This window comes from Alosa sapidissima, chromosome 1 (assembly GCF_018492685.1).
Source record: "Alosa sapidissima isolate fAloSap1 chromosome 1, fAloSap1.pri, whole genome shotgun sequence".
Classification (NCBI taxonomy): domain Eukaryota; kingdom Metazoa; phylum Chordata; class Actinopteri; order Clupeiformes; family Clupeidae; genus Alosa; species Alosa sapidissima.
This window is the reverse complement of record NC_055957.1, coordinates 45809747-45932060: the sequence shown is the minus strand read 5'-3', so window position 1 is coordinate 45932060 and position 122314 is coordinate 45809747. Positions and strand designations below refer to the sequence as shown.

Sequence of the window (122314 nt, the reverse complement as noted above, 5' to 3'; positions counted from 1 at the left end):
GTTCGCCGCCATCTTGAATTTAGTCACGATAAATCGAGCGACGAGTACAAATGAACAGGTATGCAGGAAGCAACTGAATCCATGCATTTCCACGGAATTCTTTTTAGAATCTGATCCCTTATCATACCTGTTCATTTGTACTCTTTGCTATTGTGCAAGACAAACATCGTCTCTTACCTACCGCATACTCCCATGTTGTTGCCGTCTTGCCCACACCTTCCCCTTTTTCATAGACTCCTGGGAAGCCTATTCTGGTTTCTGCTGCAGTTCCTGTAAATGGTGTTCCAAGATGGAACTAGATGTACCGCAAAGCGGTTCAAAATAAGACCACCGCTCAGTCCTGCACATTCTCTCTGCAAAAATAAATCACGCTTGTCAATTTGTCTCCATCTCCTACTCCATCCCCTGCTCTTGCATCTTTTGTGTATGTAAATGAGTGTGTGCATGTGTGCATTTGCTTTTGTGTATATGTGTGCTTCTCTGTGTGTGAGTTTTCGCTTGTGAGTGTGTGTGGGGGGGTAATGGTGTGTGTGTGTGTGTGTGTGTGTGTGTGTGTACGTGTGTCTCTGCCTGCCTGCATGTGTATGTGTGTGTATGTTCACTTTAGGGTTGCCACCTGTGTCTGACAAAAATCCTGAATATTTTGACCATCCAATCGACCTTTTTGTTTGTAAGCAACGGCGCCTTTAGCACATCTACCCAACCCAAGATAAAAACCGTCATTCTAAGCGACAATTGTATAGCTAAAATTAGTAAGAATGACAATTTCTAGTTATTTGTTTAGTTCATTGCTTTATTTAATAGCAGACCTTTATTATTTTGTTATATTTTCAACAGTTTTTAGTTGTGGACACCTGGGGGCAGTATTGAGAAAAAAGGGGGAATACATAATTAGAGTGCATGAAAATGCAATCTACTGTTATCTGATTTCTTCTTCTTCTTCTTCTTCTTCTTCTAACGCTTTTTCCGCGTTTAATGCGGCTTCAACCATTTAATGTAGAAACTTCATTCAAACTGCGTTACGTAGGTCTTACTTAGGACAGGTGTGAAATGTATTTTTCATATTTGTAACTTTTATACTTTTTGAACTATTAATTAAAAACTATTAAACATTTCCCCATAGACTTAACATTGCCGATTATGGCATCACAATAGGGCACTTGGAATCCTATGCCAAGTGTTCCGGCCAGAGCCATATGGTTCCAGCCACCTCCAGCAACTGTCTGTCTCAGGCTTTAAGCATACAATCTGGCTCTCTTAAGACTACAGATCCTGTTCAACTGTTTCCACTGCCCACAACTGTTTCCACTGCCCACAACTGTTTCAAAATAAAAGTCTCCACTACAATAATTCCCTATTAAATAATTTAACCATTTAAACTATCCAACTATTTAACTGTTCAACTGTTTCCATAGCAACCAAGATAATTATACTAGCAAACCACTGTAGTAACTCCTTTTTTTCTGATAGTAGCCACCATGGACACCCTAGCAACAACCTAGCAACGACTTCAAGTACCCTAGCAACAGCCTAGCAACCACATTCACAGTTAAAACCTAGCAACCAACATAATTAACCTAGCAACCAGCATAGCAACCACCATAACTACTCTAGCAACAGTCAGTTGTTATCAACTTTGACTCCCGTTAACTGTTTCCCCTGACCACAACTGTTTCAAAATAAAACTCCTCACTACAATAATTCCATTTTAAATAATTTAACCATTTTAACTATCCAACTATTTAACTGTTCAGCCTTTCAAACTGTCAGTTGCCATCAACTATGACTCCTGCCAACTGTTTCCTCTGCCTACAACTGTTTAAAAAAAAGTACTTACTACAATAATATCCTATTAAATAACCTAACCATTTTCACTGTCCGACTATTTAACTGTTCGGCCATTCCAACTGTCAGTTGTCATCAATTGATGACTCCCTGCCAGCTTTTTTCTCTATCTGACCTCCATCTTTTTACTTAGATTATATTTTAGACAATATATTTAACAATATTTCATTCCGCAGCCATTTTTCCATTTTCATGCACTCGTAATTCCCTGGAATTACATTCTCTAGTTCTTCTTCTAACGCGTTTTCCGCGTTTAATGCGGCTTCAACCGTTTAACGTAGAAACTTCATTCAAACTGCGTTACGTAGGTCTTACTTAGGACAGGTGTGGAATGTATTTTTCATATTTGTAACTTTCATACTTTTTGAACTTTTAATTAAAAACTATTAAAATTTTCCCCATAGACTTAACATTGGCGATTATGGCATCACAATAGGGAACTTGGAATCCTATGCCAAGTGTTCCAGCCAGAGCCATATGGTTCCGGCCACCTCCAGCAACTGTCTGTCTCAGGCTTTAAGCATACAATCTGGCTCTCTTAAAGGAGAATTCCGGTGTGATATTGACCTAAAGTGTATTGAAACATGATACCGAGTGTGAACGTATGTCTCATAGCCCATCTCGACTTGTCCCCTGCACTCCAAAATCTGGCGCTAGTTAGCCGATGCTACCAACAACTTTTTCAGTAGTGGTGCTTCGGCATCGGGCTAGCCATGCAAATAAATCACTGTTTTACACCCATTTACGAGGCTCAATGTATCTCCACACTTCATTGGTAGACTTCCTAGGGCCCTGACATTTAAAACGAGACATTGAGAACTTTGAAAAAGCACTGGTAGTTTACTTACAAGACGATTTATACAGACAGTATCTTCACGAAGTTTAACGTTTGCAGCCATCTTGAATTTAGTCACGATAAGTCGAGCAACGAGTAAGAATGAACAGGTATGATAAGGGATCAGATTCCAAAAATAATTCAGTGGAAATGCATGGATTCCAGTTTCTTCCAGTAGCAGCAACTGGAATCCATGCATTTCCACTGAATTATTTTTGGGCTATGAGACATACGTTCACACTCGGTATCATGTTTTGATACACTTTAGGTCAATATCACACCGGAATTCTCCTTTAAGTCTACAGATCCTGTTCAACTGTTTCCTCTGCCCACAACTGTTTCAAAATAAAAGTCTCCACTACAATAATTCCATATTAAATAATTTAACCATTTAAACTATCCAACTATTTAACTGTTCAACTATTCCAGCTGTCAGTTATCATCATCTATGCCTCTAGCCTACTATATTAAACCACCACCTACCTAGCAACCAATTTAGCAACCATTGAAATTAAGCATCTATGTCAGTTTCCATAGCAACCAAGATGATTATACTAGCAAACCACTGTAGTAACTCCTTTATTTCTGATAGTAGCCACCATGGACACCCTAGCAACTACAGTACCTAGCAACCACATTCACAGTTAAAACCTAGCAACCAACATCATTAACCTAGCAACCAGCATAGCACCACCATAACTACTCTAGCAACAGTCAGTTGTCATTAACTTTGACTCCCGTCAACTGTTTCCTCTACCCACAACTGTTTCGAAATAAAACTCCTCACTACAATAATTCCTTTTTAAATAATTTAACCATTTTAACTATCCAACTATTTAACTGTTCAGCCTTTCAAACTGTCAGTTGTCATCAACTATGACTCCCGCCAACTGTTTCGTCTGCTCACAACTGTTTCAAAATAAAAGTACTCACTACAATAATTCACTATAAAATAATTTAACTATTTAAACTACTCAACTATTTAACTGTTGGGCCATTCCAACTGTCAGTTGTCATCAACTATGACTCCCCGCCAGCTTTTTTCTCTATCTGACCTCCATCTTTTTACCTAGATTATATTTTAGACAATATTCAACAATATTTCATTTAGCAGCCATTTTTACATTTTTATGCACTCGTAATTCCCTGGAATTACATTCTCTAGTTAGTTGCTTATGTGGAATAAACTTTCCTTTCTCTGTCTCTCCTTGTCCCACACACTCTCCGTCTCCACCTTACCATTTCTAATGAACCTCCACGGTGCGTGCCCCCACCACCACCACCCATGTTATGCTACGTCATTTTAGTAGAGCTAATAAGGCTGTGCATACGTTTATGGACGTAGGCACGCTTCAATTAAACTGAAATACACATTTTGCGCATCATGTACAAAAATCCGGGACATTCAGTGTCCAGGATTTTTATTTTTATTTTCCTGGACAGACCATGAAAATCCTGGACAATCAGGAAAATCCTGGACAGGTGGCAACCCTAGTTCACTTGTGAGTGTGTGTGTGGGGGTAATGGTGTGTGTGTGTGCCTGCTTACATGCATGTGTGTTTTTATGTGTGTGTGCATGCGTGCGTGTGAGTCTGTGCGTCCATGCGTGCCTGTGTGTGTACATGTACGTGTGTGTGTGCGTATGCCTGCATGTCTACTGTGTTTGTCTTTATGTGTGTGTGTCTGTGCTTGTGTGTGTGTTTATGTGTGTGTGTGTGTGTGCATTTACGAATGCTTAAAGGGAGTTCAGGATTTTGGACATAGGACCTCATTTCCAAGTAAGCAAGTGTGATATTTATCAGTGGAGACCGTTTTCAACACGTTTCATCCAGTCCTTCTAATTGCAGAGTTCGCAGGTGCTAGGCTAGCGCAAGTCAACAGTATGTGCTAGCCTGCCACTAAAAACAGTCTTACCCACCCCAAAGTACACCCAAGGCAAATAAATTATAACGCCAGACTATCGATGTAAATGTCTGTATTGATAGTTTTATTTCTAACATTATTCTATCCTTGCATTTCAACGATCGCATTACATTTTGAGGGACTAGTGTCTTAGCAGCGGCGGAATTATACTTGCTCCAGTTAGTAGTACTGCGCCAAAAAGTAAACAGTAAAGCGCACTCCAATGGGGATACCTAGTAGTAGCCTTGGTAATATCAGTCCGCCGCTGAGATGCAAAATGACTACTACCAACTTCAGGGAACAAAGTATAACTATTGCAACGCGATGCGAGGGTAGTTGTATTTCTTACACTATTCTATCAACAGACATTTACATCGATTGTCTGGAATTTGCCTCGAGTGTCCTTTGGAGTAGGTAAGACTGTTTTTAGTGGCAGGCTAGCACATACCGTTGACTTGCGCTAGCCTAGCACCTGCGAACTCTGCAATTAGAAGGACTGGATGAAACGTGTTGAAAACGGTCTCCACTGATAAATATCACACTTGCTTACTTGGAAATGAGGTCCTATGTCCAAAATCCTGAACCACCCCTTTAACGCCGCTTCATCTTCGAAGAGCATTGGTTTGGACTTGGCTAGTCTGTCTCCAAACAGTAGCCTTTTCCTTAGCTAGTCTGTCGCCAAACAGTAGCATGCTAGCCTGTGTCCAAACAGTAGTCCCGCTAGCCTGTCTCAAAACAGTAGCCTCCAAACTTTAAAGCTAGTCTGTCTCCATACAGTAGCTCCACAGCTAGCCTGTTACCAAACAGTAGCACCCAAGCTAGTCTGTCACTAAACAGTAGCGACCGCTAGCCTGTCCTCAAACAGTAGCGAAGAAACTGTCGACGCCAGTGCCCCCCCTCCCCGCGAGTAAGGGCGAAGCTAGGATGGGCTAGGATGTGTTTGTGCAGGAACAAGATTTTGGCTGCTGACACCCACCAGGTGTGTGCCACGTGTTTGTGGCTGCAAATCTTTCTTTTTCACTTTCCACCCTGAACATGGGCAAAATGCACCATTGACATCAATATGTTTTGTATAGAGCTACCACAGGTTACTCTATACAACCACAGGTGGCAGTGTGGTGACTCTATATAAAACATATTGATGTCAATGGGGCATTTTGCCCATGTTCAGGGTGGAAAATAAAAAAGAAAGATTTGCATAAGACAAGTCAAATTGGTGTTTTCAAAAAGAAGGGATCATGGAGAATAAGGAAAAACATATTTAAAAAATCTTTGTATATTCCCACAAGTTGTTTGGGTGCTCTGAAAATGATAACCAAAATTATTTTTCAGACTTGTGAGGTCTGCTGTTCAGGGATTTATTTTCTGTTCATTGCTTTTTGTGAGAGTGTTTCTACTTATCTCAGTAAGGAAAATAAATCAAGAGCCTATGTTGAGTACAAATATGTCTTCTGAAGGCTTAAACAGAGCCCAGCCAAAAACTCCAATAAAATTTGTAGCAACTTTGAGGGACAGCTATGACCATGCAGGATTATCCAGACCAAACGTGACGATTTTGCTACATACTATTCCTATTTATGTACCAGCATGCAAAATTTGAGCCTCCTACATGGTTTAGTTCTTGCGCTGTGGGCTTGTGAACTTTGACAAAAAAAAGAGCCCGAACAAAATCGACACCCCCTCCCCCTGTAAAACTGGCTGTATCTTGGAAAGTATTGATCTTACATAAGAGTAATTTTACCGTGTGTCTCCTGGGTAACATAGGTACACCTGGTAATTTTTTCAGAATTTTTTGAGACCTAAGTGCGTGGGCCCTGGTTGAACTGACGTGGAATGACCCTCAGAACTTTCGTACTGAAACACGCACAACTTTTCCTCCTTTTTTCATTCATCTCAGCTCAAGCTCTTGATTCCATTTTTTTTTATGAGATCTCAAACTTAAAGTCATTTACATTTTCTTTTGGGGGTTGTTGGATCCAACATAGTTTGATTTGTATTGTCTAATATTTCATGCGTGATTTCATGTGGTTCACTACATGTTCTACAAGCTAAGGCTGAACCTTATGATCTGCTCTGATATTTCATATTACTCTGACGAAGCCACGAGCATGGGCCTTCACAACGTCTGCAAGAGAGCAGCTGCAAAGCTCGGCGTTCCTTGGCCGGAGGCTCAGAAGGAGACCGTGTCCTCCCGCTACGAGGGAAAGAGGCTAAAAGCTCTACCAGACAACTGCTGCCCGTCTTCCCCGAGTGCCTCGAGGAAGCCACACTTTCATGGAGCAGCCCATTCTCAGCGGAAAACCCAGCTCAAGGGCTCGTGGCTCTGGAATGGCTCGACATGGAAAGCCTCCACCCCACCCAGAAGTCTGCGATGACCCCTCGGGAACCGCATTCCCCTCCAAAACCGACAATTTCCAGTCCGCCATGACTGAGAAAAGCTACAAAGCAGTGGCATCGGCGGTGAGAGCTCTCAACGCCTCATCCCTGCTCATAGCCTACCAAGCCGAGCTGGAGGAAGACTTCTCGTCCACCACCATTTGTGTTACCACAAATAGGCTACTTTGTCCCCCAACCAGCCAGCTGTGTGGGACAAAGTATTTGTGGTAACAGACCTCTGCCTACAGCTACTGTGGGGCGAGCTACGGCCCTCATGGTCCCCCAAGAGAGAGCGAGCTGGCTCAACCTCTCCAGCCTCTCCCACAAGGAGAAGACCCAGCTGCTAGATGTGCCTGTGGACCCCAAAGGCCTCTTTGGACCAGCCGTGGCCACTATGCAAAAGCAGAGTGAGGAAAAGAAACGGGACGGCGAAGCGCTGCAGCTGTGCTTTCCCAGAAAGGCACAAGCCCCCACTCCCAAAGCACCCAGGCAGACGTTCACCGAGGCAGCAGCGCGCCCGCCGCACTACCACATACCGAGACGTCAGCTCCCGGCCCAGACTGCCACTCAGAGCCTTGGTAAGACCCCGAGCTCAAAGGTGCCTGGGCTAAGAAGCCCTTTATCCCCAACGCGACACAGGGAGGTCAGCAAAAGAAGTGTGCCTAGCACGCTCTTTGCAGGCGAGGGGGGGGCGAGTTCAGGCAAAATTATCAAATTAACAAAAAAGCTCTTAGAAAAAGTTACGAGCTATGTTCAGTGGCAAAGGTGTGCAGTCACTCCCTAATAATGCCATCCAAACTATTTGCTTTCAACCCACTGTCCTTCGCCTCTTTGGAGCAGGAGCGGCTGAATGAATCCAGTCAGAGCATTGTACGCGAATGTCGACAAAACAGCGGAGTTAAGGAAAACGGAACAGCTGTTTGTGTCTTGTGCAAAGTCACATCTGGGTAGACCACTCACTAAGCAGCGGTCACAATCACAGTGCCGGCGCTCCGCACACACACATCACGCACTGCGCGTAGGGCACCAAGTGCCTGGGGGGGGCACCAAAAAATCTGGGTCGTGAAAAATCCCCACAATAGGCTACTAGTATTAATAACAAATAAAATATGTCTAAAGCATGTTAATATGCAAAAGCAATACACAAGTAATATAGGCCTAGACCAAATTAGTCGAGAAAAAGGTGAATCTCCCTCTCTCCAGTCTCCCTCTGGTGCCCCCCTCCCCCAGTGGTCTGTTCGATTATTCCTCAATCCAAATTTGGCAGACAGTAGACATCGCCTTGAAAAGGCACTAAGAGTCGGGGGAGGAAAAAAGGAAAAAGAAGAGACAGCGGGATGATGCTCGCGCTTCACTTGCAGTTAAGACAATGTTTTAAATAAATAAATAAAAAAGTTTTGTAGCCCTTGCGTGCCAGGTAATACTACTACCGTCAATACACTTTGTAACGTAAGCTCCTACTACCATGTTCATGTTCAAGTGTTACATTGCAAATGATTTGATGCTGGCTAGCTAGTTATTTTACGTTGTGGATATGGAAATGGATTATGGGTTATTGAATGCAATTCAACACTTTCCTTTAATGTTAGCAATCGGTGCATAAGACTAGCAATACTTCCTCAGGTTGCTAGCTAGCAATGCTATTTCTGATTATGCTTAATCTGGGTTTACTATTTCTTTGAGCCATCAGAGTTATAGTCAGGTAACGTTAGCCTATTAGCCTAGTTTGCTTTGCATTTCAGGACGCTTTTTTGGCGTTTATCAATTATGATCAAACGATCTAATTGTGTAGTGAAAAAGTAACGCTACAAGTGACACTTTCACAACGTAATGAAATGATGATTGGGAACAACTCTTGGTAAGGTGAACTTTGGAAAAACCCTGCAACTGAACATGATATGATTTTGCCCATAGACTTTATATATAGAACTGGACAGTGTGGCTGCATTCTACAGTGTTCTATGGAATTGAAGCATAGACAGTAAAAGAAATGGACCAACAGACTCCGTCGTTTTCAATGGGAGGGCACTGAGTCAAATAGAACGATTTTTCAGTTGGTCCCCCCAGTACTGCGCAGACTCACACTTAACTTCGTGACGTTAGCCATCGAACTGAATCTTGTAACTCATATGATAGATACACAGAAATTCTTCTCACACTTCCTTCGCCTTCAAAGTCATCAAAGTTAAACATTTATTTATGTATTATTATTAATATCATCCTCACCAAGTCGTGTTAATGTTGAAGCTACCATACATGATCATCTTCAAAAACAGTCAACAAAACAAAAAAGTTATAGCCTTGAAGCTAATCTTCTTTCCACTTTTCCGACCTACGGTCAATCCGTCAAAAACCTCTGTAATGATTAGTGCCGTTTTTAAAAAAAATTAGGTTTACTTTTTTATTATTATTAGGTTGCCTCTGTGTAATGCTTTACCAGAGAGGGTTAAAGCGGAGCTAGTAATCAAGGATCTTTGGCTTTACCTTAACATACGGTCGTGTATGCTAGGTTTTGCTTATGAGTTACCGTCATAGACAGTAAGGTGGACTGAGCTTCTTATCCAAACAATACGGTTATCTCCCTACGGCGCGAAAGAGAGATTACGTCAAAGCTAGCTTCCCTCCAACCGAACAAGCTAACCATTCTTCTTACGGGTAACCAACGTTACGGACGAGGTAGTGGAGTCTGTTTTGCCTTTGTAGTGTTTATGTGGATTACACAGAAGCTACAATATCGGCACAGGATATATGTTATATGAAGTTATGGTATTTCAAAAAAATCCTAGAATGAATGGACTTCTATGGGAGTTAGCAGAGAGGTGGTCCCTCCAGCCTACGTCGATTCTTCTACTTCCGGGAATTCGCCTGCCCCCTTGAATTGAAGCCGCCGAGGCGACGCCATCTTGGAAAATTTGGAGCCAATTTGAAGTGCGGCTGCGCAGCAAAAGTTGAAGCATGCGCAGTGAAGAGGAGTCGCAGTCAGGCACGCCCACTCAGTTGCCACTCAGCGAGTTAAACACGCCCCTTGTCAAGTGAAACCCGCCCCCTTCTCCTTTCCACAACGCAGGTCGACTCGGCGCAGAAGGCTAGCTGGCTGGATGAATTTTGCGGCTGTGAGTTAGCTAAACAGTACAAACAACAATCAGTTTGTTCTTGTCTGGTAAGTGTTGCGTATCAACTGAAAAGTTTTTTTTTGTCTATTGGTGTTCTTAAATACGTCTAAGAGAGCTTATTATGTTGATTATAGACTGTGACAATTTAGTATGGTGAATACTAATGAGCTAACAACAGAAATACGGACAGCGAATTAGATGCTAACGTTAGCAGCTACATTAACGTTACCGTTAACGGGAGGCTAAGTTAGTCGTTGAAGTGAAGATGAGCACACAGCTCCCGTAACAGTCGATGCATGATATACTTGGTTTAATTAGTTGTTTCTGTTTTCAAATATCTCTATCTTAATGTATGCCATCTCAACATGGAGTAACCATTGACTGTACATGGGGATTAATAACATTAGACAGTCAGTACAGTATATGATGTGATAAAGCAACGGTATAATCTGATAAAGCAACGCACGTTAACGTTAACGTAATGTGAAGCATGGACCTCATCAACCCGTCATGTTAATGTAACTACTAGCCAGTTTGCCAGCGTTGCATTTTTTCTAACGTTAACGACAGACACCTCTGTTAGAGCTACTTCTGTGATGGTAGGTCGGTAGCATAGACTGTAAAAAAATAGATCGGTAGGTCGGTAGTTGTAGACCGCATAAGTGAATGATCAATAAATGAAACGCCTGCATTAAACACTACGCCAAGAACCAGTCACTTCCCAGGGATATCGGTGAACATTTGAGAAAGACCTTAGTTGGTCATCTAACGTCCATGATCAGTCATACTGATAACGTTATTTTTCAAGCTGACGCAAGTTAATAACATTCACACCGCATATTTAAATGTGTAGTTAACATTAGGTAGGCTGTGAAGTTTATTGCACACACATATTTAATTAATTGGTATTACTAGTGGTGTTGAGTGCCTGATTAGATGCTTTGTAATGTTGTAAAATTGTCTGACTAACTTTATTGTAACTTTCCTTTTTGCAGGTAAGATATGGGTGATGGCTGAATGTACTGGAGGTGGCGGCAAGGTGGTCTCCATGATCTACATTAGTCTGCAAGCAAGGGAATGTCTACGTGAAGTGGTTTGGCTGGAGTGGTCTGAGGTGGCATGTCCTCCCCCTTTCTCCAAGTCCCCTGACATCCATCTCCCTGACATCTTCACCCACCGTCACTGGATCAACATGAAGCCCCTTATAAGCGGGACATGGCACAGCACCACTACGTTCTGAAAACACATGACTTTCAATAACTTGCGTGGCACCAAGAAAAGTCTGCCGCTGCTCTGAACCTTCTGTTAATGTGACATCATTCATACTTGAGTCTGTACACATCCCTTTGTTTCTATTTTCTTTATTGATGTCACCCAAACTTCAACTTACTGTATGCCCCTGAACTCACACAAATTGTAAATTGCAATGTGCCTTTTAACCAGTGGTGTAGTCTAGTTGTAGTGGTGGGTATACTGTGAGCAACCCCAAATGTTATTAAATACGTATCCTTGCCTATTTTAAATGGGTATACTGAGATGATGATGCTTTTTAAATGGGTTTACTGTGTAGTCCTGTGTATCACGTAGACTATACCATACCATGGTCATTTAACTGCCTTGGTATTTAAGTCAGAGGCCATTGCTTAGTATTTAACTGTAGCCTACACAAAGATGTAGACGTTACTAAAATAATAATTATTTGTTGATACTAAATCAATATTGAATGTTTTTTTTTTTTTTTAATTTCTTTTGTGTGATATATCATTCAGAATGCTGTAACATGACTGGTCTTCAATCAGCCAAAGAGGACACATCGTAACTCCTCTCCTAGTTACTCTCCATTGGTTCCCTACAGTAGCCAGAATTAAATTTAAATCTCTCACTTTGGCCTATAGGACACTGACTGGATCTGCTCCTTGTTATTTTAATTCAATGATCAAGATATACATCCCCAACCGCCCACTGCGGTCTTCTGATGAGCTTAAACTTAAACGCTAGGTCAAATTCAAGACTCTTCCTCAGTGGTTCCATGTTGGTGGAATGAGTTGCCCAGTGCTCTTCGTTCTTGTGATAGTTTTTGGTCTTTTAAGCACTTCTTATACATTATGGTTTGTATGCAGTAGTACTGTTTTATTTTCATTATAGGCTGTTGATTAATTTGACATTTTTTATTATTGATATTCTCTTTAATGTAGTCTTACCATGTTTTTGATATTATTGATTGAATGGGCAGTATTATATTGTTTTGTATTTGTTAAGGGTAACCATAACCATCATCATCATAATGTGGTATTTTCTTATGCACTTGAAACAAAGAATAAAAATGTTTCTTTAAACGTAGTACCACTTTAAACACATCACACACTGAACAGCAAAGTAGCTTCCTGATTATGTGTAAAATGTTTACAGAGTATTCTGATGTAGTAGGTCCATGTTCTCATATTTTTACAGCTGACATGAAGGCTGCAGTATTACATTTTTTATTTAGAATGGAGCACCCTCTCTGGTGAAAGACTAGCAAGCCTGTGGTAGAGGCATACGATTACAGACATATTGAGAGAGCCTATCAATGAGTTGTCACAGTTTTCAATTTAGACGTATTATTTTGAAATGGGGTACGTCTATGGGAGGATTTACACATCACTGGGAATACCTGATCAAATCATACCAATGCAAAATGCTTCTCCAGCAGTGCAATCGCAGGTAACGATACCTTAACTCAGCATTTTCAGATACCGCTGTTATGAGCATACTAAGCAAATTGTCCATTTGTAACTTTGAATCCTACCTCACGTTAAGCTATGGTCCAATAATGTGTTCACTAAAACACAAGTAAAGTTATTTGTCGGGCTGATTCATAAAGGGGCATACCGAGGTTGTCGACCTAGCAGGCTAGGTGGCGTTTATTGCCATTCACAAAACTTAAGCAAGAGTTAACGTTAATGAAACTTAACATCGCCTTCTCCAGTGACAAAGTGTATTCAAATGAAGTTGCAACGATGATGGCGGTAATCACTGGTTACGTTAAACCATTTGAAACAAGTAGGACTGTAAATTATGGGGACTATGGCTAACGTCACTTCGGATCAATATAGCAGAGCCCTTTTACTTTACCTATCAACTGGCTAATGCTAGCATGATGTAGCATGCTATGAGCTAATATACTTAGCATCTACGAAAGAACAGCACATATCTTTTTTCACAAAGAATCTGTAACAACTAACAACGATGTCTCTTACAAACAACTACACAATGTATGACTATCAATATGTATTTAGTCAGACTGTGATAAGATATAGCCTAATGATAATAACAGCAACACTTATTTAGGTTAGATTATGTGTCGAAATCAGGTGTCGTTAAAATAAGTGAGCGATGGCGTGGTAGTGTCTGCAGCCTAGACGGTAAAACATAATGGACAAAGCGTCGTGTCTGCAGCCAGCCAGCTGTCAATCATAGGTGTAAACACGCCCTTTTTAGATTTGTTAATATAACATAAAAAAAAATAATTTCAGCGAGAAAAGAAAAATTGTGTGTATTGAAGCATCTTGAAAACTATTTTTTCGAATAAAAAGTTGTTGATACAAAAATAGTTTTAGGTGAGAAAAGTGACATGGAAAGTTGGCTACTTGGCCATTGAAATACATGGGGATGGGCGGAGTTACACATTGTACTGCAGCCAGCCACCAGGGGGCTCTGGACTAACGCTCGCATCACTCTTAACAGACGGCACACTGTCCAGTTCTATATATACAGTCTATGATTTTGCCAAATTAGACAGCTTTAGATAAATTTACTAGTTGTTGTTCTATGCGGTCATTTCCAAGAGGTTCATACTAGGCCAAGGGCGACATCTGTTGGTGAAACTGCAATTAGAAAAAAAAACTAAGAAATTCTGAATGGTTTTTATTCCTTTGGTGGTGGTGGTTGGTTGGGGTGTGTGTGTGGGGGGGGGGGGGGGGGGGCTCGACATGATTGGCTCAATGTATTCACATGTTGACGTTTTGCCGTTTGACTGCTGTGTCTCCACATTAGAAAGTCTCTGGCTTAGGGCACCCAAATGGCTAGCGCCAGCCCTGACAATGGATCGTGGCGGCTACTGCCCTGGCCTATACCACTAAGGCAGGGGTGTCTAAACTTTTTGATTCGGGGGCCACATTGGGTTTTGAAAATTGGCCGGCGGGCCATACAACAAAAAACCCTAGAAAATGTAATTTCGAGGAAATTACCAGTGCATGAAAATGCAAAACATACTGTACTGTATATTAACTCATTGAATGCCAAGCTGTTTTCGGGAGCTTTGTCCTAGAGTGCCAGCAATCTAGACCATTGTTGATGATTTTTGTACAGCCACAACATATTCTGTGTTATAGCTATGAACACATACAATAGCTTGATTAAAAGGTGAGACTTTAAGCTCTCGGTGGGTGCAAACCGTGTATTTCTACACGCCTCTGTTCCTGAGAAATCCCAAGCTAAACAGTGGCTAGTTTTCATTAAAATTGCTGTTTTTTTTTTTTTTTTAAATGTAGATGTAACGTCTTTCATGAAATATGAAGTGTTGCCTGTTACTTACTTGTGTAAACCTTCCGGGAAGTAATCAACGAGACCTGGCGAGACTGCCACCTAGTGATAGACCCACGAAAATGGCCTGGTTTTGACCTGACGTGCATGCGTCACTGATTCGACCCAAAGCGGCAACGCGAGTTATGATAAAATGTCCAGATTGTGCGTTTTCATGAGTTTCACGATCGTCATATATTTCATTTCCATTCATCACAGAGTTCCCAAAATCACATATAAGGTGTGCTAGAGTGTCTAGTTTCGTAATTTAAAAAAAAAGCTAAAAACGTAATATTAAAAAAAAAACGTAACACTCAACGCATGGGAAGGAAAAACGTAATATTACGTTTTTGGCACTCAATGAGTTAACATAAAATACAAAACAAACTTTTATTTGGTAACAGTTGTGGGCAGAGGAAACAGTTGGCTGGAGTCATAGTTGATAACAACTGACAGTTGAAATGGCTGAACAGTGAAATAGTTGAGTAGTTTAAATAGTTAAATTATTTAATAGTGAATTATTGTAGTGAGGACATTTATTTTAAAACAGTTGTGGGCAGAGGAAATAGTTGAACAGGATCTGTAGTCTTAAGAGAGCCAGATTGTATGCTTAAATCCTAAGACAGCGTATATAGTTTATAGTTTAAAAGTTGAATGTAGATAGTGTAATGGATAGATAGATAGATAGATAGATAGATAGATAGATAGATACTTTATTGATCCCCAAGGGGAAATTCAAGGTCTCAGTAGCATACAGACATTACACACAACATGCAGAAATGGTAAATATAAGTATAAACATAAAACAAAACTCCACTGTACAATAGAGACAGTAGGAGATAAGAAAAACTAACAAAACTAAATACTAAAAATATACTGTATAAATTAAATAAAAAAATCCACAGTGTGCTTGAGGGTGATCAAGCATGAGACGCTTGCAGTGACAGGGCCGGGACTGGCCTGTAGTTCTGTGTGCATGGTAAGGTGCTCAAGAGAGTGAGTGTCATGGTGAAGGTGCAAAAAGTAGTCCAGCAGTGCAAGAATAAGGTCTAGAGACCAGCATAAATAATATGGACAAATAAGAGAGTAAAGTATAATGTAGACAGGGTAATATAAAAAAACTATGTCAGTGCAAGAATAGGTTGAGGTAATAGGGTTACAGCCATTCAGTATTGTAGCAGAAGCCATTGGACATGTGTGCTAATATAGCATGACAGTAGTAAAACAGTAGTGGGCAGTCAGTCCTCAAACATTGAGAGGGTGGAGAGGCTATGCGGAGAAGTCTATCTCTCCTCTTCCCTTAAGTGAAGCATTGAACAGTTCAATGGCCCTAGGGACAAATTACTTCCTCAGTCTGTCTGTTGTGCAAGGCAGTGAGCGAAGTCTCCAGCTGATCAGGCTCTTCTGCTTCACAATAGTGCTGTGGAGTGGATGACACTCATTGTCCAAAATGTTGATCAGTTTGTTCAGGGTCCTTTTGTCAGATATTGAAGTGATCTTTGTGCTTAGAAGAGGACGCTGGCAACAACAGACTGGTAGAACATCCTGAGGAGCTTGCTGCACACATTGAAGGACCGCAGCCTCCTCAGGAAGTACGATGTTGATAGACAGAAAGTTGAATGGATGTTGATGGTTGAATGGGTGGATGAGTGAATGGTTTGAAGAGGATGACTGGATAGAAAGTTAAAAGTGCCTTATATCCTTGTAGAATGGAGAGACAGAGAGAGAGTTGGCCTAGTTGAGCAGAAAGCAGTTGATACAGGTGCAATCAGTTTAACTGGCTCTTTGATGGGGCCTAGTTGAGCAGCTGGCAGTTGATACAGGTGCAAATCAATTTAATTAGCCCATTGTGATGTCATAGTGCCAATGCAAAGTCTATGGGGAAAAATAAGCTTGTTTTTTGTTAATATCTCAAAAAGTATAAAGTTTACAAAAGGGAAATGCATTGCTCAAGTGTCCTTTTCAAGACCTATGTTACAAAGCTTGAACAAAGTTTCTACGTTAAACGATTGAAGCTGAATTAGACGCAGAAAATTTGGTGGGAAGAATAAGAAGACGACTTCAAATAACAGAACAGTGCACTTCCATGCACTCTTATGATCACCATATGGTTTTAAGCAGTAAACAATCTGTTGTGTTTTGCGAGTAAATACATGTAGCAAATAGTATATAAATGGAATAAAGCTCTTAAAAAATTCACATGGATGTCTGATTTGAATGACAGCTGGCTGAACCAATAAGACAACATAATTCACACTAGAATTAACGAAGACTGGCTGTTAGCCTGGTCGGGATCAGGCTAGGTGCGGAGAATAAATCCCCATGGTAACATATGTGCCATCTCTTTTGTGAAACGAAGTCAAGGCTAAATTCATCCAGGATAACCCAAAAAATCCCAGTTTAATCCCTTATCCAGGTTTTGTGAAATACCCCTCTGTTTGTTTGCATTAATGTTGGTAACCAAAATCTCTCATTCCCTCCACACAGGGTTTCAAGTGTTAAAGTGTTTCAAGTGTTAAGCGAATTAGTAGGCTAGACTATAAACACCAATATCTGATATGGGTAGGCCTGTCGCGATATTCAATAAATCAATTAATCGCATGATAATTAAAATTAGCTCGATAATTTTTCTGGCCGCGATAAATGCCATTTGCATGCTTGTTTGTTTTCCTCGTCTCTCTCTCTCTCCCTCTCTCTCTCGGGTCTTTAGAGTAACGATGAGTGAACCCTCATGTCAGTCACTTGTCAGTCGCATGGTGTGTGGGGAGGCGGGACTACTGGAGTAGCCTACCACAGAGTGCAGCTAAAGGGCCGCGTGATAGGTATACCGGTAGGCACTAGGCAGAGAGAAAGCTAGTTGCGAGTTCGAGTAGGCTACGTCTAATAAAGACAAAAAAGATGGAATTGGTTTCTAAGCCAAACGCGACAGCTGCAGTGTGGGAGCATTTCGGATGTAAACTGAATGCCCGTGGTGAACCACTGAACGTGTGCGAGTCGGTGTGTCGCATTTGTTGGAAAACAGTCGCAATTAAAAGCAACACAACAAACATGCATATGCATCTAAAACACAATCATCCGCTGCAGTTTTCCCAGTTGGGAAAAAAAAAAAAACAAGTGGGCCATCTTCCTCTTCCCGACAGAGCACAGTCACTGGGGCGTTTAGTCGACAAACGAAGTACAAACAGGACAGTGCGAAATGGAATACACTCACAGACAGTATAGTTCGCGCTTCATTGCTAAAGAGATGCTTAAAGAAAATTATCTCAGAACGACAATATTATCGCTTATCGCAATAATTTCTGAGACAATTTATCGTCCAGCAAAATTTGTTATCGTGACCGGCCTAGATATGGGTCACTTCTGAAAGTAGATTAATTGGCAGTGGGACAAGAATCAGATTAAGGCCAAAAATCATAACATTAAGCCTCGCCAGTGTAAATGCAACCTAATTGGCTTGTTTGTGAAAATGTGGTCGGAAGTGAGCACAACAGACGCTGGGCCCTAATTTAAATGCGGGGCAACGCCTAAAAGTCTAAACCACTAAAGCTTGCTTAAAACAACTATGCAAAATTTTTAAAAAGTTTAATACCATGAGGAAGATCCTAGGCACAAACATCGGTCTCACACCACATTATGGCGTTAGTTCATGCACAAGAACATTGCTCATAGACTGACTTTGCACTTTGCCCAGCATTCAAATTAGAACTTCCTCACTCTCACCAGTTCAATATACAGTTGTGCTCATAAGTTTACATACCCTGTACATACACATGCTAAAGTTTAAATAGCCCCACATCACATACCCATCACCATACCTAGAGATTGCCATGGTTTAATTTCAGTTAGCCTAATAGCTGGTTTGATTTGCATTGATGGTGTTATGGAAAGTACGCCATGCCAATCATGAGATATGGTGAAGGGTATGTGATGTGGGGCTATTTTAATTCCAAAGGCCAAGAATAGGATGTATAGTATCCTAGATCCACTGGCCTCCCTGACCCCTCAAGAGTGCTTTTGCCATGCGAGCTAGTAGCCTGGGCTTTTAGCTCAATTGTCAGCACGCTCCACTCCCGAGGTGCTGCTGTTTTGTGGGTTCAAGTCCTGGCATGAGCAGGGCTGAATCGCGCAGGTTACATGTATACTTATGGCCCGAAGAAATTAGGAAGAAATTGTATTTATTTACAATACATTATTCATTCACAAAGAAAATGGTGTCCTTAAAGGTTGGAGTTTTCCTAATTTTGTTAATTATGGCATTAGCATCAATTTCCAAAAGATGATTTTTTTTTTTTATTCCTCTTTTTAGTCAACTTTAGCATGTACACACCCCTGGTTCTGTTTTCATGAATAATAATATTATTATTATTATTATTATTATTATTATTATTAATAATAATATGCACACACAAACATTAACAGTTCACACATTAAGCATATTTATTGTAAAAAATACATATAAAACACTCTTTCAGACATACAAAATATTTGGGCATAAAAAACAGTAAAATGAACAAACAAGAGACAAAAGGTATTTTGAATTGCCATACATATTTACAATTTAATAAATAAATACTCAATTGTTCTTTAACTGAGAGAAGGCAGATTGTCAATTCTTAAATATCGCCAATGTGATTTTTACAACACCCATTCGTTAGTATCATGGTCATCAGACACCTTACAGATCACAGAGGACAAAGTCCTCAGGAACGTTAATCAACAATGCATTTCACTCTTACTTAAAAAATCCACAAAAATAAATCATTCTTGGAGTTAGCGATCCCCAGGTTAGTAAATTTAAAATAGTGAGGTATTGCACCACATCAGTTAAATGAAAACATCAAGGGAAACATTTTGAATCATAAGATTTTCCACATTTTTTTCTACAACATCCTCAAGCAATAAAAGCCTTTGACAGCAAAATATGAATTTCATACGATCACTCTCTCCGTCCTTCCTCTCTCGCTCACACACACACACACACTTTTGGCTTTCCTCGAGTTCTCCAGTAGAAGAGGAACATGCACAGGGGACCCTCTGTGGGCTAGCACCTCTGAGCGCAGCCTGAACAGAGCACGCTTCACTGCAGCACGCATGGCCAGAGGCAAGCAATGGAAGGATGAAAACAACCACCACCACTAAGCTCAACCCGAATGGGAATAATAAGAATATCAACAACAATGATAATAATGATAATAATAATAATAATAATACTTAGAAAACATTTGTTTTCAATGCTGCGACTCCTCCATTCTGTGTCTCTTATGGAGTTCATGGGTGGGGGGTGGTGCATTTTGAAGTAGATACCAGGGCCACTTGGGAACTGCAAGGGTGAGGGAATAAAGCCACTACAGTCACCCCCTCCCGCCCCCAACTGTTCCTGATGTCCCCCCTCAGAGCAGAGCAGCTATGACTTACAAAACGTGTGAAAACATTGTGACAACTCGCCACTGCTGAACCGAACTGGTTAAGGGATGACCGCTAAGGGAACACGGTTTTCCACAGACATGAAACAGAGGCTCAGGGGCAAGGGAGGGGAGGGCCAGCAAATGCCTCCCCTACTACTCTCCAAAAGCAGAACACGGACCAGACAAGAGCAGGCAGGAGTCCCTGGTGCTAGATTAGTCAGGGGTCATGAACTCCACGAGGGCATTTTTCATCTCCAGACTACCCAACAAGGAGGCAGGCCACAGCTCATTAGGACACTGGTGTGCCCCACTCGTCCCTGTGGCCCGCACCCATGCCCACCTCAACCTCTTAGCCTCTGTGGGGTTAGATGGACATCCTGAGAATTTTTTCCCCAGGGCACATCCATGACGGTAGCAACCAAAAGTGTTGATGCTGCTTGACTTAAGGAGTACTGGGATCCATGTCGTGAAACACAACCAAAGAACATTCTCAATCTCTATGTTCAAAAAAATGCTGTGTGCAAGCCATTTTCCCCAAGTCAAACCATGTGAAATGACACACCACTTATGAAATGTGTTGTGTCGCTAAAAGAAATTACACACACACACAAAACCCCACAACCATCCCCCACTAAAACATTTGTCCCCTCCCTCCCCATCTGTCCAGCAACCATTTTGAAAAAAAAAAAAAAAAAAAAAAAAAAAAATTCCCAGTAGCGGCAGTCTCAGCATCATGCCTTAAGAACAACACTGTGCAAAACAATTACGCATACAATTCTCAACTCTGGGGTCCATGTTGGTTTGACACCCAAATAAGGAAATAGTCCTCTGGATAACGTTACATCAGCCGAGTTCGTTCGTGTGATGCATCTCATGAGGCATTCCATGTAGAATAAAACTTTAGCCAGGCCCCAAACCACCCTCTCCCATCTCTCGCGCTCTTGCCAGGTGAGATACCTTAGCAGTCAGATTGCCAGAGGTGATCTACTTGTAAGCACACACCCACTGTTTCCTTATCAGTTACCTTTCTTTTTTGTTTTTACGGTCACATTGCAAGCTTTAGAGAGGACAGGTCCAAGTAAAGGCAAGCAGAGAAGATGTCCCACTACCCTCCCCTACTCCACAGCCCTCATTCCCAGCAAGCACCTCAGGAGGGGAGAAAAAAAGTCCAGGATTTTACAGCCAAGCCAGAAGGGAGTTGATTCAGGTTTCACGGGAGCAGAAATGTTCAGTGTCAGCTAATACAATGAAGTCCATTTTTTTTCTTGCTGCCCGATCATTTTTTACCTTTTTCTGGCCAGAAGTGGGGTCCTTTAGAAGAAGAAGAAAAAAAAAAGTTAACAATTTTCATCCATCATGAAGTGAATTAAAAGCAACAATGACAAACACAACACTAACACGGTCATCCTTTTTCAAGAATAATTCAAATTCACACACACAGGCTCACCTGAGACAGCAATTGCAGGGAATAAACATGTCAGTCAAAGGGGTGTTCTGGGCAACAGGGTTTCACCTTGCACCAGGAGTCAATGCAGCTGCAGAGAGCAAGAAGAGAAAGAGATCCAATACGGTGAGACATCCTGAGGCCATTCATCAACCGAATGAGAGCAACTACAACTACCAAGAAGTGTGTGTTTGTGTGTATTAGGGCTGTAACGATACAAACCGAATTGTGAGGTTGGTGCATCACGATTTTTGACCCACGGTTCGGTACAAACCATGGGGGGGGTGCAATAGCCTACCTTGGAGCACCAGAGGTTTATAATTTAATATATCTGTATATATATCCAGATATCTGCAAATATATCCTGAAATAAAAAGAGAATCCTGAATTTCTGATATTTATGACAGCACACTTGCAGATAGCCTAGGCTTACTATTTCTATTAGAACTCTTACTCTTTAATTCAGCTGTCTGGTTGAAGCCTGGAAATATAAACAAAGTAGCACAATTGGCTAGCTTATCATAGTCTACTGATTGGACTGTTCAGTTTCCCCATGTGTGTTTAAGTTTCAAGGTAATTAAACAGGACAGGCACTTTTGGGAAACATTGGTATTGGGACGATCAGTCAACTTGAATGCAAGAGTTATGTGCAGCATGCTAATGATGCTAAGTGGATTTTATATTAATTTAGCTAGTCGTCTTTTATGCGTCCTTGCTTTCACGTGAATGTTTTATTTGTATTGTGCAAGCAGAGTCGCGCGTGTCCATTGAATGAGAGAGAGAGAGCAGGGCAAGGAGAGGGGGTTTACTTCTAGTCAAGTCAAGTCATATTTATTTATATAGCACACTTAAACGCAATGTTATTGACCCAAGGTGCTCAGAAATAAAATAAACATTAATAAAAACAAAAAATAAAGACATAAATGACAAAATAAAAATAAATAAATGAAAATACAAAATAATAAATATAGCCGCAAGCGGCAATGGCGAGCCCGAGAACATGCGGGGCGCAACCCGTGACATGTCGGAATCCAACAAAGCACCGACGTGGTGCATTTGTGAAATGTACATATTTGATGCGCGTGCTATTTGTTTTTATATTTGATTTTCTGCCACATGTACTTGCTTGGCCAGGTGGGGGCGCAATGCAAGGCAGGCCCATTGGGTGTCATCATAATCATAATATATATTAACCTGAGAATTTTCAATTTGATTTAAAACTACTGATGGTGGGAGAGGACTTAATTTCTATAGGGAGATTGTTCCAGAGTCTAGGGGCAGCAACAGAAAAAGCTCTGTCACCTTTAGTTTTAAGGGTTGCCTTTGGGACTGATAGAAGTTGTGAGGAAGACCTCAGTGGCCTAGAATGACAGTAGGGACTTAAAAGGTCAAAGATAGACTGTGGTGCCATTCCATTTAGGGCTTTGAAAACAAAAAGTAAAACTTTAAAATGAATTCTGTAATTGACAGGTAACCAATGGAGTTGGGCCAGCACAGGACTTATGTGCATATGTTTCTTTGTTCCAGTAAGAAGCCTAGCTGTTGCATTTTGGACTAATTGAAGTCTAGCAAGGGTAGATTGGTTCAGACCTAAATACAGAGAGTTACAATAGTCCAGCCTAGATGTAACAAAAGCATGGATTACAGTTTCTACGTCAGTATATGAGAGCCAGGGCTTTAATTTAGCTATTCGTCTTAGTTGAAAAAAGCTTCCCTTAACCACACTACTGACTTGCTTATTGAAATTCAAAGAGGAATCTAGGAAAACACCTAGATTTCTGACCTCACTGTGGCAATTTACAGCCAGTGGCCCAAGTGCATTTCTTATCTTAGGAACAGAGCTGAGTGGACCAAAAATAATTATCTCTTTTCTTTTCATTTAATTGTAAGAAGTTTGCAGCCATCCAACTCTTTATGTCATTAAAGCAGTTAAACAGGCTTTCCAAGGTGCAGGAACTTTCGGCTGTTAATGGCAGATAGAATTGAGAGTCATCAGCATAGCAGTGATATTGAATGTTATGTTTGTTAAAAATGGAGCCAAGAGGCAGCATATATAGGGAGAATAGCAGAGGGCCTAAAATGGAACCCTGAGGGACACCACATTTGATAGGTGCAATGGACGAAGAGCAATTACCTAATCTTACAGAGAATGTTCTATCATTCAGATATGATGTGAACCATTTCAACACCACCCCTTGCAGACCAACTTCAACCTCCAGACGTTTTAACAGGATGCTATGGTCAATGGTATCAAAAGCAGCACTAAGGTCAAGAAGTGTTCTAAAACCTGACTGAAATGTATCTAGGATGTTAAAAGCATTCAAATAAGAAGTGACCTGAGAGAGAACAACTTTTTCCAGGATCTTTGAAACAAAAGGTAATTTGGAAATAGGCCTATAGTTTTTCAGGTCACTGTAATCAAGACTGGGCTTCTTTAGTAGAGGTTGGACAATTGCATGCTTAAAACTAGAGGGGACCACTGCAGTAGATAGAGAGCTGTTGATAATGGCCAAAACAACAGGGCAAATGATGTTAAAAACTTCCTTAAACAGGTGTGAAGGTAAAACATCTGAGTGGCAAGAGGAGGATTTCATATGAAAGACCACTTCAAATAGCTGGGAGGGAGACACTGGTTGCCACTGCTGAAGGCAGCTGGGTGAGAGTTTTATAACTGAGGGATCAGAAATTAAGGAAGGAATTTGAGATTTAATGTTATTAATCTTATCAATGAAGAAATTGAGAAACTTCTCACAGTTTTCAGTGGTGGGAGTGATAAAGAGAACAGCAGCAGGAGGATTTAAAAGAGAGTTGATGGTACTAAACAATATTTTTGGTCTGTGAGCATTACTGGCAATCAACTTAGAGTAATACTCTGTTCTAGCTGACTTAAGAGTTTTGGTACATCTTTAGAGAATCTCTAAAAATGTTATAAGAGACTTGGAGTTTGTCTTTTTTCCTTCATTTCTCCTACACACTTGTCTAAGAGAATGGGTAGAATCATTAAACCAGGGAGTGGAGTTGGTTTTTGACCGTTTTAGTTTTAAAGGAGCAACACAGTCTAGAGTAGCGGAACAGGAAGTGTTGAAGAGATTAACTAATTCTTCCGTATCAGAGCAGGTGGACAGGACATCATTGATAGCAGGTGACTGAGTAAGCATAAAGGTGTTAGAGAAATGTAAAGCTGTGGTTGAATTTATGGCTCGGACAAAGGAGTGGGACTTGGGCGGAGAGACAGGGGAACAAAACATAGAGCATTCAAACAAAATCATAGAGTGGTCAGAGATACCAATATCAACAATTTCTAAATTAGACACAGAAAAGCCAGAGGAAAGTACAAGGTCTAGAGTGTGGCCTTTCTGATGTGTTGGTGCCATCACTGATTGAGTGAGGTCAAAAGAGTCCACTATGCATAAAAACTCATGAACCAAAGGTTTTGATGGGCAACAAATGTGAATGTTGAAATCCCCAAGAACAAGTACTTCTATACTGTTTGGTAAAGTTGCACGCATAGTCTACAATGAAAGTAACGAGAGGTACGAAATTATGTTTCATTTATGTATTTTTGGACAACGTAGGCTACCAGTAAGTAAAGCAGGAGATATGTGTTGCTTATGCGCCCGCGACACACCCATTCTAGTGCCTTTTCACACCACGACACAGGTTAGTGAATATGCGTGTTGCGATTTCGGTTTCAAATCGCATATTGTTACAGCCCTAGTATGCATGTGTGTGCATGTGAATGTGGCTGTTCACCTTTTGTGATAGACACACAGGCAGGCCAGACGTGCGATGGTCTCTCCCTGAAGCAGATCCTCCAGGCATATGGAACACTCACCACTGTCCTTCGCCAGGACGTCAGCTACAAAACCCCACAAATCACTCAGATCACAAACTTCAATGCCATGTTCAAAGCACAACAGTCATCCCCAAACATAAGGACTACAAGGCATCACTCCATCCAAAATTCAGTTATATGGAGAAGGGTGGGGGTCTGTTTGCCCTTGGGCACATGAAGACAAAAGAGATTTAACAAGGGGACAGATGGACTCACTATTGTATGGAAGAGGGGGAGAGGTGAGACAGCTCAACAGGTGTTCCTCAATCCTGCCTCCAGGGAACGGCTTGGAGCAAAATGGGCAGCGGATTGCTGAGGAGAGGAATTAAAGACATGAGATTAAGAAAGGCATTTGGGTCATTCTGTGTCAAATCAGAGAAGTTTGTTGCTGCACCGTCTCAGATTTTGTTCAAACCTTGTCTATATCAATAGGTCCTAAAACCAAGGCCTGTAAAATATTTCTGTGCAAATCTTAAGTCTTCATATCTTTTTCAGACCTTGTCTTCATATCTTCTTCAGACCATATAAATATCTTTCATGAGTGGGAGAGAGAGTCAGGGTGGGATCCGGAAAGGACCATGGGTGGGAATCGAACCCGGGTCGTCTGTGTACGGTGCAGGTGCCCCAGCCAGTCGCGCCACAGCTGGGGCCCATTTTCCTGGATTTTGTCTGATGATACAGAATGACCCATTTGCCATAATCTGTCAAAGCTTCCTCAAAACATGTTTTTTTTAATCAAGTTACATAACTAGCACCAGTTATGTACTAGGAATGTTATGCCATATAAGTATAAGTAAGTATAAGTATATATACTCTTTTGATCCCGTGAGGGAAATTTGGCCTCTGCATTTATCCCAATCCGTGAATTAGTGAAACACACACAGCACACAGTATACACACAGTGAGGTGAAGCACACACTAATCCCAGCGCAGTGAGCTGCCTGCATCAACAGCAGCGCTCGGGGAGCAGTGAGGGGTTAGGTGCCTTGCTCAAGGGCACTTCAGCCGTGCCTACTGGTCGGGGTTCGAACCGGCAACCCTCTGGTTACAGGTCCAAAGGGCAGCGTACCTATGTTCCCCGCTTTGTATGAGACCGGGGAACATAGGACCCTTTTTTAAAACCCTAACCATAACCCTAACCCCGAGCAGGTAACATAGGACCTGGGGAACATAGGGATGACCCCGTCCGAAGTGCTAACCAGTAGGCCACGGCTGCCACAATATATACACTGTTGGAAATCACTAAATCGCAATGATTCTTTTGAGGTGAACATATCAACTCTTGAATTAACCCTCCTCCCCACTATTAGTTTTTCAGACTGTCACCACAACGTAATTGCAAATCCAAAGGGTAATGTTAGCAGACCATTGGGTTGGAACGACCATTTGGCCTAGATCTCCCAGATCACTGGACTGTGGCCAGATCTACACGTGAGTCCTCTGACCCATTTCCTACCCCTACTCTCAAGCATCATCATGTCACCTGGTGAGAAAAATTAACTCTCCCAGGAATAGCATTGACCTTGCCATTGGCCCAATGTTCATATCATTATTTGAACATAGTCAATTTGACTCAATAAGTCGATTATGGTCCACTCATCACTTTCAGTGAGATTGTTAACTGCGGGCCATAATGAAAAACGGCGTCTTGGTAGGAATGTCGGTGTGATTTCCCAAGTGTGAAGGACTGTTTGGCCAGACTGCCCCTTCCCCCAATGCAAAACTGAAGGATTTCGTCTGTTAGCATGAATCCACGTGATGCGTAATTCAGATCATCTGGCCAAGATCCCCCACTGCACAAAGTTTAAATCCGTACAATGGAAGCGCATTGCCTTCAGCGTCAACACAATAGTCAATTTAGTATCACGTTTCCACGCAGGAGAATGCCCTCAGTGTCACTTGGCGAGCAATACTACTCAAAGGCAAGCTTTGTTGTCAGGCTTCCCCCTAGAATTGACATGGTTGCCACTGAAATGGAAGAGGGACACAAAATTAACTTGCTGGGCAGCTAAAGTAGTCAACGCATTATTGGATTTATTTACCGTTGCCTTGTTTAACGGTTCATTATACAAGATGAAAAACGAATTGCTGGGGGAACATATAACGTTAATCAACTGCAAAACGTTTTTGAACTCTTAAATTGTAAGCTGTGGAGGGCAAGTTCACACATTGATCAATTTAGGTGCTGGTTAGGTCATTCGCGTTGACCGACATCCCGTATTTTGTTAACATTATAGGAATGAACACCTGTGGCAAGTTACGTAGACGGTTATACATTTGTGTGAGTGACACATGGTAGTGGTATTGAACGTGCTAACTAGCTAGCAAGGCCAAAACAAATATACGCCAGACAGCTAAGTTAATGTTAGCTAACGTTTTACTGAACGTGGTATTAGCTTGTTATGTGGATATAGAGTCACATAGCTGCCGTAAACAATTCAGACAATTTCAGTAGTTTGACACGTTTTGAAAGTTGTCCATTTGCTATTGATACAAACATTATGGTTCAACTCACTGCCATGTCGATTGTTCACTCTGTAAAGCCCAATCCATGCCTCCGACACTGGACGTGAATGGGCACCTCTCACTCGTGCGGATCTAGCAGTGACGTTGCGCCCAGAATTGTGTCGACCACCCGGCAAACGTTCGGAGAAAGTGCGGTGAGGAACGCGGCCTGTTTCCTCTTCAGCCACAGCTTCGTTGTTAATTGCGTCTCCGGGGCTGGTGTCGCCTTCGTGGTTAACCACGGCATCATCTGATGGTGTGTCCTGACTGCCAAGTGACGGGGAGATGTGATGGTCAGCAGGGCTTCCTTCAGCACTTGCCTGCTGCCCTGTGTCCGAGTCGCTTCCTTCCTCCGAGCGGCTACGATTAGCTTCCGAATCATGCTCAAAACTACCAGAAAAATCAACCATAAGGCTTGTGGGCCTGTTGCTTCGAAGACGTCGACATGACTCTCGCTTAAGTCCGTCCTTATCAAAAGTCGTCGATACAGCCTCTTCTGGTAAACGACTTGATCTTGTACCCATCTCGCGCTGTAACGTTGTTAGATTTACCAGCTAGTAGCTTCCTACCCAGCTAGCGCGGTAGCTCAGCTGAGTACGATGTAACGTTTACGTTAAATATTCAAAATATATCTCAATAAATGTATGGGAGGTTGAAAGATACAACCCTAATACTGAGATACACTATAACTATACTAAAACAAATCACAACGTGTAGGCGATTCTCATTGATTAACGGTCCTTCTTTATCCCTTATTCCACATTCCCTTTCTTTTACCGTCCTCCTGTCTCACCCGCAGTGGCGGAAGTGCAACACTTCTTCTCTGCTCAAAAGAGATGGCTACGTCAAATGCCGGGTGAACTTTTGATCCAATCATAGAAGAGCCCATTGACTAGTTTGAAAAAGTGACAGCAGATTGCTTACGTTTCAGAGTTCCCAGGAAATATTCCTAAGCACTGTGAATTCCCCGATTTCGAGGACTCTATGCTTCCTGTAAAATATATTAGAGGTAGGCTAAATAGTGAGTTCAGTTGAACGTTAACTCCACCTCAGGCATGTGCAGCCTAGCAGCTAGTTAGTAGCCTAGGCTAAACTATTATGCCTAAGGACTAGGCTACTTTCTGCTCCAAAACATTTGCAGTTCAAAGTAGGCTAAGAAAGCATGAAAATAGCCTACACAAATCACATGTAATGGGTCAATGTCATATTTTCTTGCCTACATTTTTCAAAGTTGTAGGGCTATTTCATGTGGTGTTTTGTCCACTCTTATGAGTGTTGAAATGGTAAGATAGACCTGGCATACAGTAGCCTACCCTTAGGAATTGCACCCCTGGTAAAGTTGACTAAAAACAATTATACAAAACAATGTTTTGGTGATTTATTGTAGTCTCACAATGGAAACAATCATGAAAAACCCAACATTGAAGGGAAGCAAATTTATTCTGAGAAAAAATCTCATTAAGAAATAAATATTTTTCACAAAAAACATGTCGCTCACAATTATTGGCACCCCTTGAAAATCTTATATACAAAGTGTAACAAAAGCATTTTTCTATTTATAAGATAGTTAATGGCTATAAAAACTAGGTATTTGGTTTATATCCATATTTACAGTTAAAACAATAGTTAAAACGTACTCGGCCAAGACACTAAAAGTAGTTAGATCATGATTGGATCATTCATCAGGTCAATGAACCAAAACAGATCAAAACAAAAATGGTTTACTGAACATAATATCAAGCTTCTGCCATTGCCATCTCAGTCCCCTGAGACTGCACAGAAAAGCAGTGGGGTGAGTCAAAGAGGAGAATGCACAAGTTGTGGACCTAGGATTCCGGACGATCTGAGGAGATTTTGTAAAGACAAATGATCTTAGATCGCTTGCTTTGTATTCTCGAACTGTATGGGATGTAGTAGAATACTACAAGCTATTTTGTTGGCAAAGGGAGGCTTAAGAAGGTATTACAAGCAGGGGTGCCAATCATTATGGGCAACGTGTCTGTTAAAAATATTTATTTCTTTAATTGTTTTATTTCTTAAATTTTCCGATTTCTCAGAATAAATTTGCTTACCTATGATTTTATGGTATTGGTGTGTGGCCTACCTTCCTCTGTCTGATAGTCAGATCACAAAGATGGCCTATTAAAAAAACAGTCTAGTTTTAGTAGGCTATCTCCATTCAATTAGTAAAAGAAAATATTGAATTTATGTGGCCTATAAATTTGCCTCAACAATTTAAGCTAAGTGTAGGCTACAAGCGACAATGGTTTATGAGATAATTGTCCACTAGATGGCAAAGGATAAACAAATCACAGTTTCCTGTGGCTATTTAATAGGCCTAGTATTTGATTAAGGCCAAAGCTCATGTGGTAAGCCAATCTGCCACAAAAAAGACTGCTTGCTAACCTAGAAATCTAGACGCACCACGGCAGCAAATGTAATTTCCAGCCAGGGTAGTCTAGCAACTCTCCGTTGGCTTGCAAGCTGGAAAAAACAAACTTTGATCAGGCCAATCACATTGTGTATAGACAGTCGGTGGATGGACTTCCCTGCCACTTGAAAACAAAAAAGTGGGATGCTGCTGCTGGTGAACAGCGCGACTCGAGTTAAGCTTTTTCTTTTTTCTCGTTTGAGAAACTATCCAACTAACCAACTATCTCCGCTGGTGGGAAAACGCATGGGACTCATTTGTAACGCAATTTGAAAGACAACCGTTTATCCCGCCCCTCGGATTGAGCACTGGTGAGTTCCCAGACCCTAGGCCTACATCTTGATGTGGGGCTCATCAGGCTAACTGCTTGCTGCATTCTGTGTGTGATCAGGCATTTTATTCAGACAACTGAAGACATCCCAATTTGCTAGATATTTCAAATAATAGAAAAAATAAAATTAATTAAGTTGATAGTAGGAAGCATGCAGTGGAATCTGGAAGTACTAATATTAGTGTAAACAAATCATACATCTATAATGATCACACAATAAACAGGTAGGCTATTCCCAAACTAGATAACTGATGTCAGTACTCCAGTGCAGTCTTCTTCCAGTACAGTCTTCAGAGCTGTCTTGGCATTGTCCACAGCAGGTATCCAGCAAAAGTGGTGCGACCCTTATTGTCATCATAGACCATGCGGCCTTGGTCCAGGTGAATGTACACAGTGTCTTTTGCCTCCAGCTGTAGCAATGCTGAATTGGATCCGTACTCGTGATCGTCCGCACCCTTCTGTAATTCATGCACACACACCACAAGCTCTCCGTTCTTGTACAGGGCTGTGCCAGCGAGAATTGAAGGAAAAGAAGCATGTGCGAATGCAGTGCTGAAATACTGAAATAGTAAACTCTGTTCACTGGGGCAGTGAAGATTCCTGTGATAAATGAGGCCAGTACAATAATCAATGCTCTGATGCCAATGGATTCTTAAATAATTGAAACATTGAGCATGCTGTCACTACGAGATACATTATGTCATGCCCCCTGGTGGCTTAATTGACTCATTACCATGGGTCTTCATGCTATTTTTAATACCATCCAAACTTTGAACTTTGAATGTGACCTGTACCTGTAATTGGGTTGTAGGCATCACCAATATTTATGAGAATCCTTTTAAACGATAAAATCTTATCAACATTGAAGGGTCCTAACTTTGAAATTCCAGAGTCAGCCAGAGAGACTGAGAATGCCACTTTTGTGTGACCTGTTGAAGTAGGGAAATGTAGCACTCAAAGCATTTAAATCAAAGATTTCTAAGAACAATAAAATAACACTGTTGCAGTTGGGGGAATCAGTTGATGGAATGGCTCAGTTGATTTTGGCTATATACGACACACTTTATGAGGTTGTTGGTTTATACTTTCCTTACCTTCACTATTGTTCTGCTGTAGTTTTTTCACCTGGTCTTCAGTGCAATTTAATCTGGCCTCCATGCTTCTCACAACCTGTAGTTCATCCAGTAAATCTAAAGGTTGATGTTATAAAGTTGTTAAAGTGGTCTGTCTCTGTTCTCTTCTAGAGCATCTGAAAGGTAACTGTAGCCTAGAAATCTAGACGCGCCCCTAGCGGCAGCGAATTACATTTGCTGCCAGGGCTAGTCTAGCAACTCTCCGTTGGCTTGTGAGCTCCAGAAATCGAAACTTAATCAGGCCAATGAAATTGTGTATAGAGTCGTTAGGTGGGCTTAACATAATGATTGATGGCAGAGTTGCAACGGTTTGGCTTGAATTCCCTGCTACTTGAAAACAAATAAGATGGATGTTGCTGCTGGCGAACAGTGTGACACGAGTTAAGCTTTTATTAAGTTGGCAAACGTTTGAACTAGCCAACTAGCTCCGCTGGTGGGAAACGCATAGGACTCATAGCGCTGCCGCTGTCCTATTGCGTGCAGAGGGAATTTGAAAGACAACTGATTATCCCGCCCCTCGGACTGAGCACTACGAACGGTGAGTGTCCAGACCCTACATTTTAATGTGGGTCTGGCTCGTCAGGCTAAGGTAACTGTACAAAAAGGTACAAACATCTCGATGGCCTATAAATTACTTCTCTAGATATTGCCATTACAGATGTTATGTTCAGTCTTACACCACATTTGAAGCACCAAATATAATTTGTAAATTTGGTCATATCAAAATCCAATCTTTCTCATGCCCTGCATTATCCAGGACTGAGGTGGAGCGTGTCGCCAGCTTCAAGTTTCTGGGTGTCTACATCTCTGAGGACCTCTGGTTCCCTCATGGACAATCAACACCTTTACCCTGATCAATAAGGCTCACCAGCGTCTCTTCTTCCTGAGGAGACTAAAGAGGGTCCGCCTGTCTCTTCAGATCTTGCGGAACTTCTACCGCTGCACCATTGAGAGCATCCTCAACTGTGTCACAGTATGCTATGGCAACTCTTCTGCCTCCGACCATAAAGCACTGCAGAGGGTGGTGAAAACTGCCCAACGCATCACCGGTTCCTCACTCCCCTCCCTTGAGGCCATCCAGGGCAAGCAGGGCAAGAAGCTTCTTCCCTGAGGCTGTCACCTTACTGAACTCTAGCTCTGCACCCCGGTGACCACTCTCTACTGTTATAATGTTACTGTTACTACGCTCGATAGTGTTTTATGCCCCCAGCGTCGTCTTCCAGGCAGGGCTGCCACCGCTGACTTAAAGGCACGTAATCCTAAACCTAACCCCAAACCTAAACCTAACCTTAACTAATGTCTAACCCTTGTGCCTTCCAGGCAGCGCTGCCTTGAAGACAATGTTGGGGGCATAAAATACCAAGAAACTGTTATTACACTGCATACTGTTATTACACTGCACATAACTGTACATATCTGTCTATACGGTTCTTACAGAATATCCATATTTATTCTGTTTTTCTTATAATATATTACTGTTAATACACTGCATATATCTATATTTGTCAGACACCAAACAGGACGAGGACCACAAAAGCGTCACGTTCAAAAGTTTATTTAAGGGTTGGGGGTTAAGGGGGTTTCAGGGGTTCCGGGGGGGGGTACAGGAGTTCCAAGAGTCTGCGTGTGTGTGTGTTGGATGATCCGGGAAGTCCTGGGGGAAACACACACACACAACAGCAATTGAAACGAAGCAGCAGTACAGTCAAGGACTAGGCGGTATTCGTAGAAGAGGGACGGAAGGCAGGTCAAGATTACCGGGGCTGGAGAACACAGAAGTAGTCGAGCGGGTCCGGGATCACAGGCAAAGAGTCAGAGGCGTTTTCCAAAATAGGCAGGTAACTGGTGCTGGTTGCAGACGATCTGACAAGTGTGGACTGAAAAGCAAGGCTTTATATACAGGGCATGATGAGTGGTGAATGCAGTGCAGCTGGTAGTTAACGAGGGTGAGGCAGAGCAGAGCAGAGCAGGAACAGGTGGAGGTCAGACTTCAATCAGCGTGTGTTACCAGGCAGAGAGAGAGCTCATGACAGAACCCCCCCCCTAAGGGACGGCCCCAGAAGTCCCCAAGAGTGACACCACGTCGGGAGGGCGGAGGGGAGCCGGTGGAGGGCTAGAATTCCTCCGAGCGGTCCGAGTGAACATCCTCATCCTCGGAGGGAGCTGGAGGGTCGTGGACAGAAGACGGGACAGGTACCGAGACAGGGTCAGGGTCAGGCACAGGACAGGAAGCCGGGCGGGCAGGACGGTTAGGGACCCCTCTGGGGCGGCCCCTACGGATTGCAGGTTGATCAGGATGCAGACGGTGGAAGTCGGCGATGAGTGTCCGGTCCACAATCCGACTGGCTGGCACCCAGGTTCTCTCCTCAGGTCCATAGCCCTCCCAGTCGACGAGATACTGGAGGCCCCTACCTCGCCGTCTGGACCGAAGCAGGCGTCGAACGGTGTACACCAGCCCACCGTCAACGAGGCGAGGAGGAGGAGGAGGAAGCGGCACGGGGACCAGCGGGCTTTCATGCGTCGGCTTGACTTTCGAAACATGGAAAGTAGGGTGCACCCTCATGGAGGTTGGCAACTGGAGCCGGACTGCGGTTGGGCTGATGACCCTCTGGATAGGGAACGGGCCGAGGAATCGAGGTGCCAGTTTACGCGATTCCACCCGCAGTGGGAGATCCTTGGCTGACAGCCACACCTTCTGGCCAACACGGTAGGCGGGTGCCGGCGATCTTCGGCAGTTAGCCCCAGTGGCATAGCTGACAGCTGACTTGAGTAGCGTGGCACGAGCTTGTGACCAGGTACGACGGCAACGGCGGGCATAGGCGAGGGCAGACGGGCAGGACACATCTCCCTCCTGGCTGGGGAACAGGGGGGGCTGGTAGCCATACACACACTGGAAAGGTGACATACCAGTGGCAGAGCAGGTGAGGGAGTTGTGAGCATACTCTATCCACATCAGTTGTTGTGCCCAAGCCTGGGGTTTGCGAGAAACCATGCACCGCAGCGCCTTCTCCAGCTCCTGGTTTGCCCGCTCGGATTGACCATTGGACTGGGGGTGGAACCCAGAGGTGAGACTCACTGTGGCCCCTAGAAGACGGCAGAACTCCTTCCAGAATGTAGAGGTGAATTGCGGGCCTCGGTCAGAGACAACATCCCTGGGCAGCCCGTGTAGACGGAAGACATGATCAAGAACAGCCTGGGCAGTCTCTCTGGCAGATGGCAGTTTAGGGAGGGGAATGAAGTGTGCCATCTTGCTGAACCGGTCAACCACAGTGAGAATGACAGTCATCCCACCTGATGGTGGGAGGCCAGTTACAAAGTCCAAGGAGACGTGGGACCAGGGTCGTGTGGGCACAGGCAAGGGCTGGAGTAAACCAGCGGGGGGCCGAGTGGAGGACTTGTTCTGAATGCAGGTGGGGCAGGCACGGACGAATTCTCGGACATCCCTTCTCAAAGAAGACCACCAGAAGCGCTGGGCAAGGAGATGGCAGGTGCGGGCGGAGCCCGGGTGGCAGGCAAGGCGGGAGTTGTGTCCCCACTGTATGACCCGGGACTTCAAATTCTCTGGGACGAAGAGACGACCGTCTGGGCATGCACTGGGACTGGGATGGTCACGGAGGGCCTCTTGAATTTCCTCCTCGATATCCCAGGTCAGGGCAGCTACGACGCAGGGATCGGGCAGAATTGATGCAGGTTCCTGGGAAGGGGCGTCATCCTTATGAAACTGACGGGAGAGAGCGTCCGGCTTGGTGTTCCGAGAACCTGGGCGGTATGACAGGGTGAAGTTGAATCTGGTGAAAAACAAGGCCCAGCGGGACTGTCTGGGGTTAAGACGTTTGGCAATGCGGATGTATTCGAGGTTTTTGTGATCGGTCCAGACCAGGAACGGAACTGTGGACCCCTCCAGCCAGTGACGCCACTCCTCCAGGGCAAGCTTGACAGCCAACAGCTCACGGTTTCCAACATCATAATTGCGCTCTGCAGGTGAAAGCCGGCGAGAGAAAAATGCACAGGGGTGCAACTTGTTGTCCTCCTCTGCCCGTTGAGAGAGTATGGCCCCGACTCCCACGTCTGAGGCATCCACCTCGACAACGAACTGCCGGTCTGAATCCGGCATCTGGAGGATGGGGGCAGTGGTGAACCGGGCCTTGAGGGTATGAAAGGCTGTGTTGGCCTCTGGGGTCCAGAAAAAGGGGTGTTTGATGCTGGTCAGAGCTGTGAGGGGAGCGGCGACAGAGCTGTAGTTCCGGATGAATTTCCGGTAGAAATTGGCAAAACCGAGGAATTGCTGCAACTTCTTCCTATTCCCCGGAACTGGCCAGGAGGTAACTGTCGAGACCTTTGCGGGGTCCATCTGGATATTGCCTTCAGCGACGATGTATCCCAGGAATGATACAGTCTGAGCATGGAACTCGCATTTCTCCGCTTTGACATAGAGAGAGTTCTCCAGGAGTCTGGAGGCATTTCCCCACTCTTTCACAGTTCCGGAGGCCCAATCGAGGTGAGGATTGTGGAGACGGAGCCAAGGGTAGCCCAGGATTAGGGGTTGGCCTGGAGAGCTGAGCAGGTGGAAGCGGATGGTCTCTCGGTGGTTTCCTGACACCATCATTGAGATGGGGGCTGTGATGCTGGTAACTGTGCCAATTACGTGACCGTCCAGGGCCCGGGCTGGAACAGGAGTGGACAAGCGATGGCTTTCCAAGCCCAGCTGACGAGCAAGTCCTGTGTCAATAATGTTTGCTTCTGCGCCAGAGTCCACCAGGGCTGCCAGGGTGTGGGTGGAATCAGACAGGTGAAGACAGACTTGGATGAGGGGTTTACGGCTGATGGAGGGCTGAATGTTCATTGAGCTCATCCGGATTCCTCCTACATCTGGTGAGCTCCGGCTTTTGCTGGACAGGTGGCGACTCGATGACCATCACCACCACAGTACAGGCACAAGTTGGAGGTGATGCGTCGCTGGCGCTCTGCAGGGGTTAGGGAGGCGCGGCCGATCTCCATCGGTTCAGACTGGTCCGGCTGGCTAGATGGTGTGGCAGGTGCGGACAGAAGGGCAGTTGGGACACTCCGTGTGCTGGTGGATGGACTCTGGCGCCCTCTCTCACGACGGCGGGCCTAGATCCTGCGGTCGATGCGGACAGCCAGAGCAATGGCTTCATCAAGAGTGGGGGGTTGATCATGGGAAACCAGCTCGTCCTTTATGTAGTCCGCCAGGCTGTGGAGGAAGGCATCCACCAATGCTTCCATGTTCCAGGAGCTCCGACTTGCCACAGTTCGAAAGTCAATGGAGTAAGCCGCAACAGTCCTTCTGCCTTGGCGAATACTCATCAGGGTCCGAGATGCCTCGGCTGTTGTGGATTCCAAATCGAATACCTTGAGCATCTCCTCTGCGAATAGGTTGAAGGTTGCACATGCTGGGGTCTGGCGCTCGAACTCCGCCGTTCCCCAGAGTCGAGCTCGGCCCGTCAGGTGAGTGATCACGTAACCGACCCTCGCCCCTTCAGTAGCAAAAGTCCTGGGTTGCAGGGTAAACTGGACACGGCAGCTCGTCAGGAACGCCCGTACCTGGGTTGGGTCGCCGCTGAACCGCTCTGGATTGCCGATCCTGGGTTCTGGGGCTCCGGCAGCCACGGCAGCAGTGGACTGGGCAGGAGACTCGGGTGCTGGGCCGGTGAGCAGGCTGGCTGGGGCTGGGCCGGTGGGAGCAGGCAGAGGAGAAAGGTTGGTGAGAAGTTGAATGATCATTGCAAGTTGTTGCTGTTGCTGCTGGAACTGCTGACGCTGTTGGTAGCCGGCTTGAAGTAGGGAGGCAATGTCAGCAGTGTTGCGGTTTACCTCTCTCTGTCTCTTCCAGGCGTTGCATGGCGGTGGGTGGTTCTGGTTCGTCGGTTTCCATGCTGGTTCGACCGTGCGCTGGGTCCATGTTTGGTCAGATCGTACTGTCAGACACCAAACAGGACGAGGACCACAAAAGTGTCACGTTCAAAAGTTTATTTAAGGGTTGGGGGTTAAGGGGGTTTCAGGGGTTCCGGGGGGGGTACAGGAGTTCCAAGAGTCTGCGTGTGTGTGTTCCCCCAGTAGCCGAACAGCGATGGCAGGAGCTGGATGATCCGGGAAGTCCTGGGGGAAACACACACACACAACAGCAATTGAAACGAAGCAGCAGTACAGTCAAGGACTAGGCGGTATTCGTAGAAGAGGGACGGAAGGCAGGTCAAGATTACCGGGGCTGGAGAACACAGAAGTAGTCGAGCGGGTCCGGGATCACAGGCAAAGAGTCAGAGGCGTTTTCCAAAATAGGCAGGTAACTGGTGCTGGTTGCAGACGATCTGACAAGTGTGGACTGAAAAGCAAGGCTTTATATACAGGGCATGATGAGTGGTGAATGCAGTGCAGCTGGTAGGTAACGAGGGTGAGGCAGAGCAGAGCAGAGCAGGAACAGGTGGAGGTCAGACTTCAATCAGCGTGTGTTACCAGGCAGAGAGAGAGCTCATGACAATATTATTCTTACTACTCTTATAATGTTACTGCCACTACATATCCATATCTATTCTGCTCTTATTACTACTAATACACGGCACATAGTTCATTTATAAAACCATTCCACCTTCTTGGAATGGTTTATATTCCACCTTCTTAACTGTATACTATTGTTTGCTGTTTCAGTTCCACCACCAGCTTTTCAGTGGCAATCAGCCTGATCTCTATGTTCTTCAGTTTCTCTAGACCTGTGAGGAGATTGGTAATGTTTAGGGCTGCAGGACATCCTGAGCATGTATCACGCACAAACAGCAAAGAAACATCAGCAGCAGAACAACCCTCATCTTCATCGTGATATTCACTGATGTGTTTGTAGGAGAGGGTAAGGAGGATTTTTTAAGGGGGCAGGGGACAAGGGAGGACCTTGGACATTTCATTGATTTGTCCTAAGTTAATGATTGATTACTAAAAGGTTACTAAAAGTGTAATACATGGCCGGTCATTATTGGGAAAATAAATAAGTCCTGACAGGGCGAACCGGACCCCGACACGCAGCGCAGTTGAGTATTCATCTACTCAACAAAATTAATTAAAACTCCTATGTTACCAAAACATATAGACTGTTACATGTGTTGCCTGGCAATGAAATTTGTGTTTTTTTATTTTTAAAAGTGTCTTACTTTACCTATAATTCATTGCACCTAGTCCTACTTATGATAGTCAAGACCTAAACTGCTTTGAGCAACAGTTTATTTTAGATGTCTGTCTGAAGTCTGACTATCTACTAAGCCACAGTCAAAGTCTATTTTTGAGATAAACCGGTCCCAGAACTGCATGATATGCACAAACTCGTAGACCTGTAAATGAAAGGCACAACTGACTTTATATTCCCTGGCCTGTGCAATGGGTCACTGCAAGTGGTGGTAGCCTGTGGCTAAGGAGCTAGGCTAGCATACAGTAGCCTGAAAAGTGGGTTCAATTCCTGACTTCCATCATTGTGCCCTTAAGCAAGGCGCTTAACCCTGAGTTGCTCTGGGGAGATTGGCCCTTGTAATAAGGGACTATATATTTGACAGTGAGTTGCTTTGGATAAAAGTGTGAATGAATGTTAATGTGATGTGTCTTGCCCTTTCACAATAGGGCCTAGTGAGCATGGTAAGCAGAAGTAGTCAAGGATGGCAAGAAGTTATTCTAGACTCACAGAGCACTCGATAGAGGATGGTTGTACCCAGCAGAAGAAAACAGAATGATCAGGAGCGTGTGGATGTGTGTATGATTGAGCATAAATGCACTATCTTGGCATTGGCACATTGGAGTTGAGTTTTTCTTTTATTATTATTATTATTATTATTAATTTATTTATTTATTTATTTATTTTTGTTAAAGTGATTACTTTTTAAAAGCAGATGAACATTTCCCATAGGCCTACATCAAAGGATTGACACTATGGTCAAATTCTACTATTTCTGCTCAACACCCACAATATGCTTGTTGTCTGGAAAGGGTGACCATGGTGACAAAACAGTAATGACAGGCAGCTAAGGAGTTCATTGTATATGCAGTGCATTTAGTGGGTTGCCCTCCTTAATAATAATGTTTCAAGCACTTTTACCAAATGTATCAGCATGTAATGTTTCAAGCACGTTTAACAAATGTATCAGCATGTGTATAAAGTCAGAGAGATCAAGTAAATATTGCCTGAGTCAACATATCGCCAGAAACTTGTTTGCCTTCCAAAATACATTATTTTCCCCATTGTTTCCTTAAACAAAAACCAGAGTATATGATGATCATTTCAGTCAACATATAACAATGTTCTACTTGAGTCAAACTAATTCCTTGAGAGAGCCATACAATGAAAGAGCAATGCAGTGGCTATAGTGTAGCCTACAGTTTTTGAGTACACAGAAAAAAAATATTAGTTCCTCTGCCAACAGATCTGTTACAGTGAACTCACCTTTGATTGTCTTCTCATCGACATCACTTTCTGATGGGATATTTACTTCTGAAAATGTGATATCATTCCCAGATGCCACACAACCAAACAGAGAATCCAATCAAATCTGATTAGCTAATTAGCTAAAACAATGTGTCCCCTCATGTCTCCTTTCCATCATCACATCTCAAAAGTGACCCTAAATCTCAGGGTAAAAATACATGTTGTTGATGTACTTACCTGTTCCAGCACTAAATCTTGCCACCTTTGACTAGAAGTCAACTCTGGTCGACAATGTATTCTTGGTCATCTTTACCCTGTTCGAATTCCAAAGATGCGTTTCGAGAATGTCAAGGCACCCAGACGCAAAGCTTGAGAACTGTCAGTAATAAGAGCAATTTTTGCTAATTTATGTTTTCTTGCTACTTATTGTTTGCTTTTATTTCTAGTGGGGCAGGTTCCAAAGTATGAAGCATGTTTTGTTAAAAGTGTACACTCCAAAAGTACCCTCATTTTACCTGTATTGTTTGTTATATTGATTGATTGATTTATTGAAATCATGTGCTATATTTCCTCTGAGTTGTTGACACAGTTCTTTATTGCCACATGCTGGTGTCCAGTAGTGTCTTCTGCTGGACACCATGGGGAATACATCATATATTTCACTATCCATGCCTAAGTTTATAGATGTCTCAAGATTGATGAAGAATGATGAGAATGAAGAATGATGTGTCTTAAGTTATTTGGGAAAGGATCACAGCTTTATGATATTTGAAATTTCAAAAAGGCAGAGTACTGTGAAAAGAATGGCACTGAATTGAGAATAGAATATTTACTGTTCACACACATGGAAATTCATATCTGGCCCCACTATTGGCACTTGACATCACAACAAATAAAAGCATGATAACAAGATAGGAGTGAGAAGAATGAGTAGGCAGTATTTCAGTTGGAGTGAAGACATTAACAGTAAATACCATAAATACTAAATATTATAAATACACATAATTCAAATAACAGCAGTGATAATAATTAAAGAAGTGTTGTGTCGTAACCACTTAGCTCGGAGTGAGCACGACATTAAGGGGAGACCACACCAAAGTATATTTTAAACAAAAGTATATTTATTAATTGAGATATTTACAAAGTCAGCATGTGTAAGGCAAAGCAAAACTGTTGTGTAGGTCAGCATGTGGATGTGTAGTGCAAAAGGTAAAGGAGTAGAGCTGCAGCCAGCCCTGGTTGCGAGTGCAGTGCCAGAGAGAGTTAGCCAGCTGGAGAGCACTGATTTTATCCAGCCTCCAATTAGGCCATCAATTAGCCACTTCGGTAGAACCTCCACAGCTCCTCCTGCAGGCCAAGAGAGAGACAGACAGACAAGAACAAGCCTCAACCAATACCATGACCAGCAAGGGAGACAGAAGCAGACCCAGTACGGTTGAGCTGGGGCGTCACAGAAGTAATTTTCGATTTTACGATGCGGAGGATGTGAGGGGTCCTGAAGTATTACATTTGCCTTCCTCCATCAGCCTTTGAGGGCTATGTGTCATCTTCCTTTTACGTAATTAGGCTAGTGCAAATCTTTCTTTGTATTTATCTGTATTCTTCTGATGCTTCATCCTTCAGACAGTGTAGCCTAATGGATAATAATCAATCAACACATGACTAAATGTTTACTGATGTGTTGAAATTGGAGGTATTGTAAGCCTCCAAGAGGTTTAGCCAATGTCCAGCCAGCGAGCTGCATGTTCTAAATCTGTGTCAGAGCTTCTCTTCCACTTACAGGCTATTTTGGAATTTGTGCGAGCAAAGAACATCTAAACAAACACATAAGAACCCTATAGAGAGCAGAGATGCAGGAAGAGTTAGCCAGTGCTGGGCCTTAGATTTCTATGCACCAGTCTGTGTTCATATGGGCATTCCAACTACCGGCCCACTGTAGTCCAGGGTATTTGCATGTGAACATGCATTTGCATAGTAAAAAGAACTCTGGTGCAGTACAGATGTCTTCTTAATTTATGCTATTTGTGAGGTACAGTGACTAAATGACTAAATGACTAAATTAAGAAGACATCTGTGCTGCACCGGTGTTCTTTTTACTCTTTTACACTTTCTTGGCCTGCCCTCGTTACACCAGATCGTTAGTTTGAAACGCGGAGAACCTTCTCTTTTCTACATGCATTTGTATATGTCACACCCTCACCAAACACACAGGGATACGGGGGGCATATGGGTTTGTGTATCCTAATTACTGATGTACACATGTAGCGGGAATGAATGCAATGTAAATGGGCTGTGATTATTCAATGATGTGTGGCTGCATTTTACCTGTGATTAGTGATTGATGACAGCCGTGCGGCCGGAGGATTGACTATGGACGGGACACTGATTAAGTTTAAATAGGGAGGCATATCCATGTTTGAGAGGGATGGTTTTGTGGGGAAACACACGAGAGACTGGACTGCGGGGACTGTGCGTAGACCTACAGGTAGCAGGGCCATTGGTTTGTGTGTGTGCTTTCCTGTGCTCTCTTGGGTTTTCTTTGTTTTCCTTCCCCACGAGCTCACGGAGAATCCAAATCCAGGACAGCTGAGGGAATCCGCGGGGCTCGGAGGATGGCCGGACGAGTGCTGTAAGCTGACCTGGACAGAAACCTCAATGGTGATCCTGCGCTCTCAAATTGTCTAAAAGGGACATAAGATTTCGCCTTGTGTGCAAGTGGCTATGTTAAGCTGACGCTGGAGCTGAAGTAGACGCTTAGGCTGCGTGTATTTATTCCCCAGGCAACGCTGCTTCGTGAACGAGGAAGCCGGAAGCAAGGGTGCGTTCGAGAGAGTCGGGAGCTGCGCGTCGGTTGGTGGTGGATGGCCTGGGAACGCGTGATTGGAACCTTGGGGGTCAGTAGGAGGCGCGTGGTGTGGATACGAGACTGTGAAGGGTTGCTTGTCATTGGCAGAGCTGACAGGCATCCAGACTGGGCACAGTTTGTCATTTTCTTCTTGGGGGGAGGGATTTCGTGGGTCGGCTGGGAAAAGCCCCAGATGGACTTGATGTTTTTTTCATTGTCTGTCTTTCATGTTGAGTGGCCCCCTGCTGGTGAACGAGAAGGTTGCAGCTGTGACCTGCCAGCCAGAAAAGACTTTCTTATCACTGTGTGTAGTGTTGTACTTGAAGTGAGTGCTTTTCCTCCCGTGTGTTCACTGATATTTATGCTGGCTGTTATGGCTGTGAAGGAATTGTGAAAGTGCTAGATAGGGGGTACAAATAAATACTGTTAAACTATTTATTTGTTGTGTGGTTCATGTTGCTGGTGGCTCTGATATCCATAACGAATTGGCGTAGGGGAGGAGTCTGGTATCTGGGGTGACGAAATCCCTGTCTTCCAGAAAGGAAAAGTGGTAGCTCAATTGGGCTTGGCCACGACATATATATATATATATATATATAATCACATTTGCATGGGGACATGAACGAGCCTACTGCATGGCACCAATATTATAAACCCATGTGTGTATGTATATGAATGTATTGATTAATGTACGTTTTTATAGGCCAGGGCTGTAATACTTGAGGCCGGACTCCAGACATGTTTTTTATGGTCTCGGACTTGTCTTGGACTCGCTGGTATTTGGACTCTTACTTGCCTTGGTCTCGGCCACTGGTCTTGTCAAATGTTCTACTTGGTCTTGACCGAGTACAGGGCAGCTTTAGAATATATCTATTTTTCTAAATTAGAAATGATTGATTATCTGACCATGATCAGACAAAATAAATGTTTAATATATTCAAAATCCATCTATAATGTCTGTGCCACGACATCACAGAACTCATTTTTTACGTGAAAAAGTATAACCTGACAGTGTGAAAAGAAGTAGTTCCGAAAACAATTTCAAGGGATGTTGATTTTTTCATTATCGACTCAACAGCTTTCTCATTTTGGACTCTATCTTAAGTACTCTGAAACCTCATTTTTTTTTGGGGGGGGGGGGCTTTTTATGCCTTTAATTAGATAGGATAGTGAAGATTGACAGGAAGTGAGTGGGAGAGAGAGTCGGGGTGGGATCCGGAAAGGATCACGGGGCGGGAACCGAACCCGGGTCGCCGGCGTACAGTGCAGGTGCCCCAGCCAGTCGCGCCACTGCTGGGGCCCTGAAACCTCTTTTGACTCAGTCTTGACTTGGTCTCGACTAGTCCTCACTCAGAGCTCACCACAGTACTGAATCAGCCTTAGTTAAAGTTTTTAATGACCTCCTCATCGCTGCCGATAATGGACATATATCAATATTGGTCCTCCTGGACCTCAGTGCTGCCTTTGACACCATAGACCACAACATACTTCTCCACAGGCTTGAACATTCGATAGGCATTAAAGACTCAGCACTCGCTTGGTTTAGATCATACCTTTCTAACCGCAGACAATTTGTACAGGTTCACAATAAACCGTCTACCCAGACTATGGTAAAATATGGGGTGCCTCAAGGCTCAGTACTAGGGCCCCTGTTATTTTCTCTCTATATGCTTCCTCTAGGCTCAGAAATTAGGAAACATGGCATTAAATTGCATTCTTATGCAGACGATACACAACTATACCTTTCCATAAAACCTGACGAATGAACTCCGTTAGCCAAACTTGACACATGTATAAGAGACATAAAGACATGGATGACAAATAATTTCCTGCTTTTGAACTCCTATAAAACAGAAGTCATGGTTTTAGGTCCTAAAAAGATGAGGGATATACTATCCTCATCACAGGCTACATTTACTGATCTTCGACTATCCTCATCCACAAGTGTTAAAAATCTAGGAGTTACAATTGACCAACACCTATCACTAAGTAATCACATAAAACAGATTACCAAAACTTCATTTTATCATTTAAGGAACATTTCAAAGATAAGGAAGTCTTTATCCTTACCAGACGCTGAGAAATTAATCCATGCTTTTGTCACCTCAAGGATTGATTATTGCAATGCTCTATACGCTGGCTGCAATCTCACACCTGTCTAAAGAGCTTACAGCTTATACAAAATGCAGCTGCTCGCACACTCACTAGAACTAAAAAATATGAACATATTTCCCCTATCCTGGCATCTCTACACTGGCTGCCTGTTAAAAGTCGCATTGACTTCAAAATATTACTTCTAACATACAAAGCCATTAATGGCCAGGCACCAGAATATATTAAAGATCTCCTAGTCCCATATAACCCACCCAGACCGCTACGATCACAGAATACTGGCCTTCTTGTAATTCCAAGAATCTCAAAAACTACAGTAGGCGCACCCCTCCTCTGGAATAATTCCTCAATTCCAATGTCCTAGCAGACACCCTCCCTATTTTTAAGTCTAGACTTAAAACATACCTCTATACTGCCTCCCATAGTTAGGTATGATGCGGTGTGGAACTTCACCCACCTCAGGGATTTTTGGAATGGACCACCCTGCTGAGTCCTCGTGTGACTGGCACCCCAGTCGCGCGTGCGATGGTGGTCACTGACCATACCTGTGCTGGTGCCGACTACCCCTCACCATGCCTTAGTTATGCTGCTATAGCATAGTGCTGTCATGGACTTTTCATGTGTCACGCCGTACAACCCCCCCCCCCTCTCCTCTATCTCCTTCTCTCTCTCTCAACTCTCCCTCTCTTGCCTATTCTCACTATAATATACTGTAACAATATATAGTACCACTGATCACTTATTGACATTAAAAATTTTGATTTTCAGTAACCCACTCTACATCTCTCTTTCTTTCCCCTTACTGTACCTCACTTGTGAGGTATATCATCACCAGTCATCAACCATCCATGTGTTGGCCCTCCTCTTACCCATCTCACCTAAAGTCCCATCCTCGACTGCCCTATTACTGTCCCCCTATCTGGATTCCTGGCCTGTAGCGACCCATCACCTGCCTATGACAATTCTGCCCGGATTCCTGGCCCGTCTGCCGACCCACCACATGCCCCTTGACAACTCCCTTCCCCTGGACTATTTGAACTTTCTGTCACTAAATCAGGATTAATGAATTATCAAACCGGATACGTAATCACCCCACCTCTTGTAACTTTCAGCTCAAGTGCTTTTAACACCATGTCTTATTCTCTACACCTGACTATCATATGCATTTGTCATGTATACAGACCTTATAAGGTCTTATATATACTGTCCTGTGTTGACCCTAGGCAGATGGGTCAGACCCTTGAGTCGTGGATCTGCTCGAGGTTTCTTCCTATATGTATCTCCAATTCTAGGGAGTTTTTCCTCGCCCCTGTTACCCATGGGCCTCTCTCTTTCTTTTCTTTTCTTACTTTCTTTCCTTTTTCTCTGATTGCCTACATTCTGTAAAGCGCCATGATACATGTGTAATGTTTTGGCGCTCTATAAGCACAATAAATTGAAACTGAATTGAATTGAATAGTCCTGGTCTTTGACTAGTCTTGTCTCGACAAAGATGGTCTTAACTACAGCCTGACCCCTGACACACAGACAACATGCCTAAAAAATGCTGGAGCTGTAGTCTAGGCTAATGCAATAGCCTTAATATAGTCCCTGACTGGAAAATGTGACTTATGACAGCAAGTAGCCTAATGTCTGTTTAGGAATGACGTCAGCCTGCAGCTGACTCGTAATTAGCCAATCCCATTGCAGAAGTCGCAGTTGTGTACAGGAAGGGTTTCCCATGATCTACCTGCACTGTCCAGTCTTTCTGCTGTAGCCTGTAGCCTAGGAAGCAACACAGCGACGCACAGGCTGAAGTAGAAAATAATATCTATTTCAGCTTGTTTGGACAAAGAATTGTGAGTAGCGTAATCCGAATTAAACATGTATAATCTAATACGAACGCGATGTGGTCAAACTGATTTTGATGATCAGGAACTACTTAAACGTGTTTTTAAGTCGGACAGTTTTTCTTTAGATATCTTTTCTCTTGGATACCTATAATTCTTGCTGAATGCAACATACTTAGGCTAGTTGCAGAATGTTAAGTGGCTTACATTGTTTCCTTTGAATGTAAGGACTTTCACAACTTGGCCTAGCTTGGCCCGTATCTTGCTAAGAGTGGTTAATGTTTGGACTTTGCTTGATAGGCTACGCCCATCCATACATACATAGGCGACACTCCTGTGTGTCTGTGTACACAGCACACCACACCCATGATAGGCAGGCCGATGTATATCCACTTTTAAAACTCAGTTAAAACACATCTTTTCCTCTCAGCCCCGAGATTTCTAGTTGTAGCCTACTGCCTCTTTTATTTTGTTTTACCTGTTTTTATCTGTCTTTTTCTGTACACTCGGTCTTCACTTTGTGCTCAGTGCTAGCCTACTATATGCCCTCTGAGGGTGTTTTATGAGCTGCATCTTGGCATTGTGTGTACCTTGTATCCATGTCCAACTTGTGTTTGTCTCTTTCATATATGCTAGTTCTCTCATTGTCCTTGCCTGAATGTAGGCTACTGTCCATAGTGTCAGTGAACCCAACCATTGATGTGATGCGTGCTTGCTCCAACCATGGATGTGATTGTATGATTGCATACTTCCTTGCCTATACCTAATTGTACATTGTGTCCTTGGGAACCTTGAAAGGCGCTTTTCTAAATTAAATGTATTATTATTATTATTATTATTATTATTATTATTAATATTATTATGTGGACAGTTCTGTGTTTGGCCTACCCTAAGCTCAATTTGCAGGCTGGTAAAGTTGAAGAAATTCACCCCTTAAACTTCCTCTTTTGCTCTCTGTCTCGTAGGGAGATATGAAGGCCCTTACTTTGCTTCAGTCAGGCTTGGACCTTGACCAGCACTCCAGGGCTAGCCTCCTCTCCAACTATGCTCCAAGTCTGGAAAACCGAGTTCTAGCCCAGTCAAACACCACCCTGTCACACTCCCTTACCAAGTCTCCGTCATGGATGACCCAGACTCCCAGCCAGGGGCTGTCCTGCCTCTCCTTACAGCCGTCTAGCCTCTCCTCCACAGTGTCCACATCTCCGCTGCTGTCCTCCAGCGCCTCTGTGGGTCTCTGTGGCCCCGCATCCACCGGCCGCTCCTCCTCCTCTCACCTCCTCAGCACGGAGAACACTCTGCTGAAGAGAGACCCTCTACTCTCCCCTCTCTCCTCCCTCACACCCTCCATCAGGAGTACTCTGTTGCCTCCCAGCAGTGACTCCTTTGCCCTACAGCTCCCCCGTCCTGCCCTTCTCACTGAAGAGAATCAGAAACAGCCCAGCGAAGATGAAAGGGAGAGATGCTATAGACCTGGCGATATCACCAGTCAGGTGTCTTTTTTACGGAATCTTGCCTCATTACTTTGACTGTTGGAATTAGAATCTACCACTCTGTGACAGTAAGGCCAGAGAGGGTTTAAGTGGAAATTCAGGTTTTTTTGTCAGGGAAAAGTCATGGAATTTTACATTTGACTTAGAGTGGGAACCCTGATTGAATGTATGCAATGATATGCTTTTTTAATGTGATATTAGATTGCTTTCCTCTTGCGTAATTTTTAGTGCCAAAACATTATAGTACTTATTTAGACACTTACAGCTAGACACTTGCAACAGAGCTCCAGTTCAAATGACACCATACCAATTCCATGAAATCCATGTGTTGTTTATTACCGGTATCCTTGGTCAGAACATTTTAAGGTGCAAACAATTAAAAAAAGAAAGAAAATTCATACAATGCATTAAAATGATGAGAATGAGGAACAACACATTATGATTTATCAAATTGTTTGTCTTTTCATGACAAATGCTACACACTACGTCTTTACATCTTTTTGTCTGTGTAAAATGTAAGGCTTCTGAATTTGGACACATTGAAGATGAGGACCCTGAGCAGTCCATAGTGATGCCTGTGGTTAATTTGGATCTGGCAGAGGAAGAGGAGGAGCAGATCATAGCTCCTGATGAGGAGTTTACAGTGAGAAAATACCATGTTGACAGTCAGCTTGAGAACCTGAAGGATAAAAAGGTAAAAGAATAGACACACCCTGGAAAATACACATTCTTCCTTTTGCTGTCAGATTTGTTTGTACAGTCATGTATTCCAGTTGCCACAGCCACAGAAGGACTCCCCTTTGCCAATGTCATCACAGTAGGTTTATTCTCTACCTGGTTGTCTCATGGACCCTGTCTCTATTGTGCTTTTGCTCTCCCACTTCTGTTAGTATCATCTGCTGAATGCTGTGTGCGGTTCCCTGGTGATGAAGACCTGCGCCCCGGGGGAAGGAGACTGGGATGGCGAGGAGAAGGTTTGGAAGAGAGTCATGAACCTCTCAGAAGACATCTCCAAGAAGGACCCCGAGTTTCTCCTCAAGGTGTGTTGGTTGGTCAGTCGGTATTTGGTAGCTGCATCACTCCGTCTGTTTCTCTAGGGAGGCAGCGCCACTGATCTTTTCAATCCCTGTATTTTGTCCCTTTCTTTTTTACTTACTAAAGGGTTTAAAGTTCTCTGTCACTGTGCCAGAATTCATATCTATAAACTAAGATTTGAAAGTAAATATATATTTTTTATAACAACTTTTTGAAAATGTCTGATAATCTTAGGCACAAACCTTTTCCTTAATTGCATATGCAGAGGTCTACCAACCAATTGTTGTGTCTGTGCTTTGGAGATAAATCATAATACCCAGAGTGTTCGTAGGCATTATGCACATACTGCTGATGCATCATTAATTGGCAAATACTGTACATTTATGCAATGTATTCTTACATGGTAGGGTTTTGGTTACAGTTAAGGTTAGGGTGGGATTTAGAGTTTGTAACAGTGTGTCTTTACATACATGAAAATATAAAGCATTATAGCTTCCTCTCTGTTGAACTGGTTCTGATTGGCCCCCTCTGGTCAGGTGGCAGTGTACACCAGACAGGAACTGAATATTCGCATCACTGCCAACTTCCTGCTGGCACTGGCTGCCCACCTGCCCTCTACGAAGCCACATGTACGCCGATACTTCTGTGCCGCCATACAGCTGCCTTCTGATTGGCTGGAAGTGATAAGAATCTACTCGACTGTACGTTTGTGCCACACATCAGCTGCACTCTGTCTCTGGTTAAATGTCTATTGATGTTACTTAATGACTGAAAGAATTAGCACATTTGATCATAGCTTTTGTTCAGGTCTTAACCAATGTTTCATCTCCTGAAAGGATTTCTCTGTCATTGCATCCCCAGTGTTTCAGCAAGTCTCTGCCTTCTTGTTTGAAGAAAGGCCTCACTGATAAATTCAAGCAGTTCAGTGAATATCAGCTGGCAAAGTACAACACACGGAAACATAGGTGTAAGCACAGCAAGAAACCAAAGCCCAAGGTAGACCACCGAGCGTGCATGGTGATAAACACTTATAGACACATCCAATAAATCTTGTATTTGCACACATATGGATGTAGACATAACAACATTTGATCATGTACTGTAACAATACGGATATCAGTTGTCTCTCACATTGTTTCCCTTCTGCCACTGTGCTTTTATCCAGGTGGTGTCGGATGCACAGTGGACCAAGTGGGCAGCCCTGGTGGGGTCGGAGCCCCAGGCCCTGCAGAAATATGTGAGCATTTCCTTATCATAATTTCCTGTAGGCAAAATCAGTGGTTTGGAACCTACAAGGCACCATGGTCATGTTGTGATTATTGTATGTGCCCTTTGAGCTGAGTCTTCCATCCAAAGTGATTATATTTAGCCTGTCACTTATAATAATGGTCTGGGTGCTTGAACAGAGCTCGTCTCCTATGCAATCAGTAATTGAATGAGATACCATAGCTTACACACATAGGAGCACAGTACATGAATATGAGACCAGGCCATGTAATATTGTATAATGTATGTCACCACTTGTGTCACACCAGTTACAGAATGGTGCTCGTCAAGCGGTGGACAAGAAGCAAGACAAGTTCAGCCTGAAGAAAATGATCGAGCGCCTACACATCAAAGAACCTGCTGAACATGTCATGGCTGTACTGGGGAAGAGGTGTGTCTGTGTTTGTGTAGCTCTATTCTTGGTTGTGTGAATCTGTCTCAGTGGTTGTGTTCTCACAGTGTTCTTTTTGTCTCAGACAAAGTATCGCTGATTGATGCAGAGCAAAGACTCTACATTGGGAACATACTGTACTGTACAGTGTACATGTTACAATGTAGCAAACCATTAAATTGCATCAAGATGCACAAAGTAAAGCCAGGTTACTAACATACATTAAAATTCCTCAAAGTACAACACATATACTAATTAACACTATTTAAAAACCTAAAGTTAACATCTACTAATTTTAGCCATAGAATGCATATCGTAATCAAACTGACTCCAATTCAAAGAAAAGTGCCAATACACATGTACAAAAGTACAGAATGACACTAACTCTAAAGTGTGCTGACCACGCACATTTACAGTATTGTTGTTTCCATGTTGGATTCTATCCATTCCACTAAGTAATCCTGACTGGAGACAGTTTAAATTTGCATTAAAAACTCTTGATTCGCGTAAGGTATAATATGAAACCGATTTTCCACGAATAAGCTTAAAATGTGCAAATGAGTTGAATGGAAGTCCAGCTACTGACACGGCCTCCTCTTTGCTTATCCTCAGGTACCCAGCAGACATGCAGGCTTTCTCTCGTAGCGGCCTGAACGGGACCTGGCAGAAGGAGTTGTCAGGGAAACGCATGAAGCTGAAGCAGCCGGACACCTGGGATCGTTTGCTCAGTCAGGAGGGCAACAAGGCTGCCACTTGGGAGAAGCTGATTGGTGAGGAGAAACTGGAGTACATGACATCACTTGACATCACATCAGATTAGATTAGACTAGTTTTTAAAAGTGTTGTTCTAATTCAGTACACTTTTTCTCAACAAACTGTTTCTCACAACTCTCTAGTATTTCATTCTGTCTGTGTGCACTGGCATTTGCTCACAGTCCTCGCTCTGAAAAATGGGAATCAAAAAAGCTATACACTATTTCATCCGATCAACTACCAGTATTCGCTTCAGAAACACAGAAGAAAAAGGTGTAATTCGACTGCCTGTCGAGCTCCATTATCAACAACCTTTTCTCAGAATTGTTGATTGTCCCTTCAACAGTTGTTGAGATTATTATGGCACCTGTAGTGCCTGCCATTACAAACACACCTGCCATACACCATCAGATTGTCTCAACACAGCACAGTAGTCATGGTCCATCGTTTATCGCTAGTGATTCAAACACACCTGCACCTTAATCGTTTCAGTGGAGACAGTCCAACTTGTCGAGACAGAAAACATATGTACCCTGACATTTCTCCATGTCTCAGTATTTGTTGTTGTTGTTGTTGTTGCAGATAGTAAATCACTGCCTTTCATGGCAATGCTGAGAAACCTGAGGAACATGATCAGTCAGGGCATCAGTGAGAGACATCACCAGAAGATCCTGGCCAGACTCACATCCAAAGTAAGCTGCTCAAGCTGTCTAACATGACACATAATCAACACAAACATGCTCTAAATATACACACTCTCACACACACAACACACATACAGTTATGTGCAGAATAATAGCAGTGTCTTTTAAAAAATTGAATAAAGCTCAAAATCCTTAGAATAGCTGTTAATTCCATAATATCAATGCATTGGGAACACTGCACATTCAATTTCAAATCAAAACATGACCAAAATTGATCAAGTTTGTGTTATACCAGTGGTATACTGTGGTGTTGGACCTATTTATCGCACACCAAAGATCATGGATCAGTTTCAATACATCAAAATATTTGAAGAGGTCATGTTGTCTTATGCTGAAAAGGAAATGCCTTTGAAATGGGTGTTTCAACAAGACAATGACCCAAAACACACCAATAAGCGAGCAAAATCTTGGTTCCAGACTAATAAGACTGACGTTATGGAGCGGCCAGCCCGATCCCCAGACCTCAATCCTATAGAAAACGTGGGGGGTGACATCAAAAATGCTGTTTCTGCGGCAAAACTCAGAAATCAAAACATGACTAAAATTGATCAAGTTTGTGTTGTACCTTTACAGAACGTGAAGAAAAAGGAATGTTAGGCTGTTCAAAAAAATAGCAGTGTTTGCATTTTTCTTTACAAACTCAAACATTTACTGTATAAACTGAAAAATCACTTTGATTTTACTTTGAATCACTGCACTAATATCTAGTTGCATTACCATTATTTCTGAGAATTGCTTCACATCTTCACATTTATAGGGCAGCCATGGCCTACTGGTTAGCGCTTCGGACTTGTAAGCGGAGGGTTGCCGGTTCGAACCCCGACCAGTAGGCACGGCTGAAGTGCCCTTGAGCAAGGCACCTAACCCCTCACTGGTCCCCGAACGCCGCTGTTGTTGCAGGCAGCTCACTGCGCCGGGATTAGTGTGTGCTTCACCTCACTCTGTGTTCACTGTGTGCTGAGTGTGTTTCACTAATTCACGGATTGGGATAAATGCAGAGACCAAATTTCCCTCACAGCATCAAAAGAGTATATATACTTACGGTATATATATACTTATACTTATCTGTGTTGCATGGAGTCGACCAACTACTGGCACCTGTGAACAGGTATTCAAGCCCAGGACGATTGAACTACATTCCACAATTCCTCTGCATTTCTGGGTTTTGCCGCAGAAACAGCATTTTTGATGTCACCCCCCACGTTTTCTATAGGAATGAGGTCTGGGGATCGGGCTGGCCGCTCCATAACGTCAGTCTTATTAGTCTGGAACCAAGATTTTGCTCGCTTATTGGTGTGTTTTGGGTCATTGTCTTGTTGAAACACCCATTTCAAAGGCATTTCCTTTTCAGCATAAGACAACATGACCTCTTCAAATATTTTGATGTATTGAAACTGATCCATGATCTTTGGTGTGCGATAAATAGGTCCAACACCACAGTATGAGAAACATCCCCATAACACGAATTGTGCACCACCATGCTTTACTGTCCTCACAGTGTACTGTGGCTTGAATTCAGTGCATGGGGGCCGCAGACAGTTTGTCCAACAACCCACATGCACTGATATATGGTATAACTGGTATAACACAAACTTGATCAATTTTGGTCATGTTTCGATTTGAAATTGAATGCGCAGTGTTCCCAATGCATTTATATTATGGAATTAACAGCTACTCTAAGGATTTTGAGCTTTATTCAATTTTTTAAAACATACTGCTATTATTCTGCACATAACACACATATACACACTCTTACACACATATACTGTATGCTCTCTCTCTCTCTCACTCTCTCTCTCTCACTCACTCACACACACACACACACACACACACACACACACACACACACAGCCACACACACATGTATACACAGCCACACATGGCACCTCCAAGTGAGACTTTAGAGCTGAATTACTGAATGGAATAAAATAAATGGTTAAGTTAATGGACAAGAAAAAGAGACATACAAACCAAAGACACTATGCACACCTCTCAGTCCATGCGTGGGGAAAAAACACCAATGATGTTGTGCCTGTTATGTGTTTTATCTCTGCAGTCATCTGTAATCCAGAGCAGACAGTTCCCATTTCGCTTCCTGTCTGCATATAAGGTCATCCTGGAGCTGGGTAGTACAGGTAGGACATACCTGTGCCACAACAGTTTCATGTTCAGGTGTAAATATTTAACATTTTTACAGCACAGCCATCTAAAGTCCAAAATCATACCGTTGCTCATCTGATGCAGTGTGAGGTAAAAGGCAAACATGGGTGATCATTTAGGCTGATTCAGGAACAGCAGAGGTGATGAGTTCAGTGTGGTACACTCTCTTAAAATGACAGCCATGTACTCCTGTAGGCCAGACTGAAACTGAAACAGAAACACTATATCTGTAGCATAAAGCCGCAGCAACAACACACACAAGCTATTTAGTGTGCATACTGCGTATAGCTATTTTGTGTGTATATTCTGTATAGGTATTTATATGTGTATAGCTATTTAGTGTGTGTATATACTGTAAACATGCACATATTGTTTGTCACGGTTAATAAATATATCGTTCCGATATCCTACACCGCCTTTCTGTTGACATTCATAAAAACTTGTTGTGGCTGGTGCAATTTCCATCCCTGGTATATGTACATGTATCATACAGACAGACAGACATAGATGCCAGTAGATATACAGTAATATGATGACATTGCCACTTCAAAAACAAGAACTGTGTTAATATGTGGTCATCATACCAGTGAAATTATCACAGTCATTCTGTTCCATGTGACTCCTTCCTGTTAGCTGTAACAGCAGTAGAAGATGTCCCGACCTCTACTGCTATCCTGAAAAAGATTTTGAAGAAGCTGCCCAAAGGCAAGCGCTACAAGAGTCTGGATTGGGAGACCGCCAAACGCAGGAGACTGAGGGTGGCCCTGGGAGTGCCTTTTGTTTACCGCATCTTCAAGATGAAGAAGCAACTTTACAATACAGCATGGTACTAAATAGCCTCTGATCACATTGAGTTTTTCACTGTGACACCCGTGCTACACCAGGGGCTTCAGTACAAAAACTTCCTAACTCTGAAATCCTATCTCAGTTTAGGATGGCATTTAGAATGTTTGGTATTACAGTTTCCTAACTGCATTTAGAAAAAAAATCTATCTTAATTTAAGATAGGAATTTGGCCATTACAGAATCATCCTAACAAGTTAGGATAGCACAGACTGCCAAAATCTTGTTAGGTTGTTGCGTACCCTATGACAAGATGAGGAACATGACTGTTAGGGACCCCATAAAGCATATTTCACTAAATAGGTTGAGTAACTAATAAGTAAGTAAAAATAAATAAGTGAACTAAACAAGAAACTTGGACAAGAAATATAAAAGGTATCCTACAAGCTATGTATTTATAACATAAATATAATAAACATTTATAACATTTAAAAACAAATATTAATCATTTATAACAGAATATTAGATTGTTATTGATGTATTATTAATTCATATATTTTTGCTTTTCATCTTTTTTATCCTACAGCAGTTAGAATATTTTTCTGTAATGAGACCCCAGGTCTACAACTGAAGCTCTCCGTCCATATAGCTTTAAAATGTAATAATAAGACTGGTCTATTTTATATAAAAAAAGTATGCTATCACGTCTGGTGTAGCTACTTCCATTGATTACAGTGGAAGCTAATTGTTGCAGCTGACGCTCTGCAAACGGAACACTTCAGCTACATGTCTAGTGTAGCCTCCCTGTTAGTTAGATATTCATCACACTTAGTTATGACAGGTAATTACATGCTCATCACATTTTGTTTGCACATGGTAATTAGGTAATTAGATGTGATAATAATAAGTGAACACATTATGATATATTAGGTTTTATAGTTTGTAGATTTTGTTGGCAGGTTTTCATTGATTCCATGGCCGTGTTTAGGTGAACTAGGCCATACACACCAGCACAAAATCAGCTCCGTGACAGCTTTTTAATGTTCTATTAGTTAAGCTAAACAAGTCTGTTGACGTTTCGCTAGTTAGCTGACTAGTTTTAGACAACTTTCCTTTTGATAGAGAATTTGTTTTGACTTTGACCTCATTCACCTTATGCCTTGATCTGCAGCAAACGTCATTACACAGACGAGCTCTTGGCTCGCTACAGAGCGGCAATAGAGAAGGCTGTGCAGATCTCCTGCCGCTACAACATCCCACCCCTCCCTGGCCGCACGCTGGTCCTCTGCGCCACCAATATTGAGGAGGTTAGACGCAACCAGAAGAAATACGACTTCTGCCTTCCCCCTGACCCCGAAAAGAAGCAGGACGAGGAGGAGAGGACTGCGACCTCTGTAAGAGATCCTCACATGAGTCCGTCTCAGCAGATGTGTCACTTGGTTGTTGCTGACCATCAGTGTGTGTGTGTGTGTGTGTGTGTGTGTGTGTGTGTGTGTGTGTGTGTGTGTGTGTGTGTGTGTGTGTGTGTGTGAGTGTGTGTGTGTGTGTGTGTGTGTGTTTCTCTATGTGTATATTTGTCTGTGTGTATTTTTTAATGCAAATCTATTTGTATGTGTGTGTGTATGTTTATGCGTGCACATATATGCCCTGCACAGGTCCAAGAACTGGCAGTGCTAATGTCGCTGATGATTGTGAACTGCTGTGAGCATGCCCAGTTTTTCCTCCACTATTCTGAGCAATGTTTCAAGGAGGTGACGCTCCAGTCGGACGTACTGTTGGATAACGTCCGACCAGTCCTGAAGCAAGTAACGGTAATGCTTCTTACCTCCTCAGAGCTGCTTCTAGTAAATGTAGCGATGGCACAGAGGAATTCATAGGAACACCAGCACCTTACACTATTACACCACTAACTGTGTGGCTTGGAACATGACCAGCAGGGGGAGCTGTGGCAGCATAACACATACAGGCTCAGTGCCCGTGAGGACCCTGGTTGGAGTTCGGAGTTGGAGTCATTTCTTGATTCCACACGCCATATCTCTCTTACTCATTTCCTGTCTACTCTCCACTGTCCTGTCAACAAAAGCTTGAAAATAGATCAATAAATTAAAAAAAGAACACGATGCATTCAGGTTAAGGGTTATGTAGGCGCAGCTGGAGTGTGGTGTAGAGAAGACTCACACGCTAGACTGCCCACTGCACAAAGCCATGTGGCAATGGAGAAATCCGCTAATGCGTTTATATTTCATTCACCCATTACAAATGTGACATGCATCAGGAATTCAGGAATCATCTGTAATTTATACTTTTATATACCATACGGTTTGTAGAGTGATGGTAATGAGACACGTCCTTCATGTGTGCCGTGTACAATTCTTGAGCAGGTCTCTCTGCTTGTGTGAGGAACACAAGCATTACACCATTGGACAAGAATCAGTGCAGGTCATGGACATTCTATCAGTCCATGACCTACAATCTTTGTTTCACTATTGGGTTTATAGAGTGAATGTAATGGGATGTGTACTCAAGGATGGGTACAAATACATCAAATAAAATTATAAAAAATAATAACAATAAAATAAATACCCTAATTTTAAGTGTATCAAAATAAACTACAAAATACAGTAGCCACAGTAGCCCAAGAAAAATAACTTGCCCAATAGCAAAGGGAATGTGCCAGAACCACAATACTCAGGAATATTGCCCAGAAACATGCCTTGTGTATCATCAGCTTTGGAGGACACATGCACATCACAGTTGTTGTTCCAAAGTTCTACCATAAACAGGCAAACTTGTGGGGGGAGTGTATTGTGTGTGTGTGTGTGTGTGTGTGTGTGTGTGTGTGTGTGTGTGTGTGTGTGTGTGTGTGATCAACCTACATATTACTCATCTTGCACTGGATCATCTTCCTGAATGTCAATATTCTGATCAACACGAATCTGGGCAAATTACTAACATCACCAAAAGTATTGGTTTTACCAAAAATATTTTGGCAGTATTTTTAAACTACAGCTATTTTTAGTACACACCTATAAAGTATTTTGATACAAAATACACAACAATTTTCTTCAATCCAATGAAATACAAATGACAAAATACTATTTTGTATTTAAAATATGTTTTTTAAATACATTATCATAAATACTGTCTAGTATGTTCAGTATGTTGAAAATAATCTCAGTGGGAATTAATTCATGCATGTTCACATTTACAGCAAAGGAGTGGTGAGGTGTGTTAAAGGGACACCAGGCAAGCTTGATGCTTTTTCTCTTCGAAACTCCCCCTCGCTCGGTCTGAAGCTCTTTTCTTCCCTTTTCTTTGCATCTTCCGTCAAGGGTTTTCGCTGGCTCTGCCATTATCAAACGTTTGCAACAATCGCTAGCGTTTCGTTAGCCTGCCTCTGTGCTGTATGCAGGATGTAAACTGATCCTGCTTCGGTCGGCGGGTACGATACACTGAACTTGCAAGCGGGATATTCTTCCTACAGGCAGTAGGGGTGGGCGAGAGAGCCTTCATTCACCCTGTAATGAGTCATTTAATAATATACCGACCTACGAAGATGAGTAATTAACACGAAAACGTTGCCTGGTGTCCCTTTAAGTTCTGGCTGAGCGGGATTAGAGCATTTAGTTAACATTGGGCTACCAAAATATGGTGTGTTCAGACATGACTTTTTCAGCCTTTTGTTGACAGGATAGTGAAGACATGACAGCAGGTGGCTGGGAGAGAAATGGGGTGTGGGTTCAAGAAATGGCCTCAGGTCAGACTCAAACTTGGGTCCCTATGGGCATTGGGTCTGTGTGTGGTGTAGGGAGCAGACACCAGACATGCTCTCACCACGGCGGACCCAAATTCATGTCTGCTGTGCTTTAGTAACGAAAACTTCACATCTGTTTTCACTCACAAACACTTTACCAATGCAATCAATGAATGCATGCCTTCTAGGGATCTGCACTTGTTCTGTAGTTGGAACTGACTGTGTTTGGTTTTGTTTAGGAGTTAAACAACATGGACTGGTCTGAGAGGGAGGCGTGTTCATCGTTCAATATATTCAATGACATGATTGCAGACAGGACCCACGTGAGTGAATTCTCCGAGTACTAATCACTGTTGACACCGGACACAGCTGAGTACTAATCACTGTGGACACAGCTCTGAACAGATGTGCTGTTTTATATGGTGCTGTTGGTGATGCTGTACTTTAAGACTCGTTCAGGCATAGTGGTCATAAGCTTTTTTCTGTGAAACATAAAGGAGTGGCCATGAAGAGAGACCTTAAAGGTGCAGTCAGGGATTTTACGTGATTTCAAGCCCATACATTTTTTTTTTGTCACATTCAGCAATCATCTCCTCACGACCGCTAGCTGCCCATTCCGTGAGTACACTGTAATAAAAAACAGTGTCTGTAGGCAGTCCAGGCTCCGACAATTGGAAACAAACAAAGTTGGGGCAGCCTGTCCCCCAAACAAAAACGAAACCTTGCGTGGAATTTCTGCGGAGAATACTGAAGGTAGAGGTTAGCCACCTCTCTGGCCTTTTTTTGTTTTATCCTTGGTTAAAATATAATGTACGTTTTTTAAACACAAACAAATAAATAAACATAAACACAAACAAACGTGACTTCCTGCAAAATCCCTGACTGCACCTTTAATGCATAACTCTCCAGGGGAAGACTGCGTCACCATACTATCCTGTACATCTAGAATGAGATGCAGTTGCTTACTTGTGTTTATTTGAACAATAAACACACAGCCATTATGACTTGACCTGGAAATACAGTATTTAAATACTTTCTTGTTTTCCAACAGGTTGACAATATCATTACTCTTTCATCATCGTCTTATAACTCTTGTTCATCAGACATTGGCTTGTACAAAAAGGAAGTCAACAAGAATGTCCTAATGGTGTCTGTCCTGTTGACCAGGTTGGTCCTACACTGTTTTGTGAGTTGTAAAAAAATATGGACTGCATTTGACTTGTTCAGAACAACCTCATACGTACAATATCACTTGGTTCACAGTTATGTTAATATCACCTGGCTGGCCCGTTAGAACGATTTCCAAAGGAAACCTTATTTGCCACTATTATAATTTATTATTCAACCAAGTTGTTTTCTTTTGTAGTGATTCTGGGGATGACTTGTCCTCAGATCGGAACTCATTGCAGGTTGTTGGCTTCAGTGAGCAAATCCTTAAGTAAGAAACCCTTCTGTCTGTGTATGGTGGAGGCACTGAACAATTATACAAACCTCTTGGTGGTTAAAAAAGTAAAGTCATGTTAATATTCTCCCCGTATTCTTTTCTTTTCATAGGTTTATCTCGGAGAGGGGCTCCTCTAGGCTCCTGGACCATGTGGAGCACATGGACAAGCTGCATGGTGTTCCTGCCCCACCCCAAACAAAGGGGGAGCAGGAACGAACAGTGGATGTCCTCCCTCTGCCTGCAACACCTAAGCTCAGGTACCACCGCTTGTGAAAGGGCAAACAAGAGATGCTGATAAAAAAAAATGAATAGATATGAAAAAAAAATGGAATGGATAGGTATATAAAAAAAATGGAAAGCAAAATAATTTCTAAATGATTTTTCTTTGGTCAGGTGGCGTGGGGTGCGTGTCTTCGTCTCCTCCACCTTCCGGGACATGCACACTGAGCGGGACGTGCTGGTACGCAGCGTTTTCCCCGAGCTTCGCCGTCGCGCCGCCCCCCATGGCCTGCACCTGCAGGAGGTAGAGCTGCGCTGGGGCGTCACCGAGGAGGAAGCGGCCCGCACCCTCCAGCACTGCCTGGGGGAGGTGTGCCGTAGCCAGCTGCTGCTGGGCCTCCTGGGGGAGCGATATGGCATGGTGCCCCCTCGGCCCTCCCTACCAGACAGCCCTCAGTACCACTGGGTAAGAGGAAAACCCATACGGGGGTGAGTGGGTGTGGTATGCTGCAAGCATACTGTCGGTGTGTGTGTGTGTGTGTGTGTGTGTGTGTGTGTGGGTGTGTGTGTGCATGTACTGTATCTGCGCATATGTTTTTATTGATGTTTGTATGCATGTGTGTTCATGAGAGGAAACTCCCTTTCCACAGATTAACTCCGCTCCGTCTGGCCTGTCAATCACAGAGATGGAAATCCGTCAGTTTCAGGCAATGTGGCCAGACTCGGCCACCAGCCGCATGCTCCTTTACTTCAGATCACCACACCTGTCCAAGTAAATATGAAATGACCAGTTTATCTTTTTTGAATATACAGCGGGGAAAATAAGTATTGAACACGTCAACATTTTTTTCAGTAAGTATACTTCCAGTGAGGCTATTCGCATGAAATTTTCACCGGACATTAGTATTAACTTAGGTAATCCACACATATATAAAAATCCAAACATTAATGTCTAAAAGTAGAGTTATGAGTAAAAGTGGAATGGCACAGGGAAAAAGTATTGAACACACTAAGAAAAAGCAGTACACAAAGGCAAGGAATGGCAAGGAACAAACTGGAATCTATAAGTAGTTAGAGAAATTATCCCTCCTATCTGTGCAAATTTATATTAGCTGGGTTAGTACATACTGGTAGGCTATAAAGGTTTTTTGTTACCAAGGTGTCACACAAGAAACATTTCATGATGGGTAAAAGTAAAGAGCTCTCCCAAGACCTTTGCAAACTTATTGTTGCAAAACATATCAATGGGACTGGTTACAGATGTACTGTACTTCAAAACTTCAGAATCATTCAGCGAGCAGTACTGTAGCCATTATCTGCAAGTGGAAGGAACATCACTGCGTCATCAACTGGCCATGCACAGGATCTCCTTGCAAGATTTCTGACCAGGAAGTCAGAAGAGTAGCCCAAGAGCCAAGGACCACTCGGAGAAAGATCCAGACAGACTTAGAGGCAGCAGGTACAATTGTTACAGAGAAAATCATAGGTAATGCACACAACCGCCATGCGGTTGACTCTATGCACGCTAATCCCGCATGACTCTATTGCTGAAGAAAAAACATGTCAAAGCTTGTTGAAAGTTTGCTACACAACATTTATACAATCCTATGAAATACTGAGAGAATGTATCCTGTTCAGGCAAGAGCAAAATGTAACTTTTCGGATGTCATACTACACACCATATTTGGAGGAGAAATGGCACTGTGCATCATTCATCAAGGCCCTGACTTCAATCCAATTGAACAGTTTTGGAAGTTTTGAAAATACCCTACCAACAATGAGGTTTGGAGGTGGTGTCATCTCATGATACTAGCAGACTTCATACAATTGAGTCATTTTGTTCCAGGAGAATCTTTACATCCACCAGGATGATGAGAATGATACATGGCTAGACCTTCCAGCAGGACAATGATCCAAACCATTCAGCAAAGGAAACTCTCAATTGGTTTTTAGAGAAAGGAAATCAAGGCCCTGACTTCAATCCAATTGAACAGTTTTGGAAGTTAACTAAAGATCAGGATTCACAAGAGGGACCCCTGGAATCTTCGATATTAAAGGACTATCTGTTTAAAAGAATGGGCCAAACTCACACCAGAATACTGAGACTGATTAGTTTCATCATACAGGAAATGCCTTGAAGCTGTCATTACAAATAAAGGCTTTTCTACAAAGTATTTAAGAAATTTCAGCAGGCGTGTTCAATACTTTTTTCCTGTGTCATTCCACTTTATTACACATAACTCTACCTATGGACTTTAATGTTTGGATTTTTTTAATATGGGTGGATTATCTGAGTTAATACTAATGTCCGGTGAAAATTTCATGCAAATAGCCTCATTGGAAGTATACTTACTGAAAAAAATTTTGACGTGTTCAATACTTATTTTCCCCGCTGTATATATTTAGAATGACAAACCCATCTTTCAGGTCAGTGTGTTTGGAACATAAAAGTTTAGACGGACATTTTTCTGTTCTGAGCCCCCACATTTACATTGTCCCTGTTGTGTTTGACTTTTGCTGTCACTATTTATCTCCATGTTGCTCTTCATAATAATGAGAACACCATGGCATAGCAAACAATAGTTAATAGCAGCAATGCACTGATTCTGTCCCTGAACCTCGTCGTGCTCAGGTCTGTGCCTGTGGCGTGGAGATCAGACTTTGTGGCTGAGTCTAAAGAGGCCGAATCCAAGATGGCTGACCTGAAGAGCAGGATCCTTAGCAGTGGAGCTAAAGTTATGGAAAAGTGAGCGATATCTAATACTCAGTGGCCTTCTGTTCTTCATAGTCTTTCATGATGTTGCACCCTTATGTGCCCAGTAAATAACTTGTAACCACTGGGCTTTCTTATCCTCAGTTATCCGTGTGAGTGGGGAGGTGTTGTGGATGGAAGGCCATATGTGAAGGGTCTTGAAGACTTTGGGAAAGCTGCAGTGGAGGATTTGTGGGACACATTGCAGAAGCTGTTTATAGAGGTTAAACTATCTTTTTTACTGTTTTTGAAGACCATACTATCAGATACTTATGGCCACTTTCCCAATCAGTGGATTAAGGCTAGACTAGTCCTAAACTTAATGAAAATTTTAATGAAAATCTCCATGGGGAAATAAAGGCTCTAGGAAATATACCAGTTGCCGGACCAGATGTGTGACTTATGTTTCATGTATCGCTACTTTCACAGGAAGTGGTTGAGACTGATGTCAGTTCTGAGGTTAAGGAACAGGAAGTGTACCAGGCTGCCTTGCAGAGGCAGTTTTATGGGCGTGGCAAGCTTGTTTCCATGGCGATGGAGAAAGTGAAAGAGACTCAGAAGAAAGGAGGAGTGGTGATGGTGGAAGGAAATCCTGGAGAGGGCAAGACTGTCTTCATGGTAAATACACACACACACACACACACACACCATACTCTCCACTGGTACTATAATGTTTGAAGTTAATCTCCTCTTGCCCCCACCTTGATTCAGGCTGGTTTAGCAAATGCACTGCAGACTCTTAACAAGTCCCAGAGGTGTGAGGTCATATCATACTCCACTGCTGCCAGCCAGTCAGCATGCAGTGTGGAGAACCTGCTGAGATATCTCATTTATTGGTTGAGAAAGCAAAGAGAAGGAAATGAAGAGGAGAAGCTCTCCTCCTCTTCATCCTATAAGTAAGTATCAGGATAATGAGACAACAGCCTCACACAGGGACCAGTTCACCAGTTCACAACCAAAAACATTGTTGATATTTATCACAACATGAAATGCAACATGAATATCTGTATATCTAAGAAATGTGTGAGTGATGATACTCTACATTATGTAGTTCAAGTCCAACTTACTGATCTGTCTATGGTCTTTTGTAAAAGAGAATTACTGGCAGAATTTGACACTCTTCTGAGTGATGTGAAGAGCATCCAATTACTCGCCTTGTTGGTTGATGGGGCGGATCTTGTGCAGGATGCTCAAGGCCGATTTGTTTCTGATTGGATACCTCAGAATTTACCTCAGGTTAGTGCTGAACCAGGCATAACATATTCCTGGTTGAATAGACAAGAACACATTCTTTGATTGCATCATTCATGCATTCTCCAAGCAATCACTTTTCAATCAAACTGTCTGGATGTTTTTTTAGGGTGTGTCTCTGGTTCTGAGTGTTACCACTAACTCGGATCTCCAGCAACCTCTGCTCAAAAAAAAGGGTTCCATCTCTCTTCCCCTGGGACAACTGTCCCTGCCAGACCGGAAGGAGATTGTTCAGAAGGAGCTCAGTGTCTATGGAAAGAAACTCAGTGACTCTGCATTCAACAATCAGGTAAAGAAGCTCTGTGACTGCATTCAACAATCAGGTCATTTGAATTGGCTTTGAGTCAGACCCATAGTCATTTCCCTGTTCTTACTCCCAATCATGCTTCATCTCACTTCCAAGTTCTCTACAATGACCCATCTAAGTTGGATGAAAATGGCCACAAAAATAAAAACCTAAACCCATACCGCCAGAAGTTGATTACACCCTTATCATTAGACAGAGTAATCTCTGTTCCTCAAAATGACATGAAACATTATGTGCTCATAAACAGTCTGGGCTCAGCAAATGGGAAACAAAACATAGTGTCAGATTCAACCCAATCATCACCTTGCTTCACAGAAAGCATGGAAAGAAAGTGATGTAATTTTGACCAGAATCATAGACTTCAATACGTCTTCTTGGATGTGTGTGCTTGTTGTTTCCTGTCTCCAGCTCCAGACCCTGCTAATGAAGAAGGGTGCGGTCAGCCCGCTCTACCTGCACCACGCCTGTGAGGAGCTGAGGAGCTACGCCTCCTTCGAGAAGGTCAGATGACGCCCTGTACTCACATATACTGTACTAGCGTACAATTAAATGGGCAAAACTTTACTTACACCTAGGCTGACATATCTGTATGAAATATTATTTTCTCAAACAAATGGAATTATGGAGATAATCATATATCTTGACTTATGGAATGCACATAAGTGAAGCTGATGCAGAAAATTATAGCAGATGCATTTTTAAAATGGTCTCCTTTTTAAATATTTGGGTCATTCCACGTCAATTCAACCAGGGCCCACGCACTTAGGTCTCAAAAAATTCGGAAAAAATTACCAGGTGTACCTATGTTACCCAGGAGACACACTGTAAAATTACTCTTATGTAAGATCAATACTTTCCAAGATACAGCCAGTTTTACAGGGGGAGGGGGGTGTCTATTTTGTTCGGGCTCTTTTTTTTGTCAAAGTTCACAAGCCCACAGCGCAAGAACTAAACCATGTAGGAGGCTCAAATTTTGCATGCTGGTACATAAATAGGAATAGTATGTAACAAAATCGTCACGTTTGGTCTGGATAATCCTGCATGGTCATAGCTGTCCCTCAAAGTTGATACAAATTTTATTGGAGTTTTTGGCTGGGCTCTGTTTAAGCCTTCAGAAGACATATTTGTACTCAACATAGGCTCTTGATTTATTTTCCTTACTGAGATAAGTAGAAACACTCATACAAAAAACAATGAACAGAAAATAAATTCCTTCAGGGTCTGAACAGCAGACCTTAGAAGTCTAAAAAATCATTTTGGTTCTCATTTTCAGAGCACCTAAACACCTTGTGGGAATATACAAAGATTTTTTACATATTTTTTTCTTTATTCTCCATGATCTTTTCTTTTTAAAAACACCAATTTGACTTGTCTTATGCAAATCTTTCTTTTTCACTTTCCACCCTGAACATGGGCAAAATGCACCATTGACATCAATATGTTTTGTATAGAGCTACCACAGGTTACTCTATACAACCACAGGTGGCAGTGTGGTGACTATATAAAACATATTGATGTCAATGGGGCATTTTGCCCATGTTCAGGGTGGAAAATAAAAAAGAAAGATTTGCATAAGACAAGTCAAATTGGTGTTTTCAAAATAAGGGATCATGGAGAATAAGGAAAAACATATTTAAAAAATCTTTGGATATTCCCACAAGGTGTTTGGGTGCTCTGAAAATGATAACCAAAATGATTTTTCAGACTTGTGAGGTCTGCTGTTCAGACGCTGAAGGGATTTATTTTCTGTTCATTGCTTTTTGTGAGAGTGTTTCTACTTATCTCAGTAAGGAAAATAAACCAAGAGCCTATGTTGAGTACAAATATGTCTTCTGAAGGCTTAAACAGAGCCCAGCCAAAAACTCCAATAAAATTTGTATCAACTTTGAGGGACAGCTATGACCATGCAGGATTATCCAGACCAAATGTGACGATTTTGCTACATACTATTCCTATTTATGTACCACCAAGCAAAATTTGAGCCTCCTACATGGTTTAGTTCTTGCGCTGTGGGCTTGTGAACTTTGACAAAAAAAAGAGCCCGACCAAAATAGACACCCCCCTCCCCCTGTAAAACTGGCTGTATCTTGGAAAGTATTGATCTTACATAAGAGTAATTTTACAGTGTGTCTCCTGGGTAACATAGGTACACCTGGTAATTTTTTCAGAATTTTTGGAGACCTAAGTGCGTGGGCCCTGGTTGAATTGATGTGGAATGACCCATTTAATATTTTGGGCTTCAGCGTTGAGACATGCTTGTTCTCTTGGCTGTGATGCTATGCCTAATAGTCTGTTGTTGTTGTTGTTGTTGTTTATTGTTTTCTGTCAGATGAAGGACAGCCTGCAGAGCCTTCCTGCGACTCTGCCTCAGCTGATTGAGCACAGTCTGGTCCGGCTGCTCTCCCAGTATTCAGACTGGGCCCTGCGCTGGGCACTGGAGGTTCTGGCAGTCAGCACCAAAGGTGCGCCATCCCTGTATATTCTTTACTCCTAAACCTAGAGCATACTAAGCCCAAAGGTCAAAGGTCTGGTAATCGCTGGCCCGGTCGATGAATGTCTGTGGCCCAAATCAGTTTGTATGTTGAATTAGCATTGGAGTCATTGCCAAAAGATCAGTCACTCTGATGGGCTGTTTAGTTTGCCTACCTGTTGTCAAGAAGTGCAGTAGAAGTCAGCTTGGTGTGCGCTGGGCTTTAGGCTCATAGTCTTTTCCCCCACAAACTTCTCACTGTTTAAGACAAATACTTTAATTAGGGCCCGAGCACCGAAGGGCGCAAGGCCCTATTGTTTTTGTAAGGATTATTAGGGCCCGAGCACCAAAGGGCGCAAGGCCCTGTTGTTTTTGTAAGGATTATTATTCATTCAGTATTATTGTTATTCCACTTTTTTGTTTTACTGTTTTTGAGGTAGTTAACATGGTCGAAAACTCTTGAAATTTGGCACACACGTCAGGTGTCACACATCGCAGTTAGGTACAAGAGCTTGACCCCGAGCGTGGCCCAGGGACTCACTAGCGCCCCCTTAGGTGACTGATCCCGTGGTTGGCAAATATTTTGAGGTGGTTAACATAATCGAAAAGTCTTGAAATTTGGCACACACATCAGGTGTCACACAAAGCAGCTAGGTAAAAAAGCTTGGCCCCGGGTATGGCCCAGAGACTCGCTAGCGCCCCCTTACGCCCCCTTAGATGACTGATCCCGTGGTGGGCATATACTTTCAGCTACACACACCAAATTTGGTAGGTGTCTGTATCTCCCCAAGATGAACGACTTTCGAATGTACAATGCATTAGCCACGCCCAACAGGAAGTGAGGTATTTGGGATTTTGTGCAGACTAATATGTGATGAAATATGTGATTAATCATGATGCCAAAAGAGGTGCTTCCCATGGGTGAAAACGCATGAAATTTGGCACACACATCAAGTGATACAGTGAATAGACAGGGATAAGCTTGGCACCGGGCGTTGCCCAGGAACCCCATAGCGCCCCCTTATGTCACTGTGACTTGTGGTTGGCATATAGTTTTAGATACACACACCAAATTTGGTGGGTGTATGTAACTCCCAAAAACAAACAACTTTTGTATTAACATGCCATTAGCCACGCCCACAGGAAGTGAGGTAATTGAGATTTTGTGCGTTGTTGACATGATCAATTTTAACGTACTCCTCCTAGACGGTTGATCCGATTCATGTCAAAGTTGGTATACATGACACCGAGATGTTCCTGATTATAAATTGTGAAGCTTTTTTTTGATATGTCGTAATTTGACGAAATGGCAAAATTATTAATTTTAATATCCTTCCACATAAACAATAAATGTGTCATAATTCACCATGCATGGCTTGAAATGTTTTAAATTTCACAGGTCATTGAAGACCATGTTAATGATAATATTCACATGCCCATAATGCATGTTTGGCATAGCGCCACCAACTGGCAACAGAAAGAATGACAATTATACTGATGTCATATGATCAATTTGAACATACTCCTCCTAGACGGTTTGTCAGATTCATTTTAAATTTGGCAAATATTATGCCAAGATGTCGCTGATGTTAAATTGTGAAGGGATTTTTGATAAGTTATATATTTGATATGATTTTAATATCTCACCACATAAACAGGAAATGTGTCATAAATCACAGTGCATTGAATGAATGGTCTGAAACTTCTCAGGTTAATAGATATCATGATTATGATGATATCCAGACACCCAATGGGCCTGCCTGACAGCGCCACCACCTGGCCAAGCAGGAAATGTGCCATAAATGGACAATGCCTTAAGTGATTGATCTGAAACTTTATAAAATATCGGATATCATTATTGTGATGATATTTACATTCGTAATTCACAGGCCTAGCATAGCGCCACCATCTGGCCAAGCAGGAAATGTGCCAGAAAATGGACAATGCCTTAAGTGATTGATCTGAACGTTTACAAAAAAACTGGATATCATTATTGTGATGATATTCACATGTGTAATTTCCATGCCTAACATAGCGCCACCATCTGGCCAACCAAAAAGTGTATCAGAAATGTTCTTTGCTTAAAATTAATGGTCTGAAATTTCTCAGGTTAATATATATTATGATTATGATGACACCCAATGGGCCTGCCTTGCATTGCGCCCCCACCTGGCCAAGCAAGTACATGTGGCAGAAAATAAAATACAAAAACAAATAGCACACACATCAAATATGTACATTTCACAAACGCACCACGTCGGTGCTTTGTTGGATTCCGACCTGTCATGGGTTGTGGCCCGCAGGTGCTCGGGCCCGCCATTGCCGCTTGCGGCTATATTTGTATCTTATTTCTTTCATTATTTTCTTTTTTAAATAGTTAATCTCCAATTGTCCACTAACCTTCCTGTTATCATACTCTGAAGAAATTACGACTTTCATCCAAATGACATCACCATCTGGCTCTTGTATAGGACTGAGGGAGAGGAACCTGTATGCTGTAGTGAGCATGTGCAATGACCTCTCTCGCAAGGGGGGCCAGGTGACCTGGCAGGAAGCACTTCAACAGGCCAGACACTCACAGGACCGCATTCCCATGGCAACCTTCACTCAAATGGCCCGGTGCTTGCAGAGGTATTGAATATGAGATTTGATACAGTGTCAGACCCAGGGGAATAGAGGTGAAATAGAAAGAATACATGGAAAATAGAAGGACAAATTCCATCACAGTGCGCAATCCATTTATTCAGTCAAGTCAGTCAGTCAACTTTCCTAAACTTTCTTGAGTTGAATGTCTTTTTACATTAATGGTGTTGGAATGACAAAAAAAAAAAACTCTCGCTGGACTTCTCTGGTCTTCTCTTCCACAGTCTTCTTGATCCCTCCAACACTCACAACCCGGACGACTTCCTGACGCTGTACAATCCCGACGTGATGTCTGCCTTTGAGGAGCTATTCCTTTCAAAAGAGGAGGACCGAAGTAGAGCTCATCTCCTGCTCTCAGGTACCCAAAGAGGCCCTTGCACTGCAGCCATCCATTCACACACCATTTCATTTTACTTAATTAAGTAAAATGAAATTAATACTTAAATCAATGATTGCTAGTATGTAAGTTAGTAGATGTTGCAAAACCCTGAATTAGTGAAATATAAAATGTATTGTACCTAAAGGGACTCAACATGGGATCCATATTAGCAGCATACTTGAATGATTGTGTCTCTATTGCCGTGTGTATGTATGTGTGTGTGTGTGTGTGTGTGTGTGTGTGTGTGTGTGTGTGTGTCTGTGTTTGTCTGTCTGTCACGCACTCACATGCCTGTGACATTGCTCAGCTCACCTGTGGGTGCAGGCAGACCCTCAGGGGAAGGACACCTTCCTGCACTGTGACTCCGATGCCCTTGCCCACCTGCCCTATCACCTGGTCAGTGGCCTGTTTGACCTTTAGCCTTTGGTCTCTGACCCCTGTGAGGCGCCAGTCTTTTTACGCTGTGTCTGTGTCTGTCGTGTCTGTGTCCAGAGGAGCTGTGGCCAGTGGTCAGCCTTGTCTCACCTGCTGTCCAGCTACTACTTCCTGTGGGCCAACGTCAGGCTGGGGCTCCTGCATGGCCTCTTGGAGACGTATGCTTCGTTCGGTGAGTCCTCACGCATATGGATCAATTGTGTGCTCAGCTTGCCCGATAAATCGCTTTGGATAAATAGATAAATAAAGGATATATTCATGTACTTTTTTTTTTCTCACCCCACCCACCCCCAAACCCACCTCACCACACCACACATGAAGATGGAGTCATTACGAGTGACATGAAGGAATGTCAGAGATTCCTGAAGCGGCATGCGCCTCTGCTCTCCCATTGGCCGGCTCTTTTCCTGCAGCAGGCTCTGAACGAATCGGATGGCTCTCCCGCCCATCTCTGGGCCAGTGGTATCGTGGGAAGACGCGGAGGACATGGAAGGCGTGTGGTGGAGTGGCTCAACCGAGCAGAGCACACAGGGGGCAGGGAGACTGCTGAAGCTGTGGGGTAATCACCCACACGTCTTTCTGGAGGATCGCCTCTGAACCAATCTTCAAATCAAACTAAATCTCTAAGTCGCAAATTGTTAAGTTATTAGGCTTTTATATACAGATTGCAATGTAAAGTTGTTCAAACATGCTATACTTAAGCCCTGTTTTATGTGAAATGGTAATATGTAACACATGCTTAATATATTGTGAAATATGCATTTTAAAATATAACATGATGTTACAGGGTAGGTTAGGGATGGGGTTGTTTTGATAATTTCCCATAATACCCTGCATGTAATGACCTGTCTGTTGTGATCCTTGTCTAGAACCCTGGTGTCCACATTCCAGTCAGAGCCCACCTGTGTGGTTGTGAGCCCAGGAGGGGATGTCATCGCCGTGGGAACAACACAGGGGACTCTGCACTTTTTTAGTGCACAGACTGGACAGGTGATGTTTAATTAAAAAAAATAATAATAATATTCTACTATGTCACATATTTCATACATAATAAACTGTATATTTTACATGCACTAATTAAAGCATGGCATTACACATATGGCAGTGTCTGACGTAGATTGTTGAAGTTCAGATAAGCTACAAGCTACACTGTACGCCTGGTAATGATACTGGTTGCAGCAGTATGAGATGATGCGGTGTCGTAGAGCTCTGTGATGCTGTGTCTCCCTCAGGAGGTCAAGTCTCTGGTGAGCAACAGTGATGGCATCTCTGGCTGCGTCTTCCTGAAGGAGGGGCTTCTTGGATCCACCTCCTATGACGGACGGGTCGAGGTGTGGGATGTGCAGAGCGGGTGCAGGTGAGAGTTCATGAGATATCAACTGCAATAGGTGCACACAAACAAACTGTGTGTTGGCTTCAGACATATTAGTGTTACTGTACTTTAAAGCAGGTACAGGATTTAAAAACACACTAATATATATCTTTAATTCCCAGGCCCTCATACTGAGACATTGTGTAATTGCATTACAATTGTATAGTAAACACAGACATTTTCTCATTTTCTTTTTGTTTTCCAAGGGTCACCCATATGGATGCCCATACTAACAGAATAACAGGAAGTGATGTCAGTCAAGACAGGAAGCACCTGGCCACAGTCTCTTTAGATTTTGGTATTAAGGTGAGGAACGTGCTGAGAACCATAAAATGATCGAACACTTGAATACAGAAGCCATTTTACCCTGAAACTATGCTCTCTCCTACACAGGTGTGGTCCTCTCCGCAAGGCACGTTGGTGGCCAAACTGTGGAGTCCAAGCCCTCTGAACTGTGTGACCTTTGACCCGGAAGGGCACCGTGTGGCTGTTGGCTGCTGGGACGGATCAGTGCGTGTGTGGAACTGGCTCAAGGAGACCAATGCCAAGGTGATGCAATAACTGAATCTTTAACTCTCTCTCTCGTTCTCTCTCTCTCTCTCTCTCACTTTCTCTTTCACTCATTCTTTCTCTTTTTCTGTGTCCCTTTCTCTGCCCCTCCTCATCACTCCATCTTGGTCTCTTTCGCTTATGTTTGTCTCTGTCACTCTCTCTATCGACTCCTTTGTCTCTCTGTCCCTCTCAACTGCTTTTTTATACACTTCTCTCTCTCTCTCTCCCTTTGTCTCTCTATCTCTTACATGCTCTTTGTCTCTCTCTCTCTCTCTCTCTCTCTCTCTCTCTCTCTCTCTCTCTCTGTCTTCTAGACTCTGTTGGGCCATGAGCGGTCAGTGCGGAGCCTCTCCTTCTCCCCGTGTGGCTCTCAGCTGTGTTCTGGCTCTCTGTGCGGAGAGGTCCGGCTGTGGTCTGTGCCCGCCTCGACTTGCGTGGGCAGCTTCTGGGCCCACCGTGGCCCCACCCAGGCCCTCTCCTTCCTGCAGGAGGGCAGGCTGCTGCTCACCGCTGGATCAGACACCACTGTGAGAAGAGCGTTTTGTTTCTAACACGCACACAAACACTTCTTTTTATTTTTCCTCCTTTTCATGTTTTTTTTCTTTTTCTTCTTCTATTTGGAATAGGTCCAGTTGTGGTCAGGTGGTCTTGGTCGCTCAGTGGGAGTGTTAGGTGGAGAGAGGGTGAGTTTTAAGGGATTGCGGCCATCCATCTTGTGCTGTTTCTCCAGTGATGATCTTGTCACAGCATGGTTCATTTCTGTCATTGTCAACAGACGTTGTCCAAGCACTCCCAGACATCCTCCAGACACAAAACAACAGCAACAACTGCTGCTGCTCTCTGTGTAGCTGTTGCCAATGGTTACGCTGCCGTGGGGTACCATGGTGATGGTGTAAAATTGTTCCATTTGAAAACAGGTACAATATGGAGATGTTTTTGGTGAAGACATTTTTGTGAAGACTGTGTGTGTGTGTGTAGTAGTCACAGTCGTAGTTGTAGCAACTGTGAGTGAGTGTGCACGTCACTAAAACCCCGCTCGCTGTGCTGCAGGAGAGACTGTGTGGGCCAGCGAGGGCCTCCTAATGTCTGTCCCCTGCCTGCTGTGGCTGGAGGCCCAGGAGCCCGGGGTGCTGGTGGCGGGAGGTGGAGACCATCGCCTGCGGGTGTGGAGGAGGAGGGGGCAGGGCGGCGCCAGAATGGTGCTCCAGGGCTCCTTCAGGGCCCAGAAGGGCCCCATCACTGCCCTGGCACAGAACACCACCTATCTGGCCTCAGCCTCAGGTCTGTGTACCCACAATCCCCTGCTTTAACATTATGTGAAGGTTATGTGCATTCACCATGTTGTCATCCATATGCGTATGAAGTCTTTCTGTACACACTGGGCACATGCTTTTGATGGACATTTTCTAATAATTCAATCTGCTGGAGAGCATTTATTCTGGAGTTAGGCTAATGACTTTTGTACATGGCCCCTGGAACAAACCAGGTTGTTGTTGTTGTTGTTGTTGTTGTTGTTGTTGTTGTTGTTGTTGTTGTTGTTGTTGTTGTTGTTGTTGTTGTTGTTGTTGTTGTTGTTGTTGTTGTTGTTGTTGTTGTTGTTGTTGTTGTTGTTCTTCTTCTTCTTGTTCTTCTTCTTGTTCTTCTTCTTGTTGTTCTTCTTCTTCTTCTTCTTCTTCTCACTCCATATATATATCTCTCTTTCTTAGATGACTTCACCATTGCCTTGTGGACACTGCAGGACGTGACTGCTGAGCCCTGGGCTGAGCCCAGTGAGGTGTGCCTTCTGAGGGGTCACAGTGGCGGGGTCACCTGTCTGTCCTTCAGCTCGAGTGGCCAGGAGCTCCTCTCCGGGGGAAAAGACCAGGTACTCCTGTCTGTGCTGCTCCAGAGAGCTACTGTCCTGGTTTGGAATCATGAACATAACAGTCTGCTCTAGTTGTGCCTGCCATGTCGTGTGACTGTTCCTCATCATGGAGACACATGAAGAGACTCTTAAAGGATACATTTTGTAGAAACATTAGGCGTTGTGTCTACCTACTGTATAAGCAGGTATAGGTAGACACAATGACATTATGCAAATAATATCGAAGCTCAAAGGTCAAAACCTCAACAAAGATACACCTTTATACACAAAACGACAAAGAACAGCATCCTTAAAGAACAAGTAATCAGCTTGGAAAAGGTCTGGAAAAAGTTTAGAAGTTTTCTTTCGGGAAAGGGCAAGCACTCTGTATATTTTGAAATGTCACATTTTACAAATCTTTGTGCCTCTTTTAAGTGGTAACAAATCTAGCATGTTTTTTGTGATGCCAATATGATAATGATGATGACGACGACAACGATGATGATGATGATGATGATGATGGCGATTGTGGTGGTTTTCCATAGGCTCTGCTGGTGTGGAATCTTGGCTCCTCTCCTCCGTCTCTCTCCCAGTCTCTCCCACATTGTCATGGAGACTGGATCACTGGCTGTGCCTGGACTTCTGACGGTGTGGTGAGTGTGTGTTTTTTTTTCATGTCAATGAATATCAATAGTGTAATAATAGTATCAATAGTGAGAGGAATCAGTTCACTATTAGTTTGGGATCCATGGTTTGTGTATGTGTACACATCAGCGTATAAAACATTCACAAAAGTCATGGGGCTATTCCAATTCAATTTGACCCTACCCCTGTACCTTTTACCCTCCTCAGGTGAGCTGCTCCAGGGATGGCCGGTTGCGGGTGTGGGACGTCCAGACGGGGAGCTGCACCACTGAGATTCTGGCCTCCGCCCCCCTCACTTCGCTCTGCTGGGCTGTGAGTCGCATGCACATTCAACGTTGCTCTTGACGGCTGGGTTTTAGTCCTGGTTGTTTCTATTCACTGACTGGCTACCTGATGGCTGGGTTTTAGTCCTGGTTGTTTCTATTCACTGACTGGCTACCTGATGGCTGGGTTTTAGTCCTGGTTGTTTCTATTAACTGACTGGCTACCTGATGGCTGGGTTTTAGTCCTGGTTGTTTCTATTAACTGACGACTGACTACCTGATGGCTATGTTTTAGTCCTGGTTGTTTCTATTCACTGACTGGCTACCTGATGGCTGGGTTTTAGTCCTGGTTGTTTCTATTAACTGACGACTGACTACTTGATGGCTATGTTTTAGTCCTGGTTGTTTCTATACACTGACTGGCTACCTAATGGCTGGGTTGCCCTCAGGCTGACTACTTCATGGCTGGTTCTGCCGATGGCCTCCTGTTTGTGTGGAAGAGGGAGACGAGGATGAAGATTACCCAGATCCAGGCGCACGACTCCTGCATACACCACTGTGCCACCCTCCCCAACACCGGTATGGAAGACAGAGAATACATCACACCACACCATATCATACTCAACCCACACACATAACACAGACTCAACTGGGGACAAGAAGAACACAGTCATGGGGGGCGCTGTGGTGCAACAGGCTACAGCGCCCATACCATGTACGGGTCCAAGTGCCCACAGGGACCCAGATTCGAATCCGACCTACGGTCATTTCCCGATCTCATCCCACTGTCCTACTAATAAAGACAAAAAAGCCCAAAAATATATACTAAAAAAAAAAAGAACACAGTCATTGATTTCATATTCCTCCAGATGTAAGCCAGAGGAGCAGAGAGGAGGAGCTGATGGTTGCAACAGCATCAGATGACGGTATGGTGAAGTTGTGGCAGCCGCTGCAGGTGAGAACCTTTCTCAGCTTTTACCCATAAACCCTCTGGGAAATAGAAAGTACAAGTCATTGTTGTGTAGATCATGTCATACTGAGCACTACATTCATTTGTTTTTTGAAACATTCAGCGCTACAATTCAGTAGTTTTGTATCTAGATTAGATTAGATTAGATTCAACTTTATTGTCACTAAGCAGAGTAAAGGTACAGAGCCAATGAAATGCAGTTGACATCCAACCAGAAGAGCAAAGAAGCATTAAATACCAAAGTGCAGGTTGAGTACAGTATTCTGTGCAGTTATGTAGACAATAGAGATTAATTAACAAGTTACCCGTCACAGTCGTGGGTGAAGAGGGAGTAGAGCAGAGGGCTCAACATACAGCCCTGCAGCACGCCAGTGTTCAGGGTGATAGTGGAGGAGGAGAGACTTCCTAATTTAACAGTCTGGTGTCTGTTAGTAAGGAAGTCCATAATCCAGTTGCAGAGTGAGTTGCTGATGCCAAGCTGGCCGAGCTTGGAGATCAGCTTGGAGGGGATCACAGTGTTGAATGCTGAACTGAAGTCAATGAACAGCATTCTAACATATGTATTGGGACTGTCCAGGTGGGTGAGTGCCAGGTGGAGCACTGTGGAGATGGCATCTTCTGTTGATCTGTCGCGTCGATAGGCAAATTGATACGGGTCCAGTGCATCGAGCAGACATGATTTCAGTTGTGAGAGGACCAGCCTCTCAAAACATTTTGCAATGATGGGTGTCAGTGCAAACGGGTAGAAATCATTCAGTTCCTTGGCTGTGGAACACCAGAGACACCGAAACAATTGTGGCAGATTTAAAACTGTGGGGGACTGTTGAGTGGGCTAGAGACATGTTAAAGATGTTGGTGAAGACACCAGCCAACTGCTCTGTGCAGGCTCGCAACACATCTGGGAACTCCATCAGGGCCAGCAGCTTCCGAGCATTCACTCTGCCCAGGATGTCGCAGACATCTGAGGTGGAAAATTGGTGTCCTCGTCCGGTAAAACACCTGACTTGTTTTCCCGGTCAAATCAAGCATAGAAGTGGTTCAGCTCGTCTGGAAGGAAAGTATAGGGAAGAGATGCATGGGGATTTGTTGGTGATTGTATGTAGGCCTTGCCACATACACCAGGGGTCGGAGGAAGTGCTCTTCAATGCACAATGAAAATAAAATTGAATCACAATCTCATGATAGTGGCAGCTGCAAAACAAATGCGTTTAATGTATTTCTCATTTGTACTCTGAGCTTTAGTGTGAACATGTGAACGTGTGAATGTGCACTTGCTTCCACTGTAGGTGCACCACCACAGCACGCTGCATGGCCACTCTGGAGGGGTGGAGGCGGCCGTGATCAATCAGACAGGAGAACCAACGCTCTTCACCGTGGCCCAGGACCTCTCCCTCCGCACGTGGACTGTGGCCACAGCTCTGGGTACCAGAACTAACAAGATCTGTCAACTTCCAAACCCAATAAAAATTTTAGAAATAGAAATGAATATAAAGATTTTAGAAATAGAAATGAATATATAGATAAATAGACGTCTATAGTGTTGTTTTCAAAGTAGTGACCATGCTTCCCTGTCTGGGCTGTGATGTTTTTGCCTGCAGAGGTCCCTGCCTGCCTGAAGGTCTGCGTTTCGGCCCTTTGCTTCCTTCATCAGGGCCAGCTGCTGGTAGTAGGCTATGAGTCAGGCAGAGTGGAGATTTGGCATCACAAGAAGGCCATATGTTGCGATCAGGTAACTTGTTTTTCCATTTGGTAAATATTAATTGTTCAAGACATTGTTGGTATAGATAGAAAATATAACTATAGTGGTACTGAAGAACAATAAACTACTCAACTGTTGTGTAATGCTTATGAGATCCTTGTAGGTCATATCGTGTTGTCGTTTAGAGAACCATGCTTCCTATGAGACAGTTCACTGTATCTGTCTCTCTCACTGGACCTCTCTTTTCACTTCTATTCTAACGATGTTCACAGCACTTAGCCTTTATGTATGTTTCCCTTTTCGCTAGATCAGAATCAAAAATGAGTTTATTGATAAGTGGATTTCAACAGACTAGGACAGACTATTTGTCTTGGCTAGGACAGACTATTTGTCTTGGTTGTATGGTGCAAAGAGAGGTTTGTTCATGTGTGTCTATGTCTGTCTGCAGGTGAGCGATCGTGGGGTGACTGCTTTCTCCAGCATGCCAGAGGACAAGCTCGCCGTCAGCTCCTGGGATGGTTACGTGTACATCTGTAAAATCCACTGGGACCCCCAACAGGAATCTGCGAGGTAAGATGTGGACACACCTCTTCCTTCCTCACCCACTTACCATGATATCTCGAGTGCATTAGCATACCTCATAATCCACTGACCACACTCATGTGATCAATACTGTGCGTGAGCTGGAAGTGAATGTGATGTATCTAGTGGACTGTTGAAAGAGATGTGTTACATGCTGTGATATGTAGGTATTGAAGGTATTTGGTAGAATGTTAAATTGTCCCATTTTGGAGAAAGGTTGTTGATATTTTAGCTCAATAGCCAATCAATCAAGTACTTCTCCCCTCGGTGCTCCTGAAGCAACATGTTGGCTAAATTGGTTTGTGGCTTAAACCACTTAATGACAAGCGCAGATTTGATTAGGAATCAAGGACTCTTAAAGGACTTTAAATGAGCTGCCAACCACATCATGTTACGATAGTTTGTTGATGTTCATTCTTCTGTCCACTGCAGTCCTGATTAATTTATTGTCCTCCTCTTCTATCTGTAATTCTAAAAACACTTTTTCTGTTCCTGTAGTATGGAGAAGGCGTGCTCATACATAATGAAGAGTCCTGTAAAGCATCTTCACTATTGCAACATGCTCCTTGGAGTGTGTCACAGTGGACAAGTCTGCAAAATCGAAGCACCAGTCGACGATTGGGAGAATCAAATTAACAGGTAACCAAACCACATTTATTCATCTTCAGATGGGATGTGTTGAAGTACTTGACAATGATTTTGCTAATTGCTAAAAAGCACAATGCTTCTGTCGATAGTGATTTCCTGATATACTGTTTTGTGGTCAGATTTAACTTCAAGCTCAAATTACTGTGCTGTTGTTTGCCTTTGGTTAAACAGCTGGAACTATAACCACCGTATTGTTGCTATGCTCGGAAACGATACCAAGAGCTGCTGGATGGCTGGGGAGAATTATGGGAAGTTAAAGATTGGGTTTATTGTGAGTGCTACACACTTTTTGTCCTGGACACTTAGAAGTTTTGTATGTTTACAACTAGTGAATCAGCCAGATAATGCCTTTCAAACAGCAACAGTAGAGTAAGCAAAACCTGGGTGGCTAATGGACGCACACACACACACACACACACACACACACACACACACACACACACACACTGTATATACAGTACATGCAGTATATGCATAGCACTATATCATTAAAAAATAATTTTAGGATACTATTAAAGAATTCTAATGTCTCCCACAAGATCATAACTTTTACCTACGTGTCACCCTTGTATTCAGCTTGTGTTTGTGTCTGTCTGTGTCAGATGTGCCTGAATCCAAGCAGCTCCTTGAGCTCAAATTTCTGCGAGACTGAGTTCAACCTTGAGGAAGAGGAGAGACAGGCCTGGATCTCTGCCGTCACCATGCAAGGAGGTGTGTTTCACCAGATGAATTGGAGAATGGACAAAATGATTACATTTATACTATATATTTTTTTTTTTTGTGCTGTGCACACACAATCATACATTTATGTGAACACTTTACACAGATACACAACAAAAATAAGAATAAGTATCTGACAAAAGGCCTTCTCTCCTCAGATTTTGTGGTCTATGGAGATGTCAAGGGTAACTTGTGGTTCAAGCAGTCACCTAACATGGACTCCTGGGACAGTAGATCTGTAAGTGGCTTTCTCCGTCCATCATTGGTGGACTGTGAGGGTAATAACCAATGTCAATAGAGTACCGAAGCCATGACGCAGCGTCAAGCGTCAAGGCAGCAATTTCACTGGATCTAAACAAGTCGATCTAACCATAGTAATCGCCATAGCAGTGGCTTTCTTAATCTATTTTAATAATTTTACAACGTTTCAAGATGTTAGTATATTTATTTACACTATAGGAATCACATACTACAACATATATTCATACCAACACGATCAAATTTGTGACTACAGAGTTTTATTTTAGCATGGAGTACCGAAGTGTGACATTCCATTTCCATAACAGCAGTGTCACTGGATCTAAACAAACTTTCGAAGTGGCTTAAATAGCATTGAATGTAGACATGTGCCATCATTTCTAGCTAATAAATTATTTTAAATGTAGGCTATAGCCATTTAAACATGTTTTACCTACTAGGCACCAGCTTAGCCACATAACACAGATTCCCTGGCAGGTGTAGTAGAAAGAAACGAAATTCCAGTGTCACATCTTTTCAAAGACTGGCGGCTTTTAAGAGTGACATTTTTTTGCCTCAAATAAAGCCAAGACATGTCGTGAATTTAAGGATTTGAACAGCATGCTGTGAAGTTACATGCAGGTCTCTTTTACGAGGGAAAACCAACCCATGCTAAAATAAAACTCTGTAGTCACAAATTTTATTGTGTTGGTATGAATATAGTTGTAGCATCTGATTCCTACAGTGTAAACAAATATACTAATGTCTTGGAAACATTGTAAAATTATTGAAACAGATTAAGAAAGCCACTGCTATGGTAAATACTATGGTTAGATTGATTTGTTTAGATCCAGTGAAATTGCTGCCTTGTCAACGCTACATCATGGCTTTGGTAATCGGTGTCAGAATATGATCAATGTTGACCATGGTAAGTATTTTGTCTCAGGATGTATAATGAAGTTGTACATGTAGAAGAGGAAGGTGATGAAGAATAGGAAGGTGAAGATGGTGATAATGTTTGTGATCATTGATTACTGATTGCTTGACAGTCTCACAGTGACAGGATCAGTGTGCTGAGGTTGACTGAAAAGACCCTCATCTCTGCCTCCTATGACTGCACCGTGAAACTGTGGGACAGACAGACCAAAAAACAGGTCACTCTCTCTCTCTCACTCTCTCTCTCTCTCTCTCTCACTCTCTCGGTCTTCCCTACTCCCATTACCAATCACTATTTTGTTTTTACTTATGCTGTATGTTCTCTGTTACCATAATGTTTGTGTGTGTGTGTGTGTGTGTGTGTGTGTGTGTGTGTGTGTAGGTGGGCATGTTTGTGTGTGATGGTCCTGTCCATGCCCTGGTGGTGGCCCCTCAAGAGCCGAGAGAGATGGTGTGTGTGGACGGTCTGGGAAAACTTTACTTTCTGTCCTGGACAGAGTGATTATGAACATCTCCTCTGTGTGCAATAAACCGGCTGTAACCTATTCTTAATATTGTTAGAAAAATGAAAATGGAATGGAAAATGTTGCCTGAGCTTGTTAAGTATGTTATTCTTAATGACCTGAATTACATAATTACCTCAAAGAGATGAGCAATGTATCTATGATTTACATAAAGTTTAAGTAAAGTTTTGCACAAGTGCCTTTTATTTGATCCAAAATAAACTGAAAATGTTTTCTGTTTACTGTCATCCATATGCCCGTGTTAATTTGTGTGTCGTACCACACCCGTGCTAAATTGTGTGTCATGCCTCCCGGTAAAATGGGACCTATAGGTCATCCAGAAAGATATAGAGGGCTGCCACTGAAGCCTTCAATTCGATGAAGTTCGCAGAATGTGATCCAAATATTTCGACTGTGGATAGGGACAGATCAGTGCAAGTCCTAGGATTTGGGGAGCCAGTCGCTGCAGCGACCGTACCGCATTCAGGTCCAAGTACCCACAGTGTGAGTTTGAATCCAACCCATGGCCACCTCCCAATCCCAGCTCATCTCTTTCTCCCACTCGGTTCCTGTCACTGTCAATATCCTATCAGAATAAAGGCAAAAAGCTAAAATATACCTAAAGGAACACGCCAACATTTTGGGAAATTGGCTGCCTCAGCATTGTGCTTTTTTTGTCTCTGTCAGAGTTATAAGATGATACATACTCTTCTCATTTCTGTGTGTGCAATAACTCAGTCTGAAGCACTGTTAGCATAGCTAAGCATAGGTCATTGAGGTGGGCAGCTAGCCTATAGCCCAAAAGTGAGGATTTACATTAATACACAGGATTAGATGTTAAAATCCCTTGTGCCAAAATCCAAGGTAAAACACAATCAGAAGCCCCTACTAAAATTAACTTTAAAAAGCACGCTACCCACAAATCTGCCAACAAATGGTCACAAACACAAGACAAATGGCCCATCCAACAGCAGTATAGTATGCGGCATGTCATTGGGGTTATCAAGTGGGCACCCTCATTCACCGATGTTAAGTTAGGCCCACAACACCTCATGAAGGCTTAACAGTGAAACCAGGATCCTGGAGACACTCCCCTCCATGCTGCCACCATATTACCACATTGAAATATCCAATACCCAAAATACTTTTTTTTATTATTTGTTTTATTATATTTTTGGGGCTTTTTTGCCTTTATTTGAGGACAGCGGAGAGTGACAGGAAGCAAGCGGAAGAGAGAGAAGGGGTGGGATCGGGACATGACCGCAGGTCGGATTCGAACCTGGGTCCCCGTGGGCACTTGGACCCGTATATGGTACGGGCGCTGTAGCCTGCTGCGCCACAGCGCCCCCCCTTACCAAAAATATTCTTAACCAGCCTAGGCATGGTCTAGGTTGGTCCGTCCCGTTAATGTGGACTGAACCATAACCATAAAAACCCTAGCCAACCACCATCAACCTAGGCACAGCCCATCACAAACACAAAACAAAATATAACCGCAAGCGGTGATTTAACAGGGTCCGAGCAAAATGAACATGAGGTAGCATAGCTTTTCAGTTTACATATGTTTCGATTGTTTGGGCCCAATTGTTAAAAAAAAAAAAACGTGATTGGATTTCGGTTATCGGATTTCGGCTATCGGATTTCAAATCTTGAAAATTGTTGTTCAAAGTTGTTCAAAGGGAAACAAGGATCCTGAAATAGGATTAGATCGCAAAATCTATTCTTGGTTTTGATCAGGATAAAACCTTTGTGTTGTTCAAAACTTTTGAGTTGGATTGGAATAAATTTGATCCATAAAATTAGGATTACCCTGTGCTGTAACGTTATAGTGTGCTAACCTCCACAACCCAACAGTATTCTAACAGTATTCTATTCTAGTATGCTAACCTCCACAACCCAACTGAAGGAACTGTACGGGGCGATGTGGGTTGAGGTAGAGTGAGTGTGTGGCGAGCAGGCAGAGCCTCGGTCAGAAGGCTCAATGGTATGGAGTGATGACACGGAGATGGCAGGTTTCGGTGCAACACAAGTGAACTTTATTTCAATTCATCTGTTCTTTTTATTTCAATTCATCTGTTCATTCGGAGTTTCAATTCATCTGTTCTTTTGTTCTTTACTTGTATGTGTGCTGCATCAAAGAGGAAACAAACAGAAAACAGACATCCCAACCTGCAAAAAGTCATTTCAGGGAGGTATCACAAAGCCCACCCCCCCCCCCCCCAAAAAAAATAAATAAATAAAAATAATAATAAATGAATAAAATAAATAATAATAATAAAAAAAACTTTAGCCTACTTAGATACTGAAATACAGATTAATATGTTTGTTCAATAATGTCTAGTCAGTCACCAAATAAGGAAGGTAAAACATAGTTAAACTCACCTCAACATGTTTTTTGCAATAATTTAACCCGCCGTGGGCAATGCTAAAGTCACTGTTACAAACAGTGCAGCATGCAAAACTAGGCCTATCATTATTTTTTACTCTTATGATTGAGACAAGGGTACACTTTGAAATGGGTCTTACATTTTCCTTTTTTGGGGGCACTGACTCTGCCATGACGCTCCTGTTGCTAGATACACTGAACTGATTAAGTTCGGGAGAAAAGAGATAAAAAGCCCGCCTACACTGAAAACTGATTGGTTGATTTAGCGAAACAGGATGCTCTCTGTCTTGGATGCGCTCAGGCACACACGCAACACCCCTCTCTCTCCCCCATGTTGTGTGCGTGCTACACTCAGACGTACACGCGATTTTAAGTCTCGGTCTCGTGTGCGCGTCTCGCTCTTGATCGCTCGCTCTAGATTCCGGGAGATTTTATCTAATTTGCGGGCGTCAGGGAGCCGTTATCAATATGCGGGAGACTCCCGGAACTTCCGGGAGACTTGGGATGTCTGAGAAAAATGGAGTAATCAGTGAAATGGGGTAAATCAGTACAGATCCCAACTCACAACAATAAACTGAAATCATATGGCTATATAAGGTACAACTAAACAATACTTACAATACCAATACATACAAGCATGATGCCTTAATAAAATCACATATTCCCCCCTTTGAGGCTAAATTAGCCTCACTATGTAGCGGAAGCATGATTTAAACATAGAGGGCGTGTCGTAATCTCATATATCGTCATGACACCTCGGACTATATGCACATGAGCAAGTTACAGGGGAATAGTGCCTTTTATTTAAAACCTTAAACCTTATGAAAGATATACGTCAGCATTATGTGAGTAAATGATAACACTAATAATCAAAAAACCCTGGACGCCCAGATCAAGTGACAGAGAGACCAATTCCTTGCTATGAACAAATGGCTAGGACCCGAGACGGATTTGTCCCCAAAGCGGCTAATGTACTAGTCGCTTTGAACATAAAATTAAATTTCATGCAACGGCCATCGGTGCCAAATTGGAGCTACATAACAATTTCATGATCCTATTCGTCACTTACCCATCCACCTTCCAGGCATATGGCTCTCTAAGCAAGCCCTATACTACAATCACACTCTTTTTCTTAAGTATAAATGGTGTATGTATGGCCCCTTCCGGCCTGTATGCATCACTCCCCTTTGTTACTCGCAACGTCATCCCCCTTCTCCTCCGGATTCCTCCGGGCATTCACACTAGCGTGAGAACGGGTGGGCGCGCTGGCCGCAAGTGCACTCCACCGAGGGGACGGGCCGCCGTGCTCTGCCTTAGGTTGCCCCTGCTGGCCAATAGGGTCGTACCCGTCCTTGAGCACTGGCCGCGCCACACCACTGGGCGGGCCAGGTCCGACGCACGGTAAGTCAGGGCGAGGTGAGCACTCCTAGTAGCAAGCTTTTGATTACATTTATCCAGTGTTGGATGGTCTTGCAGGTGAGGGCTAATCCTCTACAAATCTTAAGTTACCGTCTATGAATAACGAAACACTAGTATTAATATTTAAAAATATAAAATTGAATCAAGATTACTTAGGGTGACTTATTCGTATCAGGTCACAGCCCATGACTCTACTCCTTTTACTCCGTCACCCGGGCGTGCAGGCATGTGTCTTGTGAGTTACCCATCAGTGATGTGTATGTGAGTGTAAGTCAGTGCATGTGTAGAGATGGGTGACTCGCAGGACCCCACCTCTACTCGTACATGGCCGGGGCAGGAAACTCCTGCTCCTCCTCCAGCATTCGAGCGATGAACTCATCTTCCATTATTCGCCCCACACTAGTTTGCATCAAAAGAATTCTCTCACTTTCATCCTCCCCACTCCATGGCATCATTACATTCTGGACCACTAGTTGTCTAGCAACCACCTTGGAGCAAACCTTTCCACAACATTGAGTAATACAGCAAAACATTCCTACCACTAAGGCTGCTCCTAGCAACATCTTTCCCAGGAATGCTACAATCTTACCCCCCCCATGACCCAAAAGTGTCCGTTAGTCCGTCCTTTTCCAGAGTTCTCGTGGGCTTCCTTGTTTACAGCTTTGAGCCTGTTCATCGCGTTTGTGAAGTCGTCCATGTCTTCGCCCTTACCTGGGACATACGTACAGCACGAGTCTATTCCAACGATCGCGCATACTCCACCTTCCTTTGCTAGTATCCAGTCCACTGCTATCCTGGTTTCCATTGCCATTTTTGTGGTGGCGTTCAACCTTTTGTCAAACGCGTTGAACGCGTCTATAGTGGCATTCATGAACCGCAGGGCGTTGTAGTGGATGTAGTTGATCCATTAAACATTCTTGGCAACGCCTACGGATGCTCCGTAGAAAGGAAGGGCGGCTTCAAATCCGGCGAGTACCTCGTCCTGTGCTTTGAACTGTCTCGGGACGTTGTGGGGTTGTCCGAACATGTCCATGTACACTCCATCGTCAGCGTCTCTTCGGCTTCTCCTCAGGTTCCCTCTTGTGGGTGACTGCTGGTCGCCCCCTGGGCCTGTTGAGTTTACCGTCGAGTTGCGTTCTAACCAGGGGACTACGTAGGTCTGCTGGGCCAGGATCACCCTGGCACATTTTCCCCTCCAATACTTTGGGAGGGTATTTCGCAGTCCCCAATTTCTTCCGCAAGCCCACCACAGGTCTGCTAGGGGAATGTCTTGTCCCTCCGACCAGCTTATGTCCATTATTGTGGCGTTTGGCCTGACCCCAATCCGTTTTCCATTTTCGCTGCTTTCCATTAGGCTGAACAGGAAGCCATTTAGTTCATGAACCCACTTCGCTGCGCAGCGTCCTTCAAATGTTCCAACATCCTGCACGCTTCCCCGTACTGTCCTTGCAGTAGGGGGTACTTCAAAGCACTCAAACTCTACATCTTCTGGGATCTCATAGATTCGGTGGGTTTTCTTTGCCACTCTGTTTCCCATGCCTGGGTAGTCTTTTCTACACCTTGCCTCATTCTGTTGCGGGGTGTGCGTCATTCTCTTTTCTTAATGTGCGTCATTCTCTTCTCTTTGCTTATACTAGTCCATCTTCCACTTGTCACCTCGCTCCCCAGTTTCATAGAGCATGAAAAGGGAGAGAACTTCTCCCAGGTGCTTAGAGTGCCAGCTGATCTCTTCTTTCTTTTCTTGGCTTGAGCCCCGCTAGTCTGGTTCTTCACCAGGTTCTTGGTAAGCACAGTTGTACTATTTACATTTTCGCTTGCGTTATCACTTTTAGTCATTGCATTGTCCGGTACCGGGATATATTCGTTACTCCCCGATGCTTCTGGTTCTGGTGTGGACATATCATCTCCTGATCCTCCTATGTACAGAATATTGTCCGTGTCTAGGGCACTGTCGTCGAGCAGCTCCTCTCCGTTCCCTCGCAGAGCGTCATTGGGGGTGACAGTCTGCACTCCTTCCGTCGCTCTCGTCGTCCTCTGGGAAGCCCTGGAGAGACCATTCGAGGTCCTCCTCGAAGTCTCCCCAATGGGCGCCGGGGAAACCGTGCCGGTCGACCCCTTGGAGTATCCGTCTTGTCTCTTGGCTGGTCCCTGGGCGGTCATCCCCAAAGTGGAGGCCGCCCGTGGTGTGCCCTGAGTCCGTCGTCCTCTCCACATGCTCCACAGGAAATCGTGAGCCTTGCTGAGGAGGTGTCCGGGGGGGAGGCGTAAGGAGATCCGGTAGTCTGAGGGCGTCGAGGGCCTCGGCAAGTCCTGCGGCTGGTGGCTGTGCTCCATCCTGGTCGTCAGCAGGGGCGCTGGTTGGGTATAGGTACTCCCAGTCAGTGTATAGGTCCCCGAAGTCGATGGTGTGGATCCCTTGCTGGTGCGGTGGTGGCAGTGCTTCTTCTTCCGGCCTCTGCGTTTCTTCGGCGTCACTTCCTGTGAGGTCGGGTGTGGCCGTGGCATGAGAGCGGGCTGCAGGGTTGGCCGGTGGATCACCGCTGGTCGAGGCTGCGGCAGGTCTGGATACCTGGGATTCGGGAGTGGCTTCCACCTCGGGTGGACGTCGCCTTCCCCTCCTCGAGCCTGGTTCGGCCCCAGCATTACCAGCACCTGTAGGCACAGATAGGGGAGGGAGAACAGCAGGCACCCAAGGTAGATTGCGCCCAGGGCCAACAGTAGGAGCCGGCAGTATCCTCCGCCTCATACTCCTACGCGTACTTGGTCCTCCCCTGTGTTCCCCACCACCATCATCCTCCCCGGGGGAGTCTGGTGGGGGTCCTGGCGGGCTTTGGTCCCCGTCATCGTCTTCTGACTCCTCTGGACCTCTCGTCCTGCCCTCGGCTTGGGCAGGCTTCTACCCATCGTGAGTAGCGACATATTATGACCAGCACATGTTTGTACGTGTTCACCGTTCGACCCATGTCAATGTAGTCCATTACCAGGTGTTTGAACGGTCCCTCTGGGAGTGGCACGTGTCCCAGGGGCCGTGGTCCTATGCCTATTGTTATGCTGTTTCTGTAATTGTGTGTGGCACAGGTGTGGCAATTTCTTAGCACGTGATTGATGCGATCTTGAAGGTTTGGGGCCCAGAACCCTTTGTCTAGTATCTGTCGCTTGACCTCCCCCCTTGTGCAATGATCTACATCATGTGCATCATGGATGAGGAGATCAAGGAGCCTACTTGAGGCCACCACCCTTCCGTCATGGCTTCTCCACACCCCATTCCTGCCTCTTGACGCACCTCTCTCTTCCCATAACAATTTTTCGGCATTCGGTGCCGTGGTTTGTGCGTCTTTCACGGCGCTCAGCTGGAGGTGAGGATCTGTGATTCGAAACGCTCGTCTATCGGGTAAAGTTGTGGTTACTGGGGCCTGTATTATTGTGTCATTGTCTGCGAAAAAATGGTCAACTACGCTTGGTGGATACCTGGCTTCACAGGGCTTGTCCCAACACTCGGGACAGCTAGCCCTCTGGCATAGCGCACAACACATGGGATCTATCTTGTGCTCGTGGTCATCATCACACCATTGGGAGCACCACATACATGCGTTGTAGGGGTAGGGGCACTTTGTTGGGCAAGGCATGCTGTGCACTGTCCTTTTAAGCAGTATTTTGTGTGGCTCGGTGTCTTGTGGGGATTTAGGGGCTTTATTCAACTTCCTAGCCTCTAATGCCGCTTCCTTTGCTGCCTCATCTGCCTGTGCATTCCCTAAGGTAATGTAGTCCTGTCCCCTACAGTGCGCTTTGCATTTGCATATTGCCAGTGTCTTTGGACGCATCATGGCCGCTAATAACAGCTGAATCTGCTCTAGATGCTGGATTGGGCTCCCATCCGATTTCTTGAACCCCCTCTGTTTCCACTGAGCGCCATGCACATGGCAGACATTGTGGGCATAGGCGCTATCTGTGTGTACGGTTGCGTCCTGTCCTTCCGCTAAAGAGCATGCTGCTGTCAGTGCCTTTAATTCGGCTAGTTGCGCTGAGCATGGTTGTGTGCACGGCTCACTCATAACTGTCACAAAAATTTCTGGACCGGTCATCTGCACCACGCTAAACCCTGCATGCGTTTTGTTATCATAGTTGTGGCTGGAGCAATCCACAAAGTAGGTGACTCCTTGTCCTAATGGCTCACTCTGCAGGTCTTCCCTCAGCTTGGAGAAGGCGATTGAGTCAGCCACACAGTCATGTGGCTCGCCCTCATAATCAAGTGGGATGAGATCCGCCGGGTTTCCCGCTGTGTCACATGCCTTTATGGTGACATCCGGGCAGAGTGACAGATTGTAATATCTTAACTGCCTCTGAGGTGTCACGCAGAATTTCCCTTGTTCCACCAACTGCGCTATTGCGTGACTGGTGTGTATCATCACTGGCCATCCCATTGTGATGTTGGAAGCTTTGACGTATGCCGAATACACTGCTTCAAGACCCTGAAAGCATGGTGGGTACCCCTGGGCCACAGCATCCAGCTTTGAGCTGTAGTAGGCAATTGCCTGTTTGCCGCGTCCATGGCACTGTGTCTGCGCCACAATTGCGGTCATGTACGCATCTCTTCCTATTTCCTTCCTGACTGATACGTACAGATAGAATGGTCTTCCGTAGTCCGGCAGTGCAAGTGCAGGTGCTTGCTGCAATTCTCCTTTGATGCGTTCAAACGCCTCATTTCCGTCCATTGTCCATGTGAGACGGTTTTTCAGGTGGCTGGTCCCAGCCTGCACAATCATGGCTCGTAGTGGGGCTATCTTCTGCTCATAGCACTCCACCCAGTCGCTGCTGAAACCTATGAGTCCAATGAAGGACATCATCTGCTTCACCGTGTTTGGCTTTGGAGCCTTGGTGATTGCCTCAATGTGTTCTGGGGCAATGCCCTTGTGCCCATGCGAGATTCGGCGACCTAAGTAGATCACCTGGGGCTGTGCAAATTGTAGCTTCTTCCTTGACGCCTTGCACCCCCCTTCGGCCAGAACAGTCAGCATGTGGACTGTATCTGTAGCATCCCCACCGAATTATAGTCAGAAGTCTTGAACTGATGGTCTTTGTCTTTATTGAAGTCTCTAAACTCATCCACAACAAACCAACCACCTTAAGAACTTATTCCTCATCGGAGGGTGCTAATTGCCTGTGTAGTTCACTTATACAGTATGGTTTTTCTCTAGTTTACCTCGCGGTAGAAACTTACTAGTGTCGTTCATTCAAAATAAAAGTCCCTCAAGACGACAATGAAAACAGGGCAGCATATGCAACATAAAATGCAATAATAATAATAGTAATGAAATTACAAAGTGCATTAAGGTTTTTCCTTTTAAAATTAAACTTAAATTGGGGATGTTACACTCCCACCAAATTATGAATGTTTCATTAAACAACATGAACAATGAATAATTTCACAGAAGGAATGACAGTATTACACTAAACTCAAGGGCTTAAGAAGCCTCTAACAACAAAACTAACTTCTGCACTGGACGCTCCAGTATGGAAAGTTTGTAGGTGCGCTCACCCTTTTTGTTCAGTCTCTTATCTCCTACTGAGATTTTTGCTCTTCTTATAAGTCCATCCTTACCCTTGACAGTTTCTATGACTCTTGCAAGTCTCCACTCACATCTAGGTGACATTTCATCAATGTCCATAACAACATCACCCACTTGTAGATTTCTCCTTGGCGAGTGCCATTTCTGTCTTGCCATTATGCTGTGTAGATACTCTCTTTTCCAGCGGCACCAAAACTGCTCCGCGAGATATTGCACCCGTCGCCATCTCTTTGCTCCGTACAGGTCTTCTCTGGGGAACATACCAGGCGGAGGCAGGGCTGGGCTGGACTTCATTTGGATGAGATGATTGGGGGTGAGGGGTTCCAGGCTGTCGGGACTAAGTAAATTATCCACAGTGAGGGGTCTACTGTTAACTATGGCCATGGCTTCATACAGTAGAGTTCTTAGTGAAGAGTCATTGAGTCTGTTGTGAGAAAGTGACAGTGTGGAGTTCAGGACGCTCCTGACCGTTTTGATCTGGCGCTCCCAGACACCACCTGCGTGGCTGGAGTGGGGCGCGTTCATGACGAAGTCACACTGCCTGTGTGACAGGAATGAACTTAGTCTGTTAGTATCAAGCTCTTGCAGAGCTACCTTAAATTCATTCTTGGCGGCAACAAAATTTGTGCCTTGATCACACTGGATTTGACGGACAGCACCTCTGATAGCAATGAAGCATCGTAAGCTGTTTATGAAGGCATCGGTGGACATATCCTCCAGCATCTCTAGATGGATGGCCCGTGAACAAAAGCAGGTAAGTAGCAGGCCATATCGTTTATGCTGTTTCCTTCCCTCTGTAGTGATGAAGGGACCAAAGCAGTCCATACCACAATAAGTGAATGGAGGGGAGGGCTCTATGCGTTCTGTAGGTAAGTCACTCATCCTTTGGCCCTCTGGAGGTCTCCTGAGTTTGCGACAGATTACACACTGGCGAATGAATGAAGAAACTGCTCGGCTCATACCGGGGATCCAATATCCATTGGATCTGATTTCATTTGCAGTAAAGCCTTTGCCCTGGTGCTTGGTCTTTTCATGGTTGTGTGCTATGATCAACTTGGTCACATGATGCTCTTTGGGAATGACAATGGGGTGCTTAAGTGAGTCTGTAAGGGATGAATGGTGTAGTCTTCTTCCCACCTTCAGGATGTTGTCCGTGTCTATAAACATGTCAAGATGGTACAGTTTGTTGTTTTTTGTTAATTGATTTCCCGTCTTTAACTGTTTGATCTCCTTTTCATATGTCACAGGTTCAGTAGTCGTGGTTATGTGCACTTAGTTTCCAACAATTAGTTTATCCTTAAATTTTGGCTGTAATGAAGCACTCCCCTGCACCCACACACAGACTCAGAGAAATAGGTACAAAAATACAAGTCTTTATTTTACTGTTCATTGATATTCATAGATAATATAATTAAAAAAAGTCCAATGTCAATTCTTTGGCCCTCCACTCTCCTAATCCACTGTCGACCGTGAAGAGAGTCCAGTCCGTTCCTTTCTACCGGAGGCCTAAGCTGGAACACCTGACAAACACACACACACACACCTGTCATACAGCACTTGGAGAAGTTTAACCCTCCACACGAACACCGGGTGGCACTACAGGAATTTGAGAGGCTCACAACCCTTTAATACAATAGATCCCCATACCCAAATAAATATATATTAAGGAGCCCCCGCTAGTTGTACTCCACCCGCTACCCACGTCAGCGCCAATGCTCTGCTCACTACGTTACACTACCCCCCCAATCCTGCACAAGCAAACCCGCACTCAAACTACGAATAACGCTAAACGGAAGGGAAAGGCCACTTAGCTCAACATGGGGGGAAAGCTCCAAACTTCTCTCCCCCCAAGGCAGTTGCGTAAGGGAGGTGTAATTCCACACTGATCACTGGTCCGGCAGCCTGTCTGTCGTCATTGAGCGTTATTCCAATGTTCTCCCCAGCGTCGTCGTGGCCAGTGGCGGTCCAGATCACGCAGTCTGCTCCCCTTCTCCGGGCTCCACCAGATGCCGTTCTGCGTTTAAACTGCTTGTTTAGCTGGCGACATAGGCCGTCCGCCGGTCCTTTAGCGATCCACCACTCCAACACTGCAACACACAAAGACAAGCCAGAGACAAGGCACCAACTCTCCACAGGCATCTTCACCCTGGCTTATCAACATACCTCTCGCCCCCTTCCTACCAATCAAGTGTAATCCCATAACTCAGTGCAATTAGTAATCAGTCATCAGCTGATAAGCTACAGCTGATTTGTTTACATGAGCGCCAGCTAGTCCGTCACTCAACTACTTCCCTACCTATGGTTCCTAGTCTCCACCATATGACACATATGCTTGATTTTGCACATCTCTGATTATGACACATTCAGCACTTTTCTGCTCACTCACGGTGGAGGGAGCATTTGACTTGATTTTCCTAGCCCGTCGCACAAGGCGGGCCACAGCTTTGACGGCTCGGGACCATTCTGAGAACTTATATTGACGGTCTGCAATGCTGATTGGTTCTGATGTCTGTAGTGCAGACGTCTGCAGTGCTTGAGCTTTTCTGATCTCTGGATCTCCTACAGCTAGGTCGGGTACTTCATCTTCTGATGTGGATATTTCACTTTCCCAGAGGAACATGGGACCAGTGAACCAGTTGGATCTGAGTAGCTCATTTACTGTTCTTCCCCGGGATGCACCATCTGCTGGATTTTTATCCGTTGGTACATAATGCCATTGCTGAGGGGTTGTGCTGTTACGGATCTTCTGGACCCTGTTAGCAACAAAGGTATGAAAGCGTCTTGAGTCATTATTTATGTAGCTCAACACTACCTTGGAGTCTGTCCAGAAGTGTTCTTTCACATCAGTGTAACTTAGCTCCTCTCTGAGCATGTTGCTGACCGTAACTGAAACTACAGCTGCTGTTAATTCCAGTCGTGGTATTGTCGTTAACTTTGTGGGAGAAACACGGGCTTTTCCTATCACTAGAGAGCATTGAATTTCTCCTCTCAGGTTCTTGACTCTCAGATAAGAGCACTGCCCATATCCACTGGTGCTGGCATCCGAAAAGTGGTGTAATTCTGTTTCCATAACTACTCCAAAATTGACAGGTAAGTAACATCGATCTATCTCTATTTTTTCTAGGTTGGCAAAATCATGTCGCCAGCTCTCCCACCGTGGCTTCAGCAGTTCTGGCAGGGGGTCATCCCAGCCGACACCTTGACGACACATTTCTTGCAAGATCTTCTTCCCCATCAGGACATATGGCGCAAGGAAGCCAAGAGGGTCGAATATGGAGGCAACAGTAGCTAATATACCTCTGCGTGTTCCTGGTTGCTTTGCCAAAGTGTTGTTGAATCTGAAGCTGTCCTTTTCTATGCTCCAATGTATGCCTAGAGCTCGCTCCAGTGGTGTGTCAGAGAATGTCAGATCCTTTGTCTTGGCGTCTGTTGCCTGCTCTGATGCTGGTATACTCTGTAGGACTGCGTAGTTGTTTGAGACGAATTTGTGGAGACGGAGACCTCCTTTGGCGCATATTTCCCTTGCCTCTTGTGCCAACTGAATGGCCTTTTCCACTGTGTCTGTGCTTGTGACTCCGTCGTCCACATAGAAGTCTCTTGCTACAAATTGCGATCCTATTGGATGTGAGACTCTGTTTTCATTTGCAAGATACTTCAGTCCATAATTCGCGCAGCCAGGTGATGACACTGCACCGAAAAGATGGACCTTCATCCTGTAATCCTGTGGTTGTTTACTTGTGTCTCCATCTCTCCACCACAGGAAGCGTAAGTAATTGCGATCTTGCTCTGGCACGTGAAACTGATGAAACATTTTCTCTATATCACACATGAGAGCTATAGGATGCCGTCTGAACCGCAGGAGGACACCGGTAAGGTTGTTTATCATGTCCGGCCCTGGGAGAAGATGTTCATTAAGGCTAGTGCCGCCACTCTTTGCAGAACAGTCGAATACAACACGCAGTTTGTCTGGCTTTTTAGGGTGGTATATGCCATGATGAGGAATGTACCATCGCTCACCTGGTATTCCATCTTCTCGCACTTCTTCCACATCACTTCTCTCGATGATTTCCTTCATATATGTTGTGTAGTCCTTCTTATATTTCTCATCTCTGTGAAACTTACGTTGTAAATGGCTGAGTCTTATTTCTGCAAGTTTTTTGTTATCAGGTAAGTGTGGCCGTTGCTTAAAAGGTAAAGGCATCTCATAATGTCCCTGATCCTTTTGCCTTATGCCTTCCTTTAGTTTGCTCAGGAAAATAAGATCTTCTTGCAAGACTGTTTTGTCCACTCCTTTGATGTCCTTAAAGTCTGACTCCAGAACACTGATCACATCCATTGGTGTTACTGGAGGGAGTTCTTTCACAGAGACTTTGTGACACAGACTGGTGGCTGTTCCATCTAAGCTCGGTGTTGTGCAGCCTACCACACTCCATCCTAAATCTGTCAGGATGGCGTAGGGCTCATTGTCTTTACCTGCTAATACCTGTCTGGGTGTTAATGCTCTAGGACAGTTGTACCCAATTAAGAGCCCAACATCACAGGTAAGGAGGTGTGGCACCTTATCGGCAATTGATGTTAAGTTAGGCCATCCCTTTGTGGTTTCATGAGTGGGTATATGCTCACGATTTCCAGGAATACCGTCCTTTGTATATGCAGGAGGAAGGTTGATGTGGATGCATGAATTGTAGCCTCTCACTCTGAGTCCAGATATCCTTTCACATTTCATGATCATGTTCTCTCCAATCATAGTGGTAAGCTTCAGCTTCACAGGTTGGGTATTTGCTTGTAATTCCTTGCTCACGTCCTTATCAATGAATGTGCTATCACTTTGAGTGTCTAATAATGCATAAACAAGTTGCTCTTTTGATGGATCTGTGGCCAATGACACCCACACAGGAACGATCATGGTTGAGCTGCATGACTGACCACCTCTGGTGACGTTGAGTGCCGTGGCTGTCTTGGTTTTATCAGGAGTGCTAGAAGCGATGTTCACAAAGGATGCTGGACCTACTCTACCTTCACGCCCTCTGTAATTTTCATCATGGAGACAGGTTGGGTGCCTTGCCTTGCATACATCACAGGTGTGTCGGTGACGACATTCTTTGGCGTTGTGACCCGGTTTCAGACACCCATAGCATAGCTTGTTTTCTCTTACATATTTCCGTCGATCATTTAGGGGCTTTACCATGAACTCTGGGCACTTGGGTAGTTGATGCTTGTCGTTGTTGCACCACGTGCATGGGGGTCTCGATTTTTCATTTCTTGATAGTAAGTTATCATTGTGTATGCCAGTGTGGATGCTCATCGGCTTTGTTTCCCTTTGATTCCTTTGTACTTCTTTTATCATAAGATGATTTGGATGAGTGAAGAGCATGTAAGGAAGTGACTGGATTGCATGCTATCTCTGCTTCTAGAGACACAAAGTCAGTAAAATCCTTGAAAGTGGGAAACTCGTATCCGTGCATGAGGGCTATAGTGACCTGACGATTCCAACGGGATGCCAACCAATCTGGGACTTTATGAATCAGCTTTTGGTTTTCGTCACAGTCATTTAATATTTCTAGGCCTCTCACATGGGGCATGGCTTGTAAACAGGCATTCAAGAAATCAGAGAATGTTCTTAATCCTTCTGCATCTTTAGGCTGTATTTTCGGCCAATTAGACAGCTTGTCTCGGAAAGCTCGTTGGATGACAAATGGCTGCCCGTAGCGTTGGTTGAGCCTATTCCATGCATCTCTATATGCCTCATCATCGCTTCTGTAAAACGTGCCTTCAAGGCATTTATGAGCAGGGCCACTGACATATTTCTTTAAGTAATAAAGTTTATCAGCAGCAGAGATACTCTTTTGGTCAATAAGAGACTTGAATGAGGCTCTCCATTCAATGTAGTGGATTGGATCACCACTAAACACTGTTGGCATTGGAATTGGGAGTCTATTTGTGGCTATGCTCTCTTGGATTGCTTGAGCTAGATAGGAAACATCAGTAGGGGGCAGTGACATATTAATGCGAGAATTTTGGTGATCTGCAGGTGCATTGAAAATTAACTGTCTGTTGTGCTGTTGTATGGGCTGACTAACATTTTCTTGTTTGATTTCTCTGTCATAGGTCTCCAGTCTAGCACGAACAGCCTTCATGTCCTTTTCTGCTTGTAAACGTTCTAATTCAGACTGCTGTATGTCTAGCTCCTTTCTATGTTGTTCCTCCATCATTCTTATTCTTTCCTTTAGCTTTCTTTCTTCTTGCATTGCTTTGTATTCAGCTTCCTTTGCAGCGAGCTCTGCAGCTGCTTCAGCTCTTTTAGCAGCTATGCTCATGGCCTGAGAGTGCTGACTAGCTCCTGACACAGAGTTAGTACCATATATGGAGTGAGCGTAGTCATGCTCTAGTAGCTGACGAAGACGGCACCTTTCATTCTCTTCATGGAATTCACCATTTACCTCTGATATGCGTTCCAAGATTATTTTCACAATGTCTTTAGTTACAGCCTCACATGCATCAATTTTGCGTCGAAGTTCAGTAGAAGGAATACCCCGCTCTCTTATTTCTTCATAAAGTTTCATGATTTCACTCATTTCTTTTTCAATGGTGTCTGCCATAGTAGCCAATTCTGTTTCTGTTCTGACTTTCTTTAAATTTTCTTTCGATGCTCTGATTTGAATTTTCCATTGTTCATACAGGCTAATCAGTCGTGTTTCTTTTTTACTTAACTCTTCCTTTTGATATTCAATCATTTTCTCTGTAGGCACGGGAGTGCGTTCTGAACGACGTGGTAATGTTAGCCCCTTAGCATCATCATCCTCTTCCAATTCATGTTGAAGGTCAGCTAATTGACTTTCCTTACTTTCAATCTGTTCTTTTAATTCCTGCCTTGACATGCTTTCACAATCCCCTTGGTTTAGTAGACTTCTACTTTCTTGTATTTCCGTGTAAAGCTTATTTATCTGTTCCTTAATTTCTTCCATTTTGCTTGTAGTAAATCCTTACCGTCTCCGTTGACAATCACACAACGTGCTGCAACTCACTGTCCTTGAGGCTACCGTGCCGTCCGTAGATTAGCCTTTTTAGCCAGCGTAATGTAGCAGGTGTAGGTTAAGTTCTTACTGTAGCATCCCCACCGAATTATAGTCAGAAGTCTTGAACTGATGGTCTTTGTCTTTATTGAAGTCTCTAAACTCATCCACAACAAACCAACCACCTTAAGAACTTATTCCTCATCGGAGGGTGCTAATTGCCTGTGTAGTTCACTTATACAGTATGGTTTTTCTCTAGTTTACCTCGCGGTAGAAACTTACTAGTGTCGTTCATTCAAAATAAAAGTCCCTCAAGACGACAATGAAAACAGGGCAGCATATGCAACATAAAATGCAATAATAATAATAGTAATGACATTACAAAGTGCATTAAGGTTTTTCCTTTTAAAATTAAACTTAAATTGGGGATGTTACAGTATCCTTCTCACACGTTTCCCTATCCGGTGAGCACACCAAGACATCGTCAATGTACTGCACAATCGTGCTCTGGCACACGATGTGTTTTAGGTCCTCCTTGAGCGCCTGGTTAAAAATGTGCGGTGAGTATTTGAACCCTTGTGGGAGCCTTGTGTACTGGAACGTCTTGCCTTGATATTTGAATGCAAAGAATTCCCTGCTTGCAGGGGCCACTCGTATTGTAAAAAATGCTTGAACCAGATCAATGGCGGAGAACGTCGTTGCGCTTCCCGGGATGTTGGTCATCAGCACGTTAGCATGTGGGACGTCCGCTGGATAGTCCTCAATGCGTTCATTAACGGGTCTGAGGTCCTGGACCATTCTCCATCGCACTTCGTCTGCCTTCAGTACGGGAAATATAGGTGTGTTGTACCTCGCGCTTGGGACCTCCTCTAAGACTCCTGCTCCCAGGAGATCTTCAATTGTCCCTCTTATCCCTTCAGCTGCTTCTGCTGAAATTGGGTACTGTGGTTGGAAAGGCAGCGTCGCTCCTGGTTTCAGTCTAAACTCCACAGGGCTCGCTGACTTGACCAGTCCTATGTCACCATCTCCTTGTGACCATACCACAGGTGGTACTTGTCTCAATATCCTCTCTGTTCGTTCGGCGTCTGTTTCTGTCGCTTCTTGCAGCATCATCATTCTCCAGGGGGCCGGTCCCGGCCTCCCTGTCTTCTCGTCTGTCTCGCTGTTTATGTGGTACCTCTTGTATTCTTCCCAATCCGGGTCAGATTTGTTGAGGGGCACATGGTTCTTCTTATCCCAGCACCGATATCCTATCCCTCCCAATAGGCCATGCATGCAGTATGGGTTGCCATAGGGGCACCCCTTAACGTAGGGTATACCATAGACCTCTTCCGAGGCCACTTGTCTGCCCTGATGCCCTTCCGGGGGATGTGTTGCTGGTTGTGTTGTCATCTTCTTGAGGCACCATGACAGATGTCGCATGTACGTGCTCCATTCCGCGTCTTCTTTGCTGAACGGCACATGTCTCGTCGCTCCGCTCCTGGGAACAAACGATAGAGACAGAATTGATTCCCATATGGACATTCTTTAGCATAGGGTATCTCCTCCTTCTCCTGTGGTTCTGTATCCATGATCTCGATCACTTGTGGGACTCCCCACACGGTGACCGGGTTGTCCAACTTTATCCTGAACATTGGTTCTCCTTCACAGCTTATGGCCGTTTGGAGTCGGTCATTCCCTGTGTCTTTCCATTTGATGCACTTGGCCTCGAGCATCACTAGGCCCATTTCTCTTGCTCTGTGACCTCTGGCCTCTCTTAGGGTGATGTGTGGCATCGTTCCAGGCATGTTGAAGATCACACCTAAGTCCCATCCTTCCACAAATTTCACTTCGGCGGCCACTCCTTCTCTGGCCACTACTAGTGCGCATATGTCAAGTGGGATGCGTCCCCACTTGCTCATTTCCTTATTCCATTTCTCCTCTTTCTCTTTGTTTGGCGTTTGGTCGAATTTTATCGTACAGTGAAAAGGGCATCTCGGAGTCCTTAACCGGGCATGAAGGCTGCTTATTTGAAGAACATGCTCGTTGTAGACCACACACTCCACGTTCGGTTCCAATTGTCCAATCCAGTAGACCTGATGAGTTTCAGTTTGAGATGGGGCACCTATTCTTAGGGCCATTTGGGTTGCTAGTCCTGTTATCTGTACTCCTGTTGGGGAGCACTCAATTTGGAGTCTTAGGTTGCATAGCGCATCCCGTCCCAATAGGTTGACGGGCGTGTGTTCTGCTATTAAGACTGGTATCCTGATTTCCTTGTCTTCTATTTGGATTGACACTGGGGCTGTCATTGGAATTAGCTGCGTTTTTCCCGAAAAACCCACCGTCTTCATACATTTTCCTGAAGACCTGGGGAGGTGTTGGGCATCTTTTGGGTGAAGACAAGTATACGTTGCCCCTGTCTCTACTAAACATTTGACTTCCATGCCCTCAATTAGAACCTGCAGCATTGGTTCTGCGTCAGCCCCCCTTGTCAGGGCGGGGAACTGACCCTCCCCTGGGTTTTCTGGGCCTCGTCAATTCCAGTTTCCCCGTAGAGAGTTGTGGGGCTCTCCCTTGTTGGGGAGCATAATTTCCCCCTTGCATTTGTCCTTGATTTGCCTGTCCTCCTTGGTTGTTCTGGCCTCTGGCTTTTGTCGGGCAATCCCTGGAGATGTGTCCCGTTCCTCCGCACATCCAACATTGAATGCTGTTTCCTTGATTCTGCTGGCCCTGGTATTGTCCTCTTCCGTAGCCTCCTCTGCCTTGTCCTCCTCTTCCTGGACGGAATCCTCCTCTACCTCTTGGCTGGTGCCATTGTTGTCTCTGCTGCTGTTGTTGTGGGGGTCCATACGGCGCTTGTTGTCATGTCTGCATCATGGGCTGCACAGGTTGTGGCTGCATCATCACTGGCTGTTGCACCATAGGTTGTTGCATCACCGGTTGTTGTGACTGGGGGGCAGGGGCTGTAGTGGGCATCACTGGAGCTTGGGTGGCTGCCTTCTTTGCCCCTTTTGCCTCCTGGAGCTGTACATGGGTCAGCTTCCTTATAGCCTCCTTCTCTTGCTGCTCCTCCTTGTCTCTTCCTTGTGTGTACAGAGTTACATGGTGCACCACTGCTAGTCTGAATTCCTCTTTAGGCATTGCTGCCAGGCGCCAGTCATTTTCCAACTGTGTCCTTACTTCTCTTGGCAGTGCATCCATGACCGCTCTCCTGAACTGCATAGTGAGGGGTCCTGAGTCTTCTGGCCTTTGTTCCATCCTTATCGTCCATTCCTGCGCTGCCTTTTCCACGAAGGCTGCGGGATTATCACTGTCTTTGAGTTTCTCTATCCAGACGGCTGAGGGGCTGTACTGGTTGGGGTATGCTGCCCTTAAGGCTTTCCATATGTCATTTCGGACACTGTCGAAACACAGGGCATCCCTGTTGGCATTCATCAGTCGTCCTAGGTTCTCTCTCTCCAGCACAGCCTCTGTGTCAGCCTTTCCCAATATCAGGCCGAGTAGATACTTTATATCTCCCATGGCTAGGTTCCGGCCTTGAGTCTCCGATTCTAGCCGACTTATCCATCGGCCCGCACCTTCATGTAGGACAGGAAGTCGTGAGATGAGGCCATTCACGTCTGAGTGGGTCCACGGCTGGTAGTGGGCCGTTTGGTTTTTTGTTATCAATGGTGCCATCACAACCGCTTCTTCCTCATCCGATTCTTCTAGGATGGCTTCCTTCCTTTCCTTTTCTTTTCGTGCTTTCTCTCTTTCTTTTTTCCCTTCCTTTTCCAGTTTTTCCAGCTCCTTCTTGTTCTCCTTCAGGCCTTTCTTGACTCCTCCTTCAATCTCGTTGAGTCCCTTTCGCACTCCCTTTCTGATCTCGTCCAGGCCTTTCTCCACTCCTTTCTTTACTCTGCTGATTCCAAACAGTCCTGTGGTAAGCACACTGGGTGGGATCATCACTGGGAGTATTCCGGCCTGTTCTTTACACGCCGCTACTTGTCGTTGGTGGGTCTTCACACCCCGTTTCCCTTTGAACGTCTCTCCGCAGCCGAGACACACTGAGGGGTCCATTTCTTCCAAGACCTGTGGCAGCTCTCTCTGGATTTGTTCTGCGAGGAGCTGTTCCAAGACACCCAGTTCTTCTCCCTCGCCTTCCGCCGACTCATAGTCCTCTTCTGAGCCAACCTGGCTGTCTACCCCGTTCGTGTCTTCCTCCTCTTCTGGCGCCGCGTCTGGACCGCAGGTCAGTTTGAGGGTTAGCCGGCGGGTCCTTTTATTCTTGTCTCTTTGATCCTGTTTATCGAGGGACTCTCGTCTGAGTTCTTGACGGCTTTCCTCCCCTTTCCTACTCTCCTGTTTTTTTCTCAGTTCCTTGCTCCTCTTTATTTCTTCCTCTCTGAGTCTTCCTTCCTGCTCTGCCATGGTCTTCATTCTTTTCAGGACTTCCGTCATTTCCCTTCTCAGGCTCTCGCTGCATTTCCTGCAGGCCCCTTTGTACTTGACATGTTCCGGCGTGCTCCCTGGACTTGCCCCCTTGTCTCCCCATTTCTCCGCCTCTTCTATTTCCTCCATAATCTTTTGTGCCAGCCGTCCCTCTTCTGATCCAATTTTTCTGGCGGCCTTCAATTTTTTCAGGCCTTCTTCCATTCTCATCAATTTTCTCTCATACCATTTTTCAATCTCTTGTTCCTATCTTCTTCTGTTTCGATACCTATCCTCTGCTTGCCTAGTGGCTTTTTCCACTTCTTCCCTGCATTCCTGGATGTATTTCTCGAGCTTTTGCCATAGCTCCCCGCACCCCTTCGTCACGGGCTCCTCGTCCATCTGTGATCTCACCCAGGTCAGGGCTTTCAGAGCCTCTTTTCCTAGGACCTCCTTCTCCTTTTCCCCTGTGGCCCTCATCCATTCCTCCATGACTGCCTCCAGGTGGTGCCACAGGTTCATATACCACTGTCCCTGTTTCCTTTCTTCCCCCTCGGGGGCCTGCTCTCTTCTTGGGCCTGGGAGGTGTTGGGGCTCGTTTCCTTTGGCTCTCGGGTCACCCGCACCCGTCTCCTGGCTCCCCCAATAGGACTTTTGGGGGCTGGTTATAGGGGGGCCACTCGTTTCCCAATGTCCTTCTGTGCTTACTTGGAAATCACTCACCACCTCCTCTTCCGATTTTCTTACAGCATCTTCCCCTCCGGTTCATCCTTTTTCTTCATCTGGCTCTGCATTTCCCAGAAGGTATTCTGGGAGCGTCGTCTTGGTGGGGGATGATGGTGGCGATGATCGTGCAGATGCCGGCTGAGGTGTTGAAGGTCTCGGCTGGGGATTGGCCTGTTCCCATCTGATTCTCTTTATTTCTTTCAGCACCTCCGCGCAGGTTCCTTCCAGTGTGATTCCTTTCACCACTAGTGGGGCTTGCACTGCCAGGTGCACTGTTGGGGCCTGTGGTCCATACACTGGTGCTTGTATTGCCAGGGCCCGTGGGTCTCTTTCTTCCAAGCGTCGGATTATTTCCCGCACGTTGTCTTCCCCTCGTGGCATTTCCGGGTACAGTTTATCCTTTTCCCTGTATGGGGGAGGACGTAGCTCCTCCATGGGTGGAGCTCCTGGCTCCGATATTTGGGTCAGGGTATCCAGTTCTCTTCTTGCGGGCTGTGATTGGGGGCACTTTTCTGTAATGGGCGTTGTGGGTGGCGTGTCATTCTGGTCAGCCCTTTGCCTTTTCTTTCTCTCAGATATTTTAGCGAAGGCCTCCAGAGTGTTCAATTCCTTCTCTCTTTTCTCCTGCCTCCGCGTGCTTTTGTCATAGCCTTTGTAATTCATGATTTTCTCCCTCATTTGGGCAATTATTGTCGGGTTGAGTGACCCCTCTTTTGGCCACGCTGTGTGGTCTCCTTTGTACCTTAAGAACCATTTGTGGTTGATGCCTTTTATGTCCTTTTCAGCGATGGCATTTTTCTTTATTACTTCCTCCAGGGGTGTCATTACTCTGGTCGCCATTTTTAGAGGTCGTGTTCTCCGGAAATATCACAAACCTCGTCACCCCATATAGACCTGTAGTAATTATTTTCAAATTCCGCTATTTCTCCCTCAGCACTGCAGAACCTAAGAGAGTCCTCCCTGTCTTGTCTCTCCCTCTCCCTCTGGCACCTGTTCTGGTCCTTTTCTTCCCAGTCCAGTCGAAGGTCGCTCACCGTGTATAGTATAGTGTCCCTCACTTCTCCCCAATCTTCAAGGACAGTATTTAGTTCAGCTCTTCCTCCTTCAAATACCTCTCCTTTATCGTTTATGGCGCTCACGCTCCACCCTCTATCCCCGTGTTCGGCGATCCTTATTGTCCACGCCTCTTTTATTTCTGAGACGCCAGATGTGCCTTCTTCTTTACTCCCGGCTGCTTGGGGCTGTGGTCCCTCCTGTTCTTTTTCCGGCAGGGTATAGGGGGTCAGCTCCGACTCCAGGGGAAGTGTTGCCTTCTTGTCTATTTCCTCCCGATACCTGCATCTGAAAGGGAATCTGCACCCAAAGGGAAACCGTCCCACGTACCCCACGTGTTCCTGATCTTCTCGGTCTCGGATGCTTATTTTCCAATCGTGTTCGCCGTATTCAGTGATATCTATGGTCCAGATCACGTTTTGTTGCTGATGTTCCATATACTCTCAAAGCCCTTCTCTGGACCTACCTAATGGGTTCCTGAGCCTTCGCTTAATCTGATGTGTCGCTATCGTCACTCCTCGTGTCCATAGGCGTTCCTAACTCTAACAGGTAAGCTCTCCCTATCAGGTATTCAACTTTCTCTAACAGCTCCGCTTAACTGTGGCACCTGTATGTTCCACTCACAAGGCCCTCTCGGTTCCTTGTAAATATATACCACTTATTATCTTGCTGTCTAGGGAAAGTTGTATGCCACTTACTTTCTAAGTTCATTCACTACTGGTGGGCGTTGTCTTGTCTGTTCTCTCTAGATTCTTACTTTATTTTATTATTATGATTATCCTTATATTACCAATGCTATCTCATCAGTGGGGACTTTGAATTCCTACTTTCCTTTTCAATAATATCTCTTCACTCGAAATTATCTTTTAACCTTTTATTTTGTTTTAACAAAGTACATTTATTGGCTTTATTTCTCTTTTATTTTATTGAAGTAAGTACAAAGCTTTCATTTAAGCAAAGTTAGCAGATTACTATTCCTTTTATCTAGCTAAGCAGTTATTATAGAGGCTTTGCAGCAGTACCTCCCCTTTGACTTTTTCCTAGTTTCTATCTATAATCCCTATTCGTCCTCCTTCTTCTTGCAGCTGGGGAATCTCTCTCAAACTTGCACTTCCTTCCCTCAGGTGGGGCAAAGAGCTGGTCAACTACTGGCCTTGTGTTTACTCCTACAAACTTTCCGACCTGCTCTATCACTGTCTGCAGGGCCAAAGGCGCTATGCAGGTGCCTAATCTCGAGTGGGTTCCTCCGTACTTGTCAAAATGGTCAATGTGAACTGAATATTTATCCCTACTGTTCCCTTCCTTGTTCCAAAACACCGACACTGCCAAAGACTCTCTCATGAAACTGGCCAGTCTACCTCTGTCTCGGCCGACTATCTCTCTTAGTTCCTGTTCTGTGTTCTGGACTGGCTGGGGCTCAGCTGGGCCGCCACTTCCCCCCTGCTCTTCCTCTAGCTCTGGCTCAGGGCTATACTGGGGCCTTGTTGGGCTGTAACTTGGGCTATTAACTATACGGAATGGACTACGGATTAGCAGGTGGGATACGGTATTACCTGGATAGGGAGTTGGAGCTCTCACTGGACCCCACAGACCTGACTCCTGGCGTCCCTCTTCCTCGGTCCCTATGCTGCTGTAGGTTGTCTCTGGTGGGACACTAACATCCCACTGTCTAATGCCTTCCTCTATCTCTCTCACGCTACTGTTTGGAGTGAACTCTTCTAGGGAGTGTGTGTCAGGCTCTCCCTCACCCGAGTCGTCAGAAATTTCAAGATGATAGAGGATTCTTCCTTGGGGCCCTGGCTGATCGTCTCTCACAATCCTGAGCTTGGGTACTACGGCTCTAACAGGGGACTCAGGGGGGGTATCTGCATAAGCCTCCAACAACTGCAACAATTTTCTTATGTTCAGACTATGGTTGTCGTGCAATTTTCTTATGAATACCGCTGCGGCAGCTTCAATCAAGTGGGTTTGACGTCCGCTGTCTGTCAGTGTGACGATCCTCCTTCCCTCGCCGAGCTCCTCTACCTCAAGTGTGTGTGTGCACTTCACTCGCATCTATTGTGGGCCTACGCCCAGGCAACAAAGCAAAACACAACGGCGCACACTCAGCTTTTACAGAAACAACAGTAGATTATGATAAGATATATTTTGTTCATCACCCTTTGTTCAGGACAGTTTATTACACATTTAATTCACAGCTAATATTGCAGTTTACCTATTAATCCTTTCTGTTCTCTGAAACACACATATATTTTAGGGCAGCCCGTGCTCCCTTTACACAAAATGCTATTTTAGTTTTCTCCTTGAAAACTAGATTTCCTCCTTGAAAATTAAAACACTATTTTAGTTTTCTCCTTGAAAACTTGATTTCCTCCTTGGAAATTATTACATGGCCATTTGACTCAGTTTTCTCCTTGAAAACTACTTTTAACCGGTTTTCCAAAATTACAAAACGCTTTTTAAGATCAACAGTACAACCCAATCTCCGTCTTGTCTCCACTATTCTTTTGAGGATTCAGGTAAACACCCCTTGCCGGCCTACCCACTGACTCCCACAGTACAGCCTTCCATAATAATAAGCAAAACGCTTACCTTTGGGCCCTGGAACGCTGTACTGCTGAAGTCTGCTTCACCCGGGACGGAACTGCTTCCCTTGTTGAATCCTTTCAAATCTCGGTAGAACCTCCAGATCTGTCGCGGAAAATTGACCACTTCCCGAACCTCGAATCCAACTAACACTCTGATGTCAAAGACCCGCAGGAGAACACCAAGATGAGAAGCGCTGAAGACCGTTGATCCTTTATTCACCGTTTTGCAGTGAGAATACAATCCAAACAGCGTCAGGACTGGACCGTCAGGCAATAGAGTGATGAGTCGCAGCTGCTACCCCGATGAGATCTGATCTGAATGTGCCTGAGCTCTTTCTTTTATGCTCTCAGGGGCCTGGGAGGCGTTCCTATCATCAGGAACATCACCAGGCCCCTTTTAGCCAATCAGACCAATCAGATCAGTTTTTGGACTTGAGATATTGGTGGAAAACCCTTCTCATTTAAACATAAAAAAATGTGTGTTGCTAGGCAGAATACATGTGACCAGGTTCTATGTGTAAGCTGTTGCCAGGCAGGGTATGTTTCGTTTGGTTCTATGTGTCACTCCAACTTTGGTTTCACTTCCCCTTTCTGGAAAGTCCCTGCATCTTCTCTTCTGCTAGCTCCTTCTATTTATGCCCTTCTGGTAAGTACTTTTTCTCTCCCAGGCCCTGTCCTGTTTACTTTCACTCTTAGTTTCTGACAGTCCAGTCCCATGACTTCCAGTAAATGTCGCACAACAGTTGCACAAACAACATTCTTATGATAAATGGAATCATTTCTGATAAACCAATACATACAAGCATGATGCCTTAATAAAATCACCACAGTAGCCTAGAAATCTAGATGCGCCCCTAGCAGCAGCAAATTACATTTGCTGCCAGGGCTAGTCTAGTAACTCTCTGTTGGCTTGTGAGCTCCAGAAATCGAAACTAAATCAGGCCATTGAAATCGTGTATAGAGTCGTTAGGTGGGCTTAACATAATGATTGATGGCAGAGTTGCAACGGTTTGGCTTGAATTCCCTGATACTTGAAAACAAATAAGATGGATGTTGCTGCTGGCGAACAGTGTGACACAATAAAAGCTTAACTCATGTTGGCAAACGTTTGAACTAGCCAACTAGCTCCGCTGGTGAGAAACGCATGTCACTCATAGCGCTGCCGCTGTCCTATTGCGTGCAGAGGGAATTTGAAAGACAACTGATTATCCCGCCCCTCGGACTGAACACTGCGAACGGTGAGTGCCCAGACCCTACATTTTAATGTGGGTCTGGCTCGGCAGGCTAATAGTATATATATAAACTTAGGGAGTCTTTTCACCAACAGTATTCTAACAATACTCTATTGTAGTATGCTAACCACCACAACCCAACAGTATTCTAACAGTACTCATCTCTACAACTCTGTGCTAATCTCTACAACCCAATAGTATTCTAACAATACTTGATTCTACAGGACTATTTATTTGTCGTGGATAAGATGAAGGGTTTGATAATGGAAGGCAGTGTTTCCCAGATAATTGAATTGTATTTGTGGTGGTAGGTGAAGGGGGGGTGGGTTCTGTGTTGGAGTCAATAGATAAACAGCCTATATAATTATACAGTTATACTTGCCTTGCACTACTAGTTCATATTGACAAGTAGTTGTAATGTTATAGTGTGCTAACCTCCACAACACAACAGCATTCTATTCTAGTATGCTAACCTCCACAACCCAACAGCATTCAAACACTAATGCTTCAAGTGGGATTTGAACTCTCAACCTAAGGATCACCAGTACAAGGCATTAGTCCACTGAGCCACTGCCAATTCTACATGTTGGCCAGTCACATTCACATGATGAAAATGTGTACTGGTAAACACACAAGAAAAACTCCAAGCATACATTTGACAATAAAATGAAGGGCTTCCCTAAAAGAGTACACCTGAAAACTTTTTGAAATTCTGGGGCAATTAGACATTTGTAGAGATTAACACTAATAGATGAAATATAAATATGATGGACGTAATGATGAAGGAAAAATAGTAAACAAAGAAGTTCCCCTAAATGTAATAGAGAGTCCCGGCATTCTGATTCTTGGTAACTGATGAGTGTGAATGTTGATTGATTGATGTCATTCAGGTGCTGTTCAATGGTGTGAATCTTAAATGACAAATCCTAAAGCTCTAACGGGGATTCGAACACTCAACCTAAGAAACACCAGTACAAGGCACACATTTCAATACCTGGTTATGACGCCACATATACCGCCCCTGGGTGAGACTTACCTTGACTTGCACCCTGATAGGATGTGGTGGAGGCTGCCCACACACGAGCAAAGTATGCATCTATCATCCTCACCAAACCATTGACTTAAATTCTTGGGAGATGGGAGCACATCATATGTAGCATCTAACATAAATCTGATCCTACCATCTTCCATGCCCCATAGATCTTTCCATTTAATCCGTCTTTTTTCCACCCCTTCCCAGTTCACCCACTGCCCTTGTTTTGCCTGCGACACTGCCTTAGTACATCTTACAGTCTCCTCCTGTCTATGCGTTTCCTCTTTTCTCCTGCAGAAGCCTTGCTCCACAAGGGTTTACTTACGCCCACCCCTAGACCCCCCCGCCCGTGCTGCACATGGCCCATTATATCCCTATGCCTCAATGCTGATTGAGCTTGCTTAACTGCCTGTTCAGGGTTCCACTTCCTCCCTGCATTAACTGTGGGTGCAACTTTCCTCACCACTGGGTCCTTGGACTGAGTAAGAGTAATTTCCAATCTAGCCTGACCACACTTAAATTCCTCTGTCAGACTAGATATTGGCAACTCTACAATGCCCTTCCCATACAAGGCTACACTGCTTAAGCAGCATGGGCCTCAGAGCCATTTTCTGACAAAGGAGTTGATCATTTTTTCCAACCTCTCTACCTTTGACAGAGGAACTTCATAAACTGTCAATGGCTACATTAGCCGAGGCAATAAACCAAACTGCAAACACCACAGCTTGAGCTTACCTGGCAGCCCTGCCTTGTCAATTTTTGCAATACCTTTCCTAGTGACCTGTCTCAAGTCTTCAACCTGTGATTTATCACTAAGGCTTGCATCACACCTTCTCAGACTCTTCACTGGTTTCTCCAGAACTGTGGGAATCACCTCTTTATTTATAGCAAACTTCTTATCTATTACCTTCCCTTTAACAATTGAGAGACTCCTAGACTTGCTTGGCTTCACCTTCATTCTGGCCCATTGCAGATTGCTATTTAACTTATCCAGCAACCTGTTGGTGCATGAAACGGTTGATGCCAAGGTTGTCATGTCGTCCATGAAAGCCCTAATCAGGGGGAGGCGTGGCCCTCCCTGCAACTTCTCCCCACCCACTACCCATTTTGAGGCCCTAATGATGACCTCCATTGCCATTGTAAAAGCAAGTGGGGAGATGGTACATCCCGCCATGATTCCTATCTCGAGTTGTTGCCACCCTGTGGTGTACTCAGCTGTAGTAAAACATAATTGAATATCCAGAAAGTATGCTTTTACTAGGCTTTTAATGCTACCTGCGATTCTGAAATAATCAAAGGCCTCCCACAACAGACTATGCGAGACTGACCCAAAAGCATTAGCCAAATCCAAGAACACAACGTGCAGGTCTGTCTTCTCACGCTTTGCTAACTGAATTTGGTGCCACATCATGCTGGTATGCTCTAAACACCCGGAGAAGCCAGGAACTCCAGCTTTTTGCACCGTGGTATCAATTAGTTTATTTCTTTCAAGGTAACTTGTCAGTCTCTGTGCCACCACACTGAAGAAAACCTTCCCTTCAACATTCAGTAGACTAATTGGCCTAAATTGATTCATCTCCACTGCGTCCTTTTCTTTGGGAATAAATATTCCCCCAGCCCTCCACCAAGCCTTGGGAATATGATTTTTCCAAATTATTTTCATTAATTGCCATAGAAATCTTAAAACATCTGGTGCACTCTTATACAACCGGTAGGGCACTCCATCAGGTCCCGGGGCTGAAGAGGCCCTTGTACGTTTTATTACTTCTTGCACCTCTTTCCACCTTGGTGGACTATCGTCGCATTGGCTACTTAATTCACCAATAGGTGGGATATCAGCGGGAAATACCATCTCTCTGAACCTCTCCTTATCTTTGTGCACTCCCTCTAAATAGCCTACTCCTCAAGCTTCTGCTTAGGTTCCAAAAGACTACCACTCTTCTGCATTACGAATAAAGACTTAACACATTTAAATGGGTCTTTATAGAATGCTAGTCGAGCTTCTTCCTATTTTTCCTAATATTTTCAGCTCTTCTTAGCACTGCCAACCGCTCCCTCACATCTGCCTGTAGGCAGTCAATACCTTCCTTCTCACCATTTGCCTGTAGGCAGTCAATACCTTCCTTCTCATCATCTGCCTGTAGGCAGTCAATACCTTCCTTCTCATCATCTGCCTGTAGGCAGTCAATACCTTCCTTCTCATCATCTGTAGCTTTTCTCCACCGCTTCTTAAGATGCCTCCTCTCCTTGATAAGTTTATCTATCTCCTGCTGGCGCCTAGATTTGACTACCTCATGTTGCCGTTTTGCCCTTATCTCAATAGTCCCAAATCTTTCCTTACCTAGCTATAAATAATATCTCCCATTTTCTCTAATTTGCTTTCAGCCGTCCCTTTGAGCTGACCTAGGATGCTGACCAAATCACTATTAACATCTTCCCACATTCTACATTCTGCTGCACCTGGCCATCTGACCCCAGGCCTATGACCATTAATCTTCTCCCTCCTTGGCTGACTGGCCTCTCTTTCTGCCTCAGTGCTAGAACTTTCCTCAACAACAGGGGTGCTGATGTCCTGCGAACTGTAGGTTTCTTCCTGTCGCTGAACTTCAACCGACTGACTTAATGCACTTCTTAAGAAGTAGCTATTAATGCGGGGATCAATAATTACCTGAACCATGGCACCGAGGATGATACATTTTTTATGGTATGTTGGTCTAGATAGAGATAGATAGATAGATAGATAGATAGATACTTTATTGATCCCCAGGGGAAATTCAAGGTCTCAGCAGCAGCATACATACAACACAAACACATTCTTTAACAGCAGAAAGAGTAATTAAAGTATATAATATAAAAACACAACTAAGCAGTAAGGACAGTAGAAGATAAAGAATATATAAAAATATACTAAATTACAAAAATACAAATTATACTTAATCTAAATCAATTCTAAAAACAGTATCCACATAGTGGTCATGAATAAATCAGAGGCGCTTGCAATGACTGAGGCAGGGACTGAGCCTGTGATTCTCTGTGCATAGTAAGGTATGGTAAGGTGCTCTAAGGTGCTCTGTGTGAATGAGTGTCATGGTGGTAGTGCAATGGTGATAGTGGTCATGGTGATAGTGCAAATGAGTAAGTCAACAGTGCAACAATGCAGAAATAAAGTAAAGTAAAGTCTATATATCTATATATTTAACTATTTAAGAAAATGCATAAGTGTGGCCACAGTTCGGCTGTGGCATGGAGGGGGGCGGGGGTCATGCATGTGTGCTGATGTGCTAATATAGCACGCAAACAGTGAGGCATAAAGACAGTGGTACAAGTGGCTAGTGGACAGACAGTACCAAACATGGAGGGGGTGAAGAGGCAGACAGACTATGCAGAGAAGTCTATCTCTCCTCTTCCCTTAAGTGAGGCATTGAACAGTTCAATGGCCCTGGGGACAAATGACTTTCTCAGTCTGTCAGTTGTGCAAGGCAGTGAGCGAAGTCTCCAGCTGATCAGGCTCTTCTGCTTAACAATAGTGCTGTGGAGTGGGTGACACTCATTGTCCAAGATGTTGATCAGTTTGTTCAGGGTCCTTTTGTCAGATAGTGAAGTGATGCACTCCAGTTCAGCTCCAACTACAGAGCCAGCTTTCCTTACCAGCCTGTCAATTCGCCCCACATCCTTCTTCCTTGTGCTTCCTGCACACATTGAAGGACCGCAGCCTCCTCAGGAAGTACAGCCTGCTCTGCCCTTTCTTGTAGAGTGCGTCAGTGTTGGCTGACCAGTCCAGTTTATTGTCCAGGTGGAGACCCAGATACTTGTAGGTGCTAACCACCTCCACATTGACCCCATCAATGTGGACTGGTAGCAGAGTGGGCTTAGACCTGCGAAAATCCACCACCATCTCCTTGGTCTTTGAAGTGTTAAGTTGAAGATGATTGAGTTTGCACCATTGCACAAAGTCCTCCACCAGGCCCCTGTACTCCTCCTCCTGCCCGTTCCTGATACACCCCACAATTGCAGTATCATCAGAAAACTTCTGCATGTGGCATGACTCGGTGTTGTAGCAGAAGTCAGATGTGTACAGGGTGAACAGGACTGGAGAGAGCACAGTTCCCTGTGGCGCTCCGGTGCTGCAGATCACAGTGTCAGAGAGACAGTTCTTCAGTCTGACGAACTGTGGTCGCTCGGTCAGGTAATCTGTAATCCAGGTTACCAGGTGAGCGTCCACACCCATCTGCAAGAGCTTGTCTCCCAATCTGAGGGGCTGGATGGTGTTAAAAGCACTTGAGAAATCAAAGAACATGATTCTCACAGCACTTTTCCCCTTGTCCAGGTGGGAATGTGTCCTGTGTAGAAGATAAGTGATGGCATCGTCCACGCCCACTTTCTCCTGGTAAGCAAACTGTAACGGGTCTAGTGCATGGCGTACCTGGGGTCTGAGCATGCCTAAGACCAATCGCTCCATTGTCTTCATCACATGTGATGTAAGAGCGACAGGTCTGTAGTCATTAAGCTCACTAGGGTGTGGCTTCTTAGGGACAGGGGTGAGACATGATGTCTTCCACAGTGTTGGAACTTGTCCAAGGCGTAGGCTCAAATTGAAGATGTGCTTCAGTGGCTCCCCCAGTTCAGCAGCACAGGCCTTGAGTAGCCTTGGGCACAGTCTGTCAGGCCCAGCTGCTTTATTGCTGCGTGATTTCTTAAGTCTCAATGGCCCGCATCAACCTAGCCCATAACCACTCATTTGGGATTTGCACCATGTGTCACACACGCACACATACTGTACACGCACGCATACACATGCGCATGCAGACACACAGGCGCGCCTGCAGGTGTACGTCCGTACGCACTGTGCGTACCATCAGGCTCAACAACGAGAGAAAATTTCCCTGTGTGTGTGTAATGTGTATGCTCACCAAAAAAAGAACAAGGTAGGCAATTTGTGTGCTTGTCAGAACGTTAGACAGCATTACAGCTGTTTAAAGCCAGACGTCAAGAACAAAACAAGGTGACTTTAGCCTGTATAGGGCTGTATCTATCTAGGGTCTAGGGCTGTCCAAATGAATAGGTCATAGTAGACGTTGTTGTTGTATTATTGCATGTGGATGTTGTTATGCTATATAGGCTAATTTTTTGCTGACCAATGCACGGCTAAACCGGGAAAACGGATTTACCACGCGTATTTTTTTTTTTTTTGCGGGGGGGGGGCGATGGGTCGGGTGTGCGTACCATAGCATTAATTCCTGCAGGCGCCCCTGCAGACACACACACACATGGGTACGCACGCACTCATACAAACACACACACGCACACCAACACACACAGGCACGCACATACAAGCATACACAAAAGTTGCAAGAGAGATGGAGAGAAATTGACAAGCATGGTTTATTTTTGCTGAGAGGATGTACAGGACTGAGCGCTGGTCATATTTTGTACTGCTATTATATGCGGTACATCTAGTTTCACTTCATTTCACACCTCTCATTCACTTCACTTTATAGGAGGTGGCCACTGAAAGTGTTGCGCCTATTCCCGTCTGTGTAGATAGCCCTGCCACTAAACATCTCTATGTACACCCTGTCTGACACTTCCAAGTCGAGAATGACAGTGTTAGATGTTGTGTCTTCTGAGTCTGCTCCGGGTAGGTTATCAGTAGCTGAGACCACCATTTCCCCGTTCTTAATCAACTTTGCCCCGCTGGCGTGGTTGTGGCCGATCGGATTAAAGAGGACAAAGGTGAAAAAGTAGACCCCTTTCACCGGCACTGTGAATATGCCTGTTAGAAAAAACAACATATTTTATGTTACTATTTTGAATAGAATGAACAATCATCCCAAATTCAATTCCTTTAACATGCCATCCTCAGCAAGTCTATCAAGTTTTCCTAAAAACATTAAAGTGATTGTACTTGTACCTGTACTTGGATCGTAGGCACTTCCGACATTAGTAATGACATTATCATATTTTAGTATGACATCTCCGTTGAAAGGTCCAATAAATTCATATGATTTCTGAGTCTGTAGAGTGGCGGAGAATGCCACTATTGCGAGAAACAAAGAATAACAATTTGCAACAAAATACTATTAAAATCATCATGATTGTTACCTATTAATTCTTCAAAATAATTAGGCTACAGAACAATTTGGAATAATTATTAAAAGTCAATAATGGAAGGGAAGACAAAAGTAAGCCCCTCATTATCTGGCACAGTATTTGACACAAAAGTTACAGAGAAAAAAATACATCAATTTTGAGTGGCAATGTCAAACCAAGATTTGCTGTTTAGAAAAGATTTGTTAGAAAAATACTTTTTTGTTTGGTGGAAAGAAAGTAGCAAGGACAATTTCAGCAGGAAAAATGATGTATATTAATATAGTTTTTCTCACCACCAATCTTCGGATGCTGTTTGATAGTTTCCAATTCCTTCTGTAAGGCTAAAACAAGACATTTAATTAATTCACACTGAAGTAAGCATTATAATCCACTATTATGTTTTTCTCCAATTAACATTACCTTCGATTTGGCTCTTCAGCTCCGCAACAGTGTCACTAATGTGAGAGTCTGTGGTTGGATGTGTCTCTGCCACATACACAGAAACCAAAAACACAATCAGCTTTGGAGAAATCATCCTCTTTGCAGACCTCTTATAAGTTGTAAAATAACATTTGGTGTTTCTGTGTTCCTTATAAAGTCTAAACGCTGGTTAATATTAACCTCAAGACAGTCAATAATATTGATTGCCCCCTTTCCGGCTGCCAGTTGCCAGGGCAAACCAGTTGAACCACTTCTACAACAGGTTTGAGGGCAGCCGTGGCCTACTGGTTAGCACTTTGGACTTGGACCAGAGGGTTGCCGGTTCGAACCCCGACCAGTAGGAACGACTGAAGGCCCTTGAGCAAGGCACCTAACCCCTCACTGCTCCCCGAGCGCCGCTGTTGATGCAGGCAGCTCACCTCACTGCGCCGGGATTAGTCTGTGCTTCACCTCACTGTGTGTTCATTGTGTGCTGAGTGTTTCACTAATTCACGGATTGAGATAAATGCAGAGACCAAATTTCCCTCACGGGATATATACAGGATATATACAAAAGAGTATATATACTATACTATACTTGACTGTCCTGCTCCAGCTCCAATGGCAGTGGTCTGTCCACCACCCCCTGCTGACTCAGACACACTCTTGCTTGTTTGCCTGCCCAACCCACACCTTCCCCCTCCCAGTGCAACACTCATCCCCACCATCACAGGCTATCGCACCCCTCCCCCACATGGTGACCACGAACAGTGCGACAACAATGGCTTCAAATATTCTTGATACGGTTTCAGGGAAGACGGGGGAAAAAAAGATCATTTTGGTACGTGTGGACTAGGCCTCAGTCAACAGCCATCAGTCTCCAGCCACCTGACAACCCCCTCAGTGCAATGGTGCAAACTCAACCACTCAACACTTCGAAGACCAAGGAGATGGTGGTGGATTTCCGCCCGCTCTGCTACCAGTCTCTATTGATGGGGTCAATGTGGAGGTGGTAAACACCTACAATTATCTGGGCTTACACCTAGACAATAAACTGGACTGGTCAGCCAATACTGAAGCACTCTACAAGAAAGGGCAGAGCAGGCTGTACTTGCTGAGGAGACTGCAGTCCTTCAATGTCTGCAGTAAGCTCCTCAGGATGTTTTACCAGTCTGTTGTTGCCAGCGTCCTCTTCTATGCTGTGGTATGCTGGGGAGGAAGCACAAAGATCAGCTGGAGACAGGCTGGTAAGGAAAGCTGGCTCTGTCGTGGGAGCCGAACTGGAGTGCATCACTTCAATATCAGATAAAAGGACCCTGAACAAACTGATCAACATCAAGGACAATGAATGTTATCCACTCCACAGCACTATTACAAAGCAGAAGAGCTTGATCAGCTGGAGATTTCGCTCAATGTCATGCCACCCTCTGCTGACTCAGACACTCTTGCTTGCTTGCCTGCCCAACCCACACCTCCCCCCTCACTCTCAGTGCAACACTCACCCCCATCATCACAGGCTATCGCACCCATCCCCCACATGAACTGGAACTGGAGTGCATCACTTCAATATCAGATAAAAGGACCCTGAACACATTGATCAACATCAATGAATGTCATCCACTCCACAGCACTACAATTACAAAGCAGGAGAAAAGGAAAAGGAGACTTTGCTCACTGTCATGCACAACTGACAGACTGAGGAAGTAATTTGTCCCCAGGGCCATTGAACTGTTCAATGCTTCACTTACGGGTAGAGGAGAGATAGACTTCTCTGCATAGTCTGTTTACATGATATTAGCACATTTGCACAACCCCTCCCTCCCTCCTGGACTGTGGCCGTACTTGATGCTTAATACCTTATACTCAATACTTGACCAATGGCTGTAACCCTTTTACCTCAACCTATTCTTGCACTGACATAGTTTTGTTATATTATCTTGTCTACATTATACATTATTTTCTTTTATGTCCATATTACTATCCCCACCCTTTCAACTGTATATTGCATCTTGCTTGTGTCGGTTGAGGGGACCACGACCATGGCACCTTTGACAGGGACAACAAGGAAGCAATCATCCTCAGCTGCCCACTGAATTACAGGCTCAGTCCCTGTCATGCTTGATCATCCTTAAGCACACTATGTTGATATTTGATATAGTTTTTATAGTATATTTAGTATTTAGTATCATGTTTATCTTCTACTGTCTCTATTGTACAGTGGAGTTTTTTTTATATGTATATTACTTTTTCTGCTGTAAGTGCATGTTGTGTGTGATGTCTGTATGCTACTGAGGGATCAATAAAGTATCTATCTATCTATCTATCTATCTATCTATATCTATCTCCGTTATTTTATATCCAATTAAGAAAGCTGATTCCAAAGGCTTTTCCTATACCCAAAGTACTGTAATGAGAATGCACACAGCACTTTCGACCATCAAGACGTCACTGACTGATCGATTGACATTTACATTGCATTTTCTGTGGCTGGACCTCAGGACAACAGTAAGCAGATGGCTAGGTGTTTCTCAGAAATCTAAAATGATCATAATACAGTTTTTCTTAGTCGCTTTGGTGCTTTTCTCACATCACTGTCAACATTTGCACAGCAGTTAGTGCATTTTTCAAAACAATTAGTGCAAACTGCAAAACCTAGTGGATAACCTGCAAAAGCACGTCACTTGCTCAAAATGGATAGTCCAATCCTCAAAAGCAAGTATTTATGTCAATGAAACTGCCAGTGTCATCAAAATGAGAAGTCTTGACACCATAGTTTATGAACATGATAGTCAAATGGCTTTGTCATGTTTTCATTATGACAGTTTATTCTCTGTGTTTTCCAATGCAAAAAAACATCAGAACTCGGTGACACTACCTACTACATGCTCAAGACAGCACTATACACTACTTGTGAAGGTGCAAAAAGTAGTCCAACAGTAGTCCTTTAGTTATGTGTGCATGGTAAGATGCTCAAGAGAGTGAGTGTCATGGTGAAGGTGCAAAAAGTAGTCCAACATTAGTCAAACAGTGCAACAGTGCAATAATAAGGTCTAGAGACCAGCATAAATAATATGGACAAATAGGAGAGTAAAGTATAATGTAGACAAGGTATTATAAAAAACTAGAAGAACAGGTTGAGGTAATAGGAACAAGAAGAACAGGTAATAGGGTTACAGCCATTCAGTATTGTAGCAGAAGCCATTGATCATGTGTGCTAATATAGCATGAAAAACAGTGTAGCAGGAAAACAGTAGTAAAAACATTAGGCTGTGGACATTAGTTAAACAGTAGTAAAACAGTAGTAAAGCAGTAGTGGGCAGTCAGTACTCAAACATGGAGAGGGTGGAGAGGCAGACAGACTAAGCAGAGAAGTATATCTCTCCTCTTCCCTTTAGTGAAGCATTGAACAGTTCAATGGCCCTGGGGACAAATGACTTCCTCAGCCTTTCAGTTGTACATGGCAGTGAGCGAAGTCTCCAGCTGATCAAGCTCTTTTGCTTTTTAATAGTGCTGTAGAGTGGATGGCATTCATTGTCCAAGATGTTGATCAGTTTGTTCAGGGTCCTTTTGTCAGATATTGAAGTGATGCACTCCAGTTCAGCTCCCACTACAGAGCCAGCCTTCCTTACCAGCCTGTCAAGTCGCCCAGCATCCTTCTTCTTTGTGCTTCCTCCCCAGCATACCACTGCATAGAAGAGGACGCTGGCCACAACAGACTGGTAGAACATCCTGAGGAGCTTGCTGCACACATTGAAGGACCGCAGCCTCCTCAGGAAGTACAGCCTGCTCTGCCCTTTCTTGTAGAGTGTGTCAGTGTTGGCTGACCAGTCCAGTTTATTGTCCAGGTGGAGACCCAGATACTTGTAGGTGCTTACCACCTCCACATTGACCCCATCAATGGAGACTGGTAGCAGAGCGGGCTTAGACCTGCGGAAATCCACCACCATCTCCTTGGTCTTTGAAGTGTTGAGTTGAAGGTGATTGAGTTTGCACCATTGCCGAAGTCCTCCACCAGGCTCCTGTACTCCTCCTCTTGCTCGTCCCTGATACACCACACAATTGCAGTATCGTCAGAAAACCTCTGCATGTGGCATGACTCGGTGTTGTAGCAGAAGTCAGATGTGTACAGGGTGAACAGGACTGGAGAGAGCACAGTTCCCTGTGGCGCTCCGGTGCTGCTGATCACAGTTTTAGAGAGACAGTTCTTCAGTCTGACGAACTGTGGTCGCTCGGACAGGTAGTCTGTAATCCAGGTTACCAGGTGAGCGTCCACACCCATCTGCAAGAGCTTGTCTCCCAGTCTGAGGGGTTGGATGGTGTTAAAAGCACTTGAGAAATCAAAGAACATGATTCTCACAGCACTTTTCCCTTGTCTAGGTGAGAATGTGTCCTGTGTAGAAGATAAGTGATGGCATCGTCCACGCCCACTTTCTCCTGGTATGCAAACTGTAACGGGTCTAGTGCATGGCATACCTGGGGTCTGAGCATACCTAAGACCAGTCGCTCCAGTGTCTTCATCACATGTGATGTTAGAGCGACAGGCCTGAAGTCATTAAGCTCACTGGGGTGTGGCTTCTTAGGGACGGGGGTGAGACATGATGTCTTCCACAGTGTTGGAACTTGTCCGAGACGTAGACTCAGTTGAAGATGTGCTTCAGTGGCTCCCCCAGTTCAGCAGCACAGGCCTTGAGTAGCCTTGGACACAGTCTGTCAGGCCCGGCTGCCTTACGAGGATGAAGTTTTTTTAAAAGATAACTTACTTCGGAAGCTGTAATGATGGGGGGGATGAGGGGAGTGGAGGGGGAGGAGGGGTGCTTCTGAGGGGGTTGTGTGGCTAGAGACTGATGGCCGTTGGCTGAGGCCATTGTTGCCGCACTGCTCGTGGTCACCATGTGGGGGAGAGGTGCGATAGCCTGATCTGCAGTGATGGGGGGGAGGGGAGGGGGAGTGCATCTGGGGTCTGTGTGTCTGATGGCTGTTGACTGAAGTCGTTGTCACCTCATTGTTTGTGGTCGCCATGTGGGGGAAGGGTGCAATATCCAGTGATGGTGGGGGTGAGTGTTGTACTGGTAATGAGGTGGGGTGGGGGCTGGGGGATGACCACCTCCTTGATGTCCTTGTCAAGGTTGCCAGCTCAACAGGCACAGGCAAGGAGGCATCAGGCGGGGGCAGGGCGTGGGGTGATGGGGGCTCAGATCATTGGATGTCCCCGGGATGCAGAGCTGGAGAGACTGGGAGAATGGGAGGTGGGGGTAGGGAGGGCACGCAAACAAGAGCAGTACTTGGAGCTGGTGCAGGGCAATCGAACCTGTTGTAAAGTGGTTCAGCTGGTTCGCCCTGTCCAGGTCTCCCTCCACAGAGCTGCTGCTCTTCTTAAGGCCAGTGATGGATTTCATACACAGGGTATCTGCACATTTTCTAAGTCCAAATTTAAAGACTTTTAAGACCTTTTTAAGACATCTAAATGCAAAAATGAAGACTATACCACGGCAAAAAAGACACATACGACAACTTAAAACTGTTTTGTGCAATTGTTTTTTTTCCCTACTAATTTGAACACCCACCCCATTTTGGATGTCTACAGAAGTTACCAAATATATTTTGGCAAAAGACAATAATTGTGTGTGAATTACCTTCACAGCTATAAATGCCCAATTTTAGGGTCTGGGGTGCTTCTTTTGAAGCTGACATATCTGGTTGTGCTACTGGTTGAGACTGACTGTTCTTTACCTGTATCTGTAGCCTAGGCTACTTGCCAAACATGTGTACTGGACTGGATTCCCTTCAATATTTTTTTCAAAGGTAGACTAAGCTATTTAAATATTTTAATAGGCCTACTTTATATAATTTACTATGTGCATCTATTGTACTATATGCAGCACAGCAAATCAAAGTTGATCCACTACTTCAAATTTTGCACACCAGTTGTATTTAAACCAACCAAAGCTGGACTGAAACATTGTAAAACCATTGACTTGTTTTAAAAAATGTATGGGAAAAGTGAAACCACCCCATTAATTAAGAGACAGGTCCTCCTCTCATGTTCCTGCTGAAAAAACTGCTGGTTTCATCTCAAACACGCACGTATCTTGCGTTTTTTTTTAATGTAGCCAACATTTTATGTAGCCTAGTCGCAGACAAAAAAAAAGTGATTATATTTCACAACTTTTGCGAAGTACTGGGAAAGGCTGGCAAGCAAGCTGCAGACAGATATTATAGGTAGGCTATAGACAGATATTTACTTAGGCTAGGCCAGCAATACACGCGGGAGA

At 44.1% G+C, this 122314-nt stretch overlaps 5 protein-coding genes and 2 long non-coding RNA genes across 7 annotated transcripts; 3 read left to right on the top strand and 4 right to left on the bottom strand.

The window, feature by feature from the left end:
- The first annotated feature begins 2590 nt into the window (after positions 1-2590).
- LOC121708566 lies at positions 2591-17069 on the top strand. Its single transcript, XR_006031703.1, has 3 exons — positions 2591-2601; positions 15662-15668; positions 16994-17069. It is a non-coding gene; the product is annotated as an uncharacterized LOC121708566 (long non-coding RNA).
- A 1977-nt stretch (positions 17070-19046) lies between these two features.
- On the bottom strand, positions 19047-28637 carry zgc:66427 (uncharacterized protein LOC406256 homolog). The gene is made up of 5 exons (XM_042090978.1): positions 27834-28637; positions 25535-25630; positions 25237-25342; positions 21487-21574; positions 19047-21350 (listed from the first exon to the last, which is right to left on the bottom strand). Exons 1-4 carry the CDS (start codon positions 28345-28347, stop codon positions 21517-21519), a joined length of 774 nt encoding a protein of 257 aa, XP_041946912.1. The 5' UTR covers positions 28348-28637; the 3' UTR covers positions 19047-21350; positions 21487-21516.
- On the bottom strand, positions 22595-25223 carry LOC121708371. The gene has a single exon (XM_042090985.1). The coding sequence runs from the start codon at positions 23360-23362 to the stop codon at positions 22688-22690; it is 675 nt and encodes a 224-aa protein (XP_041946919.1). The 5' UTR covers positions 23363-25223; the 3' UTR covers positions 22595-22687.
- A 13914-nt stretch (positions 28638-42551) lies between the features above and the next one.
- Positions 42552-43413, top strand: LOC121708494. The gene is made up of 2 exons (XR_006031666.1): positions 42552-42792; positions 42915-43413. It is a non-coding gene; the product is annotated as an uncharacterized LOC121708494 (long non-coding RNA).
- A 3380-nt stretch (positions 43414-46793) lies between these two features.
- On the top strand, positions 46794-82374 carry tep1 (telomerase-associated protein 1). The gene is made up of 55 exons (XM_042090154.1): positions 46794-46929; positions 47886-48410; positions 48931-49104; positions 49301-49450; positions 49982-50146; positions 50307-50441; positions 50611-50682; positions 50981-51102; positions 51715-51872; positions 52438-52547; positions 54616-54694; positions 55353-55545; positions 56674-56896; positions 57158-57313; positions 59496-59579; positions 60308-60423; positions 60623-60694; positions 60811-60957; positions 61094-61385; positions 61570-61691; positions 63552-63665; positions 63777-63894; positions 64101-64289; positions 64383-64567; positions 64766-64907; positions 65032-65211; positions 65638-65730; positions 67559-67691; positions 70171-70330; positions 70567-70700; positions 71029-71117; positions 71214-71328; positions 71478-71715; positions 72026-72146; positions 72389-72513; positions 72735-72834; positions 72922-73077; positions 73395-73607; positions 73707-73763; positions 73856-73997; positions 74131-74361; positions 74787-74944; positions 75469-75576; positions 75776-75880; positions 76281-76410; positions 76701-76786; positions 78088-78223; positions 78400-78530; positions 78949-79070; positions 79581-79721; positions 79902-80001; positions 80333-80441; positions 80609-80688; positions 81737-81841; positions 82006-82374. Exons 2-55 carry the CDS (start codon positions 47892-47894, stop codon positions 82123-82125), a joined length of 7755 nt encoding a protein of 2584 aa, XP_041946088.1. The 5' UTR covers positions 46794-46929; positions 47886-47891; the 3' UTR covers positions 82126-82374.
- Positions 82375-92110: 9736 nt separating this feature from the next.
- On the bottom strand, positions 92111-94941 carry LOC121707963. Its single transcript, XM_042090955.1, has 3 exons — positions 93829-94941; positions 92550-92738; positions 92111-92505 (listed from the first exon to the last, which is right to left on the bottom strand). The coding sequence occupies exons 1-3, from the start codon at positions 94731-94733 to the stop codon at positions 92490-92492; spliced, it is 1110 nt and encodes a 369-aa protein (XP_041946889.1). The 5' UTR covers positions 94734-94941; the 3' UTR covers positions 92111-92489.
- Positions 94942-114896: 19955 nt separating this feature from the next.
- LOC121708413 (complement C1q-like protein 2) lies at positions 114897-116205 on the bottom strand. Its single transcript, XM_042091016.1, has 4 exons — positions 116043-116205; positions 115916-115963; positions 115444-115569; positions 114897-115305 (listed from the first exon to the last, which is right to left on the bottom strand). Exons 1-4 carry the CDS (start codon positions 116155-116157, stop codon positions 115025-115027), a joined length of 570 nt encoding a protein of 189 aa, XP_041946950.1. The 5' UTR covers positions 116158-116205; the 3' UTR covers positions 114897-115024.
- Between the last annotated feature and the right edge of the window lie 6109 nt (positions 116206-122314).

Excerpts from the sequence above, each read along its gene's own strand:
- LOC121708413 (XM_042091016.1), bottom strand. The coding sequence starts at position 116,157 with ATGATTTCTCCAAAGCTGATTGTGTTTTTGGTTTCTGTGTATGTGGCA. Across the intron at positions 115,570-115,915 it reads ACAGCATCCGAAGATTGGTG|TGGCATTCTCCGCCACTCTA; the intron begins GTGAGAAAAACT and ends TTCTCGCAATAG. Across the intron at positions 115,306-115,443 it reads TGCCTACGATCCAAGTACAG|GCATATTCACAGTGCCGGTG; the intron begins GTACAAGTACAA and ends TTTTTCTAACAG.
- LOC121708371 (XM_042090985.1), bottom strand. The coding sequence starts at position 23,362 with ATGAAAAGAAAAGAGATAATTATTTTTGGTCCACTCAGCTCTGTTCCT.
- zgc:66427 (XM_042090978.1), bottom strand. The coding sequence starts at position 28,347 with ATGGGTACAAGATCAAGTCGTTTACCAGAAGAGGCTGTATCGACGACT. Across the intron at positions 25,631-27,833 it reads AGTGAACAATCGACATGGCA|CAATCCGCTGCCCATTTTGC; the intron begins GTGAGTTGAACC and ends TCCTCTCCTCAG. Across the intron at positions 25,343-25,534 it reads TCCCCCTCTTCCATACAATA|CTGACGTCCTGGCGAAGGAC; the intron begins GTGAGTCCATCT and ends GGGGTTTTGTAG.
- tep1 (XM_042090154.1), top strand. The coding sequence starts at position 47,892 with ATGAAGGCCCTTACTTTGCTTCAGTCAGGCTTGGACCTTGACCAGCAC. Across the intron at positions 49,105-49,300 it reads AGAACCTGAAGGATAAAAAG|TATCATCTGCTGAATGCTGT; the intron begins GTAAAAGAATAG and ends CACTTCTGTTAG. Across the intron at positions 60,958-61,093 it reads CCTGCAACACCTAAGCTCAG|GTGGCGTGGGGTGCGTGTCT; the intron begins GTACCACCGCTT and ends TTCTTTGGTCAG.
- LOC121707963 (XM_042090955.1), bottom strand. The coding sequence starts at position 94,733 with ATGGGGAAGAAGATCTTGCAAGAAATGTGTCGTCAAGGTGTCGGCTGG. Across the intron at positions 92,739-93,828 it reads AGAGATGTGCAAAATCAAGC|ATATGAAAAGGAGATCAAAC; the intron begins ATATGTGTCATA and ends TGAACCTGTGAC.